The 136644-nt window shown below is 36.9% G+C and overlaps 11 protein-coding genes across 14 annotated transcripts; 4 read left to right on the top strand and 7 right to left on the bottom strand.

Moving 5' to 3' along the window:
- Window positions 1-2689: 2689 nt before the first annotated feature.
- On the bottom strand, window positions 2690-10222 carry LOC125205993 (uncharacterized). Its single transcript, XM_048105238.2, has 21 exons — window positions 9310-10222; window positions 7972-8043; window positions 7653-7857; window positions 7412-7511; window positions 7117-7212; window positions 6924-7016; window positions 6663-6806; window positions 6483-6578; window positions 6315-6396; window positions 6181-6240; window positions 6054-6106; window positions 5793-5959; window positions 5283-5496; window positions 5134-5191; window positions 5002-5058; window positions 4679-4924; window positions 4191-4255; window positions 4005-4061; window positions 3829-3922; window positions 3367-3507; window positions 2690-3289 (listed from the first exon to the last, which is right to left on the bottom strand). The coding sequence occupies exons 1-21, from the start codon at window positions 9967-9969 to the stop codon at window positions 3140-3142; spliced, it is 2910 nt and encodes a 969-aa protein (XP_047961195.1). The 5' UTR covers window positions 9970-10222; the 3' UTR covers window positions 2690-3139.
- A 27445-nt stretch (window positions 10223-37667) lies between these two features.
- On the bottom strand, window positions 37668-39582 carry LOC125207804 (2-oxoglutarate (2OG) and Fe(II)-dependent oxygenase superfamily protein). The gene is made up of 5 exons (XM_048107303.2): window positions 39441-39582; window positions 39073-39361; window positions 38724-38971; window positions 38319-38646; window positions 37668-38128 (listed from the first exon to the last, which is right to left on the bottom strand). Exons 2-5 carry the CDS (start codon window positions 39343-39345, stop codon window positions 37877-37879), a joined length of 1101 nt encoding a protein of 366 aa, XP_047963260.1. The 5' UTR covers window positions 39346-39361; window positions 39441-39582; the 3' UTR covers window positions 37668-37876.
- A 32313-nt stretch (window positions 39583-71895) lies between these two features.
- NCS1 (permease, cytosine/purines, uracil, thiamine, allantoin family protein) lies at window positions 71896-73699 on the bottom strand. Its single transcript, XM_048104555.2, has one exon. It carries the CDS (start codon window positions 73625-73627, stop codon window positions 71933-71935), a length of 1695 nt encoding a protein of 564 aa, XP_047960512.1. The 5' UTR covers window positions 73628-73699; the 3' UTR covers window positions 71896-71932.
- A 791-nt stretch (window positions 73700-74490) lies between these two features.
- On the top strand, window positions 74491-75979 carry LOC125205540 (RING-H2 finger protein ATL52-like). The gene has a single exon (XM_048104556.2). It carries the CDS (start codon window positions 74996-74998, stop codon window positions 75788-75790), a length of 795 nt encoding a protein of 264 aa, XP_047960513.1. The 5' UTR covers window positions 74491-74995; the 3' UTR covers window positions 75791-75979.
- A 2299-nt stretch (window positions 75980-78278) lies between these two features.
- On the bottom strand, window positions 78279-79654 carry LOC125205541 (protein RGF1 INDUCIBLE TRANSCRIPTION FACTOR 1-like). The gene is made up of 3 exons (XM_048104557.2): window positions 79328-79654; window positions 78976-79191; window positions 78279-78798 (listed from the first exon to the last, which is right to left on the bottom strand). The coding sequence occupies exons 1-3, from the start codon at window positions 79499-79501 to the stop codon at window positions 78610-78612; spliced, it is 579 nt and encodes a 192-aa protein (XP_047960514.1). The 5' UTR covers window positions 79502-79654; the 3' UTR covers window positions 78279-78609.
- Window positions 79655-86815: 7161 nt separating this feature from the next.
- LOC125198205 (vacuolar protein-sorting-associated protein 37 homolog 1-like) lies at window positions 86816-89902 on the top strand. Of its 4 annotated transcripts, XM_048096609.2 has the most exons (8): window positions 86816-86961; window positions 87547-87756; window positions 88013-88100; window positions 88174-88213; window positions 88298-88344; window positions 88418-88538; window positions 88799-88983; window positions 89241-89902. In XM_048096609.2, the coding sequence occupies exons 1-7, from the start codon at window positions 86945-86947 to the stop codon at window positions 88960-88962; spliced, it is 687 nt and encodes a 228-aa protein (XP_047952566.1). In that variant the 5' UTR covers window positions 86816-86944; the 3' UTR covers window positions 88963-88983; window positions 89241-89902. The 4 variants fall into 4 exon arrangements, with proteins under 4 accessions (XP_047952566.1, XP_047952565.1, XP_047952567.1 ...); XM_048096608.2 differs by lacking the exon at window positions 89241-89902 and having other exon boundaries at window positions 88799-89089; XM_048096610.2 differs by lacking the exons at window positions 86816-86961; window positions 89241-89902 and adding an exon at window positions 86980-87136 and having other exon boundaries at window positions 88799-89089.
- On the bottom strand, window positions 89093-89832 carry LOC125198206 (Pollen Ole e 1 allergen and extensin family protein). Its single transcript, XM_048096612.2, has 2 exons — window positions 89664-89832; window positions 89093-89543 (listed from the first exon to the last, which is right to left on the bottom strand). Exons 1-2 carry the CDS (start codon window positions 89830-89832, stop codon window positions 89197-89199), a joined length of 516 nt encoding a protein of 171 aa, XP_047952569.1. The 3' UTR covers window positions 89093-89196.
- Window positions 89903-91852: 1950 nt separating the features above from the next.
- Window positions 91853-96036, bottom strand: LOC125207137 (DEAD-box ATP-dependent RNA helicase 38-like). The gene is made up of 9 exons (XM_048106355.2): window positions 95883-96036; window positions 95569-95802; window positions 95116-95409; window positions 94501-94728; window positions 93924-93989; window positions 93060-93476; window positions 92833-92944; window positions 92419-92504; window positions 91853-92315 (listed from the first exon to the last, which is right to left on the bottom strand). Exons 2-9 carry the CDS (start codon window positions 95782-95784, stop codon window positions 92253-92255), a joined length of 1482 nt encoding a protein of 493 aa, XP_047962312.1. The 5' UTR covers window positions 95785-95802; window positions 95883-96036; the 3' UTR covers window positions 91853-92252.
- A 7116-nt stretch (window positions 96037-103152) lies between these two features.
- Window positions 103153-105520, top strand: LOC125204563 (GDSL esterase/lipase At5g03810-like). Its single transcript, XM_048103250.2, has 5 exons — window positions 103153-103427; window positions 104207-104331; window positions 104401-104634; window positions 104889-105144; window positions 105218-105520. Exons 1-5 carry the CDS (start codon window positions 103190-103192, stop codon window positions 105409-105411), a joined length of 1047 nt encoding a protein of 348 aa, XP_047959207.2. The 5' UTR covers window positions 103153-103189; the 3' UTR covers window positions 105412-105520.
- A 6196-nt stretch (window positions 105521-111716) lies between these two features.
- Window positions 111717-116022, top strand: LOC125204128 (putative glycosyltransferase At5g03795). Its single transcript, XM_048102691.2, has 4 exons — window positions 111717-112260; window positions 113862-114109; window positions 114231-114579; window positions 115185-116022. The coding sequence occupies exons 1-4, from the start codon at window positions 111913-111915 to the stop codon at window positions 115857-115859; spliced, it is 1620 nt and encodes a 539-aa protein (XP_047958648.1). The 5' UTR covers window positions 111717-111912; the 3' UTR covers window positions 115860-116022.
- A 10398-nt stretch (window positions 116023-126420) lies between these two features.
- LOC148923228 (uncharacterized) lies at window positions 126421-128634 on the bottom strand. Its single transcript, XM_089061433.1, has 3 exons — window positions 127795-128634; window positions 126772-127713; window positions 126421-126675 (listed from the first exon to the last, which is right to left on the bottom strand). The coding sequence occupies exons 2-3, from the start codon at window positions 127504-127506 to the stop codon at window positions 126421-126423; spliced, it is 990 nt and encodes a 329-aa protein (XP_088917559.1). The 5' UTR covers window positions 127507-127713; window positions 127795-128634.
- Window positions 128635-136644: the final 8010 nt, after the last annotated feature.

Raw genomic sequence — 136644 nt, 5'->3', positions numbered from 1 at the left:
CTGACGTGCAGGTATTCGTCGAACGCATCCGCCGTTTGTCCAGTAGCAAGCTGACGGATCGCCGCAGTACATTTCTGGAGCGTCGTGTGGCTAGGACGGCCAACAGCGTCGAACCCTTCTCTGAAGAACTCTTCCCGTGCCGCCAATGTGTTCGCGATATGCAAAAATAGCGGGCGTGACATACGGAAACGGCGACGGAAGTAGATATCTCCCCACACCGGGTTCGGACTGAAGTAATCACGTTCCAACCTTGCGGCGGCTTCCTCCCGGTTACGGTGGATGTATGTCCGGCGTTGCCTAGGAGGCGTGGCGGCTTCCTCCTCCCTACGTCGATCTGCTTCTAGCGATTCTTCCATTATTCGACGCATTTGCTCAAATGGATCCATAATTGATTAAATTTGGGAGAAGAAAAAAATAAAGGAATGATTTTATAGAAGTGATTGGAGAGGAAAGAAAGAGAGATGAGAGAATAAATGTGTGTTTGTGTGTAAAATGGAGAATGGAGAAGAGTATATATAGAATATAAAAAAAAATAATAATAAAAATTAAAATTAAAAATATTACCGTTCAACGGTAATATTACCGTTTTTTATTTTAATTTTATTTTCTTTTTTTTTGAAAAATCTGATTTTTTTTTTAAAAAAAATTGAATTATGACGTCATAAATCCGACGCCCACTCGCGGGTCGGCGAGTGGGCGTCACGCCACCAGCCCGCGCGTGTCTCGCGACCTCGTGACTTGCCTCGCCGGGACGCGTCGGGCGTCGAGACATCTCGTCTCGTCGAGATGAGACGGGAGCCGCAACGCTGTCTCGATGCCGTCTCGTCTCGTCGAGACGAGATCGAGTCCGCAACGAGGCAGCGTTGCGGATGCTCTAAAGTAGAGAGATGAAGATAGATGAATATTTTAATAGGAGTGAGAAAAAGTGGTTGAGTGTATTAATTGGAGAGAGAAAGTTACCAAAAAAAGGAAATGTGTCATCTTAGTTGGGACAAACTAAAAAGGAAAACGTGTCATCTTAAGCGGAACGGAGGGAGTAGTTTCTTTTTAAATTAAAATCTACATTACATGTTTTTCACTCCTTTTTAACTTTTTATTGAATATAAGTTGAGGACTTGGAGGTTCTAATAACAAATTTTGTATATAAAATAATACTAGAAGTATAGTACAATATAATATTTAGAAAAAGTTTTATTCTTACAATTTTTTTGTTAGGAAAAAGTTATATGTACTGTAGGATTATTGATATTTCATGTCATGAATGCTCAAAACTATGCATTATAATTGTGAATTTTGTTTATTAGTGACATTGTTTTAATTATTTGTATAATATATTATTTAATTAAATATATATATGTATTGCTACAGTATTTCGATTCGACCAGTGGTTCGACCGGTCGGACCAATTGAACCGTGAACTAATAGCTACGCCGGTTCGTCCACCGGTCCGGTTTTTAAAACATTGCTTGATACTGAATACACTCAATACATCCATATCTTCGTCAAGATGGCCGATCTTCACTTTGTGTTGTTCCCGATGGTGGCCCCATCATCGACATCGCCAAACTCCTCACCGTTTCCATCATCACCACCCCAGCCAATCAATCTCACCCGCTCTTCAAATCCATCTCATCCAAATCCCTTTCCCGACTCTCTAGTCTCTTCCATCCCTAGAGACGAGCTACAAATTCGACATCGCATTCGAGATGATGCAGAACGACGTCGTCCGCGCGTTTGAGCAACTGCATCCTCCCCCAAGCTTCCTCATCTTCGACATGGACCGATAATGGAGCTGGCACTCGCTCTCGAAGAATCGAATAGGCCTTTCGTTTCGGGCTCGGGTGGAGCTTCGTCTCCTGCGTTGGAGGGTATGCTTGTGGACTAGAGACATAGGCTTCTTAATTTGCGGTTGGGCGCCACAACTCGTGATCCTATCACACCCTACGGTTGGAGGATTCTTGACATACTGTGGATGGAACTCGACGCTAGAAGGGATCATGGCGGGGGTGCCGTAAGAGACATGGCCATTTGTGGGGGGCCAGTTTACGAATGAGAAATATATTGGTGGTGGAAAATGCTTGGAATTGGAGCGAGTGTGGGAAGTGTTGCGTTTGGAGAGGAGAGAAGGCTGGGGTGTTCGTGGCAAAGGAATGCTATCAAGAGAGCTTTGATGGTGTTGATGGAGGAAGGTACATAAATGAGAACAAGGGCACGAGAGCTTTGATGGTGTTGATGGAGGATGGTGTTGAAGAAATTAAGGCTAGATTTTAATGCTTCTCTTTCATTACCAGTTTGTATTTACAAATACTCTCTCCGTCCCATTAAATATGCAATATTGAAAATCAGCACGAGTTTTTATGTAGTATAGTTTTGTGAATTAATGAATAGAGAGTAAATTATGAGAGATGAAAAAGTAGGGATAGAGACGTTTCTATTTTAGGAAAGGTTGCATTTTTAATGAGATAAATTGAAAAGGGAAAAAATTTAATTTCCAATGGGATAGAGGAAGTATTAGATTATATGACTTAACTATTTCCATTCAAATAATAATGCAAGTAAATTAAATACCCAATCAAAAGAAACTGAAGTAAGCATACACATGCATACCTTTTCCGTTTTAAGCAAAAAATGAAACATTTTAATATACTTGAAACACATCAAATCATGAAACATCAAAACCTATTAGATCAATTCGGAATGAAGGGATTAATAATTGAGCCAATTATCCCGAGATGAAATTACAGGTGTAATATTACAACATTTTATACAATCACATTAATTATCATGTCTAAACAAGATAGTACAAAACTACATTAACTAAAAAACGATATACACCCTGCTGCTCTATTACAGAGCATCACTTGATACACCGGCCAATAGCAATTTATTTACAGGAAAAGGGGAAAATAAGAATAAGACATCAATCACCCTCCTGTCTAATAAACTACAGGTAAACAATTTTTTATACAATTCAACCATTTCTCTTCTCATCTACTCATTACAACCAACTTCCGCTTCAGTCAGGAAAATTGTCATATTAAATTCTCCCAATACTCCATAAGAATATAAATAACATACCAATTTACACCAGCCCACAAAGCCGCTAAGGAAAATGGCTTAAATGGCTTTGCTTCCTTAATCACTGCAATGGAACATCATCTGCATCTGCTTCTGCTTCTGCTTCTGCTTCATCTCGATTGATAATTCTACATTTAGGCACTGGTTTCTCTAACATGGATGTCCCCTTGAAACCAATCATTTGCCAACAGATTTTTCTGTAATTCAAAAGCTGCAACATACGGAGGATCAACTAACGATACCATGTCAAAATAGGTTGGCAGTAATTCTATTCGGCCACTTGCATACCTGCTCTTCCGGTATCTTGTTAAATCCAAACTTCTCTGTCCAAATTGACTTTGCCTCATCTGTTGCCGGAAGAACAAATCTTTTAACATTCAGAAACGCAAGCAATTTCTCGATGCATGAATAAAGTAGTTGAAAGTATCCCTGCGAAGACATTTAATTCCATCAGTACAAGTACAATATCAAATTCTCCACACATGAACACAGCAGAAAATCTTCTAAACCGCATCATGGAGTCGATAGCTCAAGTGTCTCAAAGAAAAGTTGATTGGGCTACCATGATTAATAAAATAGACTAAGAGATGGAATGACGCATGGTATACTGAATATGGGAAGAAATATAAATCAACTTCCAACAAGGGATGTGTGGTATATACGCTAGGCCATTAGGCACAACCGCTGACTTGCTTTAAATCACAAAGCTACATAAATTATAGAAACCAACATTTGAGTGATTCAACTTACTTTTCCCTGATGACCAATGCGTGTTGCAGCCAAAGGAAGTTCAGCAAATTCTTCTCCAAAAAACCGAAGGATACCAGCTGATACAACAGTTGAGCTGAAAGATAGCAATAATTTATTGATCATAAAAATATGTTAACTATTCCTGCAATATATAAAAGTGTAGATATGGTTCTTACTTCACAGTCAAAATAGCACAGTATATCCCACTGAAGTCTTGACCCCTTATATTCCTCCTGACAGATAAATTAAGAAGTGGCACATAAAAAGGCTGGTAGAAGCAAATGGCTACAGAGCATACTGATAACAACTCTAAGCAAGAACGAAATTATGCCTTGAAGGCAAATAAACAAAGCAATGCATACCCATAAACCAAAGATGGGATGAAATCACGTCCAGTTTCTGAATCAACTATAGGGTCAAAACATTCCTGAAACACAATTAAATAAACAGCTGCAAAAATCAAAACTTGACACGTGAAAGTTAAGAGCTTGAGAAGAAGTACTACCGATCAGGAACAGCCATACATTTAATCAAGAGATTAAAATTTTTCCTCAAAGAAATTATGGTGGTATGATAACATTCATTTCTCACATCATTTACCAGGAGTGATTTTCTTTACGAGTCCATCAACAATTCTTATCTATTAACCTGGATTCCAACTTAACTCTGGATATATATCAATATCTTCCATAGTTCCTTAAGTTGGGATAACAACTTGACTACCATGAAGAAAATATAGATTATGACAGCTCAGAAGGTGCATAATTATATACTACAAAATACTTAACTACTCACAGAGCTGTGATATTCGTCAAAACAATGAGCATCAACTTAAAGTGCAAACTCTTACATGAAATATAGCTACAGCCTGCGATAGCAACACTCTGGTTTCCCGAGATGCAATTTTCCCACTTAGAAGCCTCCATCTCACGTCAAGATCAGTGTCGAAATCTGAATTCTTACCTGTTAACTTCTCTCTTATAATGTCCAAGGTGGAATCAGGGAGCCTTTCTGAACCTGCATTCAGCACATTCTGCAGAGCAGAATATATCCATTTGCAGTTCCCAGAGCAGAACCACTTTCCTTTTGGAAGTTCCTGTAAGAGGTGTATAAGGATTATAAACAAGTAAAACTATTTAAAGCATAGTAGGATCCTTCTGCTGAAGTGCTAACCTTCAAATCAGCCAACTTGCATTTTTTCAAACAGCCAACATGATATTCCTTTTCACACTGGAAAAAAAAGAAAGCCTTATTTAGAATATAATATTCCACATAAGGACCTAGAGGAGAAGTCATGAAGATTACCTGATCACACAATATAACAGTACGGGGACCAAAGCCAGACTTACTGAAATCATAGCCTCTGAAAATGACAAATTCAAAATATCAACAAATATAATATGTGCAATTTTAGTTTCTTGGTTCCTTCATTCTGTGTGTTTTGTGGCTCCTACCTGCAGATTATGCATGCTATAACTTCTGCTTCTTCTGGATTCTTGACAGTTCGAATGCAACGATTTGTTATTTGCTCAATTGGATCAATACCTGACACTCTCCCAGCTGCAACAGCATTGGCATTCCACTCAACAAATTTTTCTCGAAGAAACATGTTTTGGCAATAGGTGCAATACCATTTACCACGGGGTATGCTCGAAAGAGATGCACATTCTGCATTAGCACATAATAGATTAAGATGATGTTATTTCATAAGGGAATGAGAAATAAAATTCCCAAAATAGTTTAAGAAACAAGTATAAGTAAATAAAAAAACGAAAAGCAAAAGAAAGTACAGGAATATAAATAAAAGTAAGAGCAGAACAAAATAAGTATTAAAAGGAATAAAAGAAAAAACTGTGGATGGATTACATGTATTTAGAAAATAAGGCCACCGTATGGATGACAGGTACTTAACAATAAACCAAAGCAAAAATTGTCCAGCTTAACAGGCTTATACAGATAACCACCTTTGTGAAAGGCTCTCGGACAGCCATCACATAGCACAAGCTTCCCACCATCTGCACAGATGATGCACAAGTCATCATTGTCTTTTGAAGAACACTTGCGCCCTTTTAATAGAGAGACGGCAAACTCATGGAGAGACACACCATTAGATGTGTAGATATACATATAGCTGCAGAAATATGTGACCTAGTCAGGAGGAGTTATATAAACAGAAAAGTGTGATCAAGATACACTGATGATCCAAAGAAAAATGTAAGACTGACGGTTTCCGGCGGGAAGCCCAACCAGCATGAGCTTCAAACTGAGATGGGCTAACCTGTTCATTGAAAAGAAGATAAATCAATGTCACTGAAACAATTAAGTATTTCAGAAGCTAGATCAATATCATACCAAAGTGCTGCAGCAGCGGCATATTATTCCTGATCCCATTTTATAGCCATCTCGCAATTTCTACAAAAGCACCAGAATGTTAAAATGCAGAAATAGCACAATACGACGTTAAAGTTAACATTTAGGTGAACCACCTTTCCATTAGAATAATAAGCAACTTCAGTTCCATCTGGCAATCCATCATTCTCAAAGACCAGCTTGTGCATCCTCTGATCCCTGGTAAATTGTATCGAAGTTGTTTAGCATGTGCAAAGGAATAGCAGTAAAAGTGCACAAGTGAAAATCAAAGCTAACTGTACGACTTTTTAGTTATCTTCTTTGAGGAACTTTTTGAGTTCCCAGAAAGGGGAGGAGATGCAATTTTTGAGGACTGTGAGAGTGATGCAGTACTCGACAACCTGCAAGACCAAAAGAAAAAACTAAATTAACACTTTTACTGAATTTCATATCAATTACATCAACTAATAGCTATATGCACCAACTTCTTTAGTATCTTTCTCGTAGTCTTGTTCCTCAGTAAGCCACGAGAGGAAGTACTGCCATTTGAAGTTGGATCAGATAATGATTTGGAATATGTCATGATAGCACTTCCAGGAGACTTTAGTGAAGAAGTTGATAGTGACAGCCTGAGTATGCCAAACAACACAAGGAAATACTTATAGGCAACTTTTTCTAGAACAAAACAATTAATGAGCACAAAATTTCCCATGATAGAGAGAACAAGAAAAGCCTAAGAGCCCCACATCTTAGTCATCTTTAGTTGGCCTTTCTTTTTTGTTGCACCACGCAATGAGGATTTTGCTGAGGATTTTGCACAGGCCTTGAGCTCTGAATGCCTGCAAATGAGCGGACAAATTTCATATCCTTCATTCTTATCTTTTCAGAAAATCATACGGAAAGACAATCATAAGCAATAGAAGTAAAGCAGATGCAGACTTTGTCATTTTTCTTCCTGGACGACCTCTTTTTAAGGGAGTGGAATGTACTTCACCATTTTCAGAAAGTGATAAACCTAATAATGGTTCCATAGGCCTGAACGGGAACAAAAAAAAGTTAATCAAGAGGAAAATTTTATAACAAGATCATGAGCAACTTTTGACCAGCAAAAATCAACAATCACTCCAGAGTTTTCAACAGTTTATTAAGAATAGCGATGAGTATATTTCACAGAGTCAATTGAGTTTTTGAGGGAGAAATGTTTAAGCAATGATTACTCGTAAGGATATAGCACCTTGACTTTACACTTTCTGCATCAAAATCTGAATTCAGAATAACCATGCAAGAATCACAGAGGAGTTCCACCTTTGCAGCAGAGGTCGCAAGAAATGACCCTGTAAAAAAAGAAAATCAAAGATGTTATTTAGAAGAGATTAAATCAGTAGGTACTAGAAATTAAGCATAACATCTATCAATATGTATGTACAATTATATGAACAAATAATATAAAAGAATTAAGAAACCATATTGCTTACCAGAACAATTCCTACAGATGACAGATTCCTTCACAGGAATAGGGCCTATGAAGTTTTGTATTGTTTCTTCTAAAGTTTTAACAGATGATTTTCGGCATTCTTTGACCACATCCAGGAGGCTCATCCCATTCTCTAAGCAGATATATTGTGATGCACGTCTATATGATTTGCAGGCATGTATCTCAAACTGGCAGGGCGGAACTACCTGGACAATTGAGAGAATCATTCTGGCTTCAGGTGATATGTACAGTATGCAATAGGTGAAAATTTTGGATTCACTGCATTGACTACAAAAGAGAACGTCAAGATTACTACCCACCTGTGCTCCCTTGCAGAAACTACAAGAACACAGGATACCAGCATCTTTTATCGTACCACGTAGTGGGAATCCCTGGGAAGATGTTATAATCAGTTGAGTATCCTGAAGGAAGCGTTACATATTGACGGTGCTCAACTTCATAAGAAACAATCACATGGGTGGCCAGATTAATATTTTACTAGCATTCTAACAGTGTCAAAACAATAGAAATACTGGAAATGTTAAGACAGATTATCCCTAAACCTTCAATATGACCAAAAACAAGTTAAGCAAATAATGACTGATTACACCCAGTGTCGAGGATGTCTGACTCATGTAATATGTTGAACTGAACGTTATTCTATGTATTTTCTTCACATAAATGTTGACTTTTGAAAAACTAAGAGGAATCTTCAAGGGGCTTTAACACTGTATCAACATTCCTAAATTAGACTACAAAGCCTTGTGACCTTTGCCTTTATTATGTACACTAAACAAGTGGTGTGAAATACATGATATGGCATTATGACTGTAGCTAAATCAAGTCTTTAACCCAAGTCACTAATCACTACAATCCTAAATGACATGCTATTGCCTGTGAAGATAAAGAGTATGCTGTAACAAGCATCTAATGATTGGCTCAGCCATACCATCTTATCCCCAATCATCAACATTGCAATCTAATCCTCAGAAAATTGCTGCCATAGGATTTTCTAGTTGAAAATGAAGCACATAGCATACGCAAACGGCCCAAATTGAAATTGACAGCTGATTCAAGTAACAAACCACATGCAGGATCCAATTAGGAAACCTTGGAGAGTTCCGTAACATCTGAAATTCAAAATGATATTTATATGCAGAAGGAATATAAATTGCTGCTCAACTAATTTACACAAAAATGTAACAATGATACTGATCTCTCTCTCTTCCCGATCCTTCCCACCCACAGGCACAAACCACCAATATCACTCTTTTCTGGCATCAGGAGTATTAAATTTGCTAGAGCAGATCATATAAAGCTATGGAATTACATCCTGACATGCCTAATGTCAACAATCACCGAGTGATTAGGGAAATTAAATAACACAGACAATTTTATTACTATATCTTTTACATTCCTAAATAAATTAGCGACATCGAGAATGACATGATACTTACAAATAGTATAAAAAAACAACATGACCAGCAACAATAATAGCAGAGCAAAAACAATAAAAAGAAATAGCTAAACCAACACTACGGAAACAGCAATTCAAAAGAGGCCATCTAATATCATAATTAGTAGTGACAGCAGATGTAGTATAACCACAGCAAAAGAAGTACTAGTAAGAAAAGACATTATATGGCTGATCGAAATACCCTCTTGCCACCATTGTAGAAAACTGGGTATCCTTCCAGCAGCCCAGTCTCAAAGAGCTCTCTAACTGTTGTTGGCCGCCCTTTTATAAGTATTTTCTTCGACATCTTCATCTCCATTTTCCTAGTCTTCGTACTTCCCAACAGCGCCAATTCTTCACTCACCAATCCATCTGCCTCCAAAATCACTGCGTCCCTCAGATCACCTAAATCCCCATTCTCCATTTCAGAGTCAGCAAGTATAGAGCGCGTAAACCTCCGTCTCCCCGCTAAAGGAATAGATTCCTCTTTCACTTCAATCTCCATCATCTCCCCCTCACTATCCCCTCCCAAATTACCCCCAAATTCAACCACATTCAATCCATCACCACCATTAACTGCGAATTCATCTTTCAAACGCACAACATCCTCAATTTTAACTGATACCACAGGATCTCCCTCAATTTTAGCCGCTCTATCCATACTTCTACTCTTAAACCTCTTATTCCTCGTATAAACCGCGAAACCGTTCGCCTCACTAGGCCTCACTCTAGGAACATAGCAGTGATCCATCCAACCAGAACTGTTCGATTCGGGTCGGTTCGGATCTCCTGAACCGGTTCCAGGTTCAGGCTTAATGAACTCACTCGGATACTCAGTATCCAAACCCGATTCCGGCTTCATTGCCGTTAATCCGCCTCTATCCTCAAATCCTCAGCAATTGATGATTCACCAATCGCGAAAACAGCAGAAGCGGAGGGAGAAGACTCAATTCTGATTATGGATCTGCGCGAGTTGGATAATTCAGTTGCATGCATAGAAGTGGAGAAAAGAGGGTTATTTATCAGGAGTTTGTTTTTTCTGTGGGTGTGAAAAGAAACTAGAGAGAGAAACCCTATGAAGTGTTGAGATAGAAAGAAAAAATATTGCAGTGAGATTCTTCTTTTTTTTTCATTGGAAAATTGAGTTAAGGCTGTAATTGAGTTGCGTTCCTTACTTGGAGTTATTGCTTTTCGGCCTCTCTACATTACTTTTCACTGCGGTTCTATACTATTTTACTCAAATCTCATGAACATATTTACTCACCATCAACTATTTGGGAAAATTAAATTCATTCATTCACAGCCGCCGTAAAAAATTTAAAATAGAAAAATAATTAATAGGGGTTCAAGAGTATTCATGAAGGATGCTTTCTCCAGGCCACAATTCACTGTCCACAATTCGCTGTCAACAGTATCATGAAGGATGCTCTATCGCCAGGCCACAATTCGTTGTCAACAGTATCATGAAGAATGTTCTCTCGCCAGGCCACAATTCGCTGTCAACAGTATCCATGAAGGATGCTCTCTCACCAGACCACAATTAGCTGTAAAGAGTATCCACAAAGGATGCTCTCTCGCCATGCCACAATTCGCTGTCATCTCATCATTCCCATTTCCCTATATCTCCTACATTAATTTACATTAATAACTGTTTTAATTGTAAAATTGAAAAATGAATAGCCAATGTATAACACAAAACAACTTAATAAACTAAAAATAAAATTATTACATAATAGAAAATACAATAAAACCTACTAATCATATTTTTCGATCTTCTTAATGAGTACGTGCAACATGAGGTTATGCACTCGGAGATCATCCTCCGTCTTCTTCGACGTATCATTCGCTTTTAGATTGGAGTATCGTTGGATGGTTACTTTAACATTCATGTTGGTGTTATGAAGAGCCTCGAAAATGCTATCTAGTAATGTGTTGGTGTACAACTCTGATGAGTATTGGAAGATGACTTGAGGTTCTTAATTTCTTGAGAGATTTCACGCAGTGCGTCTACAATCAATTACATCGCCCGATTAAGAAGAGCATTTTCATCTAGCGCTGAGCATCTACTTTATGTGTTCATTTTTTGCATATCTTGCATCAGTCGGAAACTCAGTTGCAACATGTTGGAGCATTATCCACTATTGTATCAGAGTATATAACCATTACAGAGGTTATGAAGGAGTCTATCTGGTTGAAGGGAGTTCGTTCTTAACTCAATTTTCTTAAAGGTGTTCATGTTGTTTATTTTGATAGCCAGTCAGTCATTCAATTGAGCAAAAATCCAATCTTTCATGATACAACAAACCCCCATAGATGTTAGGTTCTATTTCATTAGATATGTGTTTGAAAAAGTTTCTATTAACCGGCAATGGTTGCTGATAAGGCTCGTTTTATGCATTGGTTTAGGGTTAAAATTCTGTGCATTTGGGGCGCTAATGTGCGTTTATGAGTTCAGGTGCGTAGTAAATCTGCCGGACCTAGGAGTTGCTGTTACCGGACCTGGCAGATGTAAAAGAGATGGAATTGAAGTAAAAATCGGAAGTCGTCGTTCGGACCTGGGAGAATCAAAAGTTGGCGATAGGAGCAGAATTGAGCGAGAGCAGATTATTTTAAAGAAGTCTTACTCAAGGGCAAGAGCGTAAAATCACCAGAGGGATACCCTAGGGATCAGAGCCTCACATATATAAGGAGCTCAACCTTGAAAAACAAGACAACCACTTCTACACTTTCTTAGCTCTAGCTTTCGTTCCATGCTTTAGTTCCATACTTCAAATTTCTCATTTCGTCTGCTGCGCACTTGGAGATGGAGGATTCTGGCCACCGTGGTTCTTGTTATCGTTATTTTGCTGCTGTGTAACACCGCCTTGTGAAGGCGAAGAAACAATCTTTACTTGTTTTCGTTTAGTACTCGTTGGTTTTAAATTTTGCAACTCTAGTTTCTGACTTTGATCCACTGGATTCGAACCTATTTCTCTTTATTATGGAAGTGTATGTTGGTTTCTGTTGCATATCGCTGAGTTGATGTTTATTTCTTGCTTTTTAGCTTTCGTTATTGTTTATTGTTGGATGTTTGTAGCTGAAATCTGTTGGTTTGTTGATGGAGGTTGGGGATTTACGTATGGAGGTATCTGGATTTGTTGAAACGTGGTGTATTTGAGTTGGAGTTTCGCGTATTTGGTGTTTGCTGTTTGCGTTGTGCATGATTATGGTTGGTTACTTTCTGTTTCTGCATCCTTTAGGTCCAGTAGCATAGATCTGTTAGTTTAGGCTTTAATTTCTCGTTTTGAGTTTAGATCTAAGGTTTGCTCTGTTTTCAGAGTGTTTAATACTCTGTTCTATCTGCTATTCTCGTTTGATTCCCGAAGAAGATGAAGTTGTTGGTAGTTAGAACCAGATCTGCTTTATGTCAGCACTTTTCAGCATGTACTTTACTTTTCTGCATTGTCCCCTAGAGCCTGTCAGTACGATCCGCTCTGTCTTTTTACTTTTCTGCATGCTTTTCCAGACTGGTAGTTTAAGGAAATTTGTCTTTATTTTTCGCTTTATGCTTGTCTGTCCAAATTAGGATAGTCTGTCTAGTTAAGTTTACTCCAGTTGTTTTAGAACTTTAAAATATCTCATTTCTCTAAGTCATGCATGTTCCGTACGCTCTCGTTTCTTAGACCCAGTAGGTAGAGTAAAGTTTTTTCTATCTCTCAGACCCAGTAGTTTTAAGTTCTCGACCCACAAAATTGCGTGGCAGCAGCCAACCCCTTTTCCCAAAACATCCTCAAATGCAGTTTCGTAACACCTTCGTCCTCGTGGGATCGATCCTTTACTTCCTTGTGCTAAGTTGTAGTATAGTGGGTTGAGGTTTTTGAAGAAATAGAGTGCATCCAACGACCCCTTTCTGATAGTTTCATGATCTTCTAGCCTCTGAAGTCTAGTCGAATCCTCTGGACCTGTTAGATCGAGTGACATATATCACACCGCACCTGCACTGCACGTTTCTAAGCTCTTCAGCTGCACATACAATATCAGATACCATTTTCTTCGTCTTCGAAATAGCTTCACGATGGTACCTTGAACATCTCAATCGGAATTCTTTGCAAAAAGTTATGGCCTTTCTACCCACATCGCACAATGTTGTCAAGTGCCGAATAACTCAAGGAATTAAGACAAAATATACCGTATGAAGCCAAATCTTCTCCTTAACTTATGGAGCACGAAAATTACCCTCTCCAAACCTTTTTCAAGCCTATAAATACTCCATAAACTAACTCATAATTAAAACTATTCACTGCCTCCAAAGTTGGGGAGCCTCCGAGGCTCCTCCCACTTTCTCCAACCCTAATCCCTCCACATAAAATTCTTCCATTGTTCTTGCTTGGAGTTTGAAGCTTGGAGTGAAGATTAAAAGACTAGAAGACTCTACCTGGTTTCATCTTTCTTGTTTTTATGTTTTCTCTTCAAATTTGTCTATGAATAACTAAATTTGTAGGATTCTAGGGATGTGTTAGTAACAATTTTGGTTTATACAGTTCCTATTTATTTAATATCCATTTTGTTCGTTGCTTGCTGTATTTCAAAGTAGAGGATAATGCTTCATGTTTGAGTGACACATTTCTTGTGATGATTTATTGACTTGCAAAGTAATCGAGAGAGGATTTGCATGTTAGAATAACTTAGTTAACATTACAATTAATGCCCCTTAAAATGGTACTACTTTTAATTGATAGTGAGAATAATATGAGTCTTTTGTGTTTTTTGGTGTTCCTAATCTAACATTGACGACCTTAGTGTGAAACATACTTTGTGCCGCATAGACAATACTTATGTGACTAGTTCCAGTTAAGCATGATCTATGCTAGGGTGTTGTAAGTTGTGTCTTATATAAACCATAACTGTGAAAGCACGTCCCTATAATTCTCTTGATTCATCTGCTTTTTCAAACCAAGTTAACTGTGATCTTTTACTGTTTTTGTTTACTTGCTTTCATTTACTAGTTTTCTTAGTTAAATCAAACTCCAAATTGTGTGACCAAATAGTGATAGAAGCCTAGTATTTGGTAATCAATGTGTGACTGTATTCTCTGTGTTCGATATCCATGTGCTTACCCTTTAGCTATACTATTTCTGTCTTGTGCAAATAGTTGTAGTGCTAAAAAAATAGTGCATCGCGTATAAATTGGCTAACACGCTTGGTGTCTAGATGCAATCTGGTAGTTTCCTAGACTAATGGATCTAATCCTCAAGTTCTGGAACTATGACCGATTGTTTATCGGAACCAAAATTAAATTCAATTTTATTTTTAATTAATAATAAAAGAAATTGAAATTTACTTCCAAATTTTGTCAAAGTCTATTTTAATCATTGTCACTATTAGTTATAAGATCTCAAAGTCAATAAAGTGTCTAACCATTATTTTAAATATAAGTATCTCAAAGTCAAAAGTGCTTACACATTAATATTTTCAAAAAATGATAACTCTTCACTTATTATCGGAGAAAAACTTTTAAATTTTACATCATTTAAAGTTGAAGTCTTTTAAAGTGCCTAAATAATTTATGTTTACTTGTAAATAGAAATAATAATAATAATAATAATAATAATATAATAATATAATAATAATAATAATAATAACAATAATAATAATAATACTCCCTCCGTCCCCGATTAAGAGTCACACTTTTCCATTTCGGTCCGTCCCCAATTAAGAGTCACACTTCATTTTTAGCATAAATGGTAAATAGGCCTCACATTCCACTAACACACTTCACTCACATTTTATTATAAAACCAATATAAATTAGTGGGTCCCACATTCTACTAACTTTTTCAACCAACTTTTCTTTACATTTCTTAAAATCCGTGTCCGGTCAAAGTGTGACTCTTAATCGGGGACGGAGGGAGTAATAAATAATAATAAAAAAGTAGATTAAAAGTTAAAAGTTAAAAGTTAAAACCCTAAACAATTCTTCTCTCGTTCGATAAAATTTGTTTTGTAGCGCCCCTGTGAAATCCCAACTGGAATCGGTCGTTCGTCGATGTCCTGCTGTTTAAAGTTCCTTCCAATTTGAATTTCATATTAAGTATGTATTTTTTTCACTTTTAAATATTTCTCATAGCTGGATTTTGTATAAACGAACATTTTGTATCATCATGAAACTTGTGCTTTAATATTATGATAATTTGTTATTTGGGAATTTGTATATTACATGTATTAACAATTTGAGAAATTTCTAAATAAGGTTCGCTGACCTTTCGTAATTAGGGATTCAATTCGCTGACCTTTCGTAATTTGGGATCGAGGCATGCGTATTCTTCAGAATAAGGGATTTCTGATATTTTATCTTATTTATGTTCCTTTTTAATATTAATTCCCTCTAACTATTTATTAATTGCCTAAATTACCCCCTTCAAATTTTTACCTAAATTCTATAAAAAAAATTAGAGATCCAGCCGTTCCTAAAAAGGATTTATCAAACAATTTTTTTCTTCTTTTCCATATATTTACGTGAACAATTCCTTAATCACTTTAAATAATAATTGTGTTCAAGACCATTTATCAATCACTTTTAACTAACAAGCTATGCTATTAAGTGAAAAAGTGGCTAGTTTTTAATCATGTGCAATCAAGAAACCTTTATCTACTTACAAGTACTTTTTTTCTAAAAAATCCAAAAACAAACATGTTCATATAGAAGAACAACTACAAAAACTCTTCTTCCACGATTTCTTCCAAAAAAATAATGAATTCAAAAAAGCATAGTTTCACAAAATACTTCAAAAAAATCACAGTTACACAAAACACTTCCACAAAATTATAGTTTCACAAAATACTTCCACAAAAGTATAGATCATCAATGAACTTTTTCTTCAAAAGCATAATTCCTCAAAATACATGATCACTAAATTGGCTTCCTTGGAGGGAGCTTCTTCTTCGCACATATTTTTAATGTATTTCTTCTAGGTTTATGCTTTTCCACTACCTCTATGCGGCAATTTACTAGGCTGAAATTTTTTTATACTAATGTCAGTATATAAAAAACAGTCGGCTTCATTCTACATATTATACACAGTTAATTCTTCGTATCTCATTGGTTCTTCAACTGCCCCCTGCCTTTGGCATGCATCCCACCTAAAGGTCGTCCATTTGTACAACTCTTCCTACAACTCAAGTAAATAAAACAAAAATAAGATTGATATAATAAAATAAAGAGTAAGATGCAACTCCAAGTAATTACATTTTCTTTGTTCCATTAAAAACACATTTCGCTGATGATTCCCTATGACCAAATTCTTTGCATTGCATACGTTGGACCTGCCACATTCCTTTTGTCCTAGATTTGTTTCCCTTGCCTTGTCCTAGATTTGTTTCCCTTGCCTTCCAAGCATTCTGGTATTATATTTTTCCTCAGTCTCCCCTGGAGCTCTTTTTTGCAAAGGAGGTAACACCTTGAAGCCAAGGATGCATTCCCCCAGCGAACCCCGAAGTGGTGGGAGAGCCTTTCGATTCCAAAATATGTGGACTCGACATTAGGGGTTCCAGCGAATTGTCCAAGACTCATGGAGCCAAGAGACAAGGGCATCTGGTCTTCTAGGCCTTCAAATTAAATTGAGCTGGCTGAAACACACACTCAAAAGGTGGAACAAAGACACGTTTGGTAACCTCTTCGCCAACCTGCAAAGAGCTGAGGAGGACATCGCGGTGGCCCAGAAGGAGTACGAGGAGGATCCCTCTGCCACCAACAGAACTCGTACCAACCGGCTGATCGCGGAGTACATCCTTCTCCTCAAAATGGAGGAGGACTTCTGGAAGCAAAAAGCAGCGGTCCGTTGGGTCGTAGAGGGTGACAGAAACACAAAATTTTACCAGAGTTGGGTGAGGCAAAAAAGAGTGAAGGGCAGAATCCATGCAATACACAGCGGCGACAGACTCATTACGGAGGGGGAGGAAATCCGAGCTTCAGCCGTCTCTTTCTTTCAAGAGCTCCTCGCCCCCCCCAGACACTATTCTAAGGGAATCAAACTGGGACCTCATAAAGAGGCTTCCCAACGACGTCGACCAGAATGCTCTTATAGCTCCACCGGACATGGCAGAAGTTAAGGAGGCGGTCTTTAGTATCTCGGGCGATAGCACCCCGGGACCGGACGGTTTTTCAGCAACCTTCTTCCAAAAATGCTGGAAAATCGTAGGACGAGATGTGATTGAAGCTGTGGCACTTTTCTTCAATGGTGCTTACCTCCCAAGAAGCTTTACCGATCAACTTATGTAACATCACGAACAAGATCATCACCAAGATCCTCACAGTAAGATTGATCCCTCTCCTTCCTCTGGTTATTGCCCCGAATCAAATCGGCTTTATTAAAGGAAGGTTGTTGAGTGACAACATCCTTTTGGCACAAGAAATGTTCCACGAACTGCATCGATGCAGCCCAACACCAAACCACGCCCTCAAATTAGACATGGCAAAGGCATAGGACATGGTGCAATGGCCATTCCTCCTAAAGATTATCGATCAGATGGGGTTCCCGAGAGCTTGGACTAGCATGATTAGTCGTTGCATTGGATCATGCTGGTTCTCGATCATGGTCAATGGCTCCCCAGCAGGATTCTTTAAATCCTCAAGGGGACTCAGACAAGGAGACCCAATCTCGCCGGCCCTCTTTATAATTGCAGCTGACTACCTCTCCAGAGCTCTTGACAATCTAATTCTCGGAGACAAGACTATGACGTTCAAATCCTCACGATCCAGTCCGGAGGTGAGCCATCTTGCCTATGCGGACGACATTCTTATCTTCACTCAAGCAGCGGACGCCTCCCTTCATAAACTAAAGAATTTCCTTGATGACTACATGGCCGCCTCGGGGCAGCTAATTAATCTCCATAAAAGCAACTTCTTAATCGCGCCAGGATTCTCCGAATGGGCCCCAAGGATCTAAGGCATCGGGGGCTTCGCTCGGGGGTCTTTCCCCTTCCTCTATCTTGGAGTTCCAATTTACCGGGGTATCAAACGAAATAATATGTTCCTTTTCCTCCGTGAAAATGATTGCTAAAAGAATCACAGGATGGGCCCACCGCCACCTCTCTTTCGGGGGCCGCCTTACTCTCATCAAGAGCTTGAACCCACGGCGGGTATCATCAAACAACTTGAGAAGCAGCTTGCTATGTTCTTCTGGGGTTCATCAACTGATCATAAGAAGACCTATTGGGAACAAATCTTCCTTCCCTTCGAGGAATGAGGCCTTGGAATCCGCAGATTCAAGGAGGTTCTCCGAGCCTTCAACGCAAAACTCTGGTGGAGACTCTGGGAAAAAAACTCCCTCTGGGCAGACTATATGCTTCGGAAATACTGCTCAAAAGTGTCACCCCTCTCCCTCTCATCCACCGAGTAACTGCAGCCCCACATGGAGAAGGTTGTACCGAGCTTGGCCCCAAGCCCACCTGCACATCTGCTGGGTCATTGGAGACGGATCATGCCTCTTGTGGGACGAAATTTGGCTCGAGGACTCTCCTAACTCGTGTTGCGGAGCTCTGGACTAACGGCAAATGGTGCCCCCACAAGCTTCAGATTCTCCATCACCAAGCAGGTATCCCCAGTGAACTATCGAGCAAATTCTGGACACACTCATCCTCTCGGGAACCAAGGACTCACCAAGATGGACTCTCTCACATCTTGGCAATTTTACCCTCTCTTCGGCCTAGAAGCTTCAACGCTCTCAAAGACCCGAGATTCAGGGGCTAAAGGACTTATGGCATAAAGGAATTACAATCTCCATGTCCATCTTCGTTTGGAGGCTTCTCTCAAACCGAGTCCCGGTTGACGCTAAGCTCCAATGGAGGAAAATATCATTAGCTTCGAAGTGCCGCTGCTGTGTGGTCGCCCCAAACACCGAAACTCTGGCCCACTTGTTTATTCACGGAGAAGGGGCCTCGGAAGTGTGGAGAAGGTTTGATAGCTGTTAGTATGCCTTGAATTTGTATAGGATTAGGTTTCCTAATTGGGATAGGATTATGTTTCCTAGGCCCAGTCTGTCTTATGTGTGCCTATATATATGGGAGTAGAGCACATAATCTGTATCTGAAGATCGCAGTCATAATACAATTTGTTCTCCGGTTTTGCCCGTGGACGTAGCCAACACAACGTTGGTGAACCACATAAATTCTGTGTCTATTTACGTTCTTTTGTTTCTCGATTCACAATTGCCCTATTTGTCATAACAAACTGGTATCTAGAGCCTTGGTTTTCGAACTAGGGTTTTGAATTTCGCTGCGAGGGTTTTGTCTGGTAAATCGAGATGTCTGCTCTAAACGTGAAGGTTGACAAATTCACCGGGAGAAATAGTTTTGGTTTATGGCAGATCAAGATGCGATCTCTGCTGAAGCAGCATGGTTTGTGGGAGCCGCTCAAAACAAAGAAGGCTACGGAGGATGATAAGGAGTGGACAACCCTAGATGAAAAGGCCCACTCGACCATCACATTGAGCCTGTCTGACGATGTTATCATCGAGGTTGCGGATCAGGAGACGGCTGCTGCTCTTTGGGCGAAGTTGGGAAGTCTATACATGACGAAGTCTCTAACAAACAAGTTGCTCTTGAAGCAACGTTTGTTTCGGTTACGCATGCAGGAAGGTACGCCCCTTCGGGATCATCTGGAAAATTTGAATAAAATTTTGCTAGATTTGCATAATGTTGAAGTTAAAGTAGAAGACGAGGATGCTGCTTTAATTTTGCTTGTGTCTCTGCCTGAATCTTACGAAAATTTTGTTGAGTCTTTTATGACTGGAAAAGAAACTCTTTCGTTGGAGGATGTTCAATCTGCTCTCCACATCAGAGAGGATCGTCAACAGGCAACGAGTTCAGCCACAGAAGATCTGCCATCGGGATTATCTGTTACGGGTAAAGGACAGAAGAAATTCGGACAGAAGAAGCAGAACTCAAAAGGTTCAAAAGGTCCTAAAGGCCCTAAGCCAGATGACATCTGCAGATATTATAAAGAACCAGGGCATTGGAAGGCTGATTGTCCAAGGATAAAGAAGAAATTGGGCAAGAAGGAAGATGCTAACGGTTCTGCGACTGTGGCAGAAGCTGATGACACAAATTCGAAAGAAGAATTGGCCTTGGTTGCGGATGAATAGCCACACTGTAATGATGTGTGGATTTTGGATTCTGGAGCGTCATATCATCTCTGTCCTCACAGGGAGTATTTCAACACTTATGAGCATATAGATGGAGGCAATGTTACCATGGCCAACAGTGCTATCTGCAAGGTGGTTGGCATCGGCTCAATCAGGATTAGGACTCATGATGGGGTCTTCTGCACTTTGAACGATGTTAGGCATGTTCCACAGATGACGAAGAATCTGATATCCCTGAGTACATTTGATAGTAAGGGGTTCAGTTTCAAAGGTAAAGGTGGAGTAATGCGTATTTTGAAAGGTTCGAAGGTGGTTCTGACAGCTTTGAAACGGGGTACCTTGTATGTTCTGAGAGGTTCTGATGTGAGCTCGAGTACGCGCCGACGAGGGCACGCGCATAATAAAGGAAAATGTCGAGTAGGGTGTTTGAGAATGTGTTGTGCTCGCACGAGGATGAATCGAAGCCCAAAGAATCGAGAAAAGAGGAAGAAGATGGCTGAAAATCTGCTAAACAACTTTCAGGCATTTCATCGAACACATGGAGGGCAGTTCGGTTTTGACAGCCCAAATGCTTCGTATGGGCTTGGTAATGCAACGAAGGCTTGTGGGACCAAGCGTGGGCCTTCAACAAGCGTACACCTGGGCTGGGATAGCGTGCAACAAAGGAGAAGAGAGAAGATTCAAAATTGAGATGAAGGCTTGAAGATAGGGTTGCTTTGATTTGTTTTTATTTTCCTTAAAATTCAGATTCGCGTTTATCTTTTGTGAAAGCTAAATCCCTTAAGGATAGAGCTGGATTAGGGCGTCTAGTCGTTAGGATTTAGTTAATCTCATTATTTTTCAATATCTTTTAGATTTAGGATTAGATTATTTTCGTCACTTTTACACCTATAAATAGGTGGAGTCTTTGCATTGTTTTTCAGAGAGTTTTGAGCAATAAAATTTCGTGTGTTTAGAGTCCAATCGATTCTGCATCTTCCTTGATTGAATTCTCGTAGCATAGTGTTCGATTTCAATCAAGATTATCGACTTATCGTTCAATCTTCCACAGTTGAGCGTGGCGTCATTCACTCCATCCTACATCTTCATTATTCACGTCGTTTCACATCAGTTCCATCACCAACCCGAGTCTCAACGACTCACCAACGTTCCAGTTCGTGTTCTTACTCCGGTGGCTGCCGGAAGTTTCAGATTAGGCACTGTTCCGGCGCTGCACAGTCTCGCACACCAGCTATTCGAAGAAAGGTGTCAAAGAGGGTTTCCAAGCTGCTAAGTTGCTGACTGCATCAGCAAATTTGCAACTTTCTGTGCGAGTTTTCAACCTTTGGGAACTCATATTCGGGTCCGTTAGTCGCATCCTGGGCACGTGAATCTCGTCCGTAACTAGGCTCACATCAGGTTCCATCGTAGCAAATTCTGCTGATATTGCATCATCCGAGGTTGCAACCAAGGATATGACCAAGCTGTGGCATATGAGGCTCGGTCATATGGGAGAACGTGGCATGAGAATCATGTCGAATCGTGATTTTCTTTTGGGCCATAAGGTGTAGAAATTTGATTTCTGCGAACACTGTGTATTGGGGAAGCTTCATCGCAGCAAGTTTCCAAAGAAAGGTGAAGCATAAAGGTGAGGCATTCAAGAAGTTCAAAGAGTGGAAGACTCTAATTGAAAACCAGACTGGGAAGAAGATCAAGCGATTGAGAACAAATAACGGTCTGGAATTTTGTTCGTCTGAGTTCGATGAGTTTTGTAGGAGTGAAGGGATCGTTCGCCATCACACCGTCAGACATACACTACAGCAGAATGGTGTGGCAGAACGCATGAATCAGACGTTGTTGGAGAGAGCAAGATGCATGCTCTTCCAAGCCGGTTTGACTAGGAAGTTTTGGGCAGAGGCAGTAAACACGGCTTGTTATCTGATTAACCGTGGACCTCACACTGGCATTGACTGCAAGACACCGTACGAGGTACGGTCTGATTCACCTGCAGATTACTCTATGTTGAGAGTTTTTTGGAGTACTGTTTACTATCATGTGAGTGAAGGTAAATTGGAGCCAAGAGCTAAGAAGGGAGTATTTGTTGGTTATGGAGATGGAGTTAAGGGGTACAAAATTTGGTCATCTTCAGAGGGTAGAATTATTCTCAGTCGGAATGTGGTATTTGATGAAAATTCTATGCTTAACTCTACTGTGAAGTCTATTGCTATAGAGGATTTGGATGGTGTTGATGAACAGGTGGAGCTGCAAGTCACTCACGATGTGAGTGAATCACAACTCCAAGATGGAGAAGATCAACACACTACTGTTGAAGTCGCTGATACTTCTAGTTCGGATGTTCATCCACAAGCTCGTCAGAGAAGCATTGCTATTGACAGAGCTAGGAGGACAAATGTGAAGCCTCCGTTGAGGTATGGTTTTGAGGATATGATGGCATATGCATTGCATGTTGCCAATGAGGTCGAAGATGAGACTTCGGCAGATGAACCACCTACCTACAAGGAAGCTATTTCAGGCAGTGAGCGTGCCAAGTGGCTCGCTGCAATGCAAAAAGAGATAGAATCACTTTTGAAGAACCTGACTTGGGAATTGGTTCCACGGCCTAAGGGGAGAAAGATTGTCACTTGCAAATGGATTTTCAAGAAGAAGGAAGACACTACACCAGATGAGGGCATTAGATACAAGGCTCGTCTAGTTGCAAGAGGGTTCACGCAAAAGGAGGGGGTTGACTATAATGAGATATTCTCACCAGTGGTCAGACACACTTCCATCAGAGTGTTACTTGCGATAGTTGCACATTATGATTTGGAGCTTGAGCAACTAGATGTGAAGACGACTTTCCTACACGGATTGCTTGAGGAGGATATCTACATGACTCAGCCAGAGGGATTTGTGGTTCCGGGCAAGGAGGATTATGTGTGCAAGTTGAAGAAGTCCTTGTATGGACTAAAGCAGTCTCCGAGGCAGTGGTATAAGAGGTTTGACAGTTACATGATAAAGCTGGAATTCAGTAGGAGTCCGTATGATTGTTGTGTCTATCACAACAAAGCTGACGATGGTTCTATGGTCTATCTTGTTCTATATGTGGATGATATGCTCATAGCTGCGAAGTCGAAGTCTCAGAAGTTGAAAGCTCAGCTTAGTGTTGAGTTTGATATGAAGGATTTGGGTGTTGCAAAGAAAATTCTGGGCATGGAGATTTCTAGAGATAGAGAAAAGAAAAAGCTTTCTCTGTCACAGAAGAGCTACATTGAGAAGATTTTGTCAAGATTTGGCATGTCTGCATCTAAGGCTATTGATACTCCAAGTGCCACAAACATTCATTTGTCATCTGATCTTGCACCGAAATTCAAAGTTGAGGAGGAGTACATGTCTCGAGTCCCGTACTCTAATGCAGTAGGGAGTTTGATGTACGCCATGGTCTGTACTAGGCCAAATATAGTGCATGCTGTCAGCGTTGTTAGCAGGTTCATCGGAAATCCTGGAAAGGAGCACTAGCAGGCTGTGAAGAGGATTTTTCGTTACTTGAGAGGTACGTCTGATGTTGGTCTCATTTATGGAGGTGATACTCACTGTTTAGTGACTGGTTATTCTGATTCTGACTACGCTGAAGATGTCGATAGTAGAAGATCTATGACCGGTTATGTTTTCACTCTTAGTGGTTCTGTTGTTAGTTGGAAAGCAACTTTGCAGGCTGCAGTTATTTTGTCTACTACTGAAGCAGAGTATATGGCATTGACAGAAGCTGCTAAAGAGGGAATATGGTTGCAAGGGCTAGTTGGTGATCTTGGTTTACATCAAGATCAAGCTGTTGTGTTCTGTGACAGTCAGAGCGTTATTTGTTTAGCCAAGGATCAAGTCCATCATGAAAGGACTAAGCATATTGATGTGTTCTGCTGATAATCCTGCTGATATGTTCACCAAGTCAGTCCCGCAGAGCAAGTTCCAACATTGTTTGGACTTGCTTAATGTCATGAGCTGTTAGTTGCCCGTGGAGGGCAAATCTGAGGCAAGAATGGAGAAGTTTGTTCGTCTGGTGTTATGATGATGCGTCTGCAAGGGAGAATTCAAGTCAAGGTGGAGATTTGTTAGTATGCCTTGAATTTGTATAGGATTAGGTTTCCTAATTGGGATAGGATTATGTTTCCTAGGCCCAGTCTGTCTTATGTGTGCCTATATATATGGGAGTAGAGCACATAATCTGTATCTGAAAATCACAGTCATAATACAATTTGTTCTCCGATTTTGCCCGTGGACGTAGCCAACACAACGTTGGTGAACCACGTAAATTCTGTGTCTATTTACGTTCTTTTGTTTCCCGATTCACAATTGCCCTATTAGTCATAACAATAGCTGGTTCGAGGGACCTCACCACTACCTTAGGCGGTCTGATTCAATCCCGGAGAGATTGGAATTATGGTCTAAGAAAACGAAACAAAAGGCGAAGATGCATCTTTCTCGTCTATTACCCTGCCTCATTTTCTGGTTCCTGTGGGCAGAACGGAACAATAGCAACCATAACGAGGCCAAGTTTTAGAGTAAAAATGTCATATGGCAGGTCCAAATGCATATCCAAAAGCTCTCCTCCTGAGGCCTACTTGGCAACAAACACTAGCGAGGGTGCAACTCAAATGCGCTCCGAAGAGCGCGAGTGGAAGATAGGCGAACCCCCTTTGGCCATTGATCATTAACTGGTCCTCATTGGAGCCGTCCTGGGTCAAGCTCAACATCAAAAGCTCCTACACCCTAGCAACAAACCAAGCGACAGGAGGAAGAGTGATCCGGGAAGCAAATGGCAGGTTACTCAAGGCCTTTACACTTCCCCTACAAGCCCGCTCTCAACTGGATGCTGATTTTCTAACCATTGTCCATGGTCTTCCGATCGCAATGGAACTGGGCTCCCAAATCTGGGTCGAACTTGACTCGACTTAAGCGGTGGCTCTCCTTCAAGGAGAAGGGGCTGGTCCGGCATCCCTCAGACACACGTTAGCTCGGATCAGGATCATGAGCCGCGAGCTCAGACTGAAACTCTCATTTATCCACATAGATGGCAATAAGCCGACTGGGGAAATGGCAAAACGAGTACCCTACGCAGCCGGGGTAGAGGTCCTGGACGAGGCTTCATGTCCTCCTATCATCAAGGCAATGATAAGACTGGAACGTCTGGGTGTTCCGAATGTACGCTGCCATCAAGAGGAGCCCGACTAAAGGGAGCAACTGTTGGAACAGATATACTAAAAACTATTTTTCGAGTTTATTTTGAATTTGATAAATTTCTTGTATATTGTAAGCACTCTTCATTTAATGAGAATAATAAATGTTTTCTTCATACTGTGTATTCTACTTTAATGGGTATTGACCATATCTAATTATATATTAAATTATATAATTAAAATGCCGGAAAGGAATTTAGACCCTCTCTCTCTAATAGTGGAATTCAAAATTCCTCTTTGTGTGTTCTTGGTTTTCTTGTCTTCTCCTTCAAAGATCCTTATAATTTCTAAAAGATTCTTCCAACAAGGAATTTAGATCTATAGAGTTAAGGGTCATAGGTTAGAAGATCTGTGGTCTTGCATTCACAATCAAGCTTCAAGATCGACACATGGAGAAGTAGCAAGCCACTTCGATTCTTTGGAGGATCATTATCGTAAGTATTCAACATCATAATTTAACTTAAATTATGTGATTAATTGCGCAATTATATGTCTCTACATGTTCAAGCATGAAATTGAATCGATCCACATAATCACCTAAATAGATTCTTTTATGGATTTATTTGTTTTTGCAATTTCCGCTGCGTTTTACCCAACAACAATATCAGCGAGTTTATCCACCCGAAATCCCTTGGCATGCTCAAGTTTTCGAGAAAATCGTTCATTTTGTTAATAGTTTTAGATAGGCTTGTAATCTTGTCTTGGAAGAGTAGGTTAGGGTCTGGCCCCTGGAGCTTGGACCGTTTACTACTCTTATTTCAATTCCTCCCGGCACTCCCCCTGCGGATGTGGCCTAGTAATGTATCCACTGAAATTAAGAAATAGAGGGAAGAGGGACCCATGAACCCTCCACCGGTATGTGTTTGATAAAATAAAAAAAAAAAAAAAAAGATTCATGCTAGGATACTGAGACTTGTCAAGAAATGGGCTAATTACCCCTAAACAAACTCATTGATAAGTAAGGATGTAGGTAATCTTTCATTTTAGGATTTCCACGTGAAGTTATCACTATTTATGCATGTGGGCATGGTTTCCCTGAGACTTGCCAATCCCTACATGAGCAAGTGTGTTGCTCAAGATCCACCGCATGTCTAATTACCTTGTGTCTCTCTATGATCTCAGTCACATCTGCCTCACCCATACCACCTACTTTAACCTTCAAGTGGCCCAATTTTCTACTAAGAACATTGAGATGACGAACAACAATTGGAAACATAGTGTGACTTTCCAATCTTTCACCTATATTTCTCCTCCTTGCATAGAGCTCTATTAACTTCGATCTCAGACTGCCAATTAGCTCGGCTATTGGAAGGTGAAAAGAGCGTAAGAGCGAGACGTGTGGGGTGCGAAATAAAATTAGACTTCTTAGGTCCAGAGAATCTGCTAGATCACAGGGTCTAGGAACTCAAGGAACCCTCAAAACTTTGGTCGTTGGTGCACACAATCTTACCCCTTGCTTTTTCAAAACCCTCAACCCGCTATGCTAAAAAGATTAGTACAGGGAAGTAGGGATCGAATCCCACAGAGACCTGGACACTATTTTTTGGCGGTTGAGATTTAACTACTAGACTGGGGAAACAAAATGCTCTACCCTAACAGCTAGATCTAGGCAGGAATAACGGAACATGCATGACGAAAAACAAGAAGTACTCGAATTTAGAGCAGAAACAACTACTAGACCCGGTTAACGACTTCCTAAAACTAGCCTAGACAGAGGAAGGATAAATCGTAGGGACCATTTCCCAAAATTAGCAAAGTACGAACGAAAAGCTGCAGATCAACTAACTAAAGGCCTAACTAACAATGACTTCATCTTCTCAAAAACCTTGATCACGAAATGAAAATAGAGCAAGCTAAATTAAACCAATTACTACAATTAACTACTGAAAATTAAACAGATCTACTATCCCTAGACGAGGTAAATAAGGAAACAGAATTTAAACATCAAGACCATGCAAACATGAACAGATCCAAACTCTGAACGCTTTATCCACTCCGGATCCAAGCCATCCACAACATACCACAACAAATTCCATCTCCGATCACACAGATTCAACCAGATTTAACCGATCTACTACAATCTCCACACAATTCAACTTCCAACTCAGATCAATCGCAAAAACATCCAAAGTAAACAGAAAATGCAACGATAAACATGAAACAAAACCATAGCAGTAAATTCCATAGCAAAAGAGTGCAATATCCAACGAAAATTTAACAAGATACGGCCGAGCTTCGAACAGCGAAGTCTCGGGAAATTCAGAAACATAAACTGAAAGCAGGAAATAGATTGTATCTTCGCCTCCTGTGGAGACGGTGTTACACAACTACGATGAACTTTCTAACCGTGAACCCCCCAAACTAATTTCCCCCAAGTGTGTGTAGAGAATGAGAAAGGCTGAGCTAAGAGCTAAGAAAAATGATGATGATCATGTGGGTCGCGTGCTCTTATTTATAACGGACGGAGCTTCTAGATTCTTCCTTGTGCTTCCCATTCTGCCCTTGTCCAGAATGCTCCTCCGTCTAGTGAATTTCTTCCCTTTTCTGCTCGCTTCCTCTGCCAGCTCCCTTCTTCAGGCGATTTCTTCTTCTTCTTCCTGGATCTGGCCTTTTCTCTACACACCTGGCTTACAAAACCTTGTCAGACCCGGAAAATTATAGAATTTAACCCCATAACCAATGCATGAAATTAGCCTTATCAGAAGGTCCATCACCCACCTATTACATACTTCTGCAATATTGTTTGTAATATAATCACATTTGACCTCTTCAAAAAATTTGCTCCTCATCCAAAGTAGTCTGTGATAAGACTCTAAGAAGAGTTGCACCCCTGTCATTTGCTTCGTACATCTTGTGCATTAGGTGTCATGATAAATTGGACAAAATGTTCTAGCTGCAGGATACATGTGTCCAAAAATTGGACCTTAAAACCTCTTAGAAATATTCTTCATCAAGTGGAAAAAGCACTTTCTATGCTCTGCCAATGGAAACACTGCCTTTACAGCATTCTCGTATGCATCTGAACAAATAGCTAAATGAGGTGGACTTCCAATTGCCTTCTTTAGTTGCTCCATAAACCAAATCCATTCTTCATTGGTCTCACTTTCAAACAACCCAAAAGCAACTAGAAATATCCAGTTGTGGCCATATAATGCAGTTGCCGAAGCTAGATGTTCATTTCATCTACCATTAAGAGCTGTTGCATTTACACTTAAATATGGCCTACACCCATTTAGGAAGCCATTGATATTAGGCTTGAAGCAACAAAAAAATCTTTGAAAGTACACTCCATCTTCGATCTCTTTCAACCCTATCTCAACAACACTCATTGGCATTTTAAGCTCAACCATTGCCTTAAAGTTAAAAAAATTCACAAAACTGTCTTCCCATGTTCCATACAATTTTTCACGTGCAATCTGCATACCAGCATACATAGTAGAATAATTTTGTGGTTACATAGTTATCCTGTAACTCATTTTGCAACTTCTTTGCTCCCATGTTTGGATCCTTCTTGAAAAAAGAGATTTTCTTTTCTCCAACCCAATGATACGATGCCATCTTAATACTCACTCTACTAGTGGATGAACAAAAATGCTCGTCTTTATTCATAGTATCCTATCCCAGGGATACAAATATATTAGTTAGAAATGCACACATAATTAAAATTAGCAAATATATTAACTACGTTAATAGTACACATTATTAACAAGTTAACAAATATACCTTGACATGCTTTTCATATTTCATCAACCTAGCAACAATTGATCATAGACAACTCTTAGCTTTGCAGAAGCCTCTGAACAAATTTGGATTGGATTTCTCTGTTCCTAGTTCAAATTGAGTCTTTATAGCATTTTGCTTCACTGCTCTCTTGAAATCATTCATATTTGCTTATATGGTTCCAACATCCATCGGAGGGTCTTCCATATCATGAAATATAGTCTCTTCGTTAGGAATATGATCATCAACTGGTATGTCCATTATCTCATCAACAATTGGATCAAAATTCATGGTCTCTACTACATACTAGGTTTCTATAAGGTTAGACCAACGAAAGCAAACATTGTTTCTTCATCCATCAAGCTCTCAGGAGCACCAATTTGTTATTCTTCAAGTGGAATAATTTCTATATTGTCTCAATCAGTAGTATCAAATTCATCTATGTGATCCATCCTACCAAATAACAAAAGAATTAAATATATCAAAATTTTCAACATAATTATACAAAATTTGAAACAAATATGTATGTATATATAAACAAACGTGTATATATATATATATGTGTGTGTGTGTGTATGTATTGTATGTGTATGTGGTGAGTGTGTATGTATTGTATGTGTATGTGTTCTGCCACAAACAAACGTGTATATATATGTGTTCTGCTGCACAAATTTTCAAGCAAGTGCATGTCAAATTTGCCAATTACATAAGCAAAGTAATATCAAAAGACTAATATATTCAATATCTCTAATTTTGAGAGGTGTATATATGGCAGAAAAAACAAAAACCATGTACATATTGATATACTCGGATTTTGCACTGTTTTAATGCTATTATTTGGTCCGTTTTTAATATCAAAATCACATTACATGTCTATTATTTGCATATTTATACATTTTGGTATTTTGACGTGTTTTGTGAGAAATGTGCATATTTGAGCCGAAAAAGGGAGTCAAAATGCAAAGTCTGGAAATCTGGAGTTTAGACGGCGACCGGCGACCGACGACCGCTGCAACATTTACGGCGACTGCCGGCGCCCGGAGGCCAGTAGCTTGTAGTGGCCCACCTCGGAAAATCTGTGCTAGAAAAGGAGCCTCGCCCGGCGACCGCCGGAGAACGTGTGGCGGCCCGCCACCGAGGAGACAGAAACTCTGGACTGAAGTGTGGCGATCGCCGGAGGATGTGCGGCGGCCCGCCACGAGAAGCGGCGAATCAGATTTGACCTAGATTTCTATCCAAAGTTTACCATATTTTGAAGATCTTTTCCTTCTAGGATGAGGAGTGACTTTCCCCTATAAATAAGCCCTCAAGCTTCATCAAATCAGAGCCTCTTTTTGCAACATAATTTGCAGAGATTAAGAGCTAGTGTACTTTATTGTGCAAGGAGTTGAAGAAGGATTCAAGAACATCAAGAATGACAAGGATTCAACCTGGCCAGTTTACACCTTTTCTGCCCATAATTGGCAGTTTGCACTTTTCTGCTCATACTAGCCAGTTGCACACTTTTTGCTGCTTTTTCACCAATTCCTTCTGATCCTTTCCTCCTGATTTAGTACATCAACCTGCATACTTTAGCAACTATTTTGCAGATATTATCTAATAAAGCACATTATACTGACCAGTAACCAAGGCCTAGAACGAGACTCATCAGTAGGTGATCTCCAGACAACTCCATATGTCTCTGGGCGTGACTAATTTCGATTCCATGTTGTGAACTAACCACGTGAAAACACAGTGTCTTGTTGCTGCCATCGTTCGAAGGCTTGGCCGGTCTTTGCCGGAGGGGATGAGACTCCATTGATGTGAGAGATCATTCCTCTCCCACTAATTTCCGCCTTCATAAGGACAACCCAAAGAGGGTAGTTTACGCCGTTTAATCTTTCTGAGATTACTAACGGCGAGGAGTCAATCCTGTAGGCTCTGGTTTCGGTTCTGGAGGATTTGTGGGTATTATTTGTTGTTGGTTGTGCGCTATTGTTGTGCGCATCAGTTCGGCAAACATTCGAGCAAATTGCTCTATTTCCGATGGCTTTGGTAGTTCGTTGTTATATGACATTTTGCTGGTTTTGATAGGATTCTGCCGGATTTTGGTTTAGAGGGTTCGAGATTGGTCCGAGACATTGATGAGACTACTCTGAGTCTCACCCCTGCTCTGATACCATCTTGAATTGTGTATCAGGCATGGTTTATAGTTTAGGATGGAGAAGTTGTAGAGAGAGGAGTATGATTGATAATTCCTTGATTATTTTTTTTCAATAATATGACACCCTTATATAGAGCATTACAAAGCTTGTGCTCCAAGTATTCTTGGCCACCAAGATAATGTTTTCTTAGCCTCCAAGCTAATACATTTCTTATCCTCCAAGCTAATATATTTTTTTGATCTAATTTCTTTTTCTTTTTCTAACACTTTATTTTGTGTGTTAAGTATATAGAAAAAAGTAAGAGAGGGAATAAATTAATAAAAGTGATTCTATTTCTAGTAATTGGTCATCTTGGTTGGGACAAACCAAAAAGAAAAGTGAGTCATCTTCTGTCACGATGGCACATTCTAAAGTTAGAAAGCTTGGTTGATCGGACTAGTGGTGGATTAAAGGAGCGAGGAAGAAGGAAAAATGATTAACGGGCTCGAATCAGGAATCAAAAGTGGAACTTAAACCAATCAAATCAGAGTATCAAGTCATATAGTTCAACAACTGAAGGAAACGATGTTTAACAACATTAAAAGATAAAAGAAACAACATTCAACGGAAACATTCAAGAGAAGAATAATATTATGTACTAAGACATAATTTATTCGGAACATTTATTTGATATCTTCTTCAACGTCATGCTCAACATCCCACCCCGCTCGTCACAGCTCAACCTGCACACAGGGAAAACACATGCAGTGCTGAATACTTGATAAACTCAGTAAACTTATGCCAAAAATATTTTTATAAAATAAAGTCATGTCATGCCATGTTTGAGTGAACTCGGGTTTTACTTTAAAATACCGAGAAACACTAAAAACATTTCATCATAACAACATATGGTTGATCTTTACTTCTCTTAGAAACTACCATATCTGCTCTTTTTGGTGCCATGAAAGGTGGCCACCCTCCACGAATACAAGAACCATCCAACCCATTCAATACTCACGGTCCACGTTATGTACACTAGTCCGAGTAGGGACGCACCCTTGCTAGGACTCGAATTCGATTACTATTAGGGTCATTCTCCTTCCTAGCCTATATATCTCTCTCTTATGTGAATTAGGAATGTGACCACATTCAAAGTCACTAGACCAGCCAACTTGAAAGATGGCGTGCGATCCCCATCAGTGTACACTAGCCTGAGTAGGGACTCACTACCTAGTCAGACCTCAATTTGATTGCATCAAGTCTAGTAGGGACGCTCCCCTTATTGACCAACAGATAGACATTTCTCAAAACAAAGCGTGACATGACAAAACCTTCGCAACCTCATTTTCTCATAAACATATTTGAAACATAAAACATACTTATGTCAAGGCCTATCATCATTTCACATCCTATAAAACAAGGTCAAGCATCGTAAAACATAATATCGGCAAAGCCAAATAGTTCATCAGCACTTAATAAAACAACATATCGTATCACATAACATCACTTTCACTTTAAACACATACGTCACATCATCCTGGGAAATTAAATAATTGCAATTACAATTAAAAGACGAGCTCAAATCAATATATTAATTCGAAAGCTCAAGAAAATATTTTAGTTCGAAAAACCCACCCCGTTCGTTTAATTTTAGGAATTTGAATTTTTTACTTCGACTTCAATTTTGTTCACGAAAAAATCCCATTCCTTAAGTCCATCTCTTCTCTTTCATTTATTTTCGAGACCACCCGAGGTGTCGTTGGCGACGCCGGCCGACCATTCGTACCCTCCGTCCGACACTTCACACCTTCAACACTTCAATTAGCCCAACCCCATATTCTTGAACTCATGTCCAAATCATCCAATATTTAACTAATCAAGCCCAAACTACAATCCCCATATTTGATTAAGAAGCCCAAATAAAATATAAAAAGAAAGAGTGGCCAAAGTTAGGAAAAACAACCCTCGTCTCCATCGTGCAATCCTAAAAACATGAGAACATCCCATTACAAATTATTGAACAACCCAATCCAAATGGAACACCAAGCTCACGCTTCTCTCTCTTTCAGTTCTCTCGTCTCCGACAACATCCCAAATCCTTACTTCCTCACTTTTTATCGGCACTTCCCCACATCATAGAGAATCCCAAACTTCTCCTCTGATCTCTCCTTCCGTTTCTTCGCTCGCCGGAATGGCTTCCTAAAGCAGCAACATCAAACCACCTCTACCGTTTGCTGCTGCTCGCTGACTGTCGCGGCGAGTTCAGCCGCCCTGCGCCTGTGCGCCACCGCCTTCCGCTGCTACTGCTGCATCGAGACCAGCCTGCGGTATCCCGAACGTGCAATCGCGACGCTGCTGTCGCCGTTGCTGTGGCATGAAACTGTTTTCGCCGCTGCCGCCTTCAGCTGCCTCTGCTTCCCGCGGTCGTCGTGCTGCACTCCCATGCTGTATAGAATTACCGTCGCCTACGAGATTTGTCGATTAGCTGAGCAGCGCCGTCGCCATCTCGTCCTTCTTCATCAACGATCCTCCGGCTCCTCATCCCATTCTCTCTCTGAAACTCTCTCTGAAACTCTCTCTTCTATTATTCCAGTTGAATATTGAGTATGAGCGTGAGAATTTTGTTGGAGCAGATTTGGGAGTGCTATATATATCTATGCTGACTCTTTTGTTACTACTTCAGCATAAATTGTTGTTTTAAAGTGGGAATTAATGGTGCAAACGTAACGATGGGAGAGAGTGAGCAGAAGAATCGGTCCTCATGGGAAATTGGCATTAAGATGTTGCTCATATAGAATAAAAATTGCTTTAATTTAACTGGACTCAAATATGCTTCCTTAATAAAAGGATTGGGCTAGAGAAATAAAATAAAATGATTGTTAGACTCAAACGATTAATGTCGTTTGATTTGGACACTATTATTTTCATTAGACAAGTCCAAATACAAAAGAAATTCCTCTTCCTCAAGCATAAACATCCAATACTCACCTTGTTCTTCGTTCCAATCGTATCTCTCATGTTGGCTGCACAATCAAATATTTAAGGGATATTGACATCTAATATCACGAAACTTTTAAAAAGTTGGATTTTTCCCACGAACTTTATAATTGGTAAATGATATCACGAAATTTACCCCGTGTTTGTTTTTTTCCACGAACGAAAAAATTCTCACAAATAATATTATGATACCGATTTTTTTTCGTAATTTCTCGACAACAATTTTGAAAGTTTCAAGTTTTTCAATCTTTGAAGATAATTTTTCTTAAAGCACACCCTCCAAAATTGTTCTTCAATCTATTAAAATAACATGAATTTTTTCATTCGTGGGAAAAAACAAACCCGGGGTAAAATTCGTGATATTATTTGCCAATTTTAAAGTTCGTGGAAAAAATCCAACTTTTTAAAAGTTTCGTGATATTAGATGCCAAGATCCCAATATTTAAATGAAAAAGATGAATTTGAATCTTAATTAATAACTCCATTAACTCACGAAAAGAAAGAAGGGAAAAAATTTCCTACAAACTTTTTGACGTCCTTTCAAGATAGGGCAGGTAATTCGGTCGGTTCGGTTAGAACCGAACCGACAACCCGGTTAACCGAGCATAAAAGTAACCGAGATTGAAGCACCGAAATCGAAACCGAATTGGCCTCGGTTCGGTTCGGTTCCTAACTGAATAGGGTCGGTTCGGTTCCGGTTAACCGAACCGGAACCAAATTATTAAAAAAATATATATATGCAGTTCATAGGTATCAATCTGCATATGAAAAATTCCCATCCTAGCCACCACCATTTGCGCTGCATTGAGTTTTTGGTATTTAAATTTGTAGAAAAAATTATGTAGGTGCTTTGTATTAGAAATTTAAAAAATAAAAACAACCTATTTAGAATATACTTAATAAAAATAAATATTAAATGTGTAATTCGGTTCTAATCGGTTCCAATCGGTTCTAACCGATTGGAACCGAACCGAACCGATAACCGAAAGACACCTTTCTTTTGGAACCGAACCGAACCGATAACCGAATTATTCGGTTATCGGTTAACCGAGAAATGTGATAAACGGTTCGGTCATCGGTTAACCGACTAACCGATGACCGAACTACCTGCCCTATTTCAAGAGCAATGAAAAGATAGCAAAAAGTCGGGATGCTACATATTTGGTGGGATGGAGGAAATGCATGATTATGTATTTAAGATTAAGTTATGTGATTCAATCTCATGCGCCAAATACAATACACCCTCATTCCTGAAAATTTTGAACTATATATTTTCTTATTAGTCTGTTCCTAAAAAGTATAAACTTTCTAATTTTTGAATAGTTAAACAACTTATTACCCTTACACATAGTTTTATTTAAAATTTATACAATTACATTACACTACTAATGATGTGCAACTCACTCTTCACTAACACTACTTACAATGTCGTTTCTTTTTCTCTCTTACTTTACCAATTACTCCTTCTGTCCGTTAAATGTTGTTCAGTTTTGCCATTTCGGTCCCTCCGTGAAATGTTGTCTATTTTGCTTGTTATCCATTTTTGGTAAATGAATCTCACTTTCAACTAACTTATTACATTCACATTCTATTATAAAAAACAATATATAAATGTGGGACCTACATTCCATTAACTTTTTCTACTCACTTTTCTTCACATTTCTTAAAACTCGTGTCAAACTTCGACAATATTTCGTGGACGGAGGGAGTATAAATTAGAACACCGTGCCAAACCAAATGTTCATACTTTTCACATAAGGAGGAGTATATATTTACTCATAGATATAATTTTGTAAACCGAACAACCCCTTAGAAATAACTAAATCAAAATGAGTGATTATGATTTCTAGCATATACAGGTGCATAATTTTGAAATCGTATAATCCTTCCTTTCGCCATTACAGATCACTAGTTTCATTTTCTGTTCATCCGTCAATGCTTATCACACTTACTTTTTTACTATTTTGGTAATAGACCCAGCATTCATATTCTATTATAAAATTAATATTCTCTTCATCCCTGAAAAGTATAAATATTTCCATATTAGTTCGTCCCTGGAAATTAATATGAACTTTTTGAAATTTAAACATTATATTACTCACATACATCATTTTATTTACAATCTACACCATTACACTCCACTATTATTTTATTTATGATGTAGTGCAATAACACTATTTATACTACCATTATCTATTTTTTTTATTAATTATATATTAAAGTTTATGTTAAACCAAATGTTCACATAGGACGAATGGAGTATATGAAAACAAGACCCATATTCTGCTAATATTTCAGCTATTTTTTATTATATTTTTTAAAATATATGTCTGGTTAAAATGCGACGTTATTACTTATTTAAGTTATTCATTGAAGAGTAGTTGAAAACACCATGGTTCCACATCATCAAGACTAATATACTATTCTGACTTTCCAAGTCAAGAGTCAATAAGTTCTACTAAACCACTAGATTGACGGAGTTACAAGTCTTGACTCAGCCGCCGTCTGCTATACTCAACTTTGGCCATAAACTGCGGCACCTTCAACGTTAATTGGCTGTTCAGACTTGAAATTAGAAATTTTTTTATTAGCTTGTCCATTCGCCACCGTGTAATTTTTCCGTCCGCAAATAAGAGACTCGTTTTTCTATTACGGTCCGTCCATGGATTGGAATTCTAGTATATTTTTACTATAAATGGTAATTGGTCTCACATTTCACTGACTTATTATACTCACATTTTATTTAAAACTAATATATAAAAGTGTGACTAATATATCACTAATTTTTTTCATATCCACTTTTCTTAACATATTTTTAAAATCAGACGGAAATAAATGAGACTACTATTCGCGGAGTGAGAAGTATTAAATAATTTTTCTATAAATATCTTTTGTCCTACTAATTTTGCATAATAACTTTTAAATCTTCCTATATATTATTGAACAATTAATTTGTTCTTATTTTGCAATTAAACAATTGATTTACTTTTATTTTACAATCAAAACAAGATTTCAGCACTAATATAATTCAATAACTTACGTGCATCATGCATGGCCCGTTCGGATAATAATTAAAACAACGTCACATTTTAGACAGTAAACGATATCGTATTTTACCAAATTAATTAAATAATTCCACTCAGTAATTGTTTTTTATGTTTATACTGTATCCAACACTGTCCCGTTTCAGTTGTCTAAATTGTCGATTAACTACGCATAAGTATTGTGCTTTCGTCGTATCATGTTGGTAATTTACTATGACATGTATTTAAAATGAGGAGTAAAATATTGTGCCTAAAGGATATCGACACATTAATGACATCTATGATTGTCCGTTAGTGTGTGAAGCTCCTAGAATCCACTTGTATATACTAACTAGAAGACACAAACATATATAGAAGTTCACATAGCATAGAATAGACAAATATGTGATGAATATACTACATTTTTTATCTCATAATTACAGAATCAATATGTGGATACGTAGTCTAGCCTTGAAGTAATAATATTTGAATCGCGTCAACTATAGCGCGCATAAGAAACAATAATTTGTAGATATAAATGATGCTACAAAAGTGAAAAGCAAAGAAGGTGCATATCCTAGTTTAAAACAACGGTCCTGGAGTGGAGGAAATTCTTGTTTTTGGAGTCGGAAGATTTGATATAGTCTAGGAAAGTAGCAAAATCGGTGTCTTTATAGCGCCTAGGATTGGTCGGAGTAATGAGGCCGGCCGCCGGTCTCACCGTGGAGGTGAAGGGGAAACTCAGCAAAGAAGCCACTGAAATCCTGCAGTTTGTGGAATTCACCAACACTCTATGCAACACGCTCTTGTACCTCCCATTGCTGAATATCTGCATATATCATATAGCCAACAAATTTGTCAATGATTGATCGTGAATTTAGAGTAACTATCTTAAATTGTTAACTGCTAATTATGCCAACAGCCTATGTTATAGATGTAGTTGACATATTTAAACAGTTAGCAATTAGTAAATAGTTAGAAACTGATCATATATATATACAAGCACCATATATACATACCTCGAGGTGGTCGCCGACATTGACAACGAAGGATCCAGGGATGGGACGAACGGTGAGCCAACAATGCTTGTGTAGAATCTGCAAGCCCTCGACGTCATCCTGGAGTAGGAGGGTGAGGAACCCGTAGTCGGAGTGAGGTGGCATTCCAACTGTCAAATCAGGCTGCGGGCATGGCGGGTAGCAGTTCACCACTATCAGTTGGCTTCCATCTTCCATCTCTTTCATAATTGATTCCTCTCTCTTGTTCAGCCCTAGGCTCTCCACAATCGCCTCCACCACCACCATATACAATGCTCTTGTTTCTTCCGCATAATTTGCCGCTGACTCCCTATTTACATCATTGATACCTCAAATCAATTACACAAAACAAACAACTAATAACATTCAATTAGAATTTTGACGTACCTCAAGTCGATTGGGGAAGATGGCCAATGAGGGAGGAGCTCGGGCAGCGGGTGACAAATAAGCTTGAGAAAATCCCTCCAGCAAAACACGCCGTCGCGGTTCTGATTGAAGCTGGTGCCGTAACGCACCGGCGCGTTCATATCACCTGTCATGTACTTCTCCCTCTCCCACAACGGCATCTCGAAGAATCTCTTGCCCACATTCACCATCTTCTCCGTCACCTCCTCCGCAATTCCATGATTCACAAGCTAATATATATATATATATGCACCCACGGATTAAGTTTTTTCAATTTCCATTATTTAAAATAAAGGAATATACAGAGAAAGAGGGAAAATTTATAAGGCACCTGAAAAAAGCCAAAGTGTTCGCAAGCATAGGCGAGGGATTCAAGGGCCTGGCGGCGGTTGGGGCCTTGCAAGTGAGCAAAATCGATAACGGGAAGGCGAAGATCGCCAAGCTCAGCCTCAGGGCTTGATACATTCGGACGCTCGGAAGCTGGAAGCACGTACTTGCTTGGAACATGCTCGATTCCGTTCTCGTACATGGTTTTGACTCCTTTCTGATACAAATTTTCCGATGAATCGTCGCTCCCCGTCGATATTTCCATTGCTGGAGACATTATTTTACTGAATTTTCTGTTTGTCAACACATTAATTAAAAGTGTTAATGAGTAGATTTTGAGAGTGATGGAGATGAATATATATATGTTCTCACCTGAATATAAAAGTCTCACGTGAAGGATATCAGAAGGGAGAGTTGTAATGAAATGGAATGATGGAAATCATGGAGAAGAGAAGGGTTTTTATATCACAAGTGCATAAATAAGAAAAAAAAAATTGAAACAGTAGCTAGTTTTGGGGATACTGGTTTCCATGCAAATGCAATGATCAAAACAGTTGACAATTATTGCATGACCCACTTGTTCATGTATATCATATAAATAGTACATCATAGGGCCCATTTGCTTCCACTGTTTTTCTAGCCATTTCAACTCTATTTTAAGTATATTACTTGTTCCAATGTTAGGTAAATTTTAAAGGATAATTTCCATTTGAATCGTAATTTTTCGTTGGTTTCTAGTCGGTCCTAATTTTTTGCGATTATAGCATCATGGTCAAAATCAAAATTAATAGTATGAAAAAGAATTGAAAATTATACTATGAGTTTTCGAAATATTAACGCCTTTAATTAACACTCAGAATAAAATGACGAGGTTAAGTAGAGACCTAACAAATCGAATGGAACAATACATAGACGAGTAAATCCCTTATGAATTTGAATTCCAAGGTATTCTTTAATTTCATTTTTGAATTCTAATAAAGAATTAAGGAATTTCTAATTCTAGGGCAGGTAATTCGGTCGGTTCGGTTAGAACCGAACCGACAACCCGGTTAACCGAGCACAAAAGTAACCGAGATTGAAGCACCGAAACCGAAACCGAATTGGCCTCGGTTCGGTTCGGTTCCTAACCGAATAGGGTCGGTTCGGTTCCGGTTAACCGAACCGGAACCGAATTATTAAAAAAATATATATATGCAGTTCATAGGTATCAATCTGCATACGAAAAATTCCCATCCTAGCCACCACCATTTGCGCTGCATTGAGTTTTTGGTATTTAAATTTGTAGAAAAAATTATGTAGGTGCTTTGTATTAGAAATTTAAAAAATAAAAACAACCTATTTAGAATATACTTAATAAAAATAAATATTAAATGTGTAATTCGGTTCTAATCGGTTCCAATCGGTTCTAACCGATTGGAACCGAACCGAACCGATAACCGAAAGACACCTTTCTTTTGGAACCGAACCGAACCGATAACCGAATTTTTCGGTTATCGGTTAACCGAGAAATGTGATAAACGGTTCGATCATCGGTTAACCGACTAACCGATGACCGAACTACCTGCCCTATCTAATTCGAAGGGAAGGAGACACTTAAAAATTCCACATTTCGCGAAATTGAATAACGAATTAAGAAAATATTTAAATAAGCGGAATCGATGAAATCTTGCTTGGTCTTCACTGGGAACTTGGGTAAGGGAACTTGGGTAAGGGGTAGATCTTTTTATTTAGGGGTTTTCTAGAATTTGAATGCGAGAGCCCCGTTTTATTAAAAATGGAACATCATTTTATTTTTATATCATATATGAATTTGTCACATTAGTTTCGGTTTGACCATTGTACGACAAGTGGGAAAAATTAAAAGGTTAAAATTTTATATTTTGTTTTTAAAAATTATGAAATTGATATGAAATTAAAAAAAAATTATGATTTAAATGATAATTTTTTTAAATTTTAATTGCGAGATTCGTATATTCTAATTAAAGTCACTATGCCGATACGATCAAACTCCAGTTCATAAAAATACATGCTCTTTCCATTTTAGTTTATTAATTCTATAAAAATAATTCATTTATGTTTGCATGGTTCTCATCGGATAATGGACTTATAATTTTTGTGTGCGTTCTTTTTACCCCTGCATGATTAACTTTTCTTAATTGTGTCTTGTGGGAGCGCTTGCGTATGTGTATATATAAATATATAAATGGGGAGTAGTATATTGTTTGATGAGAGGCTAGAGTGGATACACAACATGAGACCTTCGAATCTATTTAATATATTTCATTTTGTATCTGTTATTGAATTTATTAGTATTAATTTTTGCTTCGAAATACAGGGTCTTTTAAAAATTACTAAAAACTCGATATGTATTAATACTATATATATAGATTCGAATGGTTTTGTATATCACGCAATTATAAAAAAAAATTTAGCCCTAATCACATCAATCAAAATTTTCAATTATAAGAAATGTATTAGAACTTGAAATTTTATATAGAATATTAATTAGAATCAATCTTATAGCAATATTTTTGTATGATATACATCTTAATCAAACGTATCATGATTTATCTCAGGTTACCGATATATATGTTACGTACATATTATAGAGAGAGAATTAGAGAGACTTCCAAACCAAATTTACCCTAGTATTCGTTTCGAAGCAATTATTGGAGGAAATTCTTATACCCAACTAAAAGTTAAGTAAAACACCGCAAATATGTCATTTACATTAACATTTCATCGATGATATATGTAGTTACAGTGCATGAGATGTCACATAATTAGGATCTTATATTGAGTAATACTCCCTCCGTTCATTAAATATTGTCACACTTTGACCAAAACAAATTTTTACAGTAATGAAAAATGAGTTGGAAAAGTCAGTGAAGAGTAGATCCTACTTTTATATATTAGTTTTATAATAAAATGTAAGTTGGAATAAGTTAGTGGAATATAGGGTCCACCAACAAAAATGGTAAAAAATGAAATGTGACAAATTTTATGGGACGGACGAAAATGAAAAAATGTGACAAAATCTAAGGAACGGAGGGAGTATTATTTTATATCACCTTACAATAAAGAATTTGGAAAAGAGAGTTTCAATAGAAAACATTATAAAATAGAAGAAAGATAAATATACTCTATGTTAATAGATAGTGAAACTAATTAGTAATGTAATAATAAAAACTCTCCAAAAATATAAGTACTAGAATAGTTTTGTGGGATAGCTTAAAATGACGAAAAGAACTAAACTAATGTCAGAGACGGGTAGAGTGCTTTTTTAATTATCGTCATCATATTAAATATAGAGTAAATGTCAATTTTTGTTCTAAACATATGATCAAAATATGAATTTCATAACAAGTGAAATTCTTGTCCCAGTGGTCTTTTTTAACGGTTTCGTAAAAAAATGACTACTTCGACGATATTTTCATTTGTTATGGATCCGTTTTTTAAAAAAATACTTCCTCCGTCCCACTTAAGATCACACATTTTCCATTTTAGTTTGTCACAACTAAGATGACACATTTCCTTTTTTGGTAACTTTCTCTCTCCAATTAATACACTCAACCATTTTTTCTCACTCCTATTAAAATATCCATCTTTCTTTATCTCTCTACTTTAATACTTACACCCACCTTCTTTCTCTCAAATTAAACACTTTAACCAATAACTCCTAAAACCCCGTGCTGGCTAAGCAATGTGTCATCTTAGCCGGAACGGAGGGAGTAATGTTTTGGGTCAAATTCGTATTTTTATCACATGTGTAGAACCAAAATTGATCTTTACTCTAAATTAATAATATTCGTATTGCTGCAATAATATAAATATTTGTGCTAATTCATGTAGCATTTCGTTGCCACGCTATACTATGCTTATAGTCACGTCAACGTGATTCATTTCAGATCCCGATTTAAAAAATTGAAGAAAAAGACTTAAGAAAATATTGGGAGAATTAATCATCGATCGCATGCAACGGTCTGGGCAGGTTTGGTGTGCCGTTGTTTCGTAGCAAGGTCCATTTCATTTTGACGCAGTCGTCTCTTTATACTGTGTAAACCCATTATTTTATTGAAAGTCAATAATGGCGTGACAATCCTATCAACCAATCCGATCACTCATTTCTACATTAATATACTGCTACTAAAATATTAAAGTCCATTACTAGATTAATGTTAAAAAAAGAATGAGAAAATGTCAAGAATATATTCAAATGGAATGACTCTTAATTAGTTAGATTATTGATGAGAGAGAGGCAGTCCCGATTAAGATTTAAGTATAAAAATTAAAATCAGACTTACACTAGTACTATGTGTTTGACATTAGAAACATTGTCGTGAGTTTTGGGCAAACACCAAAGTGAAACGTATACATTTTCATTTGTTTGTTTTCTCTCTCTCATAGTCAACCCCATGTATTGTTCTTTTTTTGTTTGCTAAAATTGAAAATGAAACTTGCGATGCTAAATTTTCTTTGCGTGCTTGGATTTATGAATGTGTACACGCTGCCATAAATTTCATAAATTTCGTTTCATGATGTGTTTGTTTCTGGATATTACTTAGTCCGGCTTTCGACCTACACCAAAATTCCAAATTAAATAGATCAATCAATTTGAAATGAAAATAAAAAGGAACCTTAGATGTTTTTTTCCAAAATATACGTATGAACTGCTCCCTCCGTTTCATAGTAGTGGACTAGTCGATTCATATTTTCATTTCAGGACATTCCATCATAGTAGAGTCATTTCTCTATTTAGCAAAAAGTACTCCGTAGCACTTTTTCTTTCATTTACTTTATTCTCTTTACTTTTCTCTCTTTTCTAATTTATTATCTCTTCACTTAATATATTTAATATTTTTTCATAACGTATAGGGATGTATTAGGGTCCTACTGTGCCTCCTTAGTGTTAAGCATCAAATAAATCACAACCTCTGGATTGGATGGTTATGATAAGCTACAACTGATTTGTATATATATGGTGTCTTTGTTATTGGATTGAATGTGTGCATGCGTGGTTTGACTATACACCGAGATGTGTTTGAGAAAACTTTATTATTCAACACACTAGTTTGTATTTATTCCAAGAATAATAATAGGAAAACGTATAGCTTAAATATACATCTCGAAAAGGACAAACTCTTGAAAATAAAAATAAAAAAAGATATTAATTAACTTAAAATCCATCGGAGACTATAAATTAATTAATGGATATAGTTGTCTTAGACATGGGAAATAATTTATTAAAGAGGTAACCCGGATTGCGTGTAATTAGGGATTGGACGGGCGGTCAGTATTTCTTCTATAGTGGTCCAAGAAATATTAATCTGGTCTTGTATTAAATTATGGGTTATAATTTAATTGGTATAAAGGTCAAATAGAGGAGGCTCAATTAAGCCCTATAGATTCATAACCTAGCATCACAAACATTATACATAGAAGATGAAGGAGTGAACAAAATACACTTGATAAGAGTTTAACCTAGCCACCATACACACGAAATTTTTGGCCCTCTCTAATAGAGGTGATCGAAAACTACACCTTGTGCAATTGGTCCTTTTTTACCTCTCCTTTAAGATCTCCACAATTTTTGACAAGTTCCTCCCACAAGGAAGTTAGATTAGAGTTGAGACATAGGTTAAAATAATTTGTGGTCTAGGATCTAGACTCTACACGTGGAGACTTGGCAAACCACTTCGATTCTTTGGAGAATCATGTAATATTTAATCTGTAATTTAATTACTCCCTCCGTCCATGAAATATTGTCCAAGTTTGATTTGACACGGATTTTAAGAAATGTGAATAAAAGTAAGTTGAAAAAGTTAGTGGAATGAGAGTCCCACATTTATATATTAGTTTTATAATAGAATGTGAGTTTAAAGAGTTAGTGAAAAGTGGAGTCCATTTACCAAAAGTAGAAAAAAACAAAGTGGACAACTTTTCACGGACGGGCTAAAATAGAAAAACTCGACAACATTTCACTGACGGAGGGACTATGTGAACTAAATGAGCAATCAACATGTTCTTTTGTGAATTTATTTAATTTGCAATTTTCGTTGTGCAAACCCCAACAATAATATGGGTTAATGCAACACGATAATAACTTGAACGTGATATTACACAATGAAAACCTAATATTACACGATTAAACCTGATTTACTAGTTTACACGATTTATTTACAAGAAATTAAAGTAAAGTATTACTTTTAAAAAAGTTATAAATATAATATTTCTTAATTGGTTATCCGTATGCAATCCGCATCTAATCTGAACCGAACCTGAAATTATCGGGTTCTTAACGGGTCAACCCGATAAAGGCACGAACCTAATAAGGGTTGACCCAAATCCATTAATTTCATGTGGATTCGTGTAGGATTATCTTGTCCTGTAAAAAAATTGTTTGCCCTGATTCAAATAGATTGATTTCCTGATTCACCTTTACTACATAAAATAAATCATATTTCCTCCATCCACAAAAAAAAGGCCCATGAATGGACGACACGGGTTTTAATTAAAGAGAAATTGGTAAAGTTAGAGAGAATGAGAAAAAAAATGAGTAAAGTATGAAAGAAAAACTTTTGATTTTTTGGAATGAGACCATTTTTCGTTGACACCCAAAACGGAAAAAATGAGACTACTTTTTGTGGATGGAGATAGTATAAATCTCCACATGGCGCAATGTAGGCAGTCTATGATCCTAATCTAATGACTCTCGTTTGACTTTAATTTTGAATATAAGATTAAGTTTAAACATGAGTTTTTAGATTTATAGGGTTACGCCAAAGTCACAACACACTCTTAGTGCAAAACACAAAACCAATACTAATCTTTTAGATTATTAATCTTGCGTTCTAGATCCACACAATGTGCTCCATTATACAACTATATAATCTCTATCGTAAGGGTATTTTGTCATGTACTATGATTTTTGTTCCATCGTGGATGAAAGTTCCAAAAATAATGGGAAATAAAATTTAAAAATGATATTCAACTTTTGACTTTCCCCAAAACAAAATATGAATTGCGTATGTAATCTTTCTTATTCGACAAACACATTCCAAAGTCCTACATAGGTCAAGCTTCAGGGATTCTTCCTCCATTAATTGGTGATTCTTCTGTGATTCAGCGACGACTTTGGCAAAGACGGTACTCGGGCTTCATCATTGTGCTTATACAAGTCCATTATCTTCTATTTCACCGTTCGAATCGAGGTTCTTTGGTATGAAAAGATGTATATACGTGTTTAGTCAACATTGTTTTGTTCGTTCATGGCCCATTTTGTTCCACTAGACCTATTTCCACTATTACTTTTTTTGGTTTGTTTATTCTTATGAAAATAATGTTAATCCATTGTTGATTCATTACACTACTTTTATTTCATATTCTAGGGTTTAACAAATAGAAATTGGTATACATGGCTCATGCTTGTTTTGTATCGTTACTACTCCCTCCGTCCCACTCTAAGTGACGCATTTTCCTTATTGGGATGTCTCACCCTATGACATATTTCTTACAATAGAAATATCATTTTCTCTACTTTTTCTCGCTCTTACTTTATCTTCTCTCCACTTAACAAACAAAACAACACTAAATAAAATCTCATGCTGAAAATAAAATGCTCCATTTATGGTGGGAGGAAGGGAGTTTGTTGATAATAACTATTGACGTGATGATCGCATTTTGTGCAGTTTTGATTCATGTAAAATGAGGAAAGAAATAAACGACAACAAAAGACCCTTCATCGAACCGATGATTCATCGTAATGATCCATAAGTTCAATCACTTACTAATAATGTTTTCACATGTAATCCTCCAAAGGATCGACGTGGCTTGCTCATTCTCCACGTGAGGAATTGATGAGACCCGTTTTATGCATGTGTTTTATAGCAAAATCGCACTGAAATCAGCGAACTAACGACCCTTTTTAAGCCAGGTGTGTGTAGATTTTGCCGGAAACCAAAGATCACATCATTCCACAAGGCGAAAGCAAAAGTTGGGAAAAAAGGAGAAAAGAGGTGGCTTTTGAACTGATCAAGTCATTATTCAACCGGAGCCAGCCAACCCTTGCGCTGGAGGGAAGACTTTGAATTCCATTCTAAAGTGTGAAGGGCATAAGCGTCATTTCAGGGGGGATGGTACCCCAGGGATCAGAGCCCTACGCCTCCCTATATAAAGGAGCCTTGCACACTAAGAGAAGAGAGTTTCCCCACATTTCATTTCTTGCTGAGTAGTTTAGGGGAGTTCTCTTTAGAGCAGGTAGGATTTCTAGCTCTCTTCCATAGCTGAAATCAAAGTTCTCTTCAATTCCTCGCTTTTCAATCTCCTGTACACACTTGGTTTCGTTTAGAATAGTTGGTAGTTAGTTGTTTTCTTTTCCGTTCTCGCACATTTTTCTGTTTCCTGTTTTGTAATTCCACTCCGAGAAGGGGTGATGAAACAATTTCATGCTTTCTTATCGTAGGCCCTGTTTTATTTTCCACGTAATTGATTCATTTCTGTTTTGTCTTAATTTAATCTAAGTTTCTGTTTTCGTTTTCTTAGCTTCGTGCTTGTTTTATGATTAATTTTTTAGATCTGTTTCATTTTTATGTTTTTATGTGAGTCTTAGCTTAAATCTGTTGTTTTCAGTTTGAGTCCTTGTTTTCTGTTTAGATCTAGGTGTTCTCCTCTCGTTTCTGCATGCTTTAGCCGTGGTTCTTTTTTTACGTTGTCGTAGCTTAGATCGTAGGAGTAATTTTAAGTTTTATGTGTTTTCCTTTGTTTCGTCTTCTTCAGCTTTTTCAGATCTGTTGCTGCTCTGTTTTCTTTACGCTCATCTGTTGAGGAAGACGATTCTATTAAAGTTGTTTTGCTTTTTGTACCTTTCTGCAGGGGCCTGAAAACCCCGTTTATTCTGTTTGTATTTTTATAGTAATGTTTTCTACGTTGATCAGTTAGGTAGGTTAGTTGTTCAGCTTAGTTAGTTCTTTTCTTTTCCAAACCCGTAGGTAAAACTTAACCCACCCCAAAGTAAAGCGTGGCAGCAGCCAAGCACCAAGCCGTATCACACAAACATTTCACAATGCCTCATCTTTGTGGGATCGATCCTTACTTCCCTATGCTAATTAGTTAGTATTAGTGGTTTAAGGTGTTTTTTATGTCGTACCCCCTTCAGTCTCTCATTTCTTCTCACTCGAGTCGGAGCCACTCAGCTTGATCAGCCTCAGCTTTTATCGGATCCACTAGCCTGTATTTTGCAGGTGAAACAGGCAGAATTAGGCTGGCCTGATCAGGTCGATTGCCCAACTTGAGCAGTTTGCGACGACACCCACAACTTTAAGGAAGAAAGAGACGAGAGCGGAAAGGGCGACCGTCAAAATGGCGTCGTTGCCGGGGATGATGGCGCAAAGGGTTACTTTGTTGTGAGATACCTTGGGTGTAAATATTTTACTGTCTTCTTTGTTTCTTAGTTTTTGTTTGCAGTTTTCGAGATAGCTCAGGCAGCAGAGGAAGGTCAACAACCTTGTCTATGAGGACTGATCAGCTTTCATTCTGGTGCTAGCCCAGGGACAACCAATGCCAAAGGATACTTAGATAGGCCGAGCGTCTCAGGTTTTAGTTAGAAATTTTTAGTTTAAATTTTATAAATAAACTTTTTGTTGTTTTTTGTTTACCCCAGCTTGAAGGCACTGAGTCAACAGGCAAGAAGCAGAAGAAGGAGTTGAGCCACAAACTGATCAAGACAAGCCACTTCCCATTCCACCACCGACTGACACATTGGCCTACTATGAAGAGAGTGAGGAAACCACCTTGGTGAGCCCACTGGAAGAGATAGCCACCCCGAACCAAGAGGAGATATAAGGAGAAATCACTATAGAGGGTGCACAGAAGAATGATCCGGAGATAGGTTCAATCTACGCCCACTCTATGGCTGAACCATTATATGATATATCTATGACGGAAGGGCGGAGAGCCGTGTACATGGACCCAGAAATGCTTACCATCTTACCTACCTTCTTGGGGACTGATGCCGAGAGCCCGATTAATTTCCTTCGTAAGTTCAAAAAGATTTACGGAGTGCAGAAGTGGCCAGAGAGGTCAAGTGAGGAGGATCTCAAGCTGAGAGTCATTCCACTCTCTCTGAAGAATGAAGCTGAAGAATTGTCATTTTGCATAAAGAGAAAGCCCTAGAATTTAGGGCAAGCCACCCTATAAATAGGAGCTGAGCATAAAGAATGAAGAGACTTATCACTTTGAAATCACTTGGGGATCACGTTTTGAGAGAATAGCTCCATTAGCTCTTAGTTCCACTCTCTAAATCCAGCAGCCTGCCTTGAAGATTCCAGCCACCTGCCGGCGGGGAGTCATCATGCCTGAATCATTCCAGCCGCCGTAGTTCCAGAAGTTCTTCCATTTTCAGTTTCCGAGGAGCCAAACAATCTCTTACTTGCTTTGTTTTTAAGATTTCTTAGCTACTTGTTTTAGTTCTTAAATTTCAAAGCTTAGTTTTTAGTTTAATCTTGTTTTGTTTGAGTTTACATTTTGGATCTTGATTATCGTTTTATGCTATGGAGTTCTTGTTGGATTTATTTTGTATTTCATTTGTGTTAGCTTTTGATTTGTGTTATTCCTGTCTAGCTTAGTTAGATCTAGTCTTTCCTTAAGTGTTTACAAGTTTTAATATGGTTAAGTTTCTCAAATATGCATGGAATTTGTTTCTGCTTGTTTCTGTCACCCTGTCCTGTTGACCAGTATGTGTAAATCTCAGTTTCTCTTGCTTTTGTACTTGCACTTTTTCAGCTTTTATGCACACATGGCAGACAGTCCTTTAATTCTCTTTACCCTTTGTCTAGCCATTTTTAGTAAGTTTCATCTAGTAGCTTCTAACATGCACACCTGCACGATAGTTTAGCATACAACATTTAGAGTCTACCCTGACCTACTGGTCAGGAGGGGTATAGGTCTCATTTTCACCTACTAGTTAGTATAGGTAGAGTCTCATTTTAATTTTTTGCGTAGGTAAAACTCAACCCCAAAAAGCGTGGTAGCTAACCAACCGCTCCCAGAATGTCATCGCAAGTGTATCTCGCCTACATCCATCTCTGTGGGTTCGACCCTCTACTCCACTATACTAGCCAGTAGAAATGGGTTGAGGTATTTTTGTTGATAGGGAAGATAGACACAGACCCAACGACACAGCTCGGTCTAGGTACACTCCTGGCCAGTTGACACGCACACACAGAGTCATAGTCACAATCTTCCGCTCTTATCAAGGTTCATGTGGCAGAGAGCTCGAGGAGGAGGAGGCCTTCCACCGGAATCAGTCAACCCGCTCCAGCAGCAAAAAGGACCCGGAGATCTGGCTCAAATGGGAGCCAGAGCAGGGATTAAAACCAGCATGACCAAGTAACTTTAATTTTTGTGGAAATTACTAATATGGTTTATTTGAATACTATCTGTCGTAGCCTGTGCCTAAGTTGGATTGTGAAATAGTGATCATGCTATCTGAAGGGTCAATGTGTTTTGAAATATTCATGAATTATGTGTGATTCAGGATGAGTGATTAATGATGAGAGCACCAGTGCCTAGGTTGATTTGTATCCGTATTCTTGCTAATTAACATGTCTAATATGATCTGTTACTCTCACACTTAGCCACTGTGTGGTCTAAGTGTGAGAAGTTTGTTTGTTTTCTTTTTCTGCTAGCATGTGATTGTTGAACATTTTTTTTCCCTTAAGTGCATTATCTTCTCCCACTTAGCCCAGTGCCCGGTCTAAGTGTGAGAAGTTTGTTTGTCTTTCTATTTTGTCTTTTTGGAGCATGTTCTTCTTTTTAGGTTGTTTGTTTTCTCCCACTTAGCCCAATGCTTGGTCTAAGTGTGAGAAGTTTGTTTATTTTAATAAATATTTTTCCTTTAGCTGTTTTGTTTTTCGTTTGCTCTTTATTTTCTTTGTGTTTTTTTTTTAAATAAAGAACTGGTTTAATAGAGTAGGCAAGTTTCCCTTAGTAAGAGCGATTGAAGAAATGATGCATGTTGATTTGTGAGATTCTCTTCTTTAATAAACCAACTCTGATTGGAAGATGTAAGAACGATAGAAGTAGCTTCAATCCAACCCTCTATGAAGCCCTCTAAAATGTGAGTTATGAGCCAGAGTAGAACACTTTCTACTAGAAAAAAATAGAGAGGTTGCCATTGATGCTTAGGGGGAAGTGACAGGCTAGTAAGGACTAAAGGCAAGAGGAATAACCAGTTGGGCCAATATTTCTTTCGAACCATATGAATCTACCTCGTTGTAAAGGCACCCCCTATTTGCAACTTGAGCCTCATAAATGCTTATCCTTTCTTTCGAATCCTTAAGCCTCCATATCATGTGAACAAGGGGATAGGTTAGGGCAGCTCATCATTGGGGATAGAGTCTAGAAGTGCAAAGCAGGAGAGTATGAAAAGAGGTAGAAAGAAAATGGGTAGGAAACCATGTAACCTGACCTAGGAAAAAAAATGATAGAAAATGGGCAGAAAATGTTGTAATCTGATCCCAAGAAAAAGTCAGAAAGAAAGATTGTTAAAAAAGGGGCAGGAATTGCTATAACCCATGACCCACAAAAAAATAGAAAAAGAAAAATGGCAGGAAGTGTTGTAACCTGACCCTAAGAAAAGTGTTAGGAAATAAGGCCAAAGTGGCTAAGGGTAGTTTGAAAATGTCCAGTCTGTACATAGGAAGGTTGTCCTGGTTCTGTCTCTAAGTTCACATGTCCTTCATTTCTGTACCAGTCAGCATGAACTTAGACCCCTAGGATTCTCACCTACATACACTACAACCCCTGGCCCCATTACAACCTAAATAAAAGACCTTAAGAAGTTAGCTTCTGTCAATAGAACCCTAGCATCAATGGTACAACAAAATAATGAGAGAAATGGTCCTAACAATTCTGGTGAGGATTGAATGACCGAGTGAATCCAACAGTTAGGGTGATGGGTGCTATCTTGACAAACGGACAAACAGTTCTAGGTAGAAGAGGGGAGGGAAAGGAATCTGAGACTGTAGATGATTGGATTGACCTTAAGCTTGTGGGGACGAATGCCAATAAAAATAAATCAGTCCTATCTTTCTTCTCTGTGTTTTTCTTTATTTCTTTCCTATGTGTTAATATTTTTAGTCGTTTCTTTCTTTTCCTTCTTTTCTAGATTTTTTTTTATTCTTAGTTTGTTGTTTACCAATAAAAACCATGCATTGAATCATGCCTCTTTTCTTTTTTTCTTTTCTTTCATACTTGAGGACAAGTATGGGTTAAGTGTGAGCAGTTTGATGAGGCCCGTTTCATGCATGTGTGTTATAGCAAAACTGCACTGAAATCAGCAAACTAATGACCCTTTTTGAGCCAGGTGTATGTAGATTTCACCGGAAACCGAATATCACATCATTCCAGAAGGCGAAAGTAAAAGCTGTGAAAAGAGGAGAAAAGAGGCGACTTTAGAACTGATAAAGTCATTATTCAACCAGAGCCAGCCAATCCTTGCGTTGGAGAGAAGACTTTGAACTCCATTCTAAAGTGTGAAGGGCAGAAGCGTCATTTCAGGGGGGTGGTACCCTAGGGATCAGAGCCCTACGCCTCCCTATATAAAGGAGTCTTGCACACTAAGAGAAAGGAGTTCTCCCACATTTCATATCTTGCTGAGTAGTTTAGGGGGGTTCTCTTTAGAGTAGGTAGGATTTCTAGCTCTCTTCCAGAGCTAAAATCAAAGTTTTCTTTAATTCCTCGTTTTTCAATCTTCTGCACACATTTGGTTCCGTTTAGAATAGCTAGTAGTTAGCTGTTTTCTTTGTTGCTCTCGCACATTTCCGTTTCCTATTTTGTAATCCCACTTCGAGAAGGGTTGATGAAACAATTTCCGGCTTTCTTAGCGTAGATTCTGTTTTATTTTTCATGTAATTGACTCTTTTCTGTTTTGTCTTAGTTTAATCTAAGTTTCCTGTTTTCGTTTTCTTAGCTTCATGCTTGTTTTACGTTTTAATTAGTTTAATCTAAGTTTCCTGTTTTAGATCTGTTTAGCTTTTTATGTTTTTATGAGAGACTTAGCTTAGATTTGTTGTTTTCAGTTTGAGTCCTTGTTTTCTGTTTAGATATAGGTGTTCTCCTTTCGTTTCTGTATGCTTTAGTCGTAGCTTAGATCGTAGGAGTAATTTTAAGTTTTATGTATTTTCCTTTGTTTCGTCTTCTTCAGCTTTTTCAGATCTGTTGTTGCTCTGTTTTCTTTACGCTGATCTGTTGAGGAAGACGATTCTGTTAAAGTTGTTTTGCTTTTCGTACCTTTCTGCAGGGGCCTGACAACCCCGTTTATTTTGTTTGTCTTTTTATAGTAATGTTTACTAAGTTGATCACTTAGGTAGGTTAGTTGTTCAACTTAGTTAGTTCTTTTCTTTTCCAAACTCGTAGTTAAAACTTAACCCACCCCAAAGTAAAGCGTGGCAGCAGCCAAGCCCCAAGCCGTATATCACCCAAACATTTCACAACGACTCATCTCTGTGTGATCGATCCTTACTTTCCTGTGCTAATTAGTTAGTATTAGTGGGTTAAGGTTTTTTTTTTGATGTCGTATCCCCTTCAGTCTCTCATTTCTTCTCACTCGAGTCGGAGCCACTCAGCTTGATCAGCCTGAGCTTTTACCGGATCCACTAACCAGCATTTTGCAGGTGAAACAGGTAGAATTAGGTTAACCTGATCAGGTCGATTGCCCAACTTGAGCAGTTTGCAATGACACCAACAGCTTTAAAGAAGAAGGAGACAAGAGCGTAAAGGGCGACCGTCAGGTTAGAGGTATGGTTAGGGTTTTATCTTCATTTTATCTCTATTTATAGAGATATGTATGTGTGGGAAGGTTAGAGATCAATGAATAAATTAAATTGAGCCAAACTATTGGATAATTACTTATTAAATTAATCAACTCATAATTAATCTGATTCAACCAGTAATTGAATAAGTTTAAGCAATTATATCATGAATCAATAGTTTCGTTAATTTACTTAGGCCCTACATGGTATGATGGAATGGAATGGGAGAATGGAATGACATTCCTACCTCCATTCCATTCCTTTGCTTGGTAAAATTTTTTCTGAAAAATCACCATTCCATTTGGAATGGCCATGACATTCCACATGGGCATATGATATGCTTGGATTTTGCACTAATTTAAAGCCTTTATTTTGACGTGTTTTGTGAGAAATGTGCATATTTGAGCCTAAAAAGACAGCAAAAGGTCAAAGTTGAAAATCTGGAGCAATCGAGATGCCCAGCGGTTTGCTGCAACCCACAAAGCGGCCGCAGGGGCCCAACGACCGCTGAGCCAGTAGCGGTCCGCTCCAGAGAAAGTTTTGCTGAAACGAAGAAGACTCCCAATGACTGCTCCAAGAGTTTCCGAAGCTACGGGATTATTCACAGCGACCACTGCAACACAGTGTAGCGACCGCTATCTAAGAGGTATAGGCTACGGATCAACGTGAAGCGACTGCTGGCCAAGGTGCAGCGGCCCGCTGTGAAAACGCGGCGCACAAAATTAACCTACTTTCTCCCCAAGATTTACCAAACTTAGCCACTTTTTACCTTATTTGCTGGAGCTCGAATTTTCCCCTATAAATACCCCCTCAAACCTCTTCATTATGGATCTTCTTTTTGTAATTTAATTCTAGAGCATAAATTTGACAGTTGTTCATTGTGCAAGAGGTTGAAGAAGGAATCAAGAGAAGATCAAGGCTACAAGGATTCAACCTTTGGGTTTTATTGTTTTAGTTCTTATGTTCACTTTGTTTTCCCTACAATCTACTCCCTCCGTCCCAATAAATATGAAATATTTGGTTTCCGGCACATGATTTTATGCAAGTGTTATTTTGTGAGTTAATGAACAGAGAGTAAAGTAAGAGAGAGGAAAAAGTAAAGAGGGTGATGTTCCCATTTTAGGAAACGTTTCATTTTTAGTGGGACAACCCAAAAAGGAAAACGTTGCATTTCTAATGGGACAGAGGGAGTATGTTTTTAGCTTATTCAATTATGTGTAACTAAATTCATAGGATTCTAGGGATGTGTTAGTAACGACTTTGGTTATACAATTCTATTTTCTATTTAATATCCGTTTTGTTTTTAATTCGTTTCTTCTTAAATTGTTGGATAATACTTCACGTTTGAGTGACACATTCTGTGATGATTTAATATAACTTGCTACATAATCGTGAGATGAGGTTGGTGATTTAGATCCACTTAGTAGTGTACAATTAGCTTACCTTAAAACATCACCATTAATTGAGAGTGGGGACTTTATAAGAGTCTTAGGAGCTATTGAGAGTTACGGATCTAGGATTGACAACACTAGTATTAGTATTCTACACTTGTGCCACATGGGCAAAACTTATGTGACTCGTTCTACAGAAGTATAAACTGTACTAGGGTGCTGTAGTTGGAATTTGTATAACCATAACTGTGAACGCACATCCCTGGAATTCTCTTATCTCTCATATTTTACCTCTTTAATTATTTGCAATCAGTTGTTTACTTGCTTTCAAACAGTTTTTAGTTTTCAAAATTCCAAAACTTTCGATTTTCCAAATAGTGAAAGAAGCTTAGTAGAAGGTAGCCAGACTGTGATTGTTTTCCCCGTGATCGATATCCGGTACTGACCTTTAGCTATATTATTCCTACTACGTATACTTGTAGGTGTTTATAGTGCTAATAAAAAATGCATCAGAATAGCCATTCCATCCATTTAGCTAATGAATGGCCATTCCATTCCATTTTCCTTTCTTCTTATTTTAAATTTTAACAAAAATATATAAATATTATTTTATACTCCTTCCGTCCCATAGTAGATGGCACACTTGAGGAATGACACAGGATTTTAGGATATGTTATTTTGTATGTTAGGTGGAGAGAGAAAATAATATATTTATATTAATGTGAGAGGGGGCTTTTTCCAAAAAGGGAAATGTGACATCTTTTGTGAGACAAACTAAAAAGGAAGGTGTGTGTAACAGCCCGCCCTCCTAGGGTACAATAAATGCGGCAACTGCTACCAAACGGACTCGAAGAAATGAACAAAGGCTAGGGTTTCATTTAAAGAGTGTTGACCAAAAGATTAGAAAGAACTATCAGAGTATTTAAAACAACAACTTCACCTAAAAACTTGAATAAGAAAAAGGAAGGTATAATAAATGGCGTTCAAGAATCTCCAGAGTATGACATAGTTTCCAAGATACAAACCACAAGATAGTCTAAGGCCTCTAAACCGAAAGGAGAGTGCAAAATATTCAAAATAAACATAAGTGTATCAAAAACTCAGCGGAAAGCGACCAAGAGAAAGAATAGCTATGTATGAAGACACAACTACGCTTGAAGTTCAAAACAACCATCTTAATTAATTATCATGCTCAACACCCGCCACCGCTCGTCATCGTTCAACCTGCACATAAGGAAAACACATGCAGGGCTGAGTATTTTGAAATACTCAGTGAGCTCGTTGCCAAAACATTTTATAAGTTATGCCACCCTTACCATAGTGAACTCGAGTTTTTAAGCAGTTATAAGAGAATATCACGAGTATCACAAAATATATTTTCATAGATTGGCCAATCAAACATACTCCCCACTTTTCTCATCAAATTCCACAATCACAATCTTTCCATGGTGCGACGAAAGTGTGGCCACACTTTTCGCCCACGAGACCGGCCGACTAGCAAGGATGGCTCCCGATCCCCTCGTGTACACAGCCTGGTAGGGTTTGTGGCCCATACTCAGACCCGAATTCGTTTAACATATCCATAGCCCTATAGCCCAATGAAGCGAACTCTCAAACTGGGCATCAGGCGCACAATATCACAACAAAACAAACATAGGCATGGCATAACAGTTAAACCACCCTTATTTCTCCACATTCATAAATTTGAAACATAAAAGAGTTTAAGAATAAAGCCCACCTCGACTGCTTAGATTTCAAGTAAGTTCTTTCTCTTGTTATCCGGCTTCGCAACTGAGGTTTCACCTTTTTATTCACATAGGCACATATCACAAATCAGATTCAATACAAACTCTTAACTCATGCATGTCTCTTAACTTATGCGTTCATCGCATAAGTTCCATTCGCATCTCAAATCTAGATCTAACATCAACATATGTCACATAAGAGTATTTTGCCATCATACACACACCACACAAACACCACACAAACACACGCACACGCCACGCACACACACGCGCAACACACACACACATACATGTTCTCCGTATCCCCTTAACCCACTTTCACTCAATAAGATGCATGAGGGTTCAAGAATACCGATTAATCGGTTAGAAAGAAGAGGAATCGAGTAGAAAGAAGAAGATTAATATGAGAATACCTGTTCGAGAAAAACAAACGGTAGAAACGAAGTAAAGACTTGATTCTTCAAAATCTTGAGGCTCAAACTCTAATTTTTATCAAAGGTTGAAGGATTATTGAAGTAAAGTAGAAGAAAATTGAGAGAGAGTGGAGAAGGGAGGGGGGGCGAAAATTATGGGGGCTAGGGTTAGGGGTTCCTCTTATTTATAGTGCTCAATAAGATCTTTAGGTAAATAGAATAGAATATTTGGTAAGATTTTATTCTCCACAATTAAATAAATGAATATTGTGAAGTAGGGAAGAAGAATTAACAAAAATAGACTAGGGTATCAAGGCATGAAATTTTCGAAATATATGGCTCCCAATTAGCCAAGATTTTGTTTTGGTATATTTTACGGAGTAGAATAAAATATCGCGGAGCAAAATAAAATAAAAATTCTCCCATTGGAGGAAAGGAAATAGGCGTGTAGTAGCCTTTTAAATTAAGGCATGGATTTTTAATATTAACTAAAATAAGATATGGCAAGATCTCTTGAGGTATGGAAAGATTTGGTAGAATATTTAAATTCTAGGTATGGAAGGAAATCAAGTAAGGAATCAATTAAACAAGCAAAATAATATTTCCTTCCCTACATGGGTGATTTTCAAAAATCACCTAGAAAAATAAGGGGCTCGATTTTTCTCAATAAAAATAAGGAAATAATTGGGTTTTGGGTTTAATTTGGATAAATATCCCAAGAATTTAAATTCAATCCGGAAAAATAAAATTCCTCCTTCAAAGAGGTCAATGGTTCGAAAATCTCAATATTTAGGTAACTAGTATTTATGGAAATTTTCTCTAATATTCTCACTCACCCTTAAACAAATATTCACCTCATAATTTAATAAATCACATGCCACATCACATAGTCAACAATTTTGACTTTTCAAACTTCCAGGTCAAAGAAACTCACGCAATAAATTCGTTTATCAAATAAATCACATCTCCCACGTCATCAATAATAAATTCTAGGGCTCTAAAATTAGGGATCGAAAATTCAGAATGTTACAGTGTGACATCTATTATGGGACGGAGGGAGTATTATATTTAAATTTAATATAATCACAATTTTATAATAAACTTAAATTTTTAATAATTGAAAAATACACACACGCACACACTTAACACACTACACATACTTCACACACTACACACTACACACACTTCACACATTTCACACACTACACACACTTCACATTATACTCACTTCACACACTACACATACTACACGCACTACATGCACTTCAGACACTACACACATTACGCACACTTCACGCGCTATGCATATTTCACACACTACACACGTTTCACACATTTCACACACTACACACACTACACGCACGTCACACACTACACACATTTCACATAGTTCACACACTAAAATGTGGAATGTGTGTGGTGTGTGTGGTGTGTGAAATGTGTGTAGTGTGTAGTGTGTGAAGTGTGTGTAGTGTGTGTAGTGTGTGAAGTGTGTGTAGTGTGTGAATTGTATGTAGTGTGTGAAGTGCGTGTAGTGTGTGAAATGTGTGTAGTGTGTGAAATGAGTGTAGTATGTGTAGTGTGAGAAATGTGTGTAGTGTGTAATGTATGTAGTGTGTGAAGTGTATAAAGTGTGTATATAATGAAATTTTATGACTATTTGGATTTTGGAATTATAATTTTCTACTTAAAAATGTGGAATTGGAAGAATTGGAATTGCAATTCAATTCCAATTCCAATTCCAAATATTTTTATGATACCGAACAGCGGATTTGGAATTGGAGCCTCCAATTCCAAGCCCTCAATTCCATGGTACCGAATGCACCCTTAAAATATTTTTTTATGGTAGAATCAACATAATAATTATTCATATTATATTCCATTTCATTTCTATATTATTTGTAGTTATCAAACATGGAAATGGAATTAATCAAGTAATAATAATTCCATTCCCTTTATATTTCTTGTGCTTACTAAGTACAAGAATGGAAATATTCTCACCTTCATTCCATTTCTTGTAGTTATCAAACATGGGAATAGAAATGACAATTTCATTCTCACCTGCATTCCATTTCCTCTTTATTATATCCCATCATATCAAGAAGCTGAGGTCCGCTTTTTAAAATATTAACTATAAGTAAAAGAATCCCGCGTAATACCGTATTCTAATATAGTAGAGTACTCCCTATGTCCACGAATAAGAGTCTCGTTTTTCCATTTTGGTCCGTCCAGGAATAAGAGTTCCGGTTCATAATTACCATAAATGGTAAAGAGACCTCACATTCCACTCACATATCATTTAAAACTAATATATACAAGTGAGACCCCTATTCCACTAACTTTCTTCCATCTACTTTTTTTAACATTTCTTAAAACCCGTGCCATTTAGAAATGAGACTCTTAATCGTGGACGGAGGAAGTATATTATTGTGGCCGCAAAAGTGATACAATTTCTTTTAACATGTATGGGGAGTCTGGTGAGTGGTGATCTATAAAAACAATTACTAATGGTGAAAATATTAAGTATATATGGTTAGCCAAACATTTTTTTAGCATGGATTTTATAGCAAAGTCGTGAAACTAAACAAATTCAATTAGCGCAGAAATGACCTGAACGGAATGCGTTAATTAAACAATGTCAACGGTTTTGGATTATATGATTAAATAGATGATCCATATCTGTAATTTGCATAAAATATTATATGACTGATCCGATCCTAGTGGATCAATAAAAGAATAGTTTTAATATTTTAAATTTCATCTTTTGGCCAAAATATTACTCTTTTGGTCCAACAAATATTGTCCATATTTGGTTGGGCGATAATCCAACTTTTATATATTAATTTTATAATAGAATATGAGTGTAATGAATTAGTGAAAAGTAGAATACATTAACCAAAAAATTGAAGAAAAAGCAAAGAAGGAGAATATTTTGCGGACGGACCAAAATAATAAAAAGTGAATAATATTTGGTGGACCGAGGAAGTAATATCTACACTATATTAGGAAGAAGCTTCAAATTATTTATCAATTATAAAATATTAACTTGAAAAGGACCAATTTGATATGGCTAAAGTGCATAATTTCAAATTTGTTGAAATTTGGATAGTTGGGCGCACTAAAAAAAACTTATTTTTTAAGGACACAAAAATAGATACGCAATTACTTGCGCTGGAAAGTTTTTTAATATAACGACATTTAAGGATCCAAAAGAAAGCATCCTTGAATTAATGATAAATTAACTTAATCTTTTACTTTTTAGGACACTTATATTTGCGTTCTTTAATTTTAGTTGAGACATCAACAACAAGAACGCTTTTTAAAGCGTTGTTGGTATATTTAAAAATATAAATTAGCGTCCTTAAATACATTAAAAAAGTCTTAAAGGAATTTTTTGTTGTAGTGGCGAGTGATTGGGTAAATGCAAACAAAATAAAAATAAAAATAAATACTTCCCTTAAACTTGAAAACAGTAATAAAATTGATCAGTTCCGCACAATCGCTTGAAAAGATAATCACATCTCACTTCCTCTGTTCCTCATTATATTTCATGTCAACTGGAAGTTGGAACGACATACAATTATGTATTTATAATAGACAATGACGAATTATAATTTTAAAGTATAGAGTTCAGGGCATGTAAATATACATGTATTTATATGATACCTCGAAAAAAAAGTCAACCTAGACCCTACATTTCAATTTAATTTTCGTGGTTTAATACTCTAGCTCAACTAAATTAATACTATAAACCTAACAAGTGACTCCCAACTAATATCCGAGTATTGAAATCTGTTTATTTAAATAACTGTCTTTGTAATGTTGCAAGAAAATGGTTACATTCCATGCACCGAAATAAAAAATCGTTTTATAAGAGGCATGAGAAACAAATTAGATACCGCCACATTCAATTAATTTATTTCTAAAGAAAAGCTCAAAGTCAACCAATTAGAGAGTAAAGGAGATATCGCCCCATCCATATATATATAGATAGCGATTGGTTTAGGAATCCTATTGTTTTACTTTTACTATAACGGTTTTTATTTGGAGTCTTACTTTTTTTATTTTTCTATATATATTAGGAGTCCTATTTTTTTATTTTGACTTGTCTGCCAATAAGAGTCCTAATTTATTTTTACTATAAATGTTAAAGAAGGTTTCACATTCTACTAATTTTTTCTATTCACATTTAATTATAAAATTAATGTATAAAAGTGAGACTCACATTCAATTATCTTTATATACCTATTTCTTTTTATATTTTTTAAAATCTGCATTAAAATCAAATGAGACTTATTCGTGGGCGGAGGGTTATATATTCATGCTCTACCATATAGTAACTTTGTCCCATGTTACTTATGCCACCTCTTTTTTTTACTCGTTTTAGAAAAATGATAATAAATAGTTAATGTATTCTCTCTTACGTTACTCTCTGTCCACTTTAATTATTTATAGTACTATAATTGTTCCAAAACAAGGGGGAAAAAATAAGTCACGCAACGTAGGTCGGAGGGGGTACTATGTTAGCCAGAATAATACTACAAGTTATCTCTCATGTCAACCAAAAATAACCCTAATTAATTAATCAATGCTCTTTTTGAAGTCTTAAACACTATTCCTTTTATTATAGAAAGTAGGGGAAACCTCTCTTTGAACTATTACTATAGTATTTTATTCTATATTTACACACATGAGTTCGTAAGCACTCAGCTAAGTCAAATCTAAAACTCTTAGAGCACAGATACCTCAATTAATTATATGAATGAAAGCCAATAAATTTGAAGAAATTGATGAGAGTGATGTGTAACATGTGTTGATGGGGTAGAATAGGTGTCTGCTGATGCATTCTTGTTACGTTTGATGTTTTTGTTTGTTCTTCTCGATACATTGCATCTTTACTCTCTCTTTTTCCTAATATATTCAATTTTTGGCCTTAGGTAACCAGCTATTTTGTTTCCAAAGAAATTTCACATGCTACTAAAATATTTTATTGATCAGATGCATTTTCCATATACTGTTAGAGCACTCTCTGAGCACCATGAAAAGGGGTCGGACCGCAAGCACGGCCCAAACAAAAAGATTAAGAGGGAGCCGCGACAGAGGCGTGACCGCGTGAGACACGACCCAAGCCCCACCTGCCGATGTCCCCCAAGTAATGGAACCAAAAATTTGAATAAGGTGGCGTTGAAAATTTGAAATAATAATAATAATAATAATAATAATAATAATAATAATAATAATAATAATAATAATAATAATAATAATAATAATAATTTAAAATTATTCAAATTTTACATATAATCGAACACTATAGAAAGGAATTTGATTTGCATAATATATATAGAAAAGGCATATCCTCTATTTACATTTTCAAAAGAGAAAATAAGAGAAAAGATATATAAAAAGATAAATTATTTTTCTAAAATTAAAAAATAGTACAAGATGCATTTCAAAACATAAAGGTATAATACCTTCTCAAATACATTTTTCATTTGGAAAATATTTTTTCATAAAAAAAGAGAAAAATATGGTAGTTATAAGATTTTACCTCTCCATGGATGAAGAGGTAAAGATACCTTTGTAAAATGGAAAAAAGTATAATACATTCTCAAATATCTTTCCCCTTAGAGAATGATTTCTAATGAAAAGAATACAAATTGGATAGTTATAATACTTTACCTATCCCCTTGGAGATGCTCTAACACTATCTTTGCAAAACCTACTTTTACAAATTAGGAGTCGCCCACACATGGCTAACAAGACAAACCTAAAAGTAAAATACTTATTGTGGACAAATTTTTGGATTTTTCGGATTTGTGGGGCACTTTACTACTAAAGTAACATAAATGTACCCACTTTGTTATTTCTTCCATATATGGGAAAAACGCCATCCATGTTGGCGTCTTATTAAATAAAACGCCAACCAAGTAGGCGTTTTACATTTTTTTTTTATGCAAATACAGTATATAATGAAAAACGCCCACTAGGTTGGCGTGTTTTGATTAAAAAACGCCACTGAAGTTGTCGTGTTTAAGCAATTTTCGGGGAAAAAAATCCATATTTTTAATTTATAAACGCCTACTCTGTTGGCGTCTTTAAAAGATTTTAAAAAAAATAAAAATTAAATTCAAAAACGCCATTGTCGTTGGCGTTTTTTGACAGAATGAGTCATCTCAATTAAATTCTGCAAATAAACTAAGAACAGTAAAACGCCATCCTGGTTGGCGTGTTAGCATTGAAACAGATATCAGTCAGATCTCTCCCCAAAATCGCTAACCTTAATCCTTTATCCTACCCAAATGCAAAAAACCTTAAAGTTGCGCGAAACCCTTGCTCGGGTCGACGCAATCGGCGATTTGAGCGTGAAGATTTTGATTTTGGCTCATTCTTCCACACATTAGTCCTCCTATTCGGTTAGTATATATAATTTTTGACAATATTTGATGGATTGTTATGATAGTATATATTGTAGTGTAATTTATAGAAAAATATTGATTATATATAAAGTTTCCTCTACATAAAGATGAATGTAAAAAATAATGCATATTTATTTGTGTTTTACATTATTGCAGATAGTATGACGTGGTGTGTTAATATATATTGGGGTGGTAAGATAATTTCTAGAGCAGTTATCATATGATCCTCCTTTTTCAAAAGGATTCATTATGTTGGATGAAAGTTTTTCCTACGATAAGCTTGTGGGCACAATTTGTGAAAGGATGGGGATAAGCATATTTGAAAACAAAGTTCAAATAATATGGAAACGTACTATATGCGTTGGATCCGGAGTCATGTTTATAGGTACTCTACTAGAAGAAGTATGCATGCCACTAATATTCAGTGTACAGGAAGTCAAATTGAATTATTTGTTGAGTATTCGGCAATTACTCAACAAAATAGTCATCATGTCATAAGTTATGATTTTGGTACGTCTACGAGAGCCCAAGAACCAAGTTTTGCTGCAACACAAGATTTTGATGTTGGAGGCTTGCGTTTAGGGGACAGTGACAATTGTCTTGTGGTTGATGACATTATAGGTCCTGATAAAGCCGACTTTCTTGATCCACAATCACCTTATGATTCAGAAGATGTAAACATTGTTAGTACAAACTCAGATGGTTGGAGAAACAGCAGTTGGAGGAAAAGTAGTTCCACAATTTCCACAACGTGGAATGAACTATTTTCGCACCTTACCATGCACATATGATAGTTTTGATCCAAAGAACTTTGAGGCTGCTGATCCTAGAGTGCATTATTGGAGTGAAAAAGATCCTAGCAATGTCGGTTTGCATACTAAATTTAGAACAAAGTTGGAATTGAAGACGACCGTGACTTTTGGCATTTGGAAAAAATCCGACAATATACAGTTGTTGAAAGTAAAGGAAAGAGATGGCATTCGGTTTGTAAGTGGCCACAAGGAAATCCGAAAGATAAGTCATTACCGAAATATTTGTGGAAGTGTCGAGCAACATTGAGAAAGCATGATGATCACTGGCAAATTAGTGTGTTTAGCACTGCTCAGACTTGTATGGGGGATCGCAATTATAATGGGCACGCTAATCTTTCGTCGTCTATGATATCATTGAGTGTTCGACATCAGATAGAAAACGATCCTGCCTACAAGGTAAAAGCTATTGTGGCGGATATTGAAAATATATTTCATGTGAAAATTAGTTACAAGAAAGCATAGTATGCTCGGAGGACAGCTATTGAGCTTGTATATGGTGGATGGGAGTGGTCATTCAAAGTTTTACCGTCTTACTTGAATGAAATGCAAAGACAAAATCCTGGTACAATTGTCGAATGGTTGCATGATGACAGATTAAGCCACAGTATGAACAAGGTATTCAAGTACGTATTTTGGGCTTTTGGACCAGCTGTGGAGGATTTTCAACTATGCAAACCAGTTTTAACAGTTGATGGAACTCATCTACATGGACGATGTCGAGGTAAAATTCTTATTGCTATTGGATTTGATGCTAATAAGAAATGTTTGGTTTATGGAACGCATAAGACTTCAGGTAGCCAAGCATAAAATATGTGTAATTTCTGATAGGCATGCGGGAATCATAGATGCAATGAATTCTCCCATATGGAAAGAAGAACCTAAAGGTCATTACAGGTTTTGTGTGGTACATGTTAGAAAGAATGTTCTGCAGAATCACAAAGGTATCATGCAATGGGCTAAGTGGGAGAAAACTTAATAAACATATACCAACATATATAAAAACATGCTATATTCACACAACTTCTCACACTTAGACCATGCAATGGGCTAAGTGGGAGAACACTCAACAAACAGACATGTAATCAGAAAAGAAAACATGCTATATCAACAAAAAACTTCTCACACTTAGACCGAGCATCGGGCTAAGTGGGAAGAGATATCAACACAAATCAGAGAAAACATATAAACAAGGTAGAAACTTCTCACACTTAGGCAAGGTACCACGCTAAGTGTGATGAAAATATTCAATAAAAATAAACACATATTTACAGAAAATAAAAAACAAAAACTTAGAGTACTTGGTCATGGGGGTGGTCACTTCCTAGGCTGATCCCTCTTGGAGTCAGCGGCTCTAGAGTCAGATTCATCTCTTCCAAGTGATCTTCTGTTGCCCGCGCCTTGTGTTGTGGATGGAGAAGTACCTTGCCGCAGCAGGCTCTTTTTTTATTGAAAAATATTTACAAACTAAGCTTCCAAGACTTTATATCGAAGGATCAATGTAAATATTAACCATAACAGCAAAATGAAAAGGATTAAGAGAAACTCCTCGGACTTGTGCACTCGGCTTCTACCAGCCGCTTATGATTTCCACATCTCTCTTCTTCCCCTCGATCATGGTCTTTTCAACTTTGGGAACACCTTGGATAAGAAGTCCCGCTTAAAACAAAGAAAATGATCAAAAACAGAAAATACAAAAAACGAAAGCTATTCACAGTGTCATAGAAACAAAATCAAATAGATAACACCATAGTCCCCGGCCACGGGCCGGGTGAAGAGAGGAGTTTTGCACGTGTGTCGTGTGCACGTGTTCCTCCTTTCAACAAGATTTATAGTTTTCCACTTTTGCAACAAATATTACTAATTATAAGCGGCAAGAGAGGGGTCGAACCACAAAAACCATGGACCTACTCGAGATTGTTTTTACGACACGGGGTTGGTTTTAGCCACCGGCGCCTTAAGCATTTGAGTATGGATCTAATTACTAGAGTGGAACACTTGAACTTTAAACATGAAAACCGAGTTTGGGAGCTTAAACTAATCTAACTAATAAAGTATGAAATGAAATGTAATCCCAATGTCGGAGTTGTCAATTCCTCCGTCGAGGCTACAGAGCTAAGCTACATGGATCTAAACATCTAAACTACCAATTGCTAAAAGCATTCAAGAAACATGAATAAATAACATCATTAAAAGTGGTAAAGAAAGCAAGGATCCCACATAGAAGTCGTCAATTCATCTGCCGAATCCGTTAAATCTAACTAGAAAGTATTGTGTGAAGGAGCTTCTAAGATGGATGCGTCAATTCCACCATTGAAACGGCCAACACACTGTAAACCTGCACTAAAGCATTGAAAACATGAAAATATACCAAAGCTTCTTAAAAACTGGAAATAAACCGAGATCCAATGGCGGAATCATCAATTCCTCTGATGAAACTCGGGATCTAATTACAGCATCTTAAAAGCGGTAAAGAAAGCAAAGATCCAACATCAGAGTCGTCAATTCCTTTGCCGAACCCATCAAATCTAACTAGAAAGCGAGGTGTGAAGGAGCTTATAAAATGGAGGCGTCAACTGTCGAAACAACCAACACATTGTAAATCTACACTAAAGCCTTTAAAACATGGAATGAAATGTAATCTCGATGTCGGAGTCGTCAATTCCTCTATCGGGACTACAGAGCTAAGATAAACTAAACTAAACTAAGCTAAGAGATCTCCCTACCTAAACTACTGTAGCGTTCAGCCTACTTCTTTATTGTGGAAAGCTTCTATTTATAGAGCGGCTTCAATCTTCAACCCTAAGGTAACTTCTCGTCCGATTTGACTATTTTACCCTTGCAGTAAATTAGGATGATCCAGGAGATACGTCTTCATGTGTAAATTCCTCTTGATCAACTTGATCAGCTCATGTCTTTATGTGGTGGGTTGATCAGCTTGCACCATCAACTTGATCCAGCTTGATCGGATCAGCATGACTGCCTGACATGGTCATCCCATCTAGGCCCTCTTGATCCGCTTATCTCCAACTGATCAATTTGTCCTCAGATTTGGCCATTTTTTGCTCCTTTTCCGAGTTGATCAAGTTGTTCTTGCATTCTGCTACTTCAACACTTTTAAGCTCTTGCACACTTAAATTCACCACTTTTTCGCACATTATCAACCCGGTAAGTGTATAATATCACCCAAAACCAATGCATGAAACAAGCCTTATCAGTTCACGAACCCAGTTAATGCCTCGAAGTCGCGGTCGATACCGTACAACTAGGATTCCTAATCAGATGGATGTCCGTGAAGCTGACCAGCCACGAGCCCGACGCCTTTGTTAAAATTGTCGTCAACCTGGTCACGACAGGCGCAACTGCCCGACTTCTTGGTTGTTTAGACTTATGTATTGAGTACTATTTGGACTTATGTATTGATTACTATTTGGACTTGTGGTATATTGTATGGACTTATATAGTATCCAATATGTTGCCTTATGTATTGATAAATATATGAATGTATTATAAGGTGATTGTGGCTCTGCAAGATATGTTGTAAATAAAAACAGGATGCGAAAATGTTTCTGCATTAAAAGACGCCAACGGAATATGGGTAAATTAAAAATATGGATTTTTTTCCCCGAAAAATTGCTTAAACACGCCAACTTCACTGACGTTTTTTAAACAAAACACGCCCACCTAGTAGGCGTTTTTCAATATATACTGTATTTGTATAATATCAAAAATAAAATGTAAAACGCCTACTTGGTTGGCGTTTTTACTTAATAAGATGCCAACATAGATGGCGTTTTTTCCATATATGGAAGAAATAACAAAGTGGGTACAGTTTTGTTACTTTATAGTAGAGTGCCCCACACATCTGAAAAATCCCAAAATTTTTGGGTAGACGATGTTGATAGTCAATTACTACAATTAATCTTGTTCTTGCCGTAAAAAATGTTTATATTCTCAATAATTTCCTCTCCAAGAGGTATGATGGCTTAAATATGAGACATGTCCTTTTATAGTGTGGAAGAGCTTGAATAGATTTAGATTGATTAAAAACAAAAAAAAATACTATAAAAACCCAACATCTCGTGACTGTCGCTACTGAATAGCTTATGAATTGACGAACATTTTCTCGTCAATACATACACTTTCCATTTATCATGATTTTACCGTGAAACCTTAAGGTTGTGTTTGGGAGTATAGAATTGGGCTATGGAATTGGAATTGGGGCTCCAATTCCAATTCTATTGTTTGGTGTTAAAAAAATTGTATACAATTGGAATTGAATTATAATTCCAAGTATTTCAATTCCATGCTTTCAATTCCATGGTTTAACTAAAGAATTCGAATTCCAAATTTCAATTTCTGGGTCAGAACTTAAAAAGACGCGGATCTATTCGGGTCAAAATAGAAAAGCGGGTCATAATTATTTTCTCCAATTCGTTCCGCTTATTCTCTCCTCTCTCGCTCCTCTCTCGCGACGGTCTCTTTCTCCGCAGATTCGACGGCCTCTTTCTCTGCAGATTTACCTCTACCTCTGTTCAAACGATTATCAAGGTAATTATTCCCCATCTAAAATTCAGGTTTACTACCATCTTTTATGTTATGGTGTGTTTTTCTGGTTTTTGCATTTGAATGAATTTGCAAAGCAGTTAAACTTCATGTTTTTTTAAATCTGGCAAAAAAAAATTCAGATCTCGATTGTATTTGTTAGCTAGGGTTAATTGTGTTGAATTGGGTTTTTTCTTAGTCGACGTTTTTGGCTTTTGGATTTCTATCTAGGGTTATTTTTTTCTGATCTCAATTATAATTGTTAGCTAGGGTTAATATTTTCGTGTTTTTTTAAATCTGCCAAAGATTTGATTTGAGATAATGGCAGCAACACCCATTCTTCATCTTCGGCTTTTTCTAATTCATCTTCTACTTAGTCTCACCAAAATCCCATTAATTTTCCATTTCGCCTCTTCTCCTAAACCCAAAGTATGCTTTCATATTGTTTTATTGCTTTCTTGTTTGTTTTAGATGACCGCTGAGCCACAAGCATTGAAAGAAAAATCAAAATATTTGACTTGGACTCCCGAGATGGATAAAATTCTTGGAGCCAGCTTTATAGAGCAAATTAATCAAGGAAACAAGCTTGATGGAAAATCGGCTTGGAAGTCTACCTCTTGGACAGCTGCCATAAATGCACTTCGGGTGAATCTAAACGTGAAGGTGGATAAGCGAAATATTCAAGCTCGTTTAAAGACTTGGGAGAAACATCACGATATCTTGCATCCATTGCATATCATGCAATTCTGGCAGTCCAATCACATGGGATTACACGATGGGCAGAATTGCGGTTCATGATGAAAATGTGTGGAACGAACGACTAAAGGTAAGTTCATTTCTGTATATTCTTGTCTTTACGCTTGATAAGAGATTATTATCTTTAAGTTTTCAATTGATGATATTTAGTTTTTTACTAAACTTTCTGAACTTAGTTTTTTACTTGTTGTTATCTTTGCAAGTTTATATGATGACGATGATATAGTGTTTCATATGTCATTATTAAATTTCAAGAAATGGACTTCCTGATCTGTTCATTTCTCCTAGTGTTGTTAGTGGCTTTTAGTAGTATGATGAGAGGTTTAATATCTGTAACAGTGCAGAACTAGTTTGCTACTCTACACTTCTGTGATGTTGTTGAGAATAACTGAGGGAGGTTAGATGAGAAAAAAAATGATTCATATACTTTTTTTTCATCCATTGTTTAATTTATAGTAGTAAAAACGAAAGGAGACAACATCTTCCTCAAATTCTCTAGGGTCAAAGAAGAAAGCGTCATCGACTAAGGTCATATCTGATTGTGTGCAACGAATGAGTACTGATTTTAGTGACTATCTAATGGTGGAAAAGAATAAGTCTGAGCTTGTTGTGGAGCAGAAAAAGCTTGATATAGAGCAAAAAAAGCTTCTTATAAAAGAGAAAAAGCTTATTATAGAAAAGCAAAAAAAGATTAATCCCCAAGAAATATTAGCAGAGTTGAAGACGATTGATTTGGATGAGATGCAGTTGATCAAGGCTCTTGATTTGATGATGCACGATGGCATATTATTCGATAAATTTGTGGGTATACCGGTAGAATTGAAGTACAAGTGGCTTAAAGCTCAACTTGATAAGTGACATTCAATTTGAACTTTATTTGAAGTTGAATATGTTATATTTAATATAGGATACTTTGTTTATGAAGAATAGTACCTTTGAATGTACAGTTGAAACCTTAGTATCTGTTTAGATATTGGTCTTTTACCACTTGAGCCGGATGCAAATACTACTTTAAAATCTAATAAATAGAAGCAAGATCATGATTTTTATATTACTATATTTATGTATAATATCTTAGATTACAAAATTTATCATTTTGCTTCTGTTAATATATATAATGTCACGTACTGATTTTATTTATATATTAGCTTTAGAAGATAAGAAAAAAAATTTATCTATTTATTTAATTTAGATGTATGATATTATAGTATATGGATCTAATTGAACGTGATAATTGAATGTGATAGTAATCTTAAGATAGTTAATGTTATTTTAATAATGTTTATACCAATTCCAAATATATGTCAATCTTTAAGTAACCAAACAATGAATTTGGAATTATAATACAATTCTACATTAATTCTGTAATAATGCCAAACAATGGATTTAGAATTGAATTGGAATTCAATTCCACTCAATTCAATTCCATAGAATTGCAATTCCAATTCAATTCCAATTCCGTATTCCAAACGCACCCTAAATATCCAAATTTGTTGCTGACGTGAATGTCGGAGTTTGCGTTCCGCAAATCATTTGAGAATTATAGATTTCATCATCAATTCATAACGAACTGAAAGCTATATTATTGGGCAAAACTTTGGTATGCCTGTTAATCACTCGCTGAAATAGGCAGAAATAAGTGGGCTTTACGAATCACGATCCAAACGTGAAACCCTGCTCAATTGGAGTTCTACATGAGCTAGGCCCAATATATGTGCTATCCCAATTTCCAACCATATTACGACCAATAACAGAATTTACTCATTAATAAAGAAAATGCTTCTATTTATATTCTGCAAGCAGCATGAATTAAGTTTCATTGATTCTCCTGTACCGTTATGTAAGCCATGATTTTTAAGTGTTACAATCACATTTTTCTTGTTATCTTTCACTAGATTCTTTATAAATTTTTAATATTGAAATAACTAAAATTAGAAGCAGATTTGTAGAAAAATGATACTCCTCCCTCCACATAGCTTTTATTTTGTGTGACAATTATAAACAGAAATGTGTGAGAATGAGGCAGCTGTGAGTTTGATCAATAGCCAGTACACAAAGGCAGCTAAGAAGAAGCTAATGAACCAAGCATTGTTGTAAATAAGCACAAACGGTTGAGGAACGGATCTCAACATTCCAAGCTTATTCAAGAAACCAGGAACCACAGGCAAAACCCCAACCACCAACGCCCCAATCGCAGCCACATTGAAGCCACCAAAGTAGTAGTAAGCCCCTTTCGGGCTCATCGTGTACAAATCCCCCACGCTCAACTCCGCACCCTTGATCAAATAATAATCCACCAGAATCACCCCAGCGATGGGCCCCAGAAACGCCGAGTACCCCACCAGCCACGTGTACACGAAGCTCTCACTGGACTGCAGCAGCCTCCAAGGCTGGAAGGCAATCCCCAGCAGCGCCGTCAGCAGGGCCCCCCTCCGGAACGTGAAGACGGAAGGGCTCAGATTGACGAGCGCGTTCGCTGGGGCGACCACGTTGGCTGCCACGTTGGTGGTGATGATGGCCAGGCTTATGCCTAATATAGCTAAGATCTTGGTCCAAATCCCACCTATTCTCCCCAGAAGCTGGATTGGGCTGGAAATGACTTCACCGAATATGACTGTGGTGGAGGAAGTCACTGCCAGCCCCACAAATGTGAATGCTCCCATGAACAAGGGGAGACCGGCTTGGCCTATGATTTGATCATGCTGGCTCTTGGCGTAGCGAGTGAAGTCAGGGATGTTTAGCGCTAGAGTAGCCCAGAAACTGATGTTTGCTGTCAGTGAAGGGAAGAACAGAGCCCAGAATTCGGAGCTCGAAAGCTTTGATGAGAGGGAGAGCATGTGGCCGAAGCCGCCAGCTCGAACATACGACCACATGAGGAGGGAGAGAGTGAGCAGGCTCAGAACCGGAGCTGCGTATTTCTCAATCTGTTGTATCCCTTCGATCCCGTTCCAGAATGTTCCGAGCTGCAGCAGCCAGAACACGATGAAGCAACTGAACGCCAGGGGTGAAGTGCCAAGCCAGTTTACTGGCAATGCAAGGGATGACGCTTTCACGCTTTCTGGAAGGAGGAGGAGGATTGCTTCACCGCCGATCCATGACTCAATCCCGTACCAGCCGCACCCGACCAGGGCTCGCAAGAGAGTGGGGATATGAGCGCCGCGGATTCCGAAGGAGGATCTGGCTAGGACTGGGAAGGAGATTCCGTATTTGGTGCCCGGGTGGCCGGTTAGGACGAGTGGGAATAGGAGGATTACGTTGGCAGCCACCACGGTGGCGATGCCCTGCCACCAGGCCATGCCCAGGTCGACTAGGCTGCCGGCTAGGTAATATGATGGCACCCCCACCACCAGCCCTACCCACAGGCTGGCCATATCCAGCCCAGAGAGAGTCCGGTGGGCCGGGGGCGTCGGCTTTAGGTCATCGTTTATGAGGGTGGGGTCCGGCTCAACATCTCCAAACTGGGAGATTAATTGAGATTGATTTGATGATGATGATGATGATATCATTGAGGGATCGGGGTAGCATTTTTTGGGGAGGAGGGAGAATTTTCTAGTTAAGTTGGTTGTGAATATTGCTGATTTCTTCAAGAGGTAGTTGGTTTTGGGGTTTGAGAAGAGGTGGCTTTGGTGGTGGGGGTGGAGATGGAGATTGAAGCTCAAAATTGTGGACACCATGGGATTCTTGGAGTTTGAGATGTGTGGTATCTCAGAGTTTGACGATGATTTGGTGATGAGATATGAATGGTGGAATTAAAGTCGCACGTCGAGTCAATAATAACTTATTTTATGAAATACTCCTAAGTTTGAATCATTTTTCCAATGTAGAAGCTGACCAATAAGAGGGGTTTCTCACTTTAGTATCTTATTGTGTCACTTTTGACAGATCGGATAATAGCTGGACTAGAATCAGATAAGTCTGGCTCAGATCTGATTGCTATATTATGAATATATGATTGTTTGATTCCACATGCTGCACATGCAACAAGAATATTCATATCAAAATGAATCATGGTATTTGCCATTTGGATAACTAAAAGGAAAGTGGCAAACTGGCAATCAATAATACTAACAGCGTCATTTCATTTTTTTCTATTCTCCATTTAAAGATGAAAAATAACAAGAGACAACTCGGTAAAAGAAGAGGATTTATTACAAGAATAAGCAATTTAAATGGATGATTTTCTATTTACTAGTATTATTATATATACGGAGAAGGAGCAGACCTTTTCCTGCTTTGGCTGCCATAGTCTATTTATTGGGTTGGTTGTATCCATGTCGGCCTAATACTAAATCTTTTTAAAAAGGATATGATAATGATTAACCCAATTTTCAATTAACAGCGATTGAAATAGTGGCAGCCCATTTGTTTTGTATATTTCCACTCTCTCTCTCTCTCTCATGGATCTGCAATCTATTTTATAAAATAAACAAGTGGACATGTACTCAAATTAATTAATCCAAATAAAATTATTTTTACAATCATTAATAATTTTTTTAATTCCACAATGATTGAAGGGAAAAATCTTCGTTTATTCAAAATTCCGATATGCCAACCATGCATAGCAGATTAGCAGAAACCAAATCTTATGATGTTATCAAGTCTACAGTATTTAACGAATAGTATAATGAAGTAACTAAGAGGAGCAAGCAACATCACATGACAAATCACCCATCCACGATTAACCATATCATAAATTGCACCAAACTCTCAACAACTTAATCGCCTCATCAACGCCGTAGTCCAATTCCTCCTCCCACTTGTCGCACAACCACCCTTCTTCTCTCGCCCTTCCTCTATTTTTCTAACACGTGCGCACAAACATTTGCCTCTTTCAAAGATCTCCAAAATTCCCAAAATGTAGGTGATCCAAGATACATTATTTTTTCATTTGGATAATATCAGTAGCACATTATATATACGCATCGATTGATTGAGTAGATAGTAGTAGCATCTGCTTCTTTCAAATACACAAACAACACTTAATCCAGAGAAGAGAAAACATACCTGGACTGGAAATTTTCGTACAGTACATGTGATGAACGATGGAGGGCTTGAGCTCACCGCCTACGGTACAAAGCGGCACTAACGCTTCCTTCTTCAATCCGTTACTCATATCTATGCTCGGCATAGTTGCCACAGTCATCGCTATAATGGCCTACCACCTCTTACTCGCCAACTACTGCTTAAAGCGCCGCGCCGCAAATGCCGATGCGGCACAGCCGCCGCCTCCGACCGGCGTCGACGAGAAATTCGTCAAATCGATTCCGATCCTCGCCTTCTCCGTATGGAAGCGCCGCCGCGGCGTCGATCAGGGAGGAGAATGCGCGGTGTGCTTGGGGGAATTCGAGGACGAGGACTCCGTGCGTCTGCTGCCTAATTGCACCCACGCCTTCCATGTTTCCTGCATCGACCAGTGGTTCGCGGCGCACACCAGCTGTCCGCTCTGCCGGATGCCCGTGCTCCGCCAGGAAACAGATTCGGCACCGGCATCTCCAGATCTAGCCGTGGATCCAATTAATCGTGGCGAGAGCAGTAGCGTTGAGCCGTCGTCGATGGGGCAATCGGTTGGTTTGCTCCGTAATTGCGCGTCGTTGATGACGCCGATGGAGCGGAGGTCGTCGTCGGCGCGGCTGAAGCGGTCGCTGTCGATGGATCAGTCGGTTGTGGTGATTGATGTGCAGAGGACTAATTGTGCGGGTGCGACGTCGTTTTTGTCTTCCTCCACAGATCAAATTACTATAAGGAGGAGTGGGTCGTTGAGCCACTTCGATCACAAGTGGCTCAGGTCCATCTCTTGCTTGCGGACTAATCACACAAATTCAATTCTACCTTACTAAATTAATTATTTATTAAATTAATTATTAGTATGAGGAAAGCTAAGGATGATGTTCAGTAATTTCGAATTCACGTATATGATCCAAACTTTAGTAAGTCTGTTGTAATTTTAAAGAAATACTACTGTATTTCAAATTTGGAACATAAAAATTGCATTTTGCACCTTTTAGATTTTCAAATTCGAAAGAATATTAGTATAGATGTCTGAAAAATATTATATACACCATTTAAAGTCATACTTTTCATAACAATGAGAAAACTAAATCACTAAATTTGAAGTTTAAATTTCAGTGATCGATAGTCAATAAGTATTGTTAATTTTATAACTTCTACAGTGACCATAAATCCATAATGTATAATTTATATAAATTGAATAAATCTGAACCATAATAATTTAGGGTTTACGGGTACTCAATTAGTCGGATTTGGGTATCCGAATTCACATGCATGCGGATTTGACATTGGGTACAATATTTTAAAGATTTCGGGTTCGGATACCCAAGTTTGCAGATCTAATCCTATTGTTGCCCATTTTCAAGCGGTAAAATGAATTCGCCATAAAGTAAAACGTATTCAATTTTTGGGCTTACCTTTTAGCTGTAGCTCTTAATTTACTCTTGTTACATATTCTGATGTTGACTGAGTTCGTTTTATTTTAAACTAGATGATCTGCATCTGTCTATTCTATATTTCTTGGTAGCAATCTAGTTTCTTGGAGCACTATGAAAACAATCCATGATCTCTCATTCTAGCTGTGTGTCCAAGTATCCAGCTCTTGCCAATGGAGTATGCGACGACGGCACACCAAGACGTAGGTGCGTGACACAAGTGACCAAATTTGGGCTTAATAGAACACGCTTCTCTGGGCCTTAAAAATTGAAAAATAAATTTGACATCACCCAAAAGCCTGCTAATAATGGGCCTACATTTGATATATAGACTGGCGAATTGATCTAAAATTAGGCCTAAATAACCAATTTATGCTAAATGCTAGAGTGAAATTATTAATATTGAACCAAATTTTGTCTAAGATTTCTTCATAATTCAAATATTATGACTCCAAACTAATCTTTTTATCCAGTCAAATCAATTGTTTGAAAAATATATAAAATGATTGATGGCGCTATGCAGCTACTAAATTCTACTAGTACTTAAATAAAGAGATGATACATAATAAATAGGATCACGATGGGCACATGGGCATCATTGCCAAAATAACTGGTCCTAATTAAATACGATAACATGATATTGATATAAATAAATTTACACTAACATGATTCAAACAGTTATGGAAAAACCAAACTACCATCATGCATCACAAACCTTAACTATTCACCTAATTCTAATTCAGTCGAATTTGGTATATATTCAAGTGACACATTTTCCCCTTTTTAGATGTAGCTCTTAAAATAAAATATTTCTAAAAAATATTCTAATTTTTTTATTTTATTTTCTCTTATATTATATTCCCTCTCCATATAACATAAATTAGAGAAGATTGTATAAATTCTTGTAAAATGGTTTTCTTTTGAGTGAAATGAGTTGATCATATAGTTTGTAAATCAATAAAACGGATTGAATAAACAGAGGTTGTTAGATGGATTGATGGATATAGCAAGCAAATGCGCCAGAAGTGGATTGACCTCCTAAAATTAGTCAATTTGATTTCAGCACAAATGAGTTGTAAAATCGAAAGATATACTAGTAAATGATAATTTTAATTAAGTGATTAATAGAGAGAGCATTCAATTGACAAGTAAAGCCAATAGAAGTGCATTTGGCCATTAAATACTAGTCTCTACGCAACGCACTATTTACGGCCTATTTTCCACAAATTCATTATCAAATTAAACATAAAAATTCAACCACCTATACCAATTCTATATTTCACTTAGGACCATACATGTTGCTGGCCTATGTATGTATAGTATTTATATTCATAGAGTGGCCCCCATGGCCCTAGTGAGATTAATACGTTTGAATTTATCAATGCTACCAAAAGGATTAATTAGTTAGCTAATCAAATTGCTACTAATTAATTGATTGGTTGAAGGGAGTATCCATTGCTTCAAACCACGATAAAACGAACCTTCTCCCTACCTGTTAAATTAATAATTTAATCCTTCAAAACTCATTTTAAATTAACAATAATCTGTCCGATGAATAAAAGAATTGCTTGCTCTCTTCGTCTAAAAAGACTAAACATCAAACCTCGATTTCTTCGAATAGAACTTTCCTTACTTCAGATTGTTGAAATATAAAGACTAAAATTTTGCTTAGATTTAGAGATTAAATTAGAGATTAAGTAAAGGGCAGCATTAAACAAAGGAGAGAAAATATCCAAATCGAGTAACGATAAAAGAAAGGTTATTTGCCTCATTGCATGTTATAATGTTAATAAACAGAAAATAAAAGGCGTTTTTCTTTATGTAAATGAAGCATGTGAGTTGATGGCCCCATGAAAACTATAGTATATGAAACGGGACGGACTTTTAAATGCCCAACTTTACTTTTATAAATACTAAATTTCTTTGTTAATTACAATAATGTACATAATACATCCTTGCAAACAAATTTCAATAACAATTCTTTCACATTATTAATCATCAATATCATCAACACATTTTGTTCTCTTTTTTTTTTGTGAAGAAGAAAAAAAAAAGGAAGGAAAGAAAGAATCCATGGATTTGAATTAAATATTGGTACCTACAATTGCTTTTTTATGAGGGGGGACAATGACCCCAAAATGTGAGTTGTATAAAGTAGTTTAGGAGTAATTTTGTTAATTGAATTTGTAAATAGGAAAAAAAAAAAAAAAGAATTATGACCTAAAAGGTGCCCTTTGAGGAATGCCTTTTCTTCTTGATCTTGGAGGTGGAGGGGGCGTGGGCGGGTATATGTCTTGTTGTGACCCCTCACGCAATTCTTCCTCCTCTTGATTTGATGATGATGACGCCGATATTCCTTGGATAATAAAGCTTCCTTCCCCATTTCCCTTTATTCCTACAAGCTAACATTCATATAATACATACATTCCAATGTCAATTTTGAAATATGAAAATTGAAAACAATAAATTAATTAGTTGAATTGCGAATTATGATTATTGATGAGCACAGTCGTCATCTCATTAATCATCTTGATTAAGATAATTGAGTATTTAAGTAGAGAGAGAGAGAGAAAATCAACCTTGCATCCGAGAGAACAGAAGCGGAATGTGTCTAAGAGGTTTCTCCCGCAGATTTCGCAGAGATGAGAGACTGCTTTCCCACCTTTAGGCTGAGGCCGCTCGTTGAGGAACAAAACCCGTGCGCTGTTAATCACATACGTCTGGACTCCGCTTATATCCAAAACCTTCTGAATCTCGGAAACCCTCACCACATCGTGATACGAAGATCTCCGAATCTGCAACTCAAATTCGCAATGCCGTCGCAATTAATCGGTGGAGAAAACAAGGAAGCTCTCAATTGATGTAACGCCCCCTCTCAATTGACGTAACGTACGCTACAATCAATTAATCGAATTGAAAAAATTGTAATACCTGAATAACTTGATGATCCTTGTGTTTGGAGGAGCGGCAGTAGAAGCAGAAGGCGCCGGCATTGCAATCCAAGCAGAACATATTGCATTCGCTCCGGGCGGCGTCGCTGTGGCTGCGGCAGATGTTGAAGAAAGAGGTGCTTAGAAGCCTCTCCAGCCATGGAGGAGCCAGCATTGTGCCCAATCGAATTCACTGTATTTAATTTAGAGAGAGATTGTGTGGCATTCTCAAATTTGGATTCCGAGAGGGAAATTTTTTGCAGAGAGAAAGAGAAGGGAAGAGAGAGAGGAGGCCTAACCTAAACAACCAGCAACTTAAATACCAACAACTAAACTATACCAAGCAAAGGAAGGGACAAAAGCCTAATGTTATGAAGAATCAAGGGCCAGGATTGCGAGGGGTGGCTCAGGATTTTCTTGGGCCGTTGGATGTGAAGAGGGATTGGTTTTGCGTTTGGCGCAATATTTTGGATCTTCATAGTTCGGCCAGCTACGACGTCGTTTAGTTTGCTTGAGTGATCTACTCTAAGTTCCGAATAGTCTGAAATACCCTCAAGCTTTCCCATTATTCACGCTCCCCCTTCACTTCTGCTAATTACAAAGAGTGAGATTTAGGCAATATGTCACGTCCGGAATAATTAAACATAAGCTAAGGAATTCTTTTTTTTAATTTTTTCACCATGTCACGATTTTGATATCTGACTGCTTTTTTATGGATAAATTTCGTTAAAGATAACCACTTCAATACTAACACTATTATACTGTTCACTCCCGTCCCCATTAAATATCCTATATTTAATCGGTATAAATTTCAATAAATTTTTTGACTTTGCATAGAAGAATAGGTGAAAAAAGTTAGTGGAATTAGAATCTCACTTTGTGTGAGTATTAATTTTGAAATAATTATAAGTATAGTCAGTTAGTAGAATACGTGAACCACTTACTAAAAATAATAAAAGTGAAATAAAATATTTATTAGAGACCGTTCAAATAAGGAAATATGTTTGATTATGTACAACTATTCTTGATTTACAAAACCGCTAGAAAAATATTTTAATTATTAGGATAATGAACACATCTTCTTACAAGAATATTTAATTTATATTGACCAACTGAGATATGGACGTAATGCCATAGTATTTTTAAAAATATAACATTAATATTTTAACGATATGATACCGAATTTTTGAGTTGTTACTAGACTACATCAAAAATTTATGAAGAGCTGCATATATACGTGGTAGAGTTTGGGTACAATTATTCTCCAATCTCCATAACAAATTAATTTAGAAAATATGATTATTGTTTTAATTTATCAAGTGGTTAGGCCTACCCTTTTTTGGCCTGTCATCAAACGCCCAAAACTCACTTCATCTCTCCGAAATAGGAGAAAAGCACTCGTGCTCTAGAGATAATCAGTTAGGATTAGTCAATATCTTTTTGATTAAACTTATGCCTAGAATACTTTATTTGACTCTACCTGTCTCTTCAAAGATAAGAACCGATATAGTTTATATAACAACCAGGATAAATCCAAATTAAATTTGCAATTAAATAATATATCAGGTGAATGTAATTTCCACCATATCCAACGAGTGTTTCAATGCTCTAACTTTGTTCCAATATTCGTTCTATTACATGTGAAAGACAATGTAAATCTAAGGGTACACGATTGACATATTTTTGTGGTTTCTTTTCATTTGTGAATCTCAAACAATGTGTATTAAATACTATGCATTAGATATTTGAAATTGAACTCATCTTAATGACGAAGAGAGAAGATAATAATTATTTCGCACTAAAGATTTGAGGATGATAAGAAAAGGATAAAAGGAATCCATTTGATTAAATTCAAGAAACAAGGAGTACGAAGAAATGAACAGAAAAGAATACATCTTTATTGCTGGCGGAGCAATCAAGTTTGGCACAAAACTAAGACCATTGGGATTAACAATCTATAAACAAGTAGAGAATATTAATAAGCGCACACTTGAATCTTCATCTATAGCGATCTTCACTCATCACTATGCTTTATATGTTAATTAATTACTGAAAAATTATGTTTTATTATGCCACTCCTGGTATAGGGTAAGACTGTAAGAGACAGCTTTGTATTTTGTTTTCAATGGAGTACAATATTTGTGGCGGTATATTATTGTTAGTAGTAATTTGTCGCGTTTGTTTCTTCGTCTTCAATGATAATGTTGTGCATGATAATACACGCAAACACGATGTCAGTGATGGCGTCCATATACCAAGAATGACTAAATGCTTTGACAACCGCTAAGCGTGATTGCAGAACCTCGAACGCTCATTCGACATCTTTCCCAACAGTTGTTAGAGTTTGTATACTGCAAAAATATATTTTGAATGCGTGTATATGTGATAAACTATTTACACATTTTTTATCATATTTATGAGAATGAATATTTTATTACAATGTGTTTTGCTTATGTATTTATTAATTATGTTTAATTTCTAATACATAGGATATGCAAAATTAGTCTAAGGCTTCTACAAAGTAGGCAAGTTGTGAGCGGCGTTCACAGTAGGTAACTTGTCGATCCTTTTAGAAGGAAAACCAGTTTCACAACCTAAATAGATTTTGACCATCTATCCGGAAAGGTTGCAACGGTCCAATAATTTCCTTACCTTAGGAAATCATGACATCGGTCTAGTATAGTACTGAATGGGTCTAACGGTGAGATAAGTCTTCCCTGCTATTTACTGAAAGACGAGATCTCGGTCGATTTATCGCGTCTTAACCATTGTTGACATAACATTGAGCATACGATAATTTTTTAGAACTAATTTGACTTATCAAATGGCGAGGGTCTTTCGTTACCCAATAATCCTAGTAAATTGGTAGCGGTCATTACTCCCTCAATTCCACAAGAATATGCACTGTTTCCTTTTTAGTCTGTCCCACAAGAATATGCATTTTCTAATTTTGAAACTCTTTTCTCTTTAATGAGGTGGGGCTCATTCTCCACTAACAATACTTTATTTACTTTTTCTCTCTACCTCTCTCTTACTTTACTAATTTTGTATTAAAACATGTGCCGAACTCAAAGTGCATATTCTTTGGGGGCGGAGGGAGTATTATCTAGGCGGGGCTAGTAGGGTTATTGCAATGCAACGTGTGTTGGAAGAGTCTAGTTTCATAATATCCTCAAAAGGTGTTTAGAATATGTTTTATTATTCTGAACCTGGCCAGTATGGAATTTTTTCCATGATTAATAAAAAGGAATTTCTAAACAAGACCACTCTTAGAAAAAGATACTCCATCTGTCACTAAAAATAGACATTATTTGGAATGACATGAGTTTTAATTATCAATTGATAAAGTAAGAGAGCCTATAGAACAAGTGATTGGAGTATTGTTAGTGGAGAATGAGACTCACCTCATTAGAGAGAAAAATGTTTCCTTAAATAGAATTGGTCTATTTTTAAAGAACGTCCCAAAATGGCAAATGTGGTACTCCCTCCGTCTCTAGTAGATGTCTCACTTGGGAGATGGCACGGAATTTTAGGAGATGTTATTTTGTGTATTAAGTGGTGAGAGAAAATATAATTTTATAATTGATGATGGAACTTTTTCTAAAAGAAGAAATGTGACATCTTTTGTGGGACAAATTAAAAAGGAAAGTGTGACATCTATTATAGGACGGAGGGAGTATATTTTTAAGGGACGGATGGAGTGTTAATTAATATAAGTCAGATAGCAGACTCGAGTATTAATTAATGGATATTTCTATCTTCAACGCATGAAATGCTATAGTTAAAGTGGAAGTCCCACATTAGGAGTCACTTTAACTTTTCTGCACTCATTTTATAAAAATGATACTCCCTCCCTCCCACTTTAGCAGCCCCATTGACTTTTCAGCACTCGTTTTATAAAAACGATATTAAATAATTGAGTGAACTACATACATGGTACCTGATCTTTCACTTTCACACATAAATGATGCATGATCTTTATTTTATATCGTTTTTGGTACCCCGTGACAAAGATAACTCTAGGTACCAAACATGTGATTTTTTGGTTATAGAGGATATTTTTGTAAATTTCAATTAAATAGTACTCCTTTGGTTATGGATGATATTTTTGGAAATTTCAATTAAATAGTACTCCTTCCGCCCCAATTAAATTGAGTCGTATTCCTCTTTGTGATGTCTCAACTAAGTTGAGTCATTTCCTTTTTAACAAAAAATAAAACATTCAATCACTGTTACTTTATTCCACCATCTAGTTTACTCTCTTTATCTTTCCTACTTATTCATCTTTCCTACTCTTCAACATAATTTATTAATCTCCGTGCTCAGAATATTTGTCTCAACTTAGTTGGGACAGAGGGAGTACCAAACATGTGATTTTTTTTTCTTCCATTCTTGTTTCTTTTTTTCTTCTTTAGTTTCTTCTTCTTTCTTTTTTTCTTCATTTTCTTTTTTCTTTTTAGTATTTTATCTTCCTTTCTTTTTTCTTTTTTCTCCTTAGTAAATGTTTTTTTTTCTTTTCTCTTCTTTTTCTTCTTTCTTTTTAATGTTTTATACATATATCTAATTGTATTCATAATATAAATCAAGAACAAAACACCTAATTAAATTAATTATTTAAAGTAATTGAATCAATTGAATATTTTTTATTAATATATTTTATACTCATTATAGGATTGAAACTCCTACTATAATAGTTAAGGTCAATTTTGGTACTAAACATATGATCAAAATACGAATTTGGTCCAAAACATTCACTTTTTTAAAAAATAATTCCATAATAAATTAAATCCTTATCAGAGTGGTCCTTTTTTACGGTTCCGTAAAAAAACTAACGGTCATGCCACTGTGCAATTATCGTTGACCGTTAGTTTTTTTACGGAACCATAAAAAAGGACTATTTTGGCGGTATTTTCATTTGTTATGAACCCGTTTTTCAAAAAGTAAATGTTTTTGACCAAATTTGTAGTTTGGTCATATGTTTAGGACCAAAATTGACCTTTACATAATCTAAACCCTAATCCAGTCAAAATAGTTTAAACACCCCTTGACCGTCAATTTTAAACGGCGCCATCCAAAAAGGACTAAATCTGGCACATTTTCAATTGTGATGGATGAAATAATTTACAAGATAATGTTCTGGACCAAAATCGTAAAATCGTCATATGTTTAGGACCACGTTTGGCCTTTACTCGGAAGTCTACGGTTCGCTTTATGTGATTAATGCATGAATTGATTGTATTATGTGATATGTGATTAATTGCAAATGTTTAAGTATCAATTATATGCATATGATTATCATATTTATGTTTTCTCGAGTATGCTAGCTTTCTGTACACGTGTATATGTAAATCAAAGAATCATCTAGAATAGATCTTCTGCTGCAATTCCAAAAGTAGCCTTTTGCAACCGCGCAAAAAAGAACATGTTTGGGGTCTTGCAGCATGTTGAGCGTCTTCACGAAGGTCAGCTATCTCGAAAGATACCATCGGTGAGATAGTACCCATGTTGTAGCGTCGAGTGTTGGCCATGAAGAATATAGTCAATGATCATCTATTTAAAACATTGTTGAAGACGTCGGAGTAGTTGAGCATGTTGACATCATTGTTCAATCCGTAGATTCTGAAAACGCATGCCAAATCCACATATGGTAGTCGACGACTGCCTCTTGTACAATCGTTGGGTGACCGGCCTTGTAGCACAATCAAATGCTGTCAAGCATCTCGAGGAAGTTGGGTGTGCTTCGTGAAGATGAAGTAACTGTTGGCAATCGTTAGTGGTGGGTGTCCGAAGATATTTTGCTCTGAAGACGTCGCAAATGCCTCTGCAGAATTTTTTCAAGCATTCGTGGTCAATAGATTTGACAAGGTGCAAGTATTCGTAGAAACGATACATTTGCCCAGTATGAAGATGTCGGAGTGTAGATGTACACTTTTGCAGTGTCGTTAGACTTTACCGACCGATAGTTCTAGTCTTTCTTGGAAGTATTTGTCATGGATTGTCAATATATTTGCGGTCCGCAAAAATAACCCTCACCGCATGTGGAGACGGCGTTGAAAGTTAATCCCGAATGAGCCTTTAGGTTGCTTCATCCCGATCGTTATGAATTGTTACTATCGTGAGACATACTTGATTTGCACAACTGAGAACGAAATTTAGAGAGAAAATTGAGTGAGAGAGCTTTTGTTTTTATAAATGCGGTATTAGAGATGATTATAAAATGAATTAGAGTATATAAAAATAGAAATAAAATATAATTTAAAAATATATTTGAGAAAGTGACATAATTTTAAAATTATACTCCATCCGTCCACCATTTAAAGAACCATTTTGTCATTTTAGTTTGTCCACGATTTAAAGAATCATTTACATTTTCACTTTTGGTATATATTGATCTCACATTCCACTAATTTTTACACTAACAATCCATTATAAAACTAAGTATAAAAAATGGATCCTTCATTCTACTTAATTTCTCCTTATACGTTTCTTCATAAAGTCAAGCGATTCCTTAAAACTCGTGCTGAGTTATTAGGACTCTTACATAGTGGATGGGGGAGTAGTATATTAATTTTTGATATTTTCTAAAAAATCAAACAGTTATTAAAAAGAAGTTCATTCGTACCGGGGAGTGGACTACACGCGCACACCCAGAGACGCGTGGCGAGACAACCCGCGTTCCTCCCCCTTGGTGCGAGTCCTGCTGGGATTGAATGCATGAAACGCATCTCCCGTCTCGTCCCGCCGAAATGAGTTCATCCATCCGCGCTGTAGGTACTCTAAATCCAAACACCTACACTAGATGAATTAAATTATACATGAGGTGTACTTATAAAAGAGAGAGACTAAGAGTAGAGATGTACGAGACTAAGAGTTGTATCTAATCTCATTGAAAGAGAGAGATGTACGAGACTAAGAGTTGTATCTAATCTCATTGAATTGAGAAAAATGTCATTTAAATCATAATTTTCGGTTGACTTATAAAAGTAGCTAATTAAATTATAATTAAAATTTTGATAAAATTTATCGTTTAAATTATATTTTTTTGGTTAACTTTGCATAAAGCATTGTTCAAATATTATGATGATGGATTTTAGATATTTATTATGCAATTGACATTAATTTTCCCTTGAAGTTAGTTGTGGCAAATAATCATAATTAAAGATTAATAAACTCAAAATTATACCTCCTTTTTCCTAATAAAAATGAAACAATTGTCGTACTCCCTCCATAACAAGGAAAATGACTCATTTTTTAGGTAGCATTCGATTTTACTAGTTTATTTTATATATTGAGTATAGAGAATAATCTAAGAGAGAATAAATAAAATAAAAATAAATATACTTTTAGTTCTAGTAATACATTATTTTGATTGAGAAAAATAAAAAAAAGAAAGTACTGAAAATGAAACATTTCATCAGTAGGAACTAATATAATCTCTGCATACCACTGTATATAGAAAAATTTTGTGTAGCAAATGTTTCATATGTAGTGTGACATATAAATACAAGTAATTTGAGATGACAAATCTATAGATGTTAGGGCTTGCAACATCTGATTCTCTTTCTTGTTTGATATTTTGACCAAACCACCGACGACTTAGGCTTACTTCTTCAAAGTCATGTTCAAGAATTTCTGGTAATCAGTCCTTTTCCAATCTCTCTTTTTTTTCTTTTCCTAATATGAATTCGGTGACCTACCAATGAGTGAAACATGTTAGATGCCACGATTGTTGGATAATTCCCGATTTTTTCATATTTATCCGTGAAAAGAACGGTTTCAAGGCCAATCGTCCAGGAAGTTTTAGTCTCTGGTATCATAGAATTTTCGATTTCCTAACACGTAATTAGGATTATTTCCTTTTATTTTTTTTGTAATATTGATTCTCAACAAAATTATTATGATTACTGTTCTGTCTTTTTTTTTTTTTTTGCAGTTACAGTGTTTGTAATGTGAAATTTGTCCAATTTCAGCATTAGTATGAATATTTTCAAGTTAACTTACAGTGTTAATTTTGTTTGACATGTATTGATGATGTGTTTATTTATCCTCCATTTCTGTTAAGCTTTTTCAGTAATTTGTTAAGCAATAATATAGTAGATGGAGTAAGCAAAGCACACTGCTCTCTCTTCTTGCTTGATTCCTATCTGTTTTGTTGATTTATGTGGGCTGCAACTACATATTGAGATATAACTTTGATATGTCGGTTCTGTCTTCCTACAGGGGCTCTCAGGCCCGCCCCCAGGAAATGTCCACAAACTCATGGTATCCATCTTCCGTCATTAGTTCATCCAGCTCCTCACGCCCTACAACGCCTGGATCCAGTACCTCTAGCAGCTTTGGTGTATCGAGACCGACTGACCGACCAAATTCTTCGTCAAATGTTTCACCTGCAGAGGCCGCCGGCATCATTGCTATGCTAAAAGATAAGAGGTGACCACTAGTTTTCTATTTATTTTCATAATATGTTCTAGGTCCCTTGTTGTGACCTTAACCCTTACGATGACTTTGGAGGAGCATCCTATTTTTGATCGAAGATATTATGTTGCTTTTCGAATTTGGCACGTGTATGAGCTACTTGCAAAGAATGCATACAAATGTAACTCTAATATACAAATGTTAATGAGTGCTTTAAATTTATACCCCGGGAAAGTTTCTCATTGTTATCTTTGTTGCCTAACATTGTCAGTGTTGATGAACTTAGAAAGCTTCTATCAGACAAGGATGCGTATCAAAATCTGTTGCATTCACTGGAACCTGTCAAAACACAAAATAGGGTGAGTGGCAGATTTTTTTTTTCTAATGCCAAATTCTATATGTATTAAACCATGCTTTCTATTTACTCATCAGGTCAGAGATGAACTCAGGAATGAAACACTGCAGCTAGCAAGTAAGTTTTCTGTTCTTCATAATTTTCACTACCATTTTCGAGTTATATAGTAGTACTAAATAAAATTAATTCTCATGAGTCCAGGAGAGAATCTCGAAAAGGAACCACGTATAATGGAGCTAAGGAATCAGGTAAACTTTATTATCATACATTGTGTTCACCATCGAAGGGAACAGTATTTACCTATTTGGTTTGTGAATTTAGTGCAGAATAATCCGAACTACAGAGTTGGCTGCTGCTCAAGAAAAATTTCATGAACTAGAAAGAAAAAAGGACGAAAATCTCAAGTACTATTCTCCCTCATCACTCATCCATCGGCTCCAAGGTACTCTACACAATTGAGTTTCATCTGCCTTTCTTTTTCGCTTTATGCGTACGACATTGATATTTCATTTATTGGTCATCATCGTCAACAATTTACTTCACATCACGCATGCCTTTCAGGTGCCTCAGGTCTTTACTAAGTTCCTCACTAGGGGATAGTTATCTTAGTTGGCTTTATAAAGCAGAGCAGTCGATGTTCGATTCTTTCTTGAAATATTTATATTAATGCATTAAACAGAGTCGTTATTGTAACTATCTCAGATGCGATGATTAAGACAGAAGAGGAGTCTGAGGCCCTGCACCGGCAGCTCCTTGATAGAGAAGTCGATCTTTCAGCCTTTGTACAGAAATACAAGAAGATGAGGCATACTTATCATAAACGCACTCTTACCCACCTCGCCGCGAAGACTTGTGCAACCAGCTGAGCAAACGCTTCGTTTAGGAAGGTGTACACAATTGTTCTATTATTGTAATATAATTGCTGTTTTCCTATGAATTTTAAATGGTGCAAACAGACTTATTAATAGTTGAAAGAATTTGGAATTTGATCTATTGTATCTGCCAAATAGTCTGTAAAATTGGATATTGAACTTGGTACATAATCATAATAAGATGATTTGAAAGATCATGATTATAAAAGAAAAACATGATTAAATACATTAGTAGTTGTTCTGTTCGGAATCATCTTGATCATTTGTATCAGGATCATCGCACATGGGAGTGGTGTAGTAGAACGAGCCAAGCGCGTATTTAAGAATGTCCCTGTACACGACATTGGGGCGGTGGAGCTTGACCCCAGTCTTGCCACCGGCGAAGTTGGTTGCCACGTTGCAGACAGGGTCCGGCGACGACACAAGCCTCACATAGCAGTTTTGCGGGTTCAACTTCTTTCCGTTTACATATTTATTACAAGCAACGTCGAAGTTTCCGGCTTCGTCGGTCAAGTCACTGGCGTATTGCACCACCCTGCTCCTCTCGTCCAAGCACGTCACCGACACTTTGGACCCTACAATCAAAACACACATACATTTTATTTTCTAATTTTGTTTTGTGAGTTAACGAAGAAAGTGAAAAAAGTAGAGATGATTTTGTTTCCCATTTAAGAAACATTCCATTTTTAATGTACCTTGGATGGGGTTGGCGCCATTGACCCATTCATTCCACCCCTCGCCGCACTCCTGGCAGAGCACGCTTCCAGTGACGTGGAAGATGTCGCACTCCGGGGTCGCGGTGGTGGTGGCGGTGGCCAGGAGTAGCAGGGCTGCTGCGACTGTGAAGAGAATGTGTGCTCCCATTTTTATGCTTTTGCTTATACTTGTGTTGTTGGAATGAATGAATAAATTGGAGTGAATTGTGTTGTGCATATATATATATATATAATAGAGTGAGTAGAAGAATCGTCGTCGTATATCTTGTGGGAAGGCACTAACTATGACGTGCTTCCCATAAACTTGTTTCTTGACTATAGTTTATAATTCATAGGCACTGCATTAATTAATACTACTAATTCATAAACCCTCCTTAATCATATGAATGGATAGTCAAACCTCTGTATTTATATTACGAGACAACATTTTTCTATGTGCAGTTAAGATATCAATTTTGATCTATAATATTTGAAACTATTTCTTGAAGACGATTAACTTTAATATAATACTTTTTTACTATTTCAAATTTTTTTGAAATACTCTCAAATCTATTAAGGGTATTTTAATCTATTTATTCTCTTTTTTTTATAAAAATATTTAATTTATCTCTTAATTTGTTTAGGCCCTTTGTTAAAAGAGAGATGGAAAAAATTGGGAAGAAAAGAGAAGAAAAAGAAAAAAAATTAAGAGAGATACATTAAACATTTATTTTTAATAAAGAAAGGAGATCAAATAGCTGAAATGTCATTTTGGGCTTTAAGAATATTTTCGTTCAAAAAAGTTTAAAACACTGAAAAAAAGATATTACATCAAAGTTAATAGACCTGAAAAGATATTTTCAAATGTTACGAACTAAAATTGATATCTTGGCAAAGTTCGCTAACAAAAAAAATTCTTTCTTATATTATTATTCCCAAGTTTGGATTAGGACGTAATTTCTAAAAAATCCTTGCCATCTTTGTGCTCTCAGTTCTCACAATATTTAGGTTTGTTTTTTAAGTTGGTAAAAATTAAACAAATACGAGCGTTTTTTTTTCCAACATGCCTCATTGAAGCTTATGAAGACCTCGGTCCGAAGCAGTAGCGAAGCCAGAATTTTTATGATGGGGTGATCAAGCCACTTAATAGCCATAGGGTTCATTCGATGTCGGTGACGTCGAAAGTTCGAAATAATTAATATATAATATTTTCAATTTTATCTAATAATAATATAGATGAAAATGAATTTTCTGAAGTGACAAAGATTTAAATTTAACATAATTTGTGGTGTAAAAGGGAAAAAATCGAAATTATGTTCCAAAATATAGAAAGTAGATAGAATTGAATATACACATTATAGTATTAGGGAGTGATCAATTGCTAAGTCATCATTTAATTGCTAACTACAACTACAATTTGCCACGTGTAATTTTTATTTTTATTAATTAAATTGAAAAAGATAAAAAAAACTCCACATTAGGGTTTTGGATGAAAATGTCAATATAGTGTTCCGAAAATATCAACTCAATGCTTTGAGAATGTCAACACAATGCTTTAAGAATGTTAACACATTACTTATATTGACATTCTACACGTATTATATTGACATATTTTATATAGTATGTTGACATTTCTGCTTGTACGAAAAAATTAAAAATTTTCAAAAATTTTGACGTCGGAACATATGCATGTATAATATCGTTCGAATCCCTTATGAAATTATCTTTAATATGATATATGTTATATGAATTTAAAGTTTTTGGATTTCTTTTAAAAGTTAGTTATAACTAAACATGTAGTTAATTGACATTAATATCCCTATTGATATTTTTTGGAATTAATTATATAGTCTTATTGACGATTTTCGTTGATCGTATTGACATTTAGGGATTAATGATCTAAGCCCTTAATTTGAATATCTAATGGCTATTATTTAGTTGTAGTTAGCAATTAAGTTATTAGTTAGCAATATAACACTCCCCTTATAATATTATTATAAAGAAAAGAGGAAAAAAGACTAGCTTAAGAGAAAAAATAAAAATTATGTTCCAAAAAATAGAAAATGGAGAGAATTGATTATACACATTATATTGCATTAGTATAAAGAAAAGAGGAAAAAAAGACTAGGATAAATTAAATAGAAAAAAGGGAGTTCTGATGCCAGAGGATTTGAACTTGGAAAACTGGATTACAAGACACCAAGGCAAACCAACTGCGGCAAAGACATTACACATATATTGTTGTTTGCATATATTATACTACATACTAAATCGGAAATTTGATGGGGAACCAAGGGCTTGGTTCCCCCTTGCCCCTGCGTGGCTTCGCTACTAGTACGAAGCATGCATTTCCGGTCGACTATCAAAACAAAAAAATTCAGTCTGAGAAAATATCCAGGAAACTAAGTAGCATGTTTTGACAAATTTAATACCACACAAAACATGACAAACAGAAAAGCATTTTTCTCTTCAACACAAATTCACTATGAAAATTGAGAATAAAACTCGAATTCACTATGAAAATTGAGAATAAAACTCCCTCCTCGATAATATGATAAGATGATCTAAAGATGTCTGCTCAAAACATAATCACAATAGCCCAGCGCGCCGTAGAGCATCCTCGAATGCTTCCCGACTATTCCAAGGAGCCACCTGCATTGAAAAGGATCACAATCATACACAGAGTCATCAAACTATTATCTACAAAAGTTATAAACAAGTCAAAATCAAGGCAAATTATGTGGATTTTTTTTACCTCAGTAATCTGAGAGTTGAAGTGTTTCTCAATCTTGTCCATAATCATATCATCGCTGTCAAGACAAAGCAAGTTGAACACAGCACCTGTCCAGCACAAAATACAAGTTTTATCCAGCAGGTTAATCAAAATCATGCTTCAAACCGAAATAATCGGGCTAAAACACACAAAAAGTTTTTGAATCGTGAGTATTGTTTCAGATCCTTAAAAGTTCCAAGCAAATACCAATTCAGATGATGAAATGACAAATAGTCAGCCACACACATCAAATGGGTTAACAAGCAAATATTGACACTAACAACCACAACAGTCCTCCATTCTAGTAACTACCCCAGGATTTACACTGCATGATTGAAGTCAAAGGGCATGCCAAATCAACCAACACAAGAAAACAATGTTTTAACAATGAAATACCTTTGCGGCCAAAGCGCCCAGCTCTACCAACCCGGTGCAAGTAAACCTCATTGTCAGGCTCAGAATAACGACCATATTGCACGGGAAGATCAAAATTGATAACCAAATTAACCTACACAAATATAATATGGAATTATTATATCAGGTTAAGATCCAAGTTAAGTAAAGAACTGCTATTATAATACACGTTGAAGCAAAATAGCAAAAGAGATGAGCAGTAGCAGCACCTGGCTCTGGTCAAAACCTCGAGCAAGAACATCAGTTGCGATTAGAACTTGGGTCAGACCTTCTTTGAACTCTTTTATGATTTTGTCCCTGTCCTCTATATTCAGAGCACCTTGAATCGTAGTCACCTCATAGCCAAGTTTGACCAAAGCTTGGTGCAACATAGATGCAGCATTCCTGGATTTGACAAAGACAATTGTCTGCCCCACTTTCTCTCCAAGTTCAAGTATTTGGTCTTTAATCACCATGATCTTTGAAAGCTCGTCAGGACAATGAACCTTGTACTGTTTTACAGACTCCAGAGATAGTTCTTCCTTTTTGACAAACATTTGGTTAGGTTGTCCTTTAAAGATCTCTCCAGCTATTTTGGATGAAAAGTCCTTCACATCATCATCAAAGGTAGCCGAGAATAACAGGACCTGAACAATATTCCACAACACAAAAAAAGTTTAAAATATAATTCAGTCGACAACGAATATTGATCTGACTCTGAGATTAAATAATTTCCATTTTCTGTATCATATAGCTCCTAGATATTCCTTCACTTCGGTAACAATGTCCCTCACACCAAATATGACAAATAGATGGCAGCATATGACCAGATTGCATAACGTGTAACAAAATTAGGTATGATACACGTGGAAATATATAATTAAAAAATGAAGTAAAAGATTCATACTGAAGTAGAGAGATAAAATTGACAAGGAACATCTTCTGGGCACTTGCATTATGTATTATACCCTATACTAATAACTATAACTCCAAATTCAGTAAGCAATGCAAAGTGGTTTAAACGCATCATGTCTAAAAGCAAAAGAGAAGTACATTCATAAAAACATGATTATTTTGTACACTAAACAACCAACCTGGCAATTGGAACTGGATTTAGCAATAGCCTTCATTATCCTGATTGATTCATCTCGGAATCCACTCTGCATATGATAATAAATTCACTCAATAAACTTATAATATGAGATATTATATGCTTCACGAATTACAAATCAGAATATACGCAATACAGTAAACTTAACTTCATCAGGGAACCATAACACAAAATACTTTATGCATAAAAGATTATTTCTCAATTTATGATCCATCCGTTTATTTGGATGCATTAGAAATGGATCCAGGAGTGCACGTGTCATTAATTTGCATGGGATATAATTAGACAGATAATTTCCCTGTACCACAGCACAGACCAACATACAAGACCAGGCATTGACATGTATAGATTGACCTAATTTACCAAGATAGTCAATTGGGTGGAAGAATCTAAGTGAAAAATGGAGTATACAGGTCAACCAAAAGAAAAAAGAAAAAGCATGTGACTACACAAACGTTACATACAGTACACCAAAATAAAAGGTAATTGTGCAATTAACAGTATAACACCATACGAACAAAAACTCAATAAGAACAGGCAAATGAAATCGCACAACTCACCATTGCCAACATGTGGTCTGCCTCATCAAACACAAGAATCTTCATTTTACTCAAACCCAATTTCTTGTGCTGCAACCATTTAGAGATTGTGCCTGGTGTGCCGATGATTACTTGCGCTGTAATAGGTGGCCTCTTTTGTATTGGGATGTAGTTTGCTTGATCAGATGGTAAGGCTAGTTCTGAGGTTATCCCAGTGAACTTCCCCATCTTCAGAAGCACTTCCATATTCTGCACAATTTAATCAGTGTTGCTCAAAGACCATAACATAAATATGAAACAAGTCTGGGTTGCAATAATTACATAATTATAAGCACTTGATTGAATTAATTAAGTAGAAGACACAACTATGCAGCCACAGCAAAACAACAGTCTTTTTTCACCCTCTTTAGCTTTTCCCAAACAACTATGACCATTGATTAGCAAAAAGCAAGCAAAGGAAAATATTGATTAATAGTGATTGGAGACGAGTCCACACTCAATCTTGCAAGGAGTTTTTCACCCTCTTTAGCTTTTCCCAAACAAAATATAGACCTATATGAATCCCCCAGCCAAACAAAAAGGCTATAACCATAGACTAGCAAAAATTCCTAAGTTATACAAGCAAGCAAAACAAACCTGAATGGCTAATTCCCTGGTGGGGCAAATACAGAGAGCCTGAGGTTCACGGACATTCGGATCAACTCGGCTCAACATACCAAGGACGAAGCAAGTGGTCTTCCCGGATCCATTATGAGCTTGAGCTATTAAATTCTTGTAAGGAGGAGTTAAGATCATGGGTAAACTGATAGCCTGAATCTTGCTAGGTTGCTCAAACTTCATCTCAACATAAAGCCCCTTCAGCAATTCAGGTGACAAGTTCAAGTCTTCGAATCTCTTAGCTGAGTTATATGGAGTGTCCCCGGACGCAACCTATGATTTAACTCAAAAAGCAGGAAATCAAAATCCCAATTAAAACCCTACAATTATCTTCGATTGCAAAATCACAATAAAAACCTAGTCCTAAAGCTTAAATCAATAAAATCGAGGACAAATTATAGGCAAAAAGTAGAGAGAAAGGTAGAAAATTACCGCTTCTATGGTGGAATCGTCGGGATTAGTGAGGGCGAGTGGACCTTGTTTGGACTCGTCGACAACCAAAGAGTCCAATTTGATATCCGTAGCCGGCGAGGCGTCGTTTTGCTTCTCCGCAGCCGCCTCCTCATCAGCGACATCCGCCCACGACTTCGTCTCCGGCGGGGTAATGGTGGCGTTGGTAGATGAGCTACTACTCACGCTGTCAGCCATGGAAGGAGAAACAACAATCTATACTAATATAATGTGAGATATACAATCCAACTAAAATAAATCAAAGTTTCAGAAATTGAGAAGGAGGAATAGCTGACCGGCGAGAATCCGGCGAGGAAAGGCGGTGGGGCGGCGGAGTATAGTATAATTGAGAGTTGAATTCTATTACTATTTGGAAAAGTTTATAATAAAATACTGTTGCATCTAATAAGAGTAATATATGGCGTACAGCGTACAAATTATGCTATGCATTTGCTACTTTTTTAATTTAAAATTTCATACATTGTTTTAACTATAAAATAAGTACTATAAAACAATTGAAAATAATTATTAATATGTTCACAAAATTTAAGTTAATAGCCACCCTTCATTATCTATGTAGGCCACACGTGATATTATATAAAAAAACGTATATTCCATATACAGAGATAAATATAAAAGTCAGGCTATTAATTTAAATTTTGTTGATACATTATTAATAATTTTTAATTCTTTTTCTACTTTTTTTGATAGCATATAAAATTATAAGGAAAATTTAAAATAATAAAATAAAATAGCAAAAAAGTATGTATAATTGTACGAATATAGTATTACTCCTATTGGATACAATATTATACAATTGGGGGTATGTATATGATGTAAGTACAAAATATTTTGAATTTTTTTTTATAATTTAAAGTAATAATTAATTTAGATTTTATATTTATTAGTTTCCAGGTGTATTTATGTATAGTTGGAAGTTGGAACATGACTTTTTTAAATATTCACTTGTCAAATAATTATTTGTTGGACATACCAACTCATTATGCCGAATAGTATATCTAGGCTAGGCAATTTTTTCTCATTACACTAGTCGCTAGAGTTTAATTTGCCTTTTATTTGGGTAAAATTAAAATTTTATTTTTATTATAATGTCTCTTCTTTGAATTAATTCACAAGTTAAATAGCAACACAAAGATTCAATATTTTCAATTTTCATCCTATATTTATCCAATTAACATAATTAATATATTTTAATTAGTTTCAAATTTAATATATTTTGATCAATATTCAATTCATTAAAGATGAGATATATCAAGATTTGTTAAATAAAATAAGAAATGCGGGCTTCGTGTCAATATAAGCTCGGATGAATGTTTTTTCGTTGTTGTTTGGTAGACAAGAAATTATCAAGATTTTGTATTAATAAATCATAATAAATGAGGTAGAAATGTTTCCGACCAAATTTGTGAGATACATATTGATAAGGCTCGTTTCATGCATTGGTTTTGGGTTAAAATTCTGTGCATTTGGGGCGCTAATCTGTGTTTATGAGTTCAAGTGCGTAGTAAATCTGCCGGACCTAGGAGTTGTTGTTACCTGACCTGGTAGATGTAAAAGAGATGAAATTGAAGTAAAAATCAGAAGTCGTCGTTCGGACCTGGGAGAATTAAAAGTTGGCGACAGGAGCAGAATGGAGCAAAAGCAGATTATTTTAAAGAGTCTTATTCAATGGCAAAAGCGTCTAATTACCAGAGGGATACCCTAGGGATCAGAGCCTCACATATATAAAGAGCTCAACATTGAAGAATAAGATAGTCACTTCTACACACACTTTTAGTTCAAGCTCTTGTTCTATTCCTTAGTTCCACACTTCAAATTTCTCATTTCACTTGCTGTGCACTTGGAGATGGAGTGATTCTGGCAAACGTGGTTCTCATCGTTGTTTTGTTGCTGTGTAACACCGCCTTGTGAAGGCGAAGAAACAATATTTACTTTGCTTTGTTTAGTTTGCTTTCAGTTTCAAGTACTTGTTGGTTTTTAAGTTTCGTAACTCTAGTTTCTAACTTTGATCTGCTGGATTTGAACCTATTTCTCGCTATTATGGAAGTTTATGTTGGTTTTTGTTGGATATCTCTGAGTTGACGTTTATTTCTTGCTTGTTACTTTCGGTCTTGTTTATTGTTGGATGTTTGAAGCTGAGATTTGTTGGTTCATTGTTGGAGGTTGTGGATTTACGTATGGAGATGTTTGGATTTGTAGAATCGTGGTGGATTTGAGTTGGAGTTTTGTAGATCCGGTGTTTTTTGTTTACGTTTGCATGATTATGGCTATTTACTTTCTGTTTTTGCATCCTTTAGGTCCAGTAGCATAGATCTGTTAGTTTAGGCTTTAATTTCTCATTTTAAGTTTAGATCTGAAGTTTGCTCTGTTTTCATGGTGTTTAATACTCTGTTTTATCTGCTATTCTGGTTTGATTCCCGAAGAAGATGAAGTTGTTGGTAGTTAGAACCAAATCTGCTTTTGTCGGTACTTTCTGCACATCTACTTTGCTTTTTCTGCATGCTTTTCCATACCCTGGTAGTTTAAGGAAACTTGTCCCCACTTTTCGTTTTATACTTGTCTGTCCAAATTAGGAAAGTCCGTTTAGTTAAGTTAACTCCAGTTGTCTTGGAACTTTAAAATATCTCGTTTCTCTAAGTCATGCATGTTCCGTACGTTCTCATTTCTTAGACCCAGTAGGTAGAGTAAAGTTTTTCCTATCTCTCAGACCCAGTAGTTTTAAGTTCTCGACCCACAAAATTGCGTGGCAGCAGCCAACCCCTTTTTCCCAAAACATCCTCAAATGCAGTTTCGTAACACATTCGTCCTCGTGGGATCGATCCTTTACTTCCCTGTGCTGGTTGTAGTATAGTGGGTTGAGGTTTTGAAGAAATAGAGTGCATCCAACAACCCCTGTTTGATAGTTTCATGATCTTCTAGCCTCTGAAGTCTAGTCGAATCCTCTGGACCTGTTAGATCGAGTGAGATAACAAAACCACACTGCACGTTTCATAAGTCTTCAAATGGCGTCGTTGTCAGGGATGCATGGTGTTATTTGTGTGTTTGCGAATGTTTTGGTGTAAATAGTTTACTTATTATGTTTTCTTTTGTTTCTTTTTTCAGTTTATGAACAGGAGCTCCAGGTTCGGACACTGGAACAACTCACCTGGTTGGAGAAGCGCCCAGACTAGTTGGCGGGTCAAGGAAGCGATATTCCCAGTTACCACCAGATCGGGGCTTACAACAGGGGATCTAGTTCACCTGAGTTCGGAGAGCGATGAAGAGTCAACTTCGTCAGTTAAGAAGGAACCAAAGTCAACCTCAGAAACAGAGGAGGAAAGCGTTGAAGATATGGCCAACGCAGGCGACGACGACCCGGAGATTGGCTCGCTCTTTGCCCATCTAGATGGCGAGCCTGCCCAGGCTATCGTCTCTACCCAGCGCCAGAGGGCGATTGACATCAAAACTAATGTGCTGGGCATTCTACTCAATTTCTTGGGTCGGAGGAATGAATGTCCATACGAATTTCTCAACGAATTCAGTAAGCTTTGCAGTATTCAGAAGAGGCCCAACGATACAACAGAGGAGGATTACCGCCTACGCGCGATCCCGTTTCGCTGAAGGGAGAGGCTAACACTTGGCTGTTAAGGTTGCCACCCGACTCGATTCATACATGGAAGGAATTCAAGTTAGAATTCCTGGATTACTTTTTCCCTTCTAACAAAACGAATGCTCTTAAGAAGGAGATTCAGGAATGCAAGCAAGACTATGATGAATCGTTGAGTCAATACTGGTCTAGATTTAAGGGACTGCTCGATGCTTGCCCGAACCACAGGATGACGGAAGCCGAAACCTACTATCTATTCTATGAAGGGGCGAAACCTGAGTCTAAAGACCTGATGAATACCGCTAGCGGATGAAATTTCACCAAGAGGAAGGTGAGCGAAGCCCGAGAGATCCTGGGAAGATTAATTGATGCAAAAAAGGCATACGATTCATCTCGTACCATCCTAAGGAGAGGAAGTGTAGATGCAGTAACAGTGCAAAGTGAAGAAAGAATGGATGCTCGAGTGGACGCAAGGATGGATGTTAAAATGGAGCAGCTGGAGAAGACTATTCTAACCGCCCTGGGGAAAAACGACTCACCGGGTCCAACAGAAAAAGATAAACAAGCACTGGGTCCAGAGGATGGTTACATGTTACGGACCTCAAGGAGGAATGAATTGTCCAGCCCATATAAATGCTGTGGGAAATTGGAACCAAAATAATCAGGGCAGTAATTGAAACCAGTGGAAAATTAAAGAAGCTCCGTGGAGGGACAATCCATGCTTCAGGTGGTCCGATGGGAGTCAAAATCCTCAACTCCAGATTACTAACTCAGAAGGAAATCAAGGGGGCCAATCCAATTGGTCCGGAAGGAACCAAGAAGGACAGGGCAACTGGAATCAAGGAGGACAGGGTAATTGGAGTCAAGGAGGTCAAGGAAATCAGCCTAACTGGAACAATAGGAATCAAAATAACCAGGGAAGCTCATATGTACCCCCGCACCAGAGGAACAACAACTATCAGGGACCAGGGAATCAGTACAACAACAACCAAGGAGGTCAAGGAAACTTTTGCCCGCATCAAGGGAGTGGACCAAATCATGGTCAAGGGCCAAGTGGCAGTCAACCGAACTCCAGACCCCAGAGGAATCTGGATGATATGGTCCATGACCTAGTGAGTTCTCAACAACACATTCAGAACAACTTACTGGCCAATAATGACGTAGTCCACAAGCTACAGGATGCTCAGCAGGAACACAAAGCCGCAATGAATTTGATGTCGAAGCAATTATCTCAGATCGCAACGTCCCTGAGCGATATGCGAGGAAATGAAGGGAGAATTCCAGCCTCAGTAAAGCCACCTGACAGGGCAAATGTCAGCCAAGTTACCCTGAGATCTGGAAAAGCATATGAAGGACCCAGGTTGAAAGTAAATGATGAGCTACCAGTGCGTGGCAGCAGCCAACCCCTTTTTCCCAAAACATCCTCAAATGCAGTTTCGTAACACATCCGTCCTCGTGGGATCGATCATTTACTTCCATGTGCTAGTTGTAGTATAGTTGGTTGAGGTTTTGAAGAAATAGAGTGCATCCAACGACCCATGTCTGATAGTTTCATGATCTTCTAGCCTCTGAAGTCTAGTCGAATCCTCTGGACCCGTTAGATCGAGTGAGATAACAAAACCGCACTGCACGTTTCATAAGTCTTCACATATCTTTGTATTTTAAGGAAAAAATTGCGGGCTCAAATGGGCCATAGAGAAAACCACGGGCTGACATAATAGAATAACTATGATATCAAACACTTAAAAATAGTCATATAAGTATCTATATCTAGGCATTAATAATTTAAAACAAAAATATTTTGAAATGCTAAAACTTAATACGCACTAACCAATAAGAGCATTATAGCACCACAATGGGGCGGATGATTTGTCTGCTACTGCAGGTGGGCGAACGAAACTCGCCCGATGGTCACTCTCGAGACATAGTCCGCGGCCTTAAGGTCAGACGATCATTGTCTAACCCATTTCGGGAGTCCGGACGATAATTTCGAATTTTAAGTTTTTTTTTCCACTATATATATCACCATTTTTACTTCATTCTCATACATTTCATACCACTCTTCTCTCTCAATAGTAATTCAAGGATAAATCCTGGCAGTTTCCTAAACCCAAATAGCCTTGATGGAACGCTGATCGGCGGTGCCTGATGGCAGGGTCATGCACCTGACAAATTTCGACTATTCGATACACTGGGTTCTGTGGAGTCCAAGTGGGATCCGACCACCCAGTACACAACGACATGGAGCCGATCCCCAAAACCCAGTCAAGAAAGAAGAAGGTGAAGGCGAAAGCCAAGAAGTTGCTGCCTGTGCAGATCAACGAACAATACGCCCCAGGGAGGCATTACACCGATGATGAGACCATGCTTTCTGACGAAGTGTTGTTGATATATGGAGGACTCAATCTACTCCAACAACTAGAGACAAGTCGTGTACTGCGAGCGTGTTGAGGGTATATCCCTTAACAAGAACATAGAACAAACAAAGGAAGTTGTGGTAGCAAAGTCTATCGATCAACCGAGAATTGAGATTGAAATAAAGTGCGAAAAAAGCATAAAAGAAAATATGGATAATTTGATATTTCTTGAATGATTCAAATGAATAACAACGTTCCTATTTATAATGCTAGAACCTTATTTAATGAACAAGAAATAATCCTAAGCATACATAGAAAGATATGGTAAATCATTATTGGACTAAATAATAGAGATAGGAGATATTATTGAAGAAATGCTCGTATCAACTCCCCACGGTTGAAATTCACCTAGTCTTCAAGGTGGAAACTAAGAAGCAATGAAGAGTGTCGAGGAATCTTCCTAGGTCAAATAGGCAATAGCGGACTAACGCGACAGACGAGCCGCTAGCCGGTGGCTAGGGCGTGCGTTCGTCCGCTATTGCGGATTTGCGGTTGCTCTAAGAGTTAAGACATGTGAAAAAGACGTACTATTTGCTATGACAAAAGATTCGTCTAATAACATGCATTTTTATGTAGTAGCACTGCAATTTAGAAAGATTATCAGTCGTTTGTCATCTATCTGGCAATGACACACGTCTGCTTTAAAAGCTCGAGATCAATAGGAGTACAATAAAAATCACATATAAATGAAATTGGGCAGCTATAAGAACGTGCAAATACCAACGCATCTATAATTTATAGATAATTTCAATTATAAAACTAATTTTGAATATAATACTAACAAATTTTGAAATTTGTAAAAATCTATTAGCAATATTCTATTAAAGACTATAAGCCAAAAGATTTAGAAATCCTGGAACTTCGCAATACGAAATGTAAATATGTGGAGTACTATAATTTACACAAAAGAAAATTAAACTTAACTAATTAAAGTCATGCACACTCCCAAAAACATTTTTATATTCAAGATGATGTTTTCTATAAATAAATGACTATAAATGGAAATTGGATCTAATTTATGAGTTATGACCCATCATCCAAAATAAGTACTTTGGTTTCAAAATAATACTTCCTCTCCTCGTCTGCGAAATAAAATTATATTCTACTGAACTGTATACGACCCCAATTAAAATTTCCATTTTGCTTTTTTAAAAATAGATGATGAGATTACGCTCATTTAGGTGGAATAGAGTTTAAGGGAACAAAGAAACTATGCATGTTTCATTGCACGCAACGTTATCGTTAAAAATGGTTGCTTAAACCATGACCCCTTCAACAAACTCTCCAAAACTAGACAAAAAGCATAAACTGAAATTTATTTTTGTGAGATGCTGTTTAGAACTGCTATGGATGACAAATTCAATCTACTTTTTTGCAACAGACAGAAACCAATTGGTGCACTAAAGATGATGGATTATACTACTCATGTAAGTGGCACACCATAGCACATTGTGCACAACATAATTATGACAAATATAATGTTTGAATACATAAAAGAAATCATTACTTTCCGTTTACTTACCACATACCTCCATAAATAGTCCCTGTATTTTTCATCAATTTTGAAAGGAAAGAAGAAATGGTATCAAGAATATGCATATTTTTTGCTGGTACGATTTCAGTGGTGTTATCAGTTGTTGGTGGAGACCCTCTTGTTCCTGCGCTTTGCATCTTCGGTGATTCCGTGGTTGATGTGGGAAACAACAACAATCTTTTAACGTTGATCAAAGCAGACTTCCTTCCCTATGGGAGAGACTATATCACTCATGCCCCGACCGGAAGGTTCTGCAACGGAAAGCTCGCCATCGACTTCATCGGTAACTTAATTTGTTTATTTATTTATTTTTTTGCTACTTTGATTGAAAATTTAAAATATATGCTTAGCCATTACCAAGCTAATGGTGTAAAGACTAATTGCTTGAATGTTGAATGATAAAAAGGGCTGAAATTGATATTCTTTAAGTTCTTTAAAAAGAGAGACTATTTGTTTGGAAAAGAATAGGGTTAATTGGAAACAATTAGAAAAGGAGCATAAGCATATTCTTCCTCCGTTTCTTATTAATTGAAACACTTATTTTCGACACATAGATTAAGGAAAAAAAGGATTAGTGTGTTAGGTGGATGAAATAAAGTTAGAGAGATGATAAAGTAACTCTACAACAAAAAAACAGCTAAAGACTCTTTTCAATGCTATTAAGGACGCTAATTTGTGTGTCACAACCAATGTTTCATAAAGTGTCCTTATTGTTTGTGTCCCAACTAAAATTAGGAGACACAAACACAAACAGCGTCTTTAAAAAAAAACAAAAGATTATGATAATTTATCCTCAATTTAGGGACATTTTCTTTTGTGTTCTCAATTATGGTTATTTTTAAAAAGTTTCAAATGCCAATAACAGCGTCTCAATTATCTTGGAACTACCTATAGTGAAAAAATAACTCAATTAACAAAGGAAGTACTGGTATTTATTTAAAAGAAGTTTCCTAATTTCTAATTGAAAGTTTGTTCTTCCTTTTCTTTAAAAAAGGCACTAGTAATATTTTTTTAAAGGCACTAGTAATATATTTTCTGCGTCCGTCCGTGATATTGTTGCAGCCGACTACCTCGGTTTCAGCTCGTATCCCCCGGCGTATCTCAGCAAAGAAGCCACCGGGGTCCTGAGCGGCGTCAACCTGGCGTCGGCTGCTTCCGGTTACTACGAAACAACAGCCCAACTATATGTAAGCAGTAGTTTTACATTAAGTAAGTTGGTATAGCACAAAAGAAGTTATTTATGGTTAAGTTTGCAGAGGGCTGTAACATTGACGCAGCAGCTGCAAAACTACAAGGAATGGCAGAGCAAGGTGGTGAAGATGGTGGGGAAGAGCAAAGGCGATGCCATATTCTCAGGAGGAATCCACCTGTTGAGCGCAGGCAGCAGTGATTTTATACAGAATTACTACATTAATCCTTTGCTCAACACCGTCTATTCTCCCGAACAATTCTCCCACCTTCTGCTGCGATCCTACTCTTCCTTGATACAGGTACGTGCATTTAAAATGACACGAAAATTAATGCACAATTGATAAAATAAGAAAAAAAGAAAATAATAATTAAAGCAGTGTTATTGAATAGTGGAACCCACGTATTAGTAATGATGGGTCACAGTGGTACATGTTGTAAATAAATTGATATATATGGATAATGAGTTGACAACAACTTTTCATAAATGGAAATGCTCATATTATTATGGAATGGGGCAAGTAATTAATAATTTGTGGTTGGTGATGGGAGACAGAATCTGTACAAACTCGGAGCGAGGAGAATCGGAGTGACAAGCCTACCGCCAGTGGGGTGCTTGCCCGCGGCAATAACGTTATTTGGAGGAGGGAGCAATGAGTGCGTGGCGAGGCTCAACAAGGACGCCGTATTGTTCAACCAGAAATTGAACTCCGCGTCTGAGAATCTAAAGGCCAGCTTGTTTGGCCTCAAACTCGTGGTCTTCGACATCTACCAGCCTCTGCTGGACATGATTACCAACCCCGGCGACAGCGGTACGTAGTGCTATTACTAGCATTACGAATGAATGAATGAATTTGATGCGATGAACGGTTTAATTAATTGCAGGATTGTTTGAAGCGAGGAGAGCATGTTGTGGAACAGGGACAGTAGAAACATCGATTCTGTGCAATTCAAGATCGTTGGGAACGTGCTCCAACGCCACGGGGTATGTGTTCTGGGATGGATTTCACCCTTCCGAAGCTGCTAATGAGATATTGGCGCAGGCTCTTCTACAACAGGGATTTGAACTTATCTCTTAGTTTACACAATATTCCCCAAACCCAATAATCATTTTCATGCTTGTGTTGCTTTTGCTCTTTCTCAATAACACTATCAATCTTAGTTATAATTATATGATTGCTTCCACCATGCGCTACTCAAAAGCCACAGCTGTCACACATCTTTAATCGATTCATCATAATTCATTATTCACCAACCTTATTACTACCTCTGTCCATGCCATTAGAAATATGCATTTGACTACATAGATTTAAAAAAATAAAAAATAAAGCGGATTAAAAAAGTCATTGAAATATGAATTATCACTTTTATATATTAATTTTATAATAAAATGTGAGTATAGTATAATTTATTAGGGACGGAAGAAGTACAATTTAAAATATCAAGCAATAGTATTGTGATTTGGTAAAACTTTTATAGTAAGTAATATAAAAAAAAATTATTGAAAATGGTCTTCAAGCAATAGTATTGTGATTTGGTAAAACTTTTATAGTAAGTAATATATAAAAAATTATTGAAAATGGTCTTCATAAAGCGTATTGCGGAATTGAGTTTTCGACATAAATTTATAATGCAAAATACTGGAGTGGCTATCCACCGTATAGCATATCTAGGTTAATAATTAAAACTAAAAGTTTGAGAGCCATGCTGAATTATGAGCATCCGCATTTTTACTTCATTTTTTATTTTTTACTTAATAAATAATACTCACAATCCACAATTCTCTCATTTAACTACATATGATTTCTCCTTATTTTATTTTTTTCTGTTCTTTTATCTTGTAGTAGTATTTATTCGAAAAATTCGATTTTGGGTAAAATATTGAAATAAAATGTTCCATAATTTTTTTAATATTCTAAAAATGATAATGACGTCAACAAAGTTGACCTCTTTTGACAAAAAAGACCATTGAAAATGAGAAATTTTAGAATATAAGTCTCAAAATTTGTTGACCTTTCCGGATTTAAGATTAAATTTACTGATATTTCAAAATATGTGATCAAGACACACGAATTTTTCAATAAAATATGCAGTGTAATGAAACAAGTTAATACTCTATATGAGTAAGTTTTCTGGTCTACTTGTAGTATCAGTTACTCTCCCAAATATTGCCCCACTTTGACTCGGCATGGATTTTAAGAAATGTAATGAAAAGTGAGTTGAAAAAGTTAGTGAAATGTGGGTCCTACTTTTATATATTTCCTCCGTCCCATAGAAATTGACCATTTGGGACGAGCATGTGTTTTAATGTGTAATTGGTAAAGTAAGAGAGAAAGAGAAAAAACTGTTGAAATTGTGTAGTGGATTGTGAGACTCATAAATGATAAATTAAAAGAGGAGGATAAAAAGTTTGCCATAAATGGATAATGACTATTTCTATGAGACGGACAAAAAATGAAATATGGCCTATTTCTGTGAGACGGGTGAGTATTAGTTTTATAATAAAATGTGAGTATGAATGAGTTGATGGAATATGGACCCACTACCAAAAATGATAAAAGGTGAAATGGGATAAATTTTGTGCGACGGATGAAAATAGAAAAATGAGATAAACTTTTGAAGACGGAGGAAGTACTTGATTTAAAAATAGATATGGATTCAGTTTTAGTGCTGAATTATCCTCTTTTAGCTCATTCATTCAACCTAAGCCCATAAACTTTTGGGTTGTTAGATTCAGTTCACACTATTCATATTTCAAGTTCTGTAAGCAACTGGGCCAGATTATCAAACAAAGAGCATCCCCACATCTTATTCACACATAGAAATAAAAATAAAAATAAAAATAAAAATAAAAATAAAAATAAAAATAAAAATAAAAATAAAAATAAAAATAAAAATAAAAATAAAAATAAAATCAATTATTCACCATTTTAATTTTTTTAATTGATCGAGACCCAGTCAATTACAGATACGTTAGAAATGAATTGAAGTTTGATTAAACTGAAGCCCGGCACAAAAACCTAACCCAGTACTTAAACAACTATTCGACTATCAAATGTTAATCAGCTAAAATACTATATGCAACAAAAAATCTTAGAAGTCAAACTGTATTCGATACTTGTGTGCCATCATTTTAGGTATGTTCGGTATTCCAAGTATATATTATACGACCCTCCTCAAAATACTGAATCTAATTAACTACTCCCTCCGTTCCATAGTAATAGAGGCATTTCATTTTGCGTCGTTTTGAAAAAATAATTATAAATAGTTAAAGTGAAGAAAAAGTAAAGTAAAAGAGATAATATTGTAGATAAAACTCTTCTCTACATTATTCTTTCTCTTAATTTACTCTCTCTCCACTTTAACTATTTATTATCATTTTTTCAAAACGAGGGCAGAAAATGAAATGCATGTGGAACAGAGGGAGTATTAATTAATACTCCCTCCGTACACGAATAAGAGTCCTGTTTTTTCATTTTGGTCCGTCCACGAATAAGAGCCCTGATTCATAATTACCATAAATGGTAAAAAGACCTCATATTCCACTAACTCATTCCACTCACATATCATTTAAAATTAATATATACAAGTGAGACCCTTATTCCACTAACTTTCTTCCATCTACTTTTCTTAACATTTCTTAAAACCCGCGCCATTTAGAAATGAGACTCTTAATCGTGAATGAAGGGAGTATTATTATACAAGTAAGAGTCAATTAATTAATTGACTGATGTTTGTCATCGACATCTATAGACGTCCACGCTACGTTGATGTCGCGCGAACCCCCACTATCACTCAAACACCTCAATCAAGAATCATGGAATTATTTAATTAATGTACATTTTGATTTACTAATATTTACTATATGAAATTATTCGCTCGAGACGTTAAACAATTTCATAGTCAGAGTAGTGAGTAATTATTAGTATAATAGTGTAAAATGTATGCTTACTTGAAGAATACAATGCCATAATTCATCTCATTAAACCAATTACTCCTTTAATTCAATATTTTCTGTAGTGCTACCCTTGCCACAAGTTATATTAGACCAAACAGTTTACACTATGCAATCTAGGTGTTCAATTATACCGACAAAACATTTACTCATAATGCTTGTCTACTTATAGCACAAATTAATGCACGATAAATAATATTTACTTCTATATTATAAATCAATTGGAGTATATATTCCGAATAAAATTTTATTTGTTATGATTAAGTACTGAAAACTTTACTTTTATATAGGAGTAGTATTAATCTTTTGAAGAGAATCAAAGCACTGTTATTTTACAATTACTATGTTTAGTTCATCAGTTGCCAATTTGGTGGTGGCAATTGCTATTTAAGAATTGATATGTTTGGGTGTGAGTACGGCCTATCTATAATTTCTAGATGTGTATTTTATTAAATAATATAAATACACGAAATGAAAATGTATGTTAGGCATTTTTATCGCGTAGCAATTATTATTTATATTCCCAGCCCAAGAAACCATTCGATTCCAAGAAATATATGCGGTTGCACATGCTCAGATTGCTGATGCAACCAACCAAATTGTAGTTTTGGCAAACACTATATATATTCAACAATTTCCGGCGATATTTCTGCATATAATGATGTATGCTATCTAAAATTAGTAATGATACAACAAATACTTTTAAAACGCCTCAACAAACAAAAAAACAAAATAGTTAAATAAACAAAGGAATATTTCCTTCACAACCAAACCAAATAGTATCAAACTCAAACCATGTAAAATTAGGACAAAATGAAATAACAGACTTGTAGTAGTTTTTTAACTAGGGATGGAAAATTTCCCTTCGTCCATGAAAAATATAAGCATTTGGTTGAATACGAGTTTTAATGCATAATTGATAAAGTAAAAGAGAGATTAAATAATGATAGTGGAAGTAGTATTAATAGAGAATGTGTCCATATTATTAGTAAGTGTAGTTGAATTTCCGAAATTTGAAAATTCATAATTTTCTACGATAGTAGTATTAATAGAGAGTGAGTCCATATTATTAGTAGTGTAGTTGAATTTTCAAAATTTGAAAGTTCATAATGACGAAGCCTGTACTGTACTAGTTCTATTTACAAACTAAAATAAAATCTGCATCATTTGCATATTCCTTTGGGACAAGTAAACGATTCTTTCATTTTATTACTATCACATCTCTTGTGCACTGTTGTTTTGTTACTACTAGTTTGAAGAATTATAGTACTAAACGAAAGACTTAATCTTGACTAAATTTCATGCGAATGCAATGAAATTTACCTACTGATCAATATACCTAGTTTACATTTTAAACTATTTAACTATTAGTACATCAAATTCACACCAAAAATGGATTCTTCTGCCATTAATCCAGGAAGTAAATAGTCTGCAGAATAACTATAACTGTAGATGGGGAGTATATAGAATCACTAGAACTGACTAGAAACAGAGTACTGTAGAATAGATAAGCCAAAGTAGAACTCATAACTTTCAGATCATTTAAAAAAAAAGGTAACACTATTGCATATAGTAGTTTTATTGCGAATTAGAAAATAAAAATAGAAAATTTACAGAAAAAGTGGGTTTAAGTATGCCATGTACAAATTACGCAAGTCGGCACTCGGCAGAGTTCCAAGAAGCCCTAGAAATAGATTCAATTAATTCTATGAAATTCACTGGGATTAGATTGACATAATTATTTTTTAGCATTACCTTTGATCATATTTAGTAGATAAACAAGAATTAAATGAGTTTTTATAAAGAAAAGAAAGAATTGAAATGAATATGTGCAAACTCCAAATGAAGCTGTTGTTTATAAGTTGATTTTCTAAAATAAATAAAAGATACTTGTATTATTAGGATAAGGAGGTGTGACATATCACGTCCTTTGTCTGGTATCTCCATCCCTATTCCCATTTTTCTTCATGTACAAACCTCTCTGTTGTAGAATATTTTCAGATCATACAATGATTGCTATGCTACCACAAAACAAAAGTATTGTACCCTAATTAATCCAAACATTGCAATTAATTACTTTTCCTAATAAATGGAGTACTATAATAAACTAAGTATTATTTTCTATGAATAAACATGTCATTTAGGAGGTCGGTATTCCACCTGTCGTCATCCTGAAAGCCGCCACGTTTTACTAAAATTAAAGAGTCATCGCATTCTTTGTTTTTATTGTATTTTTTTCTTGTTTTCCAAAACCTTAAACTCGCACGTAATTATTTGATTTAACCCACTGATAACGATTTCGCCTCTAATCAGCATACTCCTATTATTATAGTAGTACTCATAAACTTCTCGTAAATATTGAAATTTATACATCAACGTTACACGAAAGATACACTTACGAAAAATTTAAACTTTCAATTGTGTTTAATTGTACTATTTATATTTGTTAATTAATTGACATTAATGATATATACATTGCCCTTTTGTTTTCATTAATTCCACAAAATTCCATACATGAATCTTCGCATGAAAAGCCATACCGGAAATCGTACTATATACTTTGATTTCCACAAAACAACATAATTTTAATAAATTTTGTATTGATTGATGCTTTCTTAACGTGTTCTTTAATGTTTCAGTTATATAATTTCCGCTGATTAAAATCAATAATGTACTTAATTATACATGCTAAAAAACTTTTGCACATTACACTCGTAAACAGTATGTTCATCCATAAAAAAAAATTATATTTAGAAATATAGAAAAATATAATTCGATTGTATTAATAAAATTATGTTCTCATGTTGCTTACCGTCTTAGGATCCTACTATAATGCAAATTACATGTATCCTACAAACTTCACACTATAAACTGGACTATTAAATTTGTTAATTAATAGATAAATAACGTCAAATAAAAATATCAACTAACCATTTTTATTTATATTATTTGTCGGACATCAAATTACTCCTTCTAGTGGTTCAAATTATAATTTGAGGATATATGGAATTTTGCACTTGATTAACATAATCCCCGTACACGAATGAAGGACATTAGTAATTATGACGCAATCCAAATTTTCATATCACAAGTAATATAAAGAAATGAATTTAATAGAAATAGAAAAGTAAACGATCAAACAGAAAAGAATGTAATCTTATTAGCATGATATGCGACTAATTTAAAGCCTAACAGTGATTAACACTAATAATCCAAAATAGATCCCGGGACCACCCCCTCATTAAATATGATCAAAGATTTCCAAATCCCAAAATTCCAAAGAAACCCCCACGAAGAAAGAGTGCGTCACAGCTGTAGCAAAACGCAGAGGGGCAGAATCGGAAAATGGGAAAAAGACGTGATTTCTGCATGAAGACTCGAATATAAAGGCCCAAAGCTGGAGACGCTTGGCGAGATGGCGCGGTGTATTGCAGCCACCTCTCCCCAATCGTTGCTTTCCCAAGGCCTATTTTTCCTTTATACATGCATTCATTAATTAGATGCTTAATATTACAAGCAGTAGTAATTTTTTTCAAAAAGGAAACACACTAAATGCGGAGATTTTATGCAAATCATAGAGGGATTATAGAAATTCAAGAATCCAAGAAAATAATAAATATCGAGGATGGAGGGGTGCAATTCAAATTCAAGGATGTTGTCGTCGACGGCGAGGCTGCTGGGGTTTATGGTGCCGTTGCTGCTGGTTTCGGTGATGGTGGCGGTTTCCAATTCTAATTCCAATTGGATATTCGCCTCCAATTACTACCCGTGGACTTGGACCTCGTCTCTCTCCGCCGCCCGGAATTCCTCCGCCGCCGCCTTCGACGAGGCACCGGGGGAGGCTTTGGACTTGAGGCGGAGAGTGGTCGGCGGCGGGGAGGAGAGGGAGGAGGCGCTCTCCGCTGATTACACTCTCCAGCGCTCCGCTGCCGCTCCGCCGCTTGGTGTTCTAGTTGCAGAGGCCGAGCCGCCGGTAATGATTCTATTCTTTTTTAATTTTTTTTTTCTAGTTTATTTTTTATTTGTGAAATTGGGTTGAAATCTTGACTTGAGTAATATTCTTAAAATGGAAAACCCAAAAAGTTTTCACTCCCAAGCCCTCAAATTCCCCAAATCAGGCCTAATTGCACGAGATTTTGCGTTCTAATTAGGGTTGTCTAGTTCATAAATATCAGTGCAGGGGGGCATCCCATGTGATGCCTACTCTTCACTAATTCATAAATTCATAAATCCTTTTTAAGTGCATATAATTTTACAATACTTAATAAAGGAATTTGGGATTGTCAATTATAATCGGTCACACAATTCTATGATTTTTTGTTGTTCAATTTACTTCTTAATGTTACATGAATCGACACATTACGTTTGCAATTGCATTTGTAATTAAGAACGATTCAGTCTCTTTAGTTCTTTCTGTAACCTAATATGTATAAAGCATCTTAATTTCTAAGATACACTGTACATAGTGACGCTAGGCTCTTCATAGATCTAGAGAGTATGTGAGTTATATCGCTTTGAATTTTTAATTGTTTGGTTCATACATGTATTTTATTGTTAATAATAATTTATAAAGAAAGTCGAAGCATAGTGTATAGGATTTTTATAGTATAACATCATGATTCCACAATAGTATAATATTTTTATTTAAGTTAGAGTTTGTCATTAAGTTAAAATAATAAATTTACAGGGAAAGCGAATTGTGTAAGTTTTAGAATTTTTCGGAAAGAGATTTAATGTGTATAAATTTTAAATTTTTTTAGGGAAATTGTATAGTTAATTGTATGGATGCTCTGGTTAATATCAATAAACAAAATGCCGTGAACTTTGTATCTTTCACAACAGTATATTACTATGTATGACAAATAAAAAGAAAAGAAGATAAGTTGATGACTAGAATAATTGAGTAAAGTAGATGTCATTTTAGAGAACTAGGAGGGTCCATAAGAAACAGATTTAATTATTATTTATTTGATATCGACATAATGCATATTATGTAATTTGTTACGAAATTTTGTAAATTTATAGTAGTTGATAATGACATAATGCAAGCAAAAGGTGCATACTAATCGTGTAAACCCGGACTAATTGGTTATGTAGAACTTTTTAATTTAGTACTAGTACTATTTTTTTTAATGTATATGTTGATTTCATATGCTCAAGTACCAGTATTTGTAGGATCTGATAGTTAATTCTTTAGGATTTTGCAATATAATCTTGAAATGATGTGATAGGTGATTTGTATATACATATGTCATTGTCAATGTATATCATGATATAACTTAAGTTTAAAATAACATCAAATCACCAGAATTTGACATGGAAGTATTTATCCTTTCGTTAGAAGCTTAAAATTCGCAGTTAAGAAATTATTTCGGCTTGACATGTAGTGCACTGTGACTCATTCTGTTTATGTGGTTACCTAGTTTTAGAAGGTGTAATTGTTCTCCAAAAAAAAGAAGTATTGATCTTTTGTACTCCTATTAATAAGTAATGCCAATGTTGTTGTTTGTTCAACTTTTGTATAATACTGGTTTTCTTATATAGTTTCTATATTGACCATTAATCATGAAACAGAGCGATGAGACCAAAGTGGAATTAATAATAACACCGAAACAGTCGAATGTCTCTACTCTATTCAACGATACTCGTGCTCTTCCCTTGACCCCTAAAATAAGCAAAAGGTTTACCAACTTTCAAGTACTGGAGGCCAAACTTCAGAAAGCTCGAGCTGCAATTAGAAATGCAAAAAATGGAAATACATCGTCCGATCCTGACTATGTCCCTTCGGGTCCCGTTTACTGGAATCCCTCATCTTTTCACAGGTAAGTGTGGTTTGTTAATTTGGTCTATGTTTTTACATGTCCCATTAGTTTGCATTCAAATTTATGGACAACAATTTTGAATGTAGTAGGACACAACTAATATGTGTTTAATAATGTTCAGGAGCTACCTTGAGATGGAAAAGCTCTTCAAAGTGTTCATCTATAAAGAAGGGGAACAACCTATCTTTCACAATGGCCCTTGTGGAAGCATCTATTCAATGGAGGGAAATTTCATTTACAAGCTAGAAACGTCAAGCTTTCGGACGCAAAATCCCGACAAAGCTAGCGTTTACTTCCTTCCCTTTAGTGTGGTGTCAATGGTTCACTTCATCTATGACAGAGGCGCTCCTGATCATTGGCTGCCTTTGAAACAAACTGTGAAGGACTACGTCGATCTTGTAGCTGGACGATACCCGTATTGGAATCGCAGCCTCGGATCCGACCACTTCATGCTCTCTTGCCATGATTGGGTATGTCACATGTTTTTTTTCTAGCTAGCTATTTACTCCTCCATCCCGGAAAGTTTGTCACATTTTTCCATTACCGTCCGTCCCACAAAATTTGTCACATTTCGCTTTTTACTTGGTAGTGGACCCCATATTTCACTGACTCATTCTCACCCGCTTTTTATCACTAAAACTAATACTCCCTCCGTCCACGAAAATTCGTCCCGGTTTGACCGGGCACGGGTTTTAAGAAATGTAAAGTGAGTTGAAAAAGTTGGTGGATTGTGGGTCCTACTTTTAAAGTATTAGTTTTATAATAAAATGTGAGTAGGAATGAGTTAGTGGAATATGGGGTCCACTACCAAAAATGGTAAAAATGAAATGAGACAAATTTTGGGGGACGGGCGGAAATGGAAAACTGGGACAAATTTTCATGGACGGAGGGAGTATATAAAAGTAGGACGACAATCTACTAATTTTTTAACTCACTTTTTCATTGCATTTCTTAAAACCCGTATTCGATCAAAGTGTAACAAAATTTATGGGACGGAGGGAGTACAATATTTAGTATCATTGTTTAGGCTAATCACTTAAATCTTATTATGCTCTTCGTGAATCGGATCTCATAGGGGCCTGAACTTTCAAAGTCGGTACCAGAATTATTCAAGAACTCCATACGAGCTTTATGCAACGCAAACGTATCCGAAGGGTTCCAACCATCAAAAGACGTGTCGATCCCAGAGATCAACCTGCCCGGCGGCCGGACAAATGGACTAATTGGTGGGCCATCGCCTTCTAGAAGGCCGATCCTTGCCTTCTTTGCAGGAGGGCTCCACGGCCCCATTAGGCCGATCCTCCTCGAGCACTGGGAGAACAAAGATCCCGAGATTGAAGTCCACCAGTATCTCCCCAAAGGCGTCTCGTATTCAGCAATGATGCGAAAGAGCAAGTTCTGCATCTGCCCCAGCGGGTACGAGGTTGCAAGCCCACGGATGGTGGAGGCGCTGTACACGGGGTGCGTGCCCGTCCTCGTGAAGGACGGGTACGTGCCCCCTTTCAGCGACGTTCTCAACTGGAAAGCGTTCTCGGTTGAAGTCTCGGTGAAGGAGATCCCGAACCTCAAGAGGATCCTCGCAGGGATCTCGACGAGGCAGTATATAAGGATGCAGAGGCGCGGGGTGGCAGCGCGGCGGCATTTTGAGGTGAATTTGCCACCCAAAAGGTATGATGTGTTTCATATGACTCTGCATTCGATTTGGTTGAGAAGGATGAATATAAGACTGAATGGAGTTGAAGATTCATGAATGTACAGATGATGTGGAATTCAGCTTACACATTTTCAAGCATTCTTTTCTTTGTTTTTGTGGTTTATTTTGGATTGAAGTATATATAGTAGTAGTATGATCTCTAATCTTGTAAGAATGAAATGATGTTGATTTTTTTGGTTCATTATTTTTCATAATTGTAGTAGTGAGTGTCTTATAATTCTTATGTTTGTGATTTATGAAAGCAGCTTCAAATGTTTAAACTTTTTCATCGACCTGATTATGGATGTTAATGTGTTGTTTTCCATTTTTGTTTTGGATATTTTGTTTTTGCTCTTGCTCTTATTTTGGTTTCATAGGAGATTTAGGAATTTGATGAGTATTATGTTAATTTATTCAGATAAATGCACCGTGTCCAATTTTTTATGTTCAAACTTTTATCTTAGTTTTGATAACTTCAAATTTTACACTAATAATAAAATATCACTTATTATTTTCATTTTCGTTCATCCTTAAAAATTTATTACTTTTCACTCTTACCACTTACCTTTCAGTGTTACCATTTTCTTTATAGTGGATCCCACGTCCTTAAAAATTTATTACTTTTCACTCTTACCACTTACCTTTCAGTGTTACCATTTTCTTTATAGTGGATCCCACATTCTACTAATTCATTTCCGTTCATATTTTATTATTATAAAATTAATATATAAAAGTATGATTATAATTTTTTTAACCCATATAGTGGATCCCACATTCTACTAATTCATTTCCGTTCATATTTTATTATTATAAAATTAATATATAAAAGTATAATTATAATTTTAACCCATATAATGGATCCCATATTCTACTAACTCATTTCCGTTCATATTTTATTATTATAAAATTAATATATAAAAGTATGATTATAATTTTTTTAACCTATATTTTATTATATTTCTTTAAACTAGTGTCGAATCAAATGTTAATAAGAGTTACTACATTTTGTCATTTCGATATGTCCCATAATAAGAGTCTCATTTCACTTTTACTAAGTAAGTCTTACATTCTACTAACTTCACTCAAATTCTACTATAAAACCAATATAAAAAAGTGGACTTCATATTCTACTTTCTTTTTTCAATCCACTATTCTTTATATTTCTTAAAATTCGTGTCCACGCCAAATGTGACTCTTATTGTAGAACAGAGGGAGTAACTTAATTAATACTACATCCGTTTTATGTTAACAGAGTCATTTTGTCAAAAAGTAATCCTTCATGTTACTTTATTAGTACCTTTCACTTAACAAACTATTCTTAAACTCTGTGCCGAAAAGAAATGTCTCTATTAACATGGAACGGAGAGAGTATCTACTTAATCTTAATGCGAACTTACAAACCCAGAAGAGTTTTAAAAAAATTGTTGTAGTATTAGAAATGAAATAAAATGTTCAGTATTAATACTCCCTCCGTCTACCAAAAATAGACAATGTTATGAATGGCACGAGTTTTGACGTATAATTAGTTTAGTAAGAAAGATGTAGGGAAAAAAGGTAGTGGAATGAGTGATGGTGGATTGTAGGGTCCACATTTAGAATGATGTGTAGGGGATTAGTATTGATTGAATTTTTTTAAGTTTTAGACTTAGTCTAATTTTAATGTACATCCTAAAAATTTTCAAGTTTTAGACTTAGTCTAATTTTGGTGTACATCCTGAAATAGTAAAACTTAGTCTAATATTGTGTACGGTGAAATGGTTCAATATTAATGGTATTGTCACGTAAGATGAATACAAATAAAGTATTCCCTCCGTCCCATAAAAGTTGAGACAAAACTTTTGGGCACGGAGATTAAGAATTTATATTAAATAAATAGGAGAGATGAAAAAAGTAGGAAAGATAAGAGAGAGTAAAATAATTGATGGAATAAAGTAAGAGTGATTAAATGTTTTGTCTTTTGTTAAAAAAGGGAATGACTCGACTTTATTGGGACGGACTAAAAAGGAATACGACTCAACTTTTATGGGACGGAGGGAGTATTATGATTATAAAAGTGTGATTATACCATTAGGGCATGTTTGATAAGATGGTAATACCAAGATAAAGAATTATATGTAGATATTTTTAATTATTTGATATTATATTTAAGCTTAACTCAAAGTCCAATACTATAAGACAACAGCCATTAGGGGTGGGAATACAGATATCGGGTATTAGGTTTACCCGTACCCAACCCGATACCCGCCGGGTATTGGGTATCCAATATCCACTTTTGTGGGATTGGGTATGAGATTGGATATTGAAATTTAAGATAATTCGGGTATTGGGTAACCCGAATGAGTATCGGGAATTACCCGAATACCCATTTATTATTTTAAGTATTTTTATAAGTTAGGTTTAGTCATTTCGGGCTTCAAGTGCCGGACTAATTTATTTACTAATTATAACTTTCTCTAAACTTATAGTATAAATAAGTCAATCTCTATTACTCTAGGTCACTGCTTCTGTATTTCAATTAAATGCGTAACTTTTACGGTTTTACTTACATTACCAATCCTCATAAATATAATCGTGTACACTAAAATAAAAGTAACCCATTTTTTTTTATAGTTTTATACTACACAATAAATGCAACAATAAAGATATTAGTCTATTTAAATATTTTCTATAGTAATATAAATATAATTATAATTTGATTTTTTTTATTAGTTATTAACACATGTAAAGAGTCAAGTATTTGGGTACCCGATTCGTCGGGTTTGGATACTCGGGGCGGGTATTGGATTATCCGAAAATATATTGGGTCGGGTATCGGGTGGAAATTTTAGATGATTTTCGGGTTTGGATACCTGGTTTTTTCGAGTCTGGTATCCACGGATACCCGTATTCCCACCATTAACGGCCATACCCAATCTTGTCATAATTAAAACTTTAACCTTGTTTATGTAATCCACCAATTTGTCAAGTTAAGCCACCATTATTTAATGCTATACAAATTTAGATAATTTCTTTTTTATTAAACAATTACGAAAAAAATCTTATTTCTACATATCTTGACAAAAAGCCCGTATTTCTTATCTTGTTTCACATATCTTCTCATATTACACCTTTCTTATCAAACATGTCCTTATAGTTTGGTCTATTTTGTTTAGATTGTCCCACTAATTAGAGTGACGGAACTGGCACATGCAAAGCTGCCAATCGGTGGGCTTGGCCAGTACCGGACTATTAGAGCATCTGCATCGGTACTTTCTCTGAAGGACGGCGTCCGTGCCGTTGGCACGGCATTGTGATGTCCGCCGCTGTACTCTTGCCGACAGCACGGCGCTGCTCGATGCATCGAGCACGTCCGTGCCGCTGAGCAGACCGACGTGGCGCGATGGGATTGGCCAACGACATTTTCATTTTTTTAATACAAATTTAATTTAAAAAATCATTTTTAAATAAAAAAATAAAATATTTTCCCAATTCCCAATAAATTATATCCGTTTTCTCACAACTTTTTAATTTATTTTTTAATTTTTTTCCCCAAAATTCACATTTTCATCTATAAATACCTCATTTTCACTTAAAAAATTTTCCACCACACTACACAATTCTCATCTAAATTCTCTCATCAATTCTCAATCTTTCACTCTTATAAAAAAAAATTCCGGCTCCGGCGATCACCCCTCCGACTCTTGCGGTTGGAACCACGAATGGTTCGGCTCAACTGCTGGGGTTTGGTGCCCCTTGCACACTGGAAGACTTGTACAAAACAAATAAATCAGACAATGATCTATTTGACCGATTTGATTCTCCAAAGAATCCACGATTGCTCGTGCATTCTCCACGTGAAGATCATCAATACTAGACCACGGATCTTCTGACTGGTTCCCGAATTGTATCTCGATATCAGGATGGGCTAATCTTATCAAAATACTAGGACTCGAATAAGGAAGACAGAACTTTTTCACGGAGGAGAGCTGAAAAACCTCACGGAGGAGAAATATATAAAAAAAATCGTTCCCTACTAAAAGGAGGAGACGGAACACTATTTCTCTCTCTTGGAAAAGTGATTTCTGTCTCATTTATTCTCCTATTTATATTAAGTTCTTATTTAGGCCCAGACATGGATCTATGGAAGGTTTTGGATATGGACTCCCCCAATTTGCTTTTTACTAATTAAATTGAACCCACGATTTAATACAAGCTTATATTGGAATATTACGAGCAGCCACTACAGAAGCAATATTGAACTCTCCCCATCCAAATCTAAAATTACAAGTAATCCGGATTTCCATTTTGTTTGTTGTTTATTTCCCGCGCTTAAGATATAAATGTCCATTAATTAATTAATGTCTGCTATGGACTTAATTAATTAATATCTTATTAATTCAAAGAGTGGACTTAGCAAGAAACACTTAATTATTATTCATAGAGCGATAAAACTCCAACTGGCGAGTTTTCTGAATAATAAAACCTTGTTCGAGCTCCTCTTGAGGACATTATCAAATGAGACTCACCTCGCGCGCGATTCAACATAATAGCAATCCTAGCACCGCTAGATATTAATCACCACTACCCAATATATCAGCATTATTGGATTGCGAAAAACCCGTACCATTTGATAAGTCAAAGTAGTGCGTAATCAATACCGTATGCTCAATGCTAACGTATGTAGATTAAGAAATAGTTATTTATCAAGACCTAATCTTTCAGTAGATAGCATAAAGACACGTCTTGCTGTTAGATCCATTCAATGGTATACCACACCAACGTCATCTTATTTCAATAAGGCTTAGAAATAATCGGACTGACATTGCAACCTTTCACGATAGGTAGTCTAAGCCTATATGGGTTGTGAAATTCTTCTTTTTCTTTTGCAAAACATGGCATAGACCCGACTGTGTTACCTTAAAGTGGACGTCGCCCTCAACTAGTCTACTAAGCAAAAGACTTAGACTTTGTTTGCTTCTTATAGATTTAAATGTTTATAAAACATCTTATAAATGCAAGCAAACACAATGTAATAATAAATTGATTTTATTCGTGCGAAACTGCTCGAATAATACTGAATCGGGTTAAAAGTGGATTATAGAGTTTTACGTGTACAAGCAAGATTCTATTCGAGCGAAACTTGCTCGAAACATGCTTTTCAGTATACCAAACCTAACAATCTCCCACTTATACCCAAAACATGCTTTCGAGTATACCCACTGCCAAAAACTCTCCCACTTATACACAAAGCAGGTATTGTAACTAGATATATCGAACCACCATTCATTTCACATCATGTTTGAACATGTTGCCACAAAGGCATTTTATGTAGAAAATATGCTTCTTTGTTCTCTGATCATATCTTTTCCACCATAATGTCTTTGTTGCGTACTTGATCTTTTATTAATTTCATATCTCAATGTGATTGCTTAGCTTTATTAGCTCGTGTGTCCCTTGAGTTAGCCTTCACTAGAGTAATCACATCCAAATGTAGTACTCATAGGCTTACTCAAACTTACGATTAAAGCTATTGGGAAGATACTCCTAAGGTAAACACATATTCAGAGAATGACTTACTCGATCACTGATTAGTCATAAAACTAAGTCAGTGTAACCCCAAGGACATTACATGAATAACTGGTAAACTGGAATATAACATTTAGTCTTTCTCAAGTACTATATGGTATACTCTTTACCTCAATCAAAGTCCTTTGCCATGATTAATATGATATACGCTTTTCATGCATAAGCACAACTAATATCAAACTTAGTACATATTATAGCATATATGAGACAACTATCTCTGAAACTATTCTCATAATTCTTGATCTCACTAAGCGTCAAACGACACTTGACTAGAGACAAGACAATTCCATCTTGAAAGGTATAAACCTTTTCATGGAATTTCTAATGCTAAAATGTTCCAAGTAATGTGTAGATATATGATTCCTAAGAGAATCTCAACATTCTTTCTAGCAATCTTAAAAGGACTTAGATGCTAAAAATGTAATTAGTTTCTCTTAAATCCTTTATCTTAAACTGGGCAGACAACCAGTTTCCTACGCCAGATGCCAATTTTAGTTGTTTGCAACTTTTGTAGATTTCATCATCGTAGAGTACCAATAATACCATATGTAATGCACTTTCAACTTCCTTGTGCTTACAGCACTGTTAAGGACACAAGTCAAATTCCAAATATTTGACAATTTTGATAAAAACACATATACTCTTATTTAGATGTCTGCCTAAGACCACGAAGGTCTATATAATCTTCCAATCATGCGTTTCTTGCCCTTAATTACATATCCATTAGAATGTTCTAGTAGATGATTTCCTCAAGACTTCTATTTATAGAAGGCTGTCTTGACAATCATAATACATACATTCAAATTTATATAAGTTCTAATAGACAATATGATCGAATAAATCCTGGCACAACGATAGCGAGAAGATAATTCTCTATGGGCATAACCCATTGTCATTGTCTAGCCATTTGAGATCCACATTTGCACTTGCAAAGATACTTGCTCCCACTGACTGACATAACTTGTAGGTAGTATTGCAAGTCTTGTAAAACAAGTTGTCTATCTTAGATTGTAATATGGAATCTATCACCTTCTCAAAGATGATTATCCAAATTAACCAATACTACATTGTAGTTACAGGGATTATGTTCAACTTAATCTAAGACTGAGTCTTACGACACTCTTGAGACCCATGAACTTGTTGTGTTCCAGTGGAACGCTCCCACTACGATATGGTTCTTACAATCTTAAGTACTGAAGTTGATTTTATTAGTGCAAAAGTTTCTAATAGTATGACTTCTTGATAATGTGGAAAATCCGATATCTCTCTCTTTATTTTAAGAGTTATCACGTTGTTAGGCTTGTAGTTCATCTCTTGATCTTTATACAAGAATTATATCTTTGAAGATTACAGAACTTATAACCTTACATCATTTGGGACAAACCTTAAAACATGCCTCGGTACTCAACTCCAATTTCTTGGACACTTTTCCAACACGTGTTGGAACAACATTACACCTTGAGATGTTCTAGAGTAGAGACGCTCTAGTCCACAACTCGTGTTTTGTAGAAGGTACTGATGTTGGTAGTTTCTTTAACGTTTATCACATCAATGATAAGATTTTAATGAGTACAACTCATCACTTAATCAAACTTGTCTTAGAAAGACTTCGATTCCTTCTTAAAAACCATAAACTTTCCCCAAATTCCGGTTTTTCCCATGAACTTTCAAATTTGTTTTTAAAACCACGAACTTTCGATTTGTATGCAATTTGCCCATCCGACCCGAATACCCAATTACCACTTAAATTCCGGCACGAAATTGTCCAGCGCGGACGCCGTAAAAATGACTGGGCAACGGCGTCGTTTTATGCACGCCCTAATTTAAAACACATATCATAATGTATTTGAGTATTTCTTCGACATTTAAGCTCGATTTAAGCCTGATTTGGAGCATTTTCTTCGAGATTTCAACTCCAGGTAGGTGTATTCTTCAATTCAGCGTTTGCTTTTGTGTTGAAAATTGGTTTCCAATTTTTTGCAGCCCGATTTGCTTTTTAAGTTTATTTGGGCAATTTGTTTTCGAATTAGGGGTTTTTTTGGGTAATTTTGGGTAAATTGTCAATGAGTTGAACTGAAAACTTGGGTGTTGGAAGCTTAGGTGCTTGAGATGTTCACAAACATCATGTTGGAGTTCCGGTTGGAATCATAGGGAATATGTTATATGCAATCATGGAGTTCGTGCTGAGATTGGGACATCCAGGACTGAAACTAATCCCGGAAGACGATTTTATCGTTGCGCTTCCTGGAAGGTATTTGTTGCGTCTCTATTTCACCGCTGTAAGCTGACACACACTTTGAATTTTATGGAATTTTATTTAATTTTTTAGAACGATGACTGTAAATTCTTTCGGTGGATTGAACCTTCTTCTCCGTTAAGCCTACACATTGAACTTAAGACGACCCGGGCAGCAAGAGACCAGTTTGAAGAAAAATGGAGATGTCAATACTTGAAGGCTATCTCCCTTGAAGAGAAATTGAATGCAAAGATCGAAGAGTGTGAAGTGAAGAAAGAAGAGTGTGAATCCCTTCAATTAAGGATTGAAAAATTAGGGAAAAAGGTGCTAAAGTTACAGATAGTGATCATGTTGTTGCGTGTGATAATATTTGTCCTAGGTTGGTAATGTTTATGTATGATCTTTTCTTTTGTGTTTGGTAATGTTTATGTAATGGATGATGGTGAATTTATAGGCTTTTGGTACCTTAGTGTGGGATGTTAATGTTATGTATGTTTATGTAAATAATGGATGATGGTGAATTTGTAGCCTTTTGGTACCTTATTTTGAGATGTTAATCTTAACATTGAATTAGGCTTATTTGCAGCATGAGATGATGATGGTTCTATCAAAACAGCATCCAAAATAATGTTAATTGTCAAAGCATATGTGTTTATAAACTATCTAGTGTGCATAAACTTAGATAAAACACAACACAAAAGTAGAACATCAAATGTAGATGTATGAACATGTAGTTAGATACATCATCAAGGTTTGCCAAAATACTTAAGGCTGATCATAGTTTGCCCAAAGCTGATCAAAGTATGCCAAAATAATGAAGGCTTTACAAAGTTTGCCAACACACTTCATAAAAAACCAACATAAGAGCATCCACAATAGAAATAGGCCAGCCATAGGCCAGCCTCTCTCTCTCTCTGTCACGTCATCAGCACTAAAAATCCACCTGCCACATCAGCAAAGGCTAGCCATAGACCAGCTGCAATAAAAAAATTCAAAAAAACTACATTTTACGGAATAAAATTTACGATTAAATTACAGAAATAAATTTACGAGATATATACGGGAAAACTCATTCATTTCATAAAATAAAAAAAGTACATAGATAAAAAAATACATGATTTTTTTTATAAAAAAACGGGCTTCCACGCACGAGCCCCGCCGCTCTCTACTCCTCGTCGGCGCCACCCGGGATATCTGAGCCCGCGTCTGAACCCCACACCAGTGCCCTCGAGGCATCCAAATCCACCTGCATGTTCTCGAGCATCGAGTAGAGAAACCTCTTCTCCGTGGGGTCAGTGGCGGCCTTCCACTCTTGGAAGACCGTGTACATACGTTCCTCCGTCTTTGCACGCGAGAATAAAGTGTACGCACGTGGGGGTGGGGGATCCTCCCCTCGCTACCCGTTGAGCCCGCTTTTGGCCAACCGGGCGAGGGCGGCGAGTAGGGGATGGAGGGGACGGAAACTCCTCAGCATCCGGGGGGAGGTCGTGGAATCCGCCGCTGCTGCCGCTGTAGTCGCCGGAATAGTTCAGCCTCTGCTTCTTCGGCCACCCAACGTCGCACCCCGCCCGGAACTTCTCGGAGTCCTTTAGCAACACATAGCATTACCAGAAGTTGAACTCCTTATACTTCCCTGGCAAGGGGAACTGACTCTCCGCTATCCTCCGGGCGTCCTCCTCATTCTGCCCACTAGTAAGCTGGCGAAGGGCGTTGGCGTACAACCCCGAAAATCGGCCGACCGCGGCCCTGATCCGTTCCCACCCCTTTCGGCACTCCTCCCCGCTGTAGTCCTTCCTGTGCGGGCAGTTCCTCCTATAGTCTGCTCTAATCTTCGCCCACATGTTGACGACCCACTGGTTGTTCGCAACCAGCGGATCGTCGCAAACCGACAACCACTCATTGGCCACGCCGGCGTACCCATCCTCCGTCCACTTCCTCCGCGCGGGGGTGTCGTCAACAGCGGGGTGTGACGACTCGCCGACCACCTTGCCCTTCCCCTTGGCCTTCTTCTTCTTCGGCGAGGCCCGACCCGCTGGAACAGGAGTGTCCGGATCCCCGAGATCGATCCCCATCTCATGCAATGACAAAAGGTCATCGCCAGTGAACTGGGTCGACGTGTGAGATAAAGCCGTCAAAAAATCAAGAGAGGGACGATAGACCGTGTCTCCCCCCCTCCCGGTGACCCCTGCATCCCGGGATGCATACCGGGCTGCATACCGTGCTGCATCCATCCCCGCCACATCATCCCCATCATCTGCTGCTGCATCTGGGGCATACCTCCCCACCCCGGCGCTGTCTGCCCGCCGCTCGCCTGCACCCCGCCCGGCATCCCCCACGGCATCCCCCACTGTATCCCCCCCTGCGTCCCCTCGGCGCTCAAGCCATCATCCCCATCAACTGTTGCCAAGGGACGTTAAACCCTTGGCCCATCTGCTCGCCCATCTGGCTCCCATCTGTGTACCGTGGGAGTCTGAGAGCCGCTCGTCGTCGGACTGGACTCGTTGTTGTTGTCCATCGCTTGATATTGCTCTTGTACAAAAATTTAGAGAAAGAGAAAACTTGTTAAAACAAGTGGTTCAAATGAAAATGAAACTAAAATCGCGTATATATAGGTTTTCAAAAAAAATTTTAAAAAAAAAACAAAAATTGGCGCTGGCCGATCGGCACACCACAATGGCGGCCAGCGCACCCGAATCGACTAGTCCACGCCGATTTTCTCGCCGATTCTCGGCTAGCCGGTTGCAATGGTTCGGCTAGCCGATCGGCTAGCCGATCGGCTAGCCGCTATTGTGGATGCTCTAAATGTTCATAAACTGCCTAAACCCGGCTCTCTTGGGTGGCTAAGACAGATTGTGCTTCAAATCCTGAGGGTGCTTGTTGCTGGCGTGCTCGGCCTGTCTGTGGGCGTGCTCGGCCAATCTGAGGGCGTGCTTGGCCTGTCTGTGGGCGTGCTCCTGTACGTGGGCGTGCTCCTGTCTGTGGTCGTGCTCCAGTCTGTGGTCGTGCTCGTTGCCGGCGTGCTTGTGGCTGCAGGTTTACAGGTACCACCTTTCGAGGTCGTCCTGGCTTATCCTAATAAGAACAACACAAACTTAAAGTGAGATTTGAATGGATTGAAGTGCATTGTACCAAATCCATATGCATACCATAAGTATAAGTGCATTGTACCTTCTCCTTTGATGGCTTGGCAACTGGATCATTTTTGCACGATCTAGTATTGTGACCCTGCTGAAGGCATCTCTGACAAGTCATGACACATGTCTTTCGAAGTTTGTGGGGCCTAGATGGATCCTTCTCCAGTGGGTCCCTCTTCCTCATTTTCTTGGGTTTGCCAGGCATCTTCTTAGCAGGAGGTGGGTTGACCTTGTATCCTTCAGCCTCAGGCCACATGTTGTCACCATTCAAAGGTGGAATGCCAAAGCTGTGAGCCAGTTTGTACTTCTCCAAAGTGTAGTACTCATTCACATATGATTCAACATTTTCATACAAGAAAGATATAACTGAACAAGCATGAATACAAGGGATTCCTGTAATATCCCAAACCCTACACCCACATGATCTCAAGGCTGGTGTGACTACAAATCTATTTTCTTCATAAGTAACCTCAAACTGACCCCCCAAAGCAGGCGTAGTGATACAATACCTGCTCTTATACATCAAATCCTCCACTTTTTTTCTTATCCTAGGACACAATACATCATGATTGTCACGCACCTCATGCAATTTCCTATAACATCTCTCCATCAAGGAAGATCTAATGTCCTCTAACATATGTATCACATGCTTAGCCCTTGCATCAACAATATAAGCATTAAAGCTTTCACACACATTATTCAAGTTGGAATCATTTTTCTGAACAGGAGTGATGAAAGCCTTACAAAACCTGGTGATGTTTTTGGTCATTAATAGAGCAAATGCTTCAGGCAGCTCCTTTTCAAATTCATTGCATGCTGCACGATATTCCTTTACATAAGTGCTCCTCACAACTTGCTAGAACAAACTCTTCAGAGTTGGGCCCTTGTGAGTCTTTTTCAAATTTGAATACACATGCTTTGCACAATTTCTATGCTCGGCCAGAGGAATGAATTCCTTAACAACATTCTCCAATCCCTATAATTAAACAAGCATGATGTAAGTTTATTAAAAGTTATAAGCTTCATAAAAATCATTGAATTTGTTGGAATAGTGTACCTTTTGTTGGTCACTAATGACAGTGATTCCAACACCTTCACCCAGGTTCAAGTCTTCAGCCAAAATGCTCAAGAACCATTTCCAATTAACCTCATTTTCTGCTTGAACAACTGCCCATGCTATGGGAAAAATTTGGTTGTTCCCATCACTTCCAACTGCTGTCAGAATTGCACCTCCTAAATATGTCTTCAGTAATGCTCCATCAAGTCCAATAACTCTCCTACAACCCATCATAAATCCCATCTTCAAACCACTAAAGCCAATGTAAATTCCCTTGAACACAGACCCAATACCCACATCAATCTCAAACCTACCTTCTTTGTCTACCCTCATCAACTCTAGGACATAACTCCTAAGCTTCCCATAATGCTCCTCCACTGAGCCTGACAGCAACTCTATTATCTTTCTCTTGACATTATACAACTTCCATCTGGATGCATCATGTGCAAACCTCTGCACTAAGTCTGCTCTCAATTCCTTAACAGTTGTGTCAGGCTTAAGCCTAAACACATTCAAATACCTCTTTGCAATCTAGTTTGCAGAAACTATTTTGCTTCTCATATTCCTAGGACAAGTATGTTCAAACTCCACTCTTCTTAACATGAATGCCCCAGTGGTGTTGATGTAACTCCCATAGCACTTCCACTTACATGGTTTCTTGCAAGAAGCTTCCACTTGGTTCTTACAGACCCTTTTGAAGCGTATTTTCCATCCATTTTCAATGGCATTAGTTGTCAAAGCATCCCTAACTTGGAATCCATCCACAAATCTCATTCCAGTTGTAACTCTCAATGTCTTGTGATCACATTTAGGATTATACACACGCCTCTTATGTCTTTCTCTAATCCTTGCCCGGACATCATCCTCATTAGTTGAATCAGAAACAAAATCACCATCAGAATCCACAAAGTCTGACTCCCCATATCCATCTGCAGTATTAGTCACCCCACCACCAGAGACAATACCATTGAATAGATCATCAGTTATTACCCTCAAGCTTGCTTTCTTAAACTTGTCTTTAGACTTGATGAATTCATCATCATCTGATATGAATCCATCCAAGCTGGAGTCTTCATCTGAATCACCTTCCCTTTCAGTAGATGGAAGGTAGCTCCCATCTTCATACTCATCCTCTTCTTCACAGTCTCTGTCCTCCTCACCATCCCCACCATCCTTCTCAGCCATTATCATCAGCCTCTCTGTTTCACCACCCTCAACACCACCCTCATCACCACCCTCAGCACCATCACTCTCATCACCACCCTCAGCACCACCACTGTCATCACCACCCCCATACTGGCTTCCCTCATGCACATCCTTGCCACAAACTTCATGGGTTCCACCTCTTACTCCACCAACAATGTACACAAATAACACACATATACCCATTTGGAGATAAGACAACATATGCATAACATCTTTGTCATCCTTTATGTCAACCATTTTCATAGTCTTAGGAATCATAAATGTAATCCTGCTCCACTTAACATATCCCAACTGCTTAATTTCATCAACCAAGTCCCAGTAACCAAACCTATCTGCATCAAAGTGAGATTTAATAGTTGTATCCCCTCCTATATACAGCTCCAACGTACCATCTTCCACAATTTTTCCACCATGACAGAATTGTATGCTAAAATCATCGCTGCAAAAAGGAAAAAAATAACAATAAATAAAAAAATTCTATAAAAAGTCGAACCCTAACTTTGAAAAGGAACTTTTCACATGCACGCACTGTTCACAAAGACAAAAGTCGTACCCTAACTTTCAAAAAGGACACAAAATTGGAAACTAAAACCCTAATAAATAATGTTTTTGTCTCATGTTCACAAATGCACAAAAAAAACCCACTTTGTCACATTTTCACCATGTGGGGACTGAGTGAAACGGATAAATAATGAAGGAGGGTGGGGACCGAGACCAGACAAAGAGAATAATTTCGATTTTTAACTCTTAAAGAGTGGGGACCAAGAGAATAAAGAAGGGAAAAGGAACGCACCTATGCGCCATTGTTGGCCGCTTCGAGACGAAGCTAGTGCAAAGCCGACCAACTTCCAACTTCCAACTTCTTCTCCAATCTCCAATCAATCGTAAATCCCAAAGGAAAAAGCGGCTACTACTTGAGAAAGACGAAGTGTTTGTGATTGAATACGAAGCCCTAAGTTTTGGGGCTTTTATATACTTTAACTGTTATTTTTTTAATATTTTAGTCTAACAATTTAATTAATTTTCATATCACCATGATAAACGCCAAATAGGATCCAGCTATCACTTGAGATGCCAAATAGGATTATTTTTGACACGTATGCACGCCGGCGTTCACCGCTGACCCGTCTCTGACTCTCCGTGGCAAATTGCATACAAATCGAAAGTTCGTGGTTTAAAAAAAAAAATTGAAAGTTCATGGAAAAAACCGGAATTCGGGGAAAGTTTATGGTTTTTAAGGCCAAAAACCCTTATTTAAATCGCACTAGGATATTACTAGATAGAAACAATTCCATCATAATCCATAAGATAAAAATAAAATCCTATCAACCAAGATTTATACAAATCTTAATACTATTTAGAATAGACATCTAGAATGTATCAATTATTACTTAGGATTTCTTAGATAAATAAATTTATCTAAATCCAATTAAATAAGGATTTTCTTATATATCATCTTTATCATAATCTATCTAGGATATAAATTCAAAAGATAAGGATAACTTGGATTAATACTTATTTTAATCCATCTAAGATTTGTCTTAATAGAATTAAATCTATTCAAATCCATAGGATAAAATAAATTAATATAAATGTTTATCCTAATTCATCTAGGATTTATCTTGGAGTAAATCCATATAAATCCATAGAATTAGAAAATATTATATTATAATTATTCAAATTTATCCAAGATTTATCTAGGAACAAATTCATATAAATCTATAAGACAAGAATAAAATATTATATTATCACTATCCAAATCCGTGTAGAATTTATCTATGAATAAATTCAAATAAACTCATAAGATATGAATGAAATAATATTATCATTATCTAAATCCAACTAGGATTTGTCTATGAATAAATCCATATAAATCCATAGGATATAGATAAAAATTAGATTGTCATTATCCAAATTTAACTAGGATTCATCTAGGAATAAAATCCATAAAAATCCACAAAATAAGGAAAGAATCTAATTAATCCATGATTTAATTCATAATTAAATCTCATATAATATATAAAATCCACAAGATATATTCAAATCTTAATTCTAAATTAATCTTGAATTATTTCCAAAATTAATTCCAAGGGTTAGAAAACCCTAATCTAAATTTTGAAAGCGAAGTCACCAGAACGAGGCATAGGAAAACCCCTAATCTAGCACTCCGTCAGACTCCCTCACCGTCGCTGCTATTGCTGCGTCGTCGTCGCTACAGCGACGTCGCCTTCGCATCAGCTGCTACTCGGTGCTCGCGGAACTCCCACTGCTTCTGCACTGTTCGTCTCGAGTCTGGGAAACTGCCCACGAAAGGCTCCCACTCGAACCGCAACTGCTGATGCAGTTTCTTGGAGCAGATCGCAGCCACCGGCGCTGCTCCCACTCATCGCTGGATTGCAGCGGAATTCCAGAATTGCCGAGTACGTGATTCAAATTAAAACACGTACAAACTTTTTGGAGAATTGCTAATCATGGCATAAGTGTATGTAATCATTACCAGCAAAGAACATGTTAATCACACCACTATATTCACGTTACAACAAAGAATTATTTCTCTCATATTGCAACACACAATTCTCGTACCGTCCAAGCCGTGGCTAGCTCGTACAGCCATCTTCGTTTTGTTGGCGATCTTCGTCATTAAATATTCAACAGAAAACAACCACGCAAACCAAACAAAGAAACTCATGCATTCAAGCAATTCACGTAATATGAAATTAATCCACGTAATCAGAGCTAAAAATTGGCTCTGATAACAATTGATGGGGTTTGGTGCCCCTTGCACAGCGAAAGACTTGTACAAAACAAATAAATCGGGTAAAGGATCTATTTGACCAATTATGTGATTAATCAATTCACATGTTAAGCAAATTATTCATGCTTATAGAAAGTAAATCCTAAACATGAATACTACGGTTTAGAGTTATCGATTTGATTCTCCAAAGAATCGACGATTGCTCGCGCCCTCTCCACGTGAAGATCTTCAATACTAGACCACGGTTCTTCTGACTGGTTCCCGAACTGTATTTCGATATCAGGGTGGGCTGATCTTATCAAAATACTAGGATTCGAATAAGGAAGACAAAACTTTTTCACGCAGGAGAGCTGAAAAACCTCACAGAGGAGAAATATATATAAAAAATCATTCCCTACTAAAATTAGGAGAGGGAACGCTATTTTTCTCTCTTGGAAAAGTGATTTCTGTCTCATTTATTCTCCTATTTGTATCAAGTTCTTATTTGGGCACAGACAGGGATCTGTGAAAGGTTTTGGATATGAGCTCTCCAATTTGCTTTTTACTAATTAAATTGAACCCGCAATTTAATACAAGCTTATATTGGAATATTACGAGCAGCCACTACAGAAGTAATATTGAACTCTCCCCATCCAAATCCAAAATTACAAGTAATCCGGGTTTCTATTTTGTTTGTTGTTTATTTCCCGCGCTTAAGATATAAATGTCCATTAATTATTTAATGTCTGCTATGGACTTAATTAATTAATATCTTATTAATTCCAAGAGTGGACTTAGCAAGAAACACTTAATTATTATTCATAGAGCGATAAAGCTCCAACAGGCCAGTATTCAGAATAATAAAACCTTGTTCGAGCTCCTCTTGAGGACATTATCAAACGAGACTCACCTCACGCGTGATTCAACATAATAGCAATCCTAGCACCGCTAGATATTAATCACCACTACCCAATATATCAGGTTTATTGAGTTGTGAAAAACCCGCACCATTTGATAAGTCAAAGTAGTGCATAATCAATACCGTATGCTCAATGCTAACGTATGTAGATTAAGAAATAGTTATTTATCAAGACCTAGTGTTTCAGTAGATAGCATAAAGACACGTCTTGTTGTTAGATCCATTCAGTGCTATACCATACCAACGTCATCTTATTTCAGTAAGGCTCAGATATAATCGGACTGACATTGCAACCTTTCACGATAGGTAGTCTAAGCCTATCTGGGTTGTGAAATTCTTCTTTTTCTTTTGCAAAGCATTGCATAGAACCGACTGTGTTACCTTAAAGTGGACGTCGCCCACAACCAGTCTACTAAGCAAAAGACTTAAACTTTGTTTGCTTCTTATACATTTAAATGTTTATAAAACATCTTATAAATGCACAAGCAAACACAATGTAATAATATATTGATTCTATTCGTGCGAAACTGCTGGAATAATACTGAATCGGGTTAAAAGTGGATTATAGAGTTTTACGTATACAAGCAAGATTCTATTCGAGCAAAACTTGCTCGAAACATGCTTTTCAGTATACCAAACCTAACATCAACACCATTCCTTAGTCCGGAAAAGCAATTCTCGGTCCCTCCTCAAACCCGAGGTTCTCAAATTCCGGGTGGCTTTCGGCCTTACCCGGTGGACGACCAAGATGCCCCCCTGATGAGCGATACGGGTGGGCACCCTAACCCGGATCGGGAGGGAGCGGCGGCACTCAAACTCCTCCTATTCCTACTCCTACTCGTGGTGTTCGTGTTTAGGGTCGTGGCAGTGACACTCACGTCCGCACCCCGTACACTCCGGGGGAGATCCAGAGGTTGGCACGAACCAAAGCGGGGATAGGTTTTGGTTCCGCGTCGCTCGCCGGTACAATGAAAACCGACCGGATGGAACCATCGAGAGCAATGAGGGTATGGTGCGCAATGTCATCTTCAGAGCCAACGAAGTAATCCAAAAGTTCCAAGGGTATTACCTCCAGGAAGAGAGGTTGGCGGGGAGCGGCAGGAGCGAGCTCGACATCATCTGTGCCGCCTTTGCGAACTACCAATCCCAACATTACAAACCATTCTAAGTACCTCAACGCTTGGTAGGAAGTGCATGTGCATCCGAAGTATAAGGGAGGTTTATCATCCTCCTCCAACTCCTCCAGCAAACGATCGAGGTCGGTATCCCTATCGACGCCGGCGAGGATGAGGTGGCTAGCCAGCTTTTCGGAGCTAACTTGGGTAGCCCCGACATCGGTTCGAGCAGTTCCCAACGCCGGCCGCAAGGAAGAAAACAAGCGACGGCCAACCGCCGTCACGCCGCTCCTGCTCCCCGCTCCCTTTGTGCCACCTCAACCCCCCACCAACTCGTTGTGGATCCTCTTGGCTCAACTCAATATGGACGAGACGTCTCACATGTCTCCCGAGCAACTTGAAGCACATCGGGCAATGATACGAGGTCTCCGACAAACATTGGGGATCCAGAGAACTAGTCTTTCACGGGGGTATTTTTTAACCTTTAATTATGTAATTTTTAATTTGTAGGATTTTAATTATGTAATTTTTAATTTTTTTGATTTTAATTATGTAATATTTATTTTTTAGGATTTAATTATGTAATTTTTATATTTTTTTTAATTTGTAATAGTAGTTCGAGTATTTTTAATTGTATTTTTATATTGTAGAAATGTTTTCAGTAATTGAAGTATTTACATAAAATAAAGGAATGGTGGGACCTTTGAATATGTCCTTGCGAAAGAGTATTGACGTGGAGTAAAAAGTTAATAAAAGTGAGTTCGGACCTACATGCATTCTCTTTGGCAAAAGCATGGACGGAGAGGTTCTTAATATCAAAGAGCTGCTCATGATTTAGAGCAGTTTTGCTGCGGCGAAGTCTTGCGTAGTAGCAAGATTCTGATTCTTCAGTCTTCCTTTTATTCCACTGGGCCCTTTTCCATTTTAGGTTATTATTTACAGTTGAAGATTAGATAACTTGGGCCTTTTTATTTATTTGTTATATTACAGCCCAGTAATATATTATAGCCCAACTATATGTTGGAGCATGAATTTACTCAATCAGATTGAAAGAAAATTTAATTACAATGAAAGAACGAAATTTGATTGACGACTCGCACGATTTTACAGAACATAAAATATACTCCAATGTTATTTAAACTAGTCTTAACCTACGTGCGATGCACGCCGAAATATTTTTTTGTCATACAATTTTAAATTGTTAATTGATTAATTAAAATAAGAAATAATATAATTATATACGATTTAAAATAGAAAAATATACTACTATGTAATAAAAATTCAATAAATATATACTCCTCAATTCATTTTACACCTAAAGACATTAACTTAAACATATTTAAAATTGAATTGAGACAAACGCAATTATTTGGACAATGATAAAGAGACTATATTAAGTGTTGACATTTTTTAAAAATATATTTAAAACAATCTTTCATATTTCTCTACTAAAAATAATAAATTGTGTAAAGATGAAGATAAATACTATGTATGTTTGAGTTAAGGATGTTACAATTCTTCTCTCTCTAAGAACTGTAAAAAATATTGGGATAAAATTCTGGAACCATATACATGCGGTACTCTAACTTTTGTAATCAAAGGAAAAAAACAACAATAAATGAAATGGAAATTACAATGAAAATTAGTCAAAAAAAAACCATCTTTCCGCAAGACAAATTACATCTCGGTTAGTGCTCTCGGATTGACATATTTTCCCCAGAGATGAAAACGACTTCCTCGTAACGTATATAACATCTCAAACCTGCTAGGCACCTATAAACTTGATGGGCCTCCAAAATCGAGCAAAACAATGTTCCTAAAATGTGCAATAAAATGTTGAGAGCTTGAGAGAGAATGAAGAATGTGTTGTTAGTGTGTACAGTGTATTTCATTCACAATTCTATGCCTTTTATAGGTACAAAATTATTACATGAGAGATCATGGAATTAAAACATCATATATTTTAAAATCAAGACAATATAGGTTACAAAATTTGTTAAATGCTCATTATTCTATTTAAATATTTGTAACCACCAATGAGTCATTGTAGTGCTTTAAGAATTAGTCAAATACTCATTAAAATATCTAAATAAATATTCATGAGTTACTTAAAATATTCAAATTGGTCCATAACTTATAAATATTTCAGAATAAGGACAAAACATATAAATATTTCAAGAAAAGGCCAAAACTCGCCTTTTATATATGTATAGATGGCAGGAGTAATACTAATATATTATGTTTTGAGTCACGTTCTTTTTCGCACTCATTTTAAAAAAATAATAATAAATAGTTAAATTGGAGAAAAAATAAAGTAAAACGAGTGCAAAAAAGCTGAAAATTTAAAAAAGCTGAAAATTTAAAATAACGCCAATGACAGAACCACAAACTTAGAAAAAGCTGAAAATTTAAAAACTATACTCTATCCGTCCCACATTATTTGAGTCACTACTATAGTTAAGACTCTTCTCTACATTATTCTCTTTCTTATTTTTCTTTCTCTCCACTTTAATTATTTATTATTGTTTTTTTCAAAACGAGTGCAAAAAAAAATGACTTAAGTAACGTAGGATAGAGGAAATATAGTTTTTAAATTTTCAGCTTTTTCTAAGTTCGTGGTTCTGTCATTGACGACTGAGGCATGTCATATGATTAAAAAAATCAGCATATTTAATAATTTAATTTGTCCACTATTCTTTTTTGAATTATCAATTTAGTTCTCTCTTATTTTTACTATATTTTCTTTACTTTTGCTCTATCTAACTTATTAAAGACCATTTTCTTAAATATTACTATGTTTAAATGATATGATTCAACCATTATGAAATGAATTAACGTCATTTTTTTAATTCTCATATTTAAAAGAAACATTCAAT

Source organism: Salvia hispanica, chromosome 6 (genome assembly GCF_029641045.1).
Source record: "Salvia hispanica isolate PSC_SH4W2 chromosome 6, Shi_PSC_v1, whole genome shotgun sequence".
Classification (NCBI taxonomy): Eukaryota; Viridiplantae; Streptophyta; class Magnoliopsida; order Lamiales; family Lamiaceae; genus Salvia; species Salvia hispanica.
Note: the sequence above shows the minus strand (reverse complement) of the source record. Positions and strands in the feature narration are given on the sequence as shown.

Coding starts and splice junctions, on each gene's coding strand:
- LOC125205993 (XM_048105238.2), bottom strand. CDS start 9,969: ATGAAGCCGGAATCGGGTTTGGATACTGAGTATCCGAGTGAGTTCATT. Junction 7,512..7,652: donor CATCTGTAGGAATTGTTCTG/GTAAGCAATATG, acceptor CTTTTTTTACAG/GGTCATTTCTTGCGACCTCT. Junction 4,925..5,001: donor GCAAGTTGGCTGATTTGAAG/GTTAGCACTTCA, acceptor CACCTCTTACAG/GAACTTCCAAAAGGAAAGTG.
- LOC125207804 (XM_048107303.2), bottom strand. CDS start 39,345: ATGTCTCCAGCAATGGAAATATCGACGGGGAGCGACGATTCATCGGAA. Junction 38,647..38,723: donor TCTTCCCCAATCGACTTGAG/GTACGTCAAAAT, acceptor TGATGTAAATAG/GGAGTCAGCGGCAAATTATG. Junction 38,129..38,318: donor ATGTCGGCGACCACCTCGAG/GTATGTATATAT, acceptor TGATATATGCAG/ATATTCAGCAATGGGAGGTA.
- NCS1 (XM_048104555.2), bottom strand. CDS start 73,627: ATGGTGTCCACAATTTTGAGCTTCAATCTCCATCTCCACCCCCACCAC.
- LOC125205540 (XM_048104556.2), top strand. CDS start 74,996: ATGGAGGGCTTGAGCTCACCGCCTACGGTACAAAGCGGCACTAACGCT.
- LOC125205541 (XM_048104557.2), bottom strand. CDS start 79,501: ATGCTGGCTCCTCCATGGCTGGAGAGGCTTCTAAGCACCTCTTTCTTC. Junction 79,192..79,327: donor AGGATCATCAAGTTATTCAG/GTATTACAATTT, acceptor TTTGAGTTGCAG/ATTCGGAGATCTTCGTATCA. Junction 78,799..78,975: donor TCTGTTCTCTCGGATGCAAG/GTTGATTTTCTC, acceptor TATGAATGTTAG/CTTGTAGGAATAAAGGGAAA.
- LOC125198205 (XM_048096609.2), top strand. Junction 88,101..88,173: donor CTGTCAAAACACAAAATAGG/GTGAGTGGCAGA, acceptor TTTACTCATCAG/GTCAGAGATGAACTCAGGAA. Junction 88,539..88,798: donor ACTCATCCATCGGCTCCAAG/GTACTCTACACA, acceptor TAACTATCTCAG/ATGCGATGATTAAGACAGAA.
- LOC125198206 (XM_048096612.2), bottom strand. CDS start 89,832: ATGGGAGCACACATTCTCTTCACAGTCGCAGCAGCCCTGCTACTCCTG. Junction 89,544..89,663: donor TGGCGCCAACCCCATCCAAG/GTACATTAAAAA, acceptor TTTTGATTGTAG/GGTCCAAAGTGTCGGTGACG.
- LOC125207137 (XM_048106355.2), bottom strand. CDS start 95,784: ATGGCTGACAGCGTGAGTAGTAGCTCATCTACCAACGCCACCATTACC. Junction 93,477..93,923: donor AATCCAGTTCCAATTGCCAG/GTTGGTTGTTTA, acceptor AATATTGTTCAG/GTCCTGTTATTCTCGGCTAC. Junction 92,505..92,832: donor TGGGCGCTTTGGCCGCAAAG/GTATTTCATTGT, acceptor TGTGCTGGACAG/GTGCTGTGTTCAACTTGCTT.
- LOC125204563 (XM_048103250.2), top strand. CDS start 103,190: ATGGTATCAAGAATATGCATATTTTTTGCTGGTACGATTTCAGTGGTG. Junction 103,428..104,206: donor GCTCGCCATCGACTTCATCG/GTAACTTAATTT, acceptor ATATTGTTGCAG/CCGACTACCTCGGTTTCAGC. Junction 104,332..104,400: donor AAACAACAGCCCAACTATAT/GTAAGCAGTAGT, acceptor TTAAGTTTGCAG/AGGGCTGTAACATTGACGCA.
- LOC125204128 (XM_048102691.2), top strand. CDS start 111,913: ATGGAGGGGTGCAATTCAAATTCAAGGATGTTGTCGTCGACGGCGAGG. Junction 112,261..113,861: donor TTGCAGAGGCCGAGCCGCCG/GTAATGATTCTA, acceptor ATCATGAAACAG/AGCGATGAGACCAAAGTGGA. Junction 114,580..115,184: donor TGCTCTCTTGCCATGATTGG/GTATGTCACATG, acceptor CGGATCTCATAG/GGGCCTGAACTTTCAAAGTC.
- LOC148923228 (XM_089061433.1), bottom strand. CDS start 127,506: ATGACCAAAAACATCACCAGGTTTTGTAAGGCTTTCATCACTCCTGTT. Junction 126,676..126,771: donor CCAAGCCATCAAAGGAGAAG/GTACAATGCACT, acceptor TGTTCTTATTAG/GATAAGCCAGGACGACCTCG.